The following is a 143,661-nucleotide window of genomic DNA, read 5'->3' as shown; positions in this document are numbered from 1 at the left end:
GCGAGTCTAGCTGAGTAGAAAGGGTAGAGTTGAGAGCAGGGGTTTTGTTGAGGAACAACCACGTCTCGCAAGGCTCTGGGTCAGTGATGAATCTAAAAAGAAAGACGGAGAAATAATCATTAGAGAAGCAGCGTGGCTCAGTGGAAAGAGCACGGGCTTTGGCGTCAGAGGTTATGGGTTCAAATCCCACCTCCACCAATTGCCAGCTGGGTGACTTTGGGCACCTCACTTCTCATCTCTGTGCCTCGGTTCCCTCATCGGTAAAGTGGGCATTAAGGCTGTGAGCCCCCCGTGGGACACCCCATCACCTCGTAACCTCCGCAGCGCTTAGAACAGTGCTTTGCACATAGTAAGTGCTTAATAAATGCTATTTTAATAGATTGCATTATTATTCCGATGGAACTGGTGCAGCCATACCGTAACTGAGGCAGGTGGGTCATCCTGTCCTCTCGGCCCAAACCCGAGACGGACGGCCCCCTCCTTACAAAGACACTACAACTACAAGCATCTGCCCACGACCCGACTCAGGCTCATCAACACGAACTCCGACAGTGCCAAAACCCCTACCCCCAGAGAGCAGTGGAAAAGTCAAAATAAGCCCCCTACCCTCACTCACCATGACTCGGGAACATAGAGAGGAGGGCAGGCACTGGGAAGGTACTGAAGAGACAGCAGCTGAGAAAAGCCCGCCCTCCGAGGGCCTCATATAGAGTAGGGCAGGGGCGGGGCTCAACCGCCTGGCAATCCCATGATTGGGAGCAGCTGAGGAGTGGGCCCCATTGGAGGGGACTGGGCCCGGGAGCCGCTCATCCTTTGCAGAACAAACACCATGCCTGCTTGGCAGAGTGCGTGGGAGGCGGAGGGGGGCTTCCTCGGGAGCCGGTGGCATGGAAAACCCAGTGGCGAAGAACCGAAAAGGAAATTCGGGTGCTCCAATGGACCCAGGGGATGGAAGAGCTAGGGTACAGCCTAGCTGATTATTGAAAAAGAAGAAAACAAACAAACAAAGTTTCCCGATCCAACATTCTGTCCCCAAGAGGAGGGAATCAAATTGAATTTCTTTCGATTTGGACAGTGAAGACCCAACAGGACTGGAACTGGGACCCTGCCGATCTTCAACTGTCCACCCCAAGAGGTGGACCCCGGGAAGAGGGCCCTAAATCCCACAGGGAAATAAAATTGAAAAAAATCCACGATGGCACCCAAAAATATAGAGGGGTTTAAATAATGTATTCGAAGCCTCAGAACCACCACTGGAACCGAATGAAAAAGTAATTGACGTTTTGATTTCCTCTTAAATTACTTAATTTAAGAGGAAATCAAAACGCCAATGCATCATCTGACCATTAATATCCATGGTGTCCCGCGAAGGCAGGTGGTTCCTTTAGAGGATGGACTGAGGGAATTGCCGGCCGGAAAACCTTTTCGTGTTTTGGGGATTTGTTTAATGCCCCATCCACCTTCCTTCCAGCATTGGTGTGGACACATGGCTGGTCGGGCAGCCCAACCGAGTCTGTTCCATTTTCCAGAGTGATCTCCATCGATTTTCAAGGAACTCAAAGGGCCTCTGGACAGCCAGAATATTGATATTCCTTATCGTCCCTTCAGGAAAATCAAATTACCAGCCAAAGATCAATTTGGGCAACCGCTGTGGATGGTAAACCGGTTTAGGCACCCCCACGGTTATGCGAGGTTTACTTGTGACCCTGTGGCCCCCAAAAGGACTTTTGGGCAAGTGTGGGGCATCGGCAATACCCTCGACCGACACCCGATCGTCCCCTTGGTGCCCAAAGCACTCATTAGGATATCCACGGGCACCAGAAATCCTTATGGACGCTGTGGTCACCAGAAAATCGGTTGTGCAATCGTTGGCACAAAAATAAAAACCCAGATTCGGGCTGCCGGGAGCACCAACAAACCGTTTGCTCTTGCAGGGTTAAGTTGGGGAGAGGGATTTTCGTTTTTAAAATAGGGAGGTTGCGGGGTGTTTTTTTTTATTAAAGACTTGTACAGTGGTTTCCATTTTTTTTAATGAGGAGGACTAGATGCGGGAAAAGCGGGGGGGGGGGGGGGGAGCACCAGGAACAAAAAAGTGTGTAAGCTACTCACTTGCAGGGGTTGTGGTGAGGAACAGCCACGTCTCCCAAGGCTCTGGGTCAGTGATTAATCTAAATAGAAAGACAGAAAAATAATCATTAGAGAAGCAGCGTGGCTCATTGGTAAGAGCACGGGCTTGGCGTCAGAGGTCATGGGTTCGAATCCCGCCTCCACCAATTGCCGGCTGGGTAACTTTGGGCACGTCACTTCGCTTCTCTGTGCCTCGGTGTCCTCATCGGTAAAGTGGGGATTAAAGGCTGTGAGTCCCCCGTGGGACAACCTGATCACCTGTAACCTCCGCAGCTCTTTGAACATTGCTTTGCACATAGTAAGTGCTTACTAAATGCTATTATAGTAGTTGGAATTATTTTTCAGTTGGAACTGGTGCAGCCATACCGTAGCTAAGGCAGGTTGGGCATCCCGTCCTCTCGGCCCAAACCCGAGACGGTCCCTTCTTCATAGAGACACTACACCTACGAGCATCTGCCCATGACCCGGCTCAGGCTCAACAACACATGCTCCGACAGAACCGAAGCCCCTACCCCCAGAGAGCACTGAAAAAGTCAAAATAAGCCCCCTACCCTCACTCACCATGACCCGGGAACACAGAGAGGAGGGCAGGCACTGGGAAGGTACTGAAGAGACAGCATCTGAGAGAAGGCCCACGCCCTGGGGGCCTTATATAGAGTAGGGAAGGGGCGCAGCTCAACTGCCTGGCAATCCCTTGATTGGGAGCAGCTGGGCAGTAGGCCACCATTGGAGGGGACTGGGCCCGGGAGCCGCTCGTCTTTTGCAGACCAAATACCATGCCTGCTTGGCAGAGAGCGTGGGAGGCGGAGGGGGCTTCCTCGGCAGCCGGTGGCATACCAAACCCAGTGGGGAAGGACTGAAAAGAAATCTCGGGTGCTCCAAGGGACCCAGGGGATGGGAGAGCTAGTTTTGGCCTAGTTGATTATTTAAAAAGAAGGAAAAAAAATCCAGAAACTAAAAGTTTCCCGATCCAACATTCTGTCCCCAAGAGGAGGGAATCAAATTTCTTTCGATTTGGACAGTGAGGACCCCACGGGACTGTCACTGGGACCCCGCCGATCTTCAACTGTCCACCCCAAGATGTGGACCCCGGGAAGAGTGCCCTAAATCCCACAGGGAAGTAAAACTGAAAAAAGAAATCCACGATGGCCCCCAGAAGTATAGAGGGGTTTAAAACATGCCTTAGAAACCTCAGAACCACAACAGGAACCGAAATGAAAAAGTAATTGGCGTTTTGAAGCCAATGCATCATCTGACTATTAATATCCATGGTGTCCCGGGAAGGCAGGTGGTTCCTTTAGAGGATGGACAAAGGGAATCGCCGGCCCGAAAGTTTTCGCTTGTTTTGGGGATTGTTTTTCAATGCCCCATACACCTTCCTTCCAGCCTTGGGGTGGACACATGGCTAGTCGGGCAGCCCAACCGAGTGATCTCCATCGATTTTCAAGGAAATCCAAGTGCCTCTGGACAGCCAGAATATTGATATCCTTGATCGTCCTGTCAAGAAAACCTAATTACCAGACAAAAATCAAGTTGGGCACCGCTGGGGACCGAAACCTAGTTTAGGCCTCCCTACGGTTATGTGAGGTTTATCTGTGACCCTGTGGCCCCCAAACGACCTTTTGGGCAAGTGTGGGCATCAATAATACCCTCGACCGACGCCCTCTCCTCCGCCTGAGTGCCCAAACCACTCAGGGTATCCACGGGCACCAGGAATCCTATTAGACCCTGTGGCCATCAAAAAAATTGGTTGTGCGATCGTGGGCACAAAAAAAACAGATTTGGTCTGCTGGGAGCACCAACAAACCGTTTGCTCTTCATTCATTCAATCATATTTATTGAGCACTTACTGTGTGCAGAACACTGTACTAAGTGCTTGGGAAGTACAAGTTGGCAACACAGAGAGACTGTCCCTACCCAACAGGGAGCTCACAGTCTAAAACGGGGAGACAGAGAACAAAACAAAACATATTAACAAAATAAAATAAATAGAATAAATATGTACAAATAAAATAGAGTAATAAATATATACAAACATATATACAGGTGCTGTGGGGAGGGGAAGGAGGGAAATCTAACACCCTATCTTTGACTCAGCGGATCACAAGTCTCCATCACAACTGGCAGAGCAGGTCTGATATTTGTCCCGATGGTCCAGATGGCAAGGGGATGCTCCTGGAGTCCAGAAGGTGCATTGGGTATCCTCTGGAGACAGAGTAAATGCTAGTTTAAAAAAAAAAATCTACCGTCCATCATCCAACCCCAGTCAACTTCCAGGCTTTGAGACTGTGTGAATTGTATGTCATGTTTAAAGGAAGGTGGAAGACCAGACTTTTTAATGAAAGGGGAACTGTGGACAACTTTTAAATCACTGGGAATGGAATTGATTTCACACAGGGAGTCGTTGAAGATGATCCATCGGGAAAGGAAGAAGAGAATGTGAATGTTTAGCATGTATGCATTAAGGGGAATCAAAGTGAGGGAACTAATTTGGACATCAGACAATTATGACATAGGTGGGAAGAATAAGAACAGATGTGGATGAGGTGAGGAAGATTTGGGGATAGGGCCTGAAGCCAATCCAGTGGCTTGGACTGTATTAGGTTGTAGTTAAAATATTTATTCAATACTTCCCGAGTGCAGAGCCCTGTACTAAGCACTGGCACGTGCCTCACTGACAATCAGGGAATAGGCAGCATTGGGGATTAAAGGCTGGACTTAAGTCTAAAAAGGAGAGTGAAGGCAACAGGCTTGGACATCCATGAGGAAAATAAGTCATTGTCACTGAGCACAGGAGTGAAAAGAGTTGAAATCACTCTCACCTGTGAGATTGTCCAGGTGAGATTCCTCTTAACAGTACTCCATGGCATGAGGTGAATATTTGATGGTGCTCCTAGAGGCTGACAAGGAAATGGGACTAAACAGTACAGTATGCCTGAAAAACACATTGTTTCCCTCCCCCGCCCCCCACCACCTCACATCTACTTATTCCAGATACTTGTGCTGATATCCAAAGATTCTCTAACTTGTCCCTTCCCCTGGATTTCCACACATACAGGACAAAAAAGGCCTGGAGGCAAACAACAAGGGGTCTCCCGCAGCCTGAACAAGGGTGTGGGAAGCCTTGCAATACTCAGAACCATATATGCTTTCTAGAAGGTTTGGAATAGCAAACATCATGGAGGAAGTTTCAAGAGGGAAAAGGGATTACATTGTAGTAAAAAAAATATGGAGTTTTTAGTGGTGGAACGGAACAGGGTGTCTGGGTTTTAGACAGCTGAATGAGAACAGCAGTGATGGCAAGATAGAGATACAGTGAGAATGTTAGCATTGGAAGAGTAAAGTGTGTGGGCTGCGATGCAGCACAACACAAGGGATGGGGCAGCGGTGGCGAAAAGAAAAAAGCAATGGAGTGTTTTTATGATGGTATTTATTAAGCATGGTACCAGACACTATATTAAACACTGGGTGAACACAAGCAAAATCGGGATAGACGGTCGCTGTCTCACAGGGGGCTCAGTCACAATCTTCATTTTACACAAAAGCTTAGAAGCCCAAAGATGTGAAGTGACTTATCCAAGGTCACACAGCAGAACTGGGATTACAACTAAGGTCCTTCTGAGTCTCTGATCCATACTCTATCCCCTCCATTATGCTACCTCATTGAGAAAATACAGTTTATGACTACACTGATCTGAGAAAGAACGATAGAAGTGGAAATTCAATGGATGTAAACTGCAGAGGGGTCTGAAAGATCCTTAACATGAACAGATAAGATCCAGGGAAAAAGAGGAAGAAAAAGGAAAGAAAGCATGTACGTTACTCATCTTCAGGGGCTCACTGAACACAGAAGAGTCACCCAAAAACTGTGGGGCAGTGATATATCTGAAAAGACAAAAAAATGAGTCAACATAAAATAGCGTAACCATATGGTGACAGAGGCAGATGGGTCATCCTGTTCTCAGAGCCCAAAGTGGGGACAGTTCCCTCCCCACGTAGAAACTTCTTGTACAAACAACCACCCATGTTCCCTCAGGGTCATCATTAGCTAATCCCACAGAACAGCAACCCCTACCCACCCGCAAGAGCATTAAAATGCCAATAATAACCCCCATATCATCACTAACCACATCTTAAGAACCCAGGGACAAAATGACCCCATCAGCAAACACTAAAACAGCAGTAACTGAGAGAAAGCCTGACCCTAGAGACATATATAGGGCAGAGACGGGTCGGGGACCAGCAATCTGGCAATCCCTTGATTGAGGGCAGCTGAGCAGAGAGGCACCGTTGGAAAAGGGGTTGTGATGGTTTGATATAGGGCAGGGAGGGGGCGGGGCCCAGCAAGCTAGCAATCCCTTGATTGGGAGCAGCTGAGCAGAAAGGCACCATTGGAAAGGGGGTTGTCATGGTTTGAGGAGTTCCCACCTGTTGTCTAGTTTAGCAAAGAAAGTAGCAAAATCGGGTAATGGGGGGAAAGAGGAGATAAAAATGCTTCAGAATTAAAGGTTTAGAATAGTGGCTATCAAAGATTGTTTAAAGCAGGCAAGTAGATGGCATTACTCAGAAAACTCAGAGTGACTGGGTTTTAGCCTACTAAACGAATACTGGAGTGAAGGCAAGATAGACATACAGTGAGAAGATTACCATTGGAGGAGCAAAGTGATTGGGCTGGGATGTAGTACAACAGTAGGAACATGGGGGAGGTGGTGGTTGGAGACTGGGAGTGGGAAGAAGTTGATTCGAGTGCTTTAAAGATATTTGTTAAACGTTGTGTGGCAGGCACCATATTCAACACTAGGGTGTATACAATCACATCGGGCTAGATGGTCCCCATCATATATGGGGCTCACAGGCTCAAACCCCATTTTACAAATTAGCTAAGAGGCCCAGAGAAGAATTACAGAAATCCACATGAACAGTTAGTTGAGGGAATACAATACAACACAGTTGGTAAACGCATTCCCTGACTACAGTGATCTTACAGTCCAGAGGGTAGTATTACAGTGACAGTTTTGCAGGGTCTCGGGGGGGTCACCCACAGGTGGGATCTCAGGGGTCACTCAGTTAATGGTATTTATTGAGCACTTACTGCGTGCACAGCACTGTACTTAGTACTTGAGAGAGTACAATCCCACAACAAGCAGTCACATTCCCTGCCCACAACGAGCTAGCAGTTTAGATGGGGAGCCCACTGTTGGGTAGGGACTGTCTCTATATGTTGCCAACTTGTACTTCCCAAGCGCTCAGTACAGTGCTCTGCACATAGTAAGCGCTCAATAAATACGATTGATTGATTGATCAATAGAAATAAATTTCAGATATGGACACGAGTGTTGTGGGGCTGGGAGGGGGTATGAATAAAGGGAACAATCAGGGCAATGCAAAGGGAGTACAAGAAAAGGAAAGGAGGGCTTAGTCCGGGAGATGTGCCTTCAGTAAGACTGCGAAGGAGGGGATGTGGTGTTTTCTGTTGGATGGGAGGAGGGAGGGCGATTCATGCCAGATGCAGCATGTGGGTCCAACATAGGTCTCAAGGAGCAGGATCGGATGGAGCCTCAAGGGAATCATGCATGGGTCGGAGTCGAGTGGTCACTCCAGCAGACTCCTCGGGGGTCCGTTTCCATTAAGGTCTCGGGGGTCAGGCTCTGGAGGTCTTGAGGGTTACTCTGGGGTTCTTGGGCCAGTTTCCCACAGGGCCCCAGAAGGGTAGGTTTGGGGTCTCACATAGTCTTGGGGGTCACTCCATGGGATTTGGGAGTCACAGACCAAACTAAGGGTCTCAGAGGCCAAGCTCTGGCAGGGTCTTGAGAGTAACTCCGGAGATCATGAGGATCACTCCAGTTGTCTCGGGTCACTCTGGGGGCTACTCCAGGAATCTCAAAGGTCACTCAAGGTCTCAGAAGTCATTGGGTCTTTGGGAAGTGGAAATTGAAGGCAAGTAAACTGCAGAGAGGTCTGAAAGGGTAAATTCAGGGGACCTCGGAGACCATTGTTCGACGAGACTTTAGGGGTCGGCGAGATCCCCACTGGAGTGACCCCTGAGACTCTGCCAGATGCCAGAGTGGCCCTCCCCTCCCCGGCCCCAGACCGCACTTGAACAGGTGCGAGCGAGATACGGTGCCCAGGGGCATTTATGAATTTTACTTTGAAAAGTGGCAAATGCCCCCATTGCCCATCCAGCCCAAAACTAACAAGACATAAATGGGATTCTCACCCAGCCGGGGCCCTCCTAAACAAACTGCTGAGGTCCGCCCACCTATGGAGATGCTCTGGATGGGACTTATCTTGACAAGCGGGAGATTTGGGGGAGCTGGCTTGTAACCACATGACATAGAGGTGGAGTAAAAACTCGCAAGTGCCTCTGGAGACAAAATAACAGCCACACCAGATTCTTCCCTTGGCCATCCTGCCCTGAGCTGGGCGCTGCCGGGACTGAGCCAACATGCCACCGGGGGACTAGGAGGTCACTAGTGAGGCCTTCTCTGGGGATGGGGCACAAGAAAGCCTAGCCAATGGAGTTACGTTTCACAGTGGAACACCTCAAATGTCTATCTGGAGTTGTGGAAGCTGGGTTTCAAAGCCACACCTGAATGACTAACTCTGCAGGTGTGGGTGCCCTCATCCTGCCCTCTATCAGCAGAGTGTGATCACAGCTGGAGAAGGAGTGCTGGGTGTTTGCAAGCAGCCTAATTTCCTTGCAATCACTTTACCCTCCGACCCCTGCCCCACCACCAGCCCTCCTAAGACCCTGGCCTTATGGCCCTAACATGGACAAGGGGATAGACAGGCCACGCCCAAGCAGACTCTTTCACGCTACCCTAAATCAATTCCAACCTGCACCTCAGATCCAATTATTTTACTCCAGAAATGACTGATGCTCAAGGGTCTGGAGCTCCAGCACAGCTACTAGAGGGCTAATTCATTTTCCAATATGCCTGCTTCGTTGTCCCCCCACCACCCCTGCCGCTACACAAACACCCCTGATGATAGCAATCACAACAATCACCTAGACTGTGAGCCCGCTGTTGGGTAGGGACCATCTCTACGTGTTGCCAACTTGTACTTCCCAAGCGCTTAGTACAGTGCTCTGCACACAGTAAGCGCTCAATAAATACGATTGAATGAATGAATCACACTCCCCCCCCTTCAAAGCCCTACTGAAGATTCACCTCCTCCCTTTTCCAAACTAATTCCCCCGTTTCCTCTGCTCCCTCTCCCCACTGCCCCAACTCCCTCCCTTTGTTCTTCCCACCTACCCCCTCACAGCACTTGTGTATACACGTACATATTTATAAATCTATTTATCTTAATGATGTGCATCTACCTCTAATTCTATTCATTTATTTTGGTGCAACTGATGCCTGTTTACTTCTTTGGATGTCTCTCTCCCCCCTTCCAGACTGTGAGCCCATTGTGGGCAGGAATTGTCTCTACTTGTTGCTGAAATGTTCATTCCAAGCATTTAGTACAGTGCTCTGCACACAGGAAGTGCTCAAGCAATACGATTGAATGAATAACTGAATGAATGAATAATGATATTGGTTAAGCACTTACTGTGGGCCAGGCACTGTACTAAGCACTGGGGTGGGTACAGGCAAACTGAGGTGGACATTCTGTTGGACCCTTGTGGGTCTCACAGTATCAATCCACCTTTTACAGAAGAGGTAACCGAGGCACAGAGAAGTGAAATGACTTGCCCAAGCTCACAGAGCAGCTAGGTGGGGGAGCAATGGATGGAACCCAAGACTTTCTGACTCCCAAAACTGGATTCTAGCCACTGTACCATGCTGCTTCTCACATGACTCACATGGAGCCCACACAGTCATTCAATTGTATTTATTAAGCACTTGCTATGTGCAGAGCACTGTACTAAGCACTTGGGAAAGTATGCCACAACGATAAATGGTGACCTTCCCTGCCCACAAAGAGCCTGAAATTTTTCTCCTCTAGACACAGCACGCTACTGATTTTGGTTTTATTTTGCACGTGCATGTTGTGTTTTCAGGTTTTGTCATTTCTCATGTGTCCGTCTCCAGTCTTCGCTCCCCACTTATGCTCTTAGATTGTGAGCCCTCCAAGTCTAACTACTATCTGTATTGTTCTCAGCAGGGAATGTATCTGTTTAGTGTTATATTGTACTCTCCCAAGCGTTTAGTACAGTGCTTTGTACACACCAAGTGCTCAATCAATAAATGAATAACTGTTTTGTTGTCTGTCTCCCCTTCTAGACTGTGAGCCTGTTGTTGGGTAGGGACCGTCTCTATATGTTGCCAACTTGTACTTCCCAAGCGCTTAGTACAGTGCTCTGCACACAGTAAGCGCTCAATAAATATGATTAAATGAATGAATGAATGAATGAACACCAAGTACTCAATAAATACAACTGAATGAATGAATGAATCTGTTTCTTCTCTCCTGGCACTCAGTACGCTGCTCTGCAACCAGTCAACGTTTAATACCATTACTACTACTGCTATTGCTTCTATAGCACCATCGAAGCCCACCTCCTCCAGGAAGCCTGTCCCGACTGACTCCATCCATTTTTCTCCCACCACAGCACTATCTGTGGCCTCCTGCCATGAACCCAGCTCTGAGAATCAGGAGTCCCGGTTCTCCGACGACCACGTGTGGTCCTGGATGGGCGTGCGGTCTGGATTCCGTCGGCCTGGGGGAGTGCTACCCCAGTTACCACACGAGACTCTGCGCCCAAGGCCGCAGGAGACAGCGGGCCTAGAGACCTAAACACTCCGCCCCACTCCGTGCCTTGGTGAGGCGCCCTGGGCCTCGCACCTCTCCCAAAGCCAGACAGTCTTGGGCCCGCAGCCCGGGCCTCTCCGGAACGGCACCGGAAGGGCTTACTTTACCCCCGGCACATTTTGAGGTAAGGGAGAGCAAGGGGGCTGTAACAAACCAATAGGTCAGGCCTAATGTTGCCTCCCTTCAACTCTGCCTCATCGGTCCAGCCCTGCCCAACGCAGCCGCTCTCTGACCTCTGACTGCCACCGGGTCGCTGGGGTTTCCAGTCACTCTGGGCCAGAAGTCGGGTTCGGTCAAGGCTCTGTGAGCTGGTCCCTGCCGGGAGGTGGGCCAAGAGGTCACTCTGGCAGGGATCTTAGGAGTCGTGTGCTGGCAGGGTCTCAGAGGTCACACTCCAGCAGAGTCACTCCAGTGCGGATCTCAGGGGTCACGCTCCAGCAAGCTTGCATGGGGAGGGGTATGCTCTTGCAGGGTTTCAGGGTCACAGTCTAGATGGGGAGAGAGAGACATCAATAAAAATAAATTTCAGATATGAACATAAGTGCTGTGGGGCCGGGAGTGGGGGATGAATAAAGGGAACAAGTCAGGGCAATGCAGAAGGGAGTAGGAGAAAAGGAAAAGAGGGCTTAGTCAGGTAAGTCTTCTACGAGGAGATGTGCCTTCAATAAGGCTTGGAAGTGGGGGAAGAGTAATTATCTTTCCGATATGAGGAGGTGGAGTGTTCCAGGCCAGAGGCATGACATGGATTCAAGACGGGTCTCCAGGGGATCCCGAACTGGTGGGATTCTAGGGGACACTCTGGAAGAGGCCTTGGGATCATCAGGTTCTTGCAGGTCTGGAGGGTGACTCTGGGGGTCTTGGGCCCAGGCTCCCACATGGGAAAAGAAGGGTAACTCAGGGGTCATCCCCAAGCACAGGGATCATCTGAGGGTCTCAGAGGCAAAGCCCTTGTGGAACTCCCCATCACCTTGCCCCGTATTTTCTCACCTCCCTTCTCTCCTTCTACATTGCAGCCCACACACCCTGTTCCTCGGGTACCAACCTTCTCACTGTGACTCAACCTCGCCTGTCCCACTGTCAACCCCCGGCCCACGTCTTACCTCTGATCTGGAACGGCCCTCTTCACTTAGGCCAAACAATCACTCCTGCCCCTCCTGAAGATGTGCCACCTCCAAGAGGCCTTCCCAGACTATGCCCGCCTTTTTCTCAGCTCCTCCACCTTCTGCATCACCTTGACTCATTCCCTTTTCTCTTCCCCCCTTTCCCGGCCCCACAGAACTAATGCATATATATCTATATCTATAATAATATATAACATACAATATATTATATAATATATGATATATTATACAATATAATATATAATAATGATAATAATAATAATAACGGTATTTGTTAGGCGCTATGTGCCAACCACTGTTCTAATAATTCTATTTATTTATATTGATGTCTAATTGTTTTTATGTCTGTCTCCCAACCGCTAGACTATAAGGTAGATGTGGGTAGGAATTGTCTCCCTTCATTGCCGAATTGTACTTTCCAAGCCCTTAATATAGTGCTCCTCACAAAGTAGGTGCTCAATAAATACGATTGAATAAATGAATGAATGAGTGAGTCTTGGGAGTAACTCCAGAGAGCTTGAGGGTCACTCAGGGTATCTCAGGGGTCACTCTGGGGGCTACTCCAGAAACCTCAGGGGTCACTTAGGGTCTCAGGGATCATTAGGTCTTTGGGACCATTCATTCATTCATTCATTCAATCGTATTTATTGATTGCTTGTTGTGTGCAGAGCACTGTACTAGGCGCTTGGGAAGTCCAAGTTGGCAACATATAGAGACGGTCCCTACCCAACAGCGGGCTCACAGTCTAGAAGAGGGAGACAGACAACAAAACAAAACATATTAACAAAATAAAATAAATAGAATAAATAGGTACAAGTAAAATCAATCAATAAATAGAGTAATAAATACGTACAAACATATATACATATATACAGGTGCTTGGGGAGGGGAAGGAGGTAAGGCAGGGGACGGGGCGGGGAAGGAGGTAAGGCAGGGGATGGGGAAGGGGCTCAGTCTGGGAGTCTCTGGCAGGGTCTTAAGGGATCACTCATTGGGTCTTAGGGATCATTCAGGGGGCCCCAAGGACCTTTGGAAGCATTAGGGGTTGCTGAGATTCGCCACTAGAGTGACCCCTAAAACCCTGCCAGACCCCAGAGTGACTCCCGCACACCCCTCAAGACCCCCTAGCGCAGGTGCGAGCCAGGTAAGTCTCCCAGGGGCATTTATAAGTTTGATTTTTAAAGGTGGCAAATGCCCAAACGCCTCGGGGCCCATCCACCCCCAAATTTACGAGAAGTAAATGGGATCATCGCCCAGCCGGGCCCTCCTAAACAAGCGGCTGAAGTCAGCCCCCCGAGGGAGATGCGCTGGCCGGGCGGGGGCAGGCGCCGGCAGGCCGGGAGACAGAGGAGTTCCAGAGTCGGAGACGGATGGTCTGCATGAAATGCATTCATTCCCTCACTCAATCGTATTTATTGAGCGCTTACTGTGTGCGGTGCACTGTACTAAGTGCTTGGGAAGTCCAAGTTGGCAACGACGGTCCCTACCCAACAGCGGGCTAACAGTCTAGAAGGGGGAGACAGACAGCAAAACAAAATATATTAACAAAATAAAATAAACAGAATATGTACAAGTAAAATCAATAGAATAATAAATATGTACAAACATATATACATAGTGACTTGAAGATAAATAGCACACCCCCTCTAAATGTTTATCACAACCGAAAATTTGGTAACCCAGTTTTCTGGAAATGCATACGCTAGGTATCTAAGCATGGGGACTTTCTTTTTTTCAGAGCAGTAGTTGCCCCAAATCAATCAATTAATCAGTGGTATTTCTAATAAGACGAATAAATGAAATAATGAATAATGAAATGCCACGAGGGGGTGAGGGAATTTTCTCCGGGGGCCCAACTTTCTAGTTGCCCCAGATCAATCAGTCAATCAGTGGTATTTCTAATAATATGAATAAATGAAATAATGAAAAATGAAATGCCACGAGGGGGTGAGGGCATTTTCTCCGAGGGCCCAACTTTCTACGCCTCCAGACCTGCAGATGCACCAGCTGAAGGTGCAATTTCACAACGATCACCACCAGAGGGCGATCCAAATACGGTACATCCCTCCCAATCCTTTTTTTCTTGGTGATTTTCTTGGCGACACGTGGTGATTTTGGAGGCCTTGGAGTGGACTGTAATAATGGCATTTATTAAGCGCTTACTATGTGCAAAGCACTGCTCTAAGCGCTGGATTGTCAGCTGTGTGACTTTGGGCAAGACACTTCCCTGTGCCTCAGTTACCTCCTCTGTAAAATGGGGATGAAGACTGTGAGCCCTCCGTAGGACAACCTGATCACCTTGTAACCTCCCCAGCGCTTAGAACAGTGCTTTGCACGTAGTAAGCGCTTAATAAATGCCGTTATTATTATTATTTCCCCCCCGTTCTAGAGTGCGGATCTGCACGCTGCATCACCCGTCCACCGTGCATAATTTTCCCGAACTGCCCGTTGCCCTGGAAGCAGCGTGGCTCAGTGGAAAAGAGCCCGGGCTTTGGAGTCCGAGGTCATGGGTTCAAGTCCCCACTCCGCCAATTAATAATAATGGCATTTATTAAGCGCTTACTATGTGTAAAGCACTGTTCTAAGCGCTGGACTGTCAGCTGTGTAACTTTGGGCAAGTCACCTCACTTCTCTGTGCCTCAGTTACCTCCTCTGTAAAATGGGGATGAAGACTGTGAGCCCTCCGTGGGACAACCTGATCACCTTGTAACCTCCCCAGGGCTTAGAACACTGCTCTGCACATAGTAAGCACTTAAAAAATGCTATTATTATTATTATTATTATTATTCCCCTCCCCCCGGTTCCGGAGTGAGGATCTTTACACTGCATCACCTATCCACCGTGCATAAATTTCCCGAACTTACCCATTGCCCTGAAAGCAGCGTGGCTCACTGGAAAAGAGCCCGGGCTTTGGAGTCAGAGATCCTGGGTTCAAATCCCCACTCTGCCAATTGTCAGCTGTGTGACTTTGGGCAAGTCACTTCATTTCTCTGGGCCTCAGTTACCTTCTCTATAAAATGGGGATGCAGACTGTGAGCCCCCCGTGAGACTACCTGATCAACTTGTAACCTCCCCAGTGCTTAGAACAGTGCTTTGCACATAGTAAGCGCTTAATAAATGCCATTATTACTATTATTATTATTATTCCCCCCCGTTCCGGAGTGCAGATCTGCACACTGCATCACCCGTCCACCGTGCATAATTTTCCCAAACTTACCAGTTTCCCTGGAAGCAGAGTGGCTCAGTGGAAAAGACCCCCGGGCTTTGGAGTCCCAGGTCATGGGTTCAAGTCCCCACTCTGCCAATTAATAATAATGGCATTTATTAAGCGCTTACTATGTGCAAAGCACTGTTCTAAGCGCTGGACTGTCAGCTGTGTAACTTTGGGCAAGTCACCTCACTTCTCTGTGCCTCAGTTACCTCCTCTATAAAATGGGGATGAAGACTGTGAGCCCTCCGTGGGACAACCTGATCACCTTGTAACCTCCTCAGCACTTAGAACAGTGATTTGCACATAGTAAGCGCTTAATAAGTGCCATTATTATTATTATTATTATTATTATTATTATTATTTTCCCCCATTCCAGAGTGCCGATCTGCACACTGCGTCACCTGTCCACCATGCATAATTTTCCCCAACTTACCCGTTGCCCTGGAAGCAGCGTGGCTCAGTGGAAAAGAGCCCCGGCTTTGGAGTCAGAGGTCATTCATTCATTCATTCAATCGTATTTATTGAGCGCTTACTGTGTGCAGAGCACTGTACTAAACGCTTGGGAAGTACAAGTTGGCAACATATAGAGATGGTCCCTACCCAACAGTGGGCTCACAGTCTAGAAGGGGGAGACAGACAACAAAACATATTAACAAAATAAAATAAATAGAATAAATATGTACAAATAAAATAAATGGAGTAATAAATATGTACAAACATATATACATATATACAGGTGCTGTGGGCAGGGGAAGGAAGTAAGGTGGGGGGATGGGGAGGGGAAGGAGAGGGAGAGGTCATGGGTTCAAATCCCAACTCCTCCAATTAGTAATAATAATAATAATAATAATAATGGCATTTATTAAGCACTTACTATGTGCAAAGCACTGTTCTAAGCACTGGATTGTCAGCTGTGTGACTTTGGGCAAGTAACTTCACTTCTCTGGGCCTCTGTTACCTCCTCTGTAAAATGGGGATGCAGACTGTGAGCCCTCTGTGGGCCAACCTGATCACCTTGTAACCTCCCCAGGGCTTAGAACAGTGCTTTGCACATAGTAAGCACTTAATAAATGCTATTATTATTATTATTATTATCAATCCAAAGGTGTCAGCGCACTGGAGGCGGCGTTTCATCTGACTGAACTGTCTCTGGGCACACAGGCTGCTTCCTCACGTCGAGTTAGCAGAAAGGCATCAGACCGAAGCCCTGAGATAGTTAGCGCCCCAAACCCGCTCCCTTGGGAAGGGGGCCAGCCGAAAGCAGGGGTGGCCTTCCCAGACTGAGGAGGCCTTCTCAGACTGAGCCCCCTCCTTCCTCTCCCCTTCCCCAGCCCCCCCGCCCTACCTCCTTCCCCTCCCCACAGCACCTGTATATATGTTTGTACAGCTTTATGACTCTATTTATTTTACTTGTACATATTTACTATTCTATTTATTTCATTTTGTTAATGTGTTTTGTTTTGTTGTCTGTCTCCCCCTTCTAAACTGTGAGCCCTTTCTTGGGTAGGGACCGTCTGTATATGTTGCCAACTTGGGCTTCCCGAGCGCTTAGTCCAGTGCTCTGCACACAGTAAGCACTCAATAAATACGATTGATTGAATGAATGAATGAATGGAACTCCAAAGACATAGGGCAGATTCTGTGGGTAGTGATCCAACATGGTCCAGAACGAGATGGAGGCACTGAGGGCTGGGAACCTGGGATGACCAATGACACCTGTCCAGAATCCGGGAGACGGCTCATCGGTCAGACCCGGGAAGGGCACCGTTTAAGTCCAGGGTCCTTGGTCCCCCCGCCCAGCTGGTATCATACCCACGACCACCGCTGACCCTCACCAGCCCATTCCCGGGAGCTTCCATGGCTCCAGTGCTCGTGGAGTGAGGAGGTAGAGAGGGTAGTGTGGGGGGAGGGAGACGTGTCTCCTTAGACCTGAGAAGAGGAGCCTGATTTTTCCTAGGCCTAAAGGATCTCTCCAGTGCTCGCTTGGCCCGGGTGGTCGCATCTGGGGGCATGAGAGGTGGGTCACTCTAATGCTGCTTGCCTTCTGAAGTTACTGCCAGTTTCTCAGCCCTTGATTAGGCTCCTTTTACCAGAGCGCTCCAATGGAGGCAGTGAAGACTGACGGGACTCAAATACCGAGTATATGAGCAAGTGGTTTCTAGGTGGTTAGCTCTTGATGGGTAGGAACGTATCTACGAATTCATTCGTTCAATCGTATCTGTTGAGTGTGAGCCCGCTGTTGGGTATATGTTGCCAACTTGTACTTCCCAGGCGCTTAGCATAGTGTTCTGCACACAGTAAGCGCTCAATAAATACTTTTGAATGAATGAATTGAATGAATGAGTACTTACCGCGTGCAGAGCACTGTACTGAGTGATTGTGAGAGTACACTATAGCAATATACGGACATGTTCCCTGAATATTTTACTTGCCCAAGCACTTAATACAGCGCTCTACACACAAGAAATGCTCAATAAATATGACAGATCGATTGACTTGAGTCTATGCTTCATAAGCAATTCGAGATTTACTTGCTCCTATGGCCCCCACCCTCAGCCAGGATTTCTTGTGCTAATCCCTTTACTCCGTCGCATCCCCTCTGGTAGTTTCTTATAATGTCAAGCACTTAGTACAGTACTCTGTACACAGTAAGCTCTCAATAAATACGATTGAATGAATGAATGCCTCCCCAGCTAGACTTCAAACTCCCTGCCACAGAGGATCGCATCTACTCCACTCCATTGTACTCTTCTGAGGGCTTGGTAGCATGTCTTCTACAGATCAAGTGCTCAGTAAACACTACTGATCTTCAACATTCAAGTCACTTGACTTCTCTAGGTCTCAGTTTCCTTTCTGTAAAATGGGGATTGGATGCCCGTTCTCCCACCTCTTAGACTGGGAGCCCCATGTGGGATAGGGGCTGGATTTGATCCGATGATCTTTTGATCCGTCCACCGGTGGTATCTATCGAGTGCTTTCTGTGAGCAGAACACTTAAACGCTTAGGAGTGGACGTTTAATAATGGAGTTGGCACGAACAATCACCACCCATGGGGAATTTACAGACTAGACAGGGACACGGACATTAAAATAAATTACAGAGGGATATGTATAAAAGTGTTTAAGGGGAAGCAATCCAGGCAACAAAGGAGGGAGGGCTAAGATAAATAATTGAGGGCTGAGTCAAGAAGGCCTCTTGAAGGAGATGGGATTTTAGTGGGGATTTGAAAATGAGGAGAGGGGTGGTCTAGCCTGAAAAAAATTTTGTATCTAACCCACTGCTTCGTACCATGCTTGGCAAACACTACACGCATAATACACGCCAGAGTTATTATTCAAGTGCCCAACTGTACAATTCTCCCCCACCCCTTTGTCTCTCTCTCTCTCTCTCTCTCTCTCTCTCTCTCTCTCTCTCTCTCTCTCTCTCTCTGTGATCCGTAGCCCGTACACAGAGTGTCGTCTTTTGGGTTAGAAAAAGACGTCACTGCAGGAGGCGTTCATCCACAAGAGGTGCCGGTGCGGGATCCCCACCCCCGGCCACAGTGCGCACACCAAAATGCCAAAGCGGGACTCGCAGCCCCAGCCACTAACGCACATGTCGAGAAGGCTGTCTGTGGTCACGGAGCCGGGTTTGACATCTACCCCCACACCTGGCTCTGTTTTCTGTTTTCTGATTTACCTCCTTTCCTCTGGTTCTTTTGGAAACTCTGGGTCAGGGAGGGATCCTCCTTTCTTGCTAGGTGCAAACGAGGAGTCTACCACGGAGCAGAGATCAGAGTTGAAAGTGTTTGGGAGCATCTTCTGAGACTTTGTTTTACTCCGCTCCTCCACCGCTGATCTCCTCACCGTACCTCGCTCTCGCCTGTCCCGCCATCGACCCCCAGCCCATGTCATCCCCCCTGGCCTGGAATGCCCTCCCTCTGCCCATCCGCCAAGCTAGCTCTCTTCCTCCCTTCAAGGCCCTGCTGAGAGCTCACCTCCTCCAGGAGGCCTTCCCAGACTGAGCCCCTTCCTTCCTCTCCCCCTCGTCCCCCTCTCCATCCCCCCCATCTTACCTCTTCCCTTCCGCACAGCACCTGTATATATGTATATATGTTTGTACATATTTATTACTCTATTTATTTATTTTATTTGTACATATCTATTCTATTTATTTTATTAGTATGTTTGGTTTTGTTCTCTGTCTCCCCCTTTTAGACTGTGAGCCCACTGTTGGGCAGGGACTGTCTCTATATGTTGCCAATTTGTACTTCCCAAGCGCTTAGTACAGTGCTCTGCACATAGTAAGTGCTCAATAAATACGATTGATGATGATGATGATGATGATGAGGGTGGGCAGGACTGAGCAGGCATAGTATTAGAAAGTAAATTATTCCATGTGTGTCCAGCCCCTTGAGGAGGTCCCTGTATATATGTATCTATGTTTGTACATTTTTATTACTCCATTTATTTATTTATTTATTTTACTTGTATATATCTATTCTATTTATTTTATTTTGTTAATATGTTTGGTTTTGTTCTCTGTCTCCCCCTTCTAGACTGTGAGCCCACTGTTGGGTAGGGACCGGCTCTATCTGTTGCCAACTTGTACTTCCCAAGCGCTTAGTACAGTGCTCTGCACACAGTAAGCGCTCAATAAATACGACTGATTGATTGATTGATTGATTGTGTCCTTAAGGTGGTATGCGTGGCCTAGACAATACATCGCGGACCTGGGAATCAGAAGGTCATGGGTTCTAATCCCGGATCTGCCACTTGCCTGCTTTGGGACCTTGGGCAAGTTACTTAACTTCCCTGTGCCTCAGTTACCTCTTCTGTAAAATGGGGATCAAGACTGTGAGACCCACGAGGGACAGTGACTGTGTCCGACCCAGTTTGCTGGTACCCACCCCAGCGATTAGTATAGTGCCTGGCACTTAGTAAGCACTTAACAAACACCATAATTATTATCGCAACTCACCACATAATTCTGCTTTCTCCACCCGCCTCCACATCTCTCCTCCTCTGCTCCTTTTCAAGCAGCCTGCATTTCTGAGCTCCTGTTGATTGACCCTAACGATCCTGAACATCTTCAGGTGTGTAAAAGCAATGAGTGACAGCTGGCTAGGGAGGGGTACCTGGCCCACATAGTAATAATAATAATTAACTAATGCTACTACTATTAATAATAGTACTTGTTAAGCCCCCTCTCAGGACTGCTCCCGGAGAGTTTCCTGTACCCTACTGGCCTCAGTTATAGGAGGGAGAGTCAAGCAGAGACATATCCTTTCCATTCCTAGTTTGGGCAGTGGTTAGCGATTGGAAGGCAATCTGCTACAAGCCAAACCTCACCTGTGCTGGGCAGCAGTGGCAGGGGCAAAAGTGGAGGGCACAAACTCAAGTTAACTGAGCAGAAGGCGACAATGGTAAACCACTCCCGTATTTTTACCGAGAAAACTCTAAGGATATAGTACCAGAGCGATTGCGGCTGCAGGTGGAGGCGATCTGGGAGAGAAGCGTCCCTGGAGTCGCTAAGGGTCGAAGATGACTTGACACTATAAGACAAGACAAGACTTAAAAGTGCTTACAATGTGACAGATACTGTACTAAGCACTGGGGTAGATACTAATTCAACAGGTTGGACACAGTCCCTGTCTCACATGGGGCACATTCTTAATCTCCATTAAACAGCTGAGGTAACTGAGACCCAGATTAGTTAATTGACTTGCCCAAAGTCACACAACAGACAGGCAGTGAAGCTGGGATTAAGATCCAAGTCCTTCTGGCACCCAGACCTAGGGTCTATCCACTAATGCCATGCTCCTTCTCTGCAGGTCACAAGTGCCCGCCGGCCTCGGGCCGGCTCAGCTCGTACGCCGCTATGACAGTCACCCACCACCAAATCTGGGAGACTTTTGGCTCAGGATGGGAAGGAGCAGAAGAGGTGTTTGAATGTGAAAGTGCCACATGAAAACATGACGGGCACCAAATCTGCGGAGCAAGGCAGGGCGTCAGAAAAGAAAAAGAACCAGGGACCTCGGCTCAGACTCAGCTCGCTGGGTGACCAAGGTTAGGTCAGTAGGCCCCTAGGGGCTTCAGTTTCCTCATCTGTAAAATGGGAATGATACTACTCTGCTTCTCCCTTCCTCGTGGAGAACATAAAATAGGATCACTGAAGTAAAACCACTGGAAAAATTAAAGTACCACACAAAGAAAAAGTCACTGTTATTAGTAGCAGTAGAAATGCCATCTGGACTGTGGGCAGAGCGTTATACTAAGCGCTGGAAGAAAATGCTTAACATCTCTGTGCCTCAGTTTCCTTACCAGTAAACTGGAGATTAAGACTGTGGGACCCATATGAGATTTAGACTGTATCCAACCTGATTAGATTGCATCTACCCCAGTGCTTAATAGAGTGCCTGGCACATAGTAAGCACTAAATATCATTAAAAAACTCATAGATTGGGATCAAATATGGTCCCTGTCCTTCATTATTCTCACAATCTAAAAGTTGAAGAAGGAATGGGATACAGATACAACCAATGTGATAAAACAGAGAATCAGTGTGGCCTAGTGGACAGATTTTAGGCCTGGGAGTCAAAGGACTGGGTTCAAATCCCAGCTACGACACCTGTATGCTGTGTGACCTTGGACAAGCCAATTAACTTCTCTGTGTCTCAGTTTCTTCAACTGTAAAATGAGGATTCTATCCCTCTTCTCCCTCATACTCAGACCATGAGCCCTATGTGGGAAAGGGACTGTTTCCAATCTGATTAGCTCGTGTCAACCCCAGTTCTTGGAACACAGTGAGCCCTTAACCAAAAAAAAAATCCACAATTATGAAACATTAAGACACAACACCAACAAGTAGACAAAATAGGTTCCAAGTCCCAACGGGGATGGAGAAGCGGCGGATCCCTGGCCCAGAGCCCGGGATAACGTTTCCAGGAGATTGTCGAGAGCATCGGAGGTAGCCGAGAGGTCGAGGAGGATTAAGATGGGGAAGAGGTGGTGGGATTTGGCAAGAAGGAGATCATCAGTGACCTTTGAGACACTGGATTATGTGAAGTGAAGGGGATGGAAGCCAGTTCTCACACCAATTTTTTCAACAAGCATTTCACCATTGTTCTTTCAACATCTACCAGCTTGCTGTTATGGCTAGTCATTAACTTCAATATTAGTTTTCTGAGAAATGTCTTGAAAATAATTCAAACAAGGAAGCCATTCTTTTCTCATCTTGCAGATTACATAATGATTACTGACCATCTGCTAATTCTGTTTTATTGTACTCTCCCAACCGCTTAGTAGAGTGCTCTGCACATAGTAAGCGCTCAATAAATACAATTGATTGTTGACTGCTCTTTGTGTTAAACAATGGAAAGAAAATTTAAAAAGTTAAGCCTACTGAACGACCATTTCACTTTTGAGATACCTACAAGGGATCTCAGTAGCCACTCACACATCAGTAAAAATCCCTGACTAGCTTAAAAGTTTGCTACTCCTTGTTGTCATTTTAGCCAAACTAACCTGTTTGCTCACATTGTCCTGCCTCTAAAGCATTCCACATTATTTCCACTTGCCTGGAATGACCTCTATTTTATATCAAATGAGCACCTTGTTTCTTACCACTCTTAAAAGGCAACAGTGACCTCTTATTCTTCCCTCTTCTCAAGGAGAGAACTGGAGGAGAGGAACTGGAAACAGTGGGTGTGAAAACCCCCCTCAAGGAGCTTGGAGAACTGAAGTGACTTGCCTAAGGCCACACAGGAGACAAGTGAGAACCTACCACCTTCTGACTTCTATCCCCTATATCCAAAGTCACACAGCAGGAAAATAGTAGAACTGGGGTAAGAGCTGAGGTTTTAAGACTCCTAGGCCACTGCTCTACTAGGCCATGCTGCTTAGGAGGCATCTTGGAAAACCTAGGGGCCTTGGAACTTGAGTCCCAGAGTTACGGGACAAAGCGGAGAGTCACACCATTCAGAGGTAGGTTTCTCTAGCTGCCCAGCTTGCCCTGAAAAGACTGTGTTGTGGGGGTGAGATGGGGCATTGCCCTACCAGGCCTGTCCTGAGCTCTCACCAACCCTGGAGCCACAGGGTCCCCCCAGTTGGCTACGGCCATCCACTCTCCCGTGGTCCCTCTTCCCAAGCCAGCAGCACCCAATCTGACTGCCCTTTCACTTCACTGCCTCGTAAACGCCCTCACCTGTGGCGGGTGGAGGGTGGGGCAGGGGGAGTTGCAGAACTGCATGATATGTGCCCGAAAGCTGGAATTAGATTTTTATTAGCGTGCTTTGGACTGTTGAATCTTGTTGCCCCCTGCTCCTCACTGCCCGGGCCTCCTCTGCTCGACTCCCTTCCTTCTGGGATCCATGTACCCCCTCCCACTCTTCTTCTTCGAGGCGTCAGGGGTCTGGCCCCCTGCTAAGGCTTCCTCTGACGGACATGTGAGGAGGATTCATTCATTCATTCATTCAATCGTATTTATTAAGCACTTACTGTGTGCAGAGCACTGTACTAAGCACTTGGGAAGTACAAGTTGGCAACATACAGAGACGGTCCCTACACAACAATGGGCTCACAGTCTAGAAAGGGGAGACAGACAACAAAACAGAACATGTGGACAGGTATCAAGTCATCAGAATAAATAGAAATAAAGCTAGATGCACATCATTAAGAAAATAACGAGAATAGTAAATATGTACAAGTAAAATAAATAGAGTAATAAATCTGTACGAACATATATACAGCTGCTGTGGGGAGGGGAAGGAGGTAGGGTGGGGGGATGGGGAGGAGGAGAGGAAAAAGGGGACTCAGTCTGGAAAGGCCTCCTGGAGGAGGTGAGCTCTCAGTGGGGCTTTGAAGGGAGGAAGAGAGCTAGCTTGGCGGATGTGCGGAGGGAGGGCATTCCAGGCCAGGGGGAGGATGTGGGCCGGGGGGCGACGGCGGGACAGGCGAGAATGAGGTACAGTGAGAAGGTTAGCGGCAGAGGAGCAGAGGGTGTGGACTGAGCTGTAGAAGGAGAGAAGGGGGGTGAGGTAGGAGGGGGCGAGGATGAATGACAGCATGCGACCCCAAGGCTGGCTTCAAAGATACCGGGAAGTATGATGTCAAACAGTGCCACAGAGCAGCTGACCTCCGGGAGACCCCTGCAGGGGTAGACCAGCCTGGTGGTTAGTCGGGGGAGAGGGGCTACTTCCCCAGAGACAATCGTGAATCATCCTTGAAACGTGTGCCCCTGCAGCTGGCCTGGGCCTCTGACAGGAAAGGTGATCCAAGCCCCTGGGTTAGTCTGGAGTCCGGCTTACCTCTTGGAACAAGGTTGGCCCAGGGATGGGCCCTGAGTCTCCCAGGTGGTGTTTGTGGTGACCTGACCTGACCTGGGAGGGTGGTTCTGCAGTGCAGGAGTCAGATAGAGTTACATTTAGCTTTCCCAGTGCTACCAGTACCAAGAGCAGAAACCCAATCAGGACCCATAAGCCATAGATTCGTGCCAGGATGGGAGTGGGGAGGACTACGGGAAAGGATGCATTGCACCATCTGACCGTATCAGCTCAGGCTCTTGGACTATCCGGGCATTCCCTGGACCTGGCTGGCCCAGGTCTTCCAGTCGGGGCACATGATACAATTCCAAATCTCAGAGGTTGCCGGACCTCAAACTTGATCGGGGTTAAAAGGACACTCCTTGGCGGACTATGGAGGCTGAATTGTCGGGAACTGCCCTTCGGCGACCCGTGGTGGCTGGGTCATTGGGAACCCCTGGGCGGGCCACGGCAGCCTGGTCATAGGGATCCCCCTGGGTGGGCAATGGAGGTCAGATGTCACCCAGAGCCGTGGCGGTGGTGGAGGGGTTGCATCCGGGTTGCGTCCCAGGGAGGATCCAAAGGGGTGACGCAGCGTAATGTGGGCCTCATTTCCTCTGAACTCACACCTTCGGGTCACGCTGGAAAAGAAACATTCGGTCAGTGTTGTCCCACCAAGGACTGTTGCTGGGAAGGGTTTCCGGAAAAGTCGGGCAGCCGCTTCGACTTCAGCTGCGAAGAGCTTGACAATTTAGCCGAGCCAAACACTTTTCCAACAGATTCTGTTTCATCGCCTCAGGGCGATGAATCTCTGAGAGCCCTCCCTCCTGGCCCTTTTCCTTGACCATCACAACCCTCACCCTCACCTCTCCACCATCGGTGCTTTTGGATGGGAGCCATGGAACAGAGTTAAGGGGCCGAACGTGTTTGCATGAATACTTGTGATGTTTGAGTGGGTGGCAGTAAATGTGTTTGCGCAAAGGAGGATAGGCATGTCTGTGTTTGCAAGTAATAATAATAATAATAATAACAATAATAATGACATTTGTTAAGCGCTTACTATGTGCAAAGCACTGTTCTAAGCGCTGGGGAGGATACAAGGTGATCAGATTGTCCCACATGGGGCTCACAGTCTTCATCCCCAGTTTATAGATGAGGTACTGAGGAACAGAGAAGTGAAGTGACTTGCCCAAAGTCACACAGCTGACAATTGGTGGAGCCGGGATTTGAACCCATGACCTCTGGCTCCCAAGCCTGGGCTCTTTCCATTGAGCCATGCTGCTTCTCAAGTTGAGTGTGTGTGTGTATATGCATACATATGTGGGGAGGAAATACAGGGCAGGGACTAAGAGGCAGAGCGAGCAGGGAGATCAGCCAAACATCCAACTCCCCAGACTTTGGCCTGACAATGGGACAGAAAATCGACCCAGCTGACACACCACAGACTGCAGTTCTCCAACTGTCCCTGCCCCGCGTTGTCACCTGGTCATGGGGCAAGGAGGAGGATGGGGACGCCACAGGGGTTCCTCTGTTGGTCAGGGGTGGCTCTCTGCCCCCGACTTTGCAAGGCCCTGATTCGGACACGGGGTCATCCATTATGCTGATTATTACGATCCACCGATCCCCTCCCGGTTGGCCACCGGGCTGGGATGAAGGCAGCCCAATCCACATGGTTGGCCTATGGCTTGCCCACAGGCTCTTCCGCCCCACGCCACGAGAATGTTCACAAGCTCACGGGTAAGCGGGCCAGCCCGGAGCACAACCTCAGCTCCCTGTGAAGATGGATGCAGCCAGGATCCCAGGGGCAAAACACGCATTCCAAAAACAAGACACCCAACCACCAAGCGGAAAAATACAGCTGCTCAGAGCTCCGGCTGAATGCAGACAGTGCTGCCGGGCTTGGCCTCCACTGCTAAAGCCATTCTCTGAGGGAGATCAGGTGGCCGACCCCGGCTCTCGCTAATCCCGTCCGAGGATGGAATGTGGACCGAAGCCAGACCCCTGTTGCAGCCCCGGAAAGCCTGCGGGATAGCTGGCCCACAGCAGCGATGGCACCCGGCTCCCAACCCAGGTGTGGCGGCACCGATCCGCCTGAGACAACAGACCAATTTCTGCCCTACACCCCCGCCCCCGGTCACCCCCCATCGCCCATCCCCTTTTTCCGCCTCTTCATCCTCATCATCCTCCTTATTCTTGTGGCATCAGGGCACTGGGTCAGTGAGAAGCAGTCAGAGAAGCAGTGCGGCCTAGTGGATAGAGCATGGGCTTGGGAGTCAGAGGGACCTCAGTTCTAACTTTGGCTCTTCCACTTGTCTGCTTTGTGACCTTGGGCACATCACTTCTCTGTGCCTTAGTTTACCCCATCCCGTAAAACGGGGATTAAGGCTGTGAGCTGGATATGGGTCACAGACCGTGTCCTACCCTATTTGCTTGTATTCTCATTTGGCATTCAGTACAGTGCCTTGTACATAATAAGTGCTTAACAAATACCACAATTATTACTATTGTTATTGTGAGGGGAGAGACTGACATGGCAAAGAGGGCCAAAGTCCCTTCTGGCCAAGGAATACAAGCCAAGCTCCGTATAATAATGAAGATGATAATAATTTTAACAATAGTAATAGTTGTGGTATTTAGTGAGCCCTTACCATATGCTAAGCACAGGGGTAGAGGCAAGAAAATCAGATAGGAAACAATCCCTAGGGCGACCCTGGTTCCAAGGTCTCAAATACCTCATGGTCTTCCATGAGCAGGAAATGTGGAAAATAGTATGGCCTATTAAATAAAGCCAGGCGTGGGAGCCAGAGGACCTGGAATCTAATCCCAGCTCTGCCACTTGTCTGCTGTGTGACCTTGGTCAATTCACATCATATCTCTGGGCCTCAGTTTCCTAAACCATAAAATGAGGATTCAAACCTATTCTCCCTCCTACTTTGACTGTGAGATCCATGTGGGACAGGGACTGTGTCTGATCTAATTAACTTGTATCTACCCCGGTCCTTGGAACATCGCTTGACACACAGTAAAGCTCTTAACAAATACTGTTAAAAAAAAAAAAGAAAAAGGTGTGCGTTTATGGAGTCGTGTGGCTGGTCAGAGCAGCGTTTCTTCCGCGAGGTGAATGCCCTGATAGCAAAATCAAGCTGTTTCCTGGCCCATTTCTCCTAACTGTGGGTGGTGAGAAAGTCGATCAGAATACGGGCTCCCTCCCGTGGGAGTCGCTTTCTCAGGGAGTGGATAGACGGTGGTCACTGGACTGGAGATGTGCCAGAGAGCGTACGGGATCAGAGCACAGATGCACCGTTGCAGCCATTTTCTGGGTGCCAGGTAGCTTCTGATGAGATACAGCAAACCCCAAACTACCACGTCTAGACGTTATGCAGCGGTTTTGCAGTTTCCCTTCTCTGATGCACAAACATATCGTCCTGAGTAAACCATACCCAACAGTGGCAGGGCTCGGCTGAGTGGCATCAGGAAATACAGAGGGGTCTGGCTCGGAGAAAGGCCAGGCATGTGGGTCAGAATCCTGGAGACTGAGGGGTCGACAGGCGATTCGGGGGGTCTGGGGCCTCCCGCGTTCCCCCCTGCTCTCTCCCCCAGTTTCAGAGAACCAGGCCGGGGCCAAGGTTCTAGAGAAAGATACCGTTCCCCGGCGGGCCAGTCAACACAGGCCACCGTGGCCCGCGTCTGGGTGCAGCTTCTGCTCGGAGCTGGACCTCTTCCTACTCCTGACCTGGCACGACCAGAAATGGCCACCCTGAGGTCAGGGGCGAGCAGAGTGGCACCCGCCGACTCCTAGCTCGGAAGCAGAATGGCCACTAGAAGCCCCAGCTGTTGGAATGAGGACAAGAAGGCAGCTGAGCAAGTAAGGGGGTGACCGGTCGGAGGCAGAAACGGATCATCCGACAGAGGGGAAGCGAGGAAATAGGGAAGGGAAAGTGGAGCGAAAGAACGGACTCAGTTCAGAAGGGTCCGGACAGTATGAGGTAGGTCAGGGTTTTGTGGAAGGAATGATGAAGTCCTACAGGCAGGATAAAAGCCCCATCGCCCCTTTCCTCAACCACACTCACGCCCAACAGTTCCCTCTCCCACCCCTCTACATACACCCAGCTCCTTCTCCCACCTCCCACACAAGCCCCTCCAACTCCAGCAAACCAGCTCTCCTTGCCACCCCCCACACAGGGCCAGCACCCTTTCCCCCGACTCCCAACCCTGTACAACGCCTGTACAACTCCCAACCACGTACAACAGCTACTTGCCCAAGCCTGAACCTGAGCCTGAGCCCTGCAGTGCTGAGTCAGGCTGGATTTGGGCCAGCACGTGACCCCCTACAGCAGCCCTGTAACGGGTCCCAACCTGGCTGGTCTGCACTCCTGGCAGATGATGAAAGGAGCAAAATTCCAGAGCCGGGAGCCAATCACCCTCGCTGAGACTCTTGCCAACTGCCCTGAAAAGTTCTTCCCGGTGAGGGGATGGCGGCCGCCTGAGCTTCCTCCTGCCAGGGCCCAGAGGCCTCCGTTACTTGGCCGCAGCAACCACAGAACTGGTGGAACGATGCGACTGGTCGTGGGGAAGCTCTAGAAAGTCGAGGGAGCCCATTCCTAGGGGGAGCCAGGGATGGGGATTAGCAAGCCGGGGCAAGAGGTGACCCGGAGGAGGAGACGGCACCTCGATCTGGGAGCTCACGTCCAGCGGCTTCTACGTCATGAGCCAAACTGTTCGTGAGCACAACGGGGTGAGGCAGGGAAGCTGGAACTGTGGATGGGCCTGGAAGATGGTACTTGAGTGATCATGTTAACTGTCATTCTAGCCCAGTGTCCTGTGTGGAAGAGAGGCAATGATCTGTTATTATTAGGTCTGGGAAGGTCACCACTCCAGGAAGGGGTCTTGCCGGTGGGTGCGTGGCTTGTTTCAAGTTCCTGCCATCTGTTGAGTTGGCGTCCGCCCGCCCACCCTCCAGCCCAAGGTGGAGGTCGGGTGAGGAACTCCAAGCGACAGGGGCGGAGAAGGGCCACGATCGTCTGTCCAAAGGCAACATTTCCTTCAACCCCGGGAGTCTGGTCTCTAGCCCATCAAACCCTCTCACTGTCATCACAGTGACTTAGCACAAAATGAGGCCACAAGCAAGTGGGTTGCTGGGGCCTGGGGGGTTGGGGGGGGGCGGGGACAGCTGGTTCAGAGAGTTACGGTCCAAACCCACTTTCTGTGGGCATTTTGGCAAAGCCAGCTCACCACTGGGTGCACGATTCAGATAACTGCAGCGGTGTAGGAGGGGTTAAATTGACTCTTTTCATTGAACAGAATGGCCCATTTAAGAGTGGCACATTTAACAGGGCCACAGAGGCTGTTGGAGGAGACTTTAAGAACACAGGGCCCCAGGCTGTGGGGGTGGATGGGGACAGGCAACAGGGAGACAGGAAGTTGGGGAGTCCCGGGGAAAGAGGGGCAGGGGACTGGGGGAAACAACCTGGCTTTGGCAAGGACTTTAGATGCTTGGCCTTTCTTGAGAAATATCGGCCTGCTGGAGAAGGTGGTGGCAGACGTGTGTCAAAGGTAAGCTTCTACTCCTGGATCGAAGGGAATGGAGGCTCTGAGTTGACTAAAGGAATAAAAACACACACAAATGCAGATAAACAAACACATATCCACAAATTATTAAGTGTCGGCGGGTCATTTCCGATTCATAGCGACTCCGTGGATAATATACACGAGTGCACATGAACAAACACATACACACACAAATACACAGATCATCTAAAACCCCTTCAAGAAAAAAACAACATGATATCTCTCTCTTCTTCTCTCCTTTCAGCTCTCAGCTGCTCAGGCCAGGTCCCAGAGATCAGTCAGACCTAAGAAAGCAGAGTTCTGGGATCAACTGCCAAGAGCTCTGCTTCCAACCAAATTCACTTTCCAGCAGGGAGGAGTGGAGGGGGCAGAAAAGGGTCAGGAAGAGAAGGAGGTGTAGAGAGGAGAAGAAAATGGGGAGGGGAAGAGTGAAGGGAGAGGGAAAAAGAAAGAGGGAGAAAGAAAATTGGGGGAGGTGGTGGGACGGGAAGTTACAACCTACATCCTGCTCTCCCTAGTCTATCAGGGCAGAGGCCCTGACAAGCGGTACCTCGGGCCCACAGATTCCGGCCAACCCATCTAAGGACCTTCCGTTCTCCCTTTCCCCTGTCCCCATGTGCCACTTCGCCAGGCAGCACCAGGGGGTATATGCCACCTGGCTGGATAAAATCAAGAGTTGGGCAAGATGGGCTCACGAGTATCGAACGGGCATCAGACAGATCAATGGACGAATTCTGTCCAAATGTTCGGAGAGCACGTCGCCCTCTGACAGTAAACATAACAGCATCCACCCTCCCGCCGGCGCAGGCCAGAGCGTCCGACGCCCTGGCGTTTCTTTGGCCTAAACCAGGGGGCCGAGTTAGCGAGGTCTGTATCCCACCAGAAAGCCCACGGTCTTACTAAGAGTTAAACATTTGGAGATGACGAGGGTGCTCCAGCAGGTGAGATGGAGGCAAAATCTTGGAAAGCCAAGCTCGGGCAGACCGCAGAGCCGGCCACTTTGCCGGCAGCACTCGGATCATCCGCACTGCCAGTGGGTTCTGGGGCAGACCCCTGGTACCCCATCTACCCTGACCAGGTTCCTCCATCTACCTGGACTGAATGCGACACTCCCCGATTTGAGCCCTGGACAGGAGGAGAACGGGGCCGAGGGAGTCCGAAAGCTTTCTGGGGCAGACAGGTCATTGACGGGGCCGTGATGAACTGAGCCCCAGGGCACAGTGACCTCTAACGCTGAAGTGGGAACCCCCTTACTTCAGGTGCTTTCCTTACTTCTCTCCTCTCCTGAGCTGAGTCAAACTCCACCTGGGGAGAGGTGAAGGGAGAGGGAAAAAGAAAGAGGGAGAAAGAAAATAGGGGGAGGTGGTGGGAAGATCAGGGATTGTCCCAAGGCCCCGGCCAGCTCGGACTACATGTCGTTTTTTTGGGCTGGCCCGAGGGGCCAGAATGCATCAGGCTCTGTCCACAACAAACACCAGTTGAGCCGAGGTATGGAGCCATGGAGAATAATAATAATGATCACGGTACTTGCAAAGCCCTTCCTATGTGTCCAGCACTGTTCTAAGTGCTGGGGCACATGTAAGTTCATTCATTCATTCATTCATTCAATCGTATTTATTGAGCGCTTACTGTGTGCAGAGCACTGTACTAAGCGCTTGGGAAGTACAAGTTGGCAACATATAGAGACGGTCCCTACCCAACAGCGGGCTCACAGTCTAGAAGGGGGAGACAGACAACAAAACAAAACATATTAACAAAATAAAGTAAATAGAATAAATATGTACAAATAAAATAGAGTAATACATATAAACATATATACACATATACAGGTGCTGTGGGGAGGGGAAGGAGGTAAGGCGGGGGGGATGGGGAGGGGGAGGGGGAGGAGGGGGCTCAGTCTGGGAAGGCCTCCTGGAGGAGGTGAGCTCTCAGTAGGGCTTTGAAGTTAATCAGGTTGGACACAGGTCATCCAGGGCGAGGCCGCAGGCGGCCCACCTGATGTGTTTACTCAGCCAGGGTGTGTCCGCCAAGCGGATGGCGGTCCCATTTCCAGAGCCTTATTTGCTCTCACCGGTGGCTTTGACAAAGTTTCCAGGAAACCTTTGCCCTGGCACCTCTGGGCGATGCACAGCATACCCTTTATCATCATCATCAATCGTATTTATTGAGCGCTTACTATGTGCAGAGCACTGTACTAAGCGCTTGGGAAGTACAAATTGGCAACATATAGAGACAGTCCCTACCCAACAGCGGGCTCACAGTCTAAAAGATAAAGATAAAGTCTTTATCCCCTAGCTCCATGCCCAGCCCCTCAGAGGGGCTCCGGGAAGCTCCAGGGGAGCTATCCAGAGCACACGCATCCAGACAGAGCCCGCAAACCCGTGGCTCTCTAGGATCAGTAGCCTGGAGCTGCCCGCCCTCCCGTCCACTCCCAGACGGCTCTCACCCCATGATTCTCGAAGCGAGCCTGCTCTGATTCCCATCCCAACAACCCCCGGCAGGCCACGAGGTCAGCTCTCTGGAGGGGTGCCGGGCCTGGTCCTCTGGACTTGCACCCCAACCCCGGGCTTGGACATTCTATCCCAGGACATGCATGGACACCTGCCCAGGGAGCTAAACCCTCTAGAAAGGGGTCAGCTAGCAATAATAATAATAATAATTGTGGTATTTGTAACGCTCTATGTGCCAAACATTGTTCTAAGTGCTGGGGTAGATAAAAGGTAATCATGTCAGACAAAGTCCCTGTCCCACATGGGACTCACAGTCTTAATCCCTAATTTACAGATGAGGTAACTCAGGCACAGAGAAGTTAAGTGACCTTTCCCAGGTCACACAGCAGACAGGTGGCAGAGCTGGGATTAGAACCCACCTCTGACTTCCGGGCCCGGGTTCTTTCCATTCTAGACTGTGAGCCTTCTAGACTGGGAGCCCACTGTTGGGCAGGGACCGTCTCTATATGTTGCCAACTTGTACTTCCCAAGCGCTTAGTACAGTGCTCTGCACACAGTAAGTGCTCAATAAATACGATTGATTGATTGATTCTATTCGGCCAGGCTGCTTCCCTACAGGTCACACTAATTCTCTATAGGCCACGTTATTTCTCTATGCTCGCCCAGGCCCCAGGGCCCATTTGTATCCCCCTGACAGTGCAACCTGGCCTTAAATCAGGTTGGCAGTAGCAGTGATAGTCCTCCCTGGGCCATCCACACTCCTCAACCTAGCCATCTAGCCCAACAGTCCGCACTGTGATTCGGCGGCTGCAGAGAACCGGTGAGGCTGGTGGTCCTGGGACAGGATGTCTCTGAAGTCTTGAGTATCCAAAGTGAACTCAGGGAGTACCTAGGGATTTTGAGGGAACGGAGTCCTTGGCTTGGAGTCACCGCTGGGCCTGAAGCTGCCCTCCAACTTCCTCCCCGGGGGGCATGGTAGAACTTGGGGTTTGGCTCCAGCGGGGGAGAGGACAGAGAAGGGAGGGAAGAGGGAAGGGGCAAAACAGGGGAGGGGAGAGTGGGGCGGGGAGAGGTGTCATGCGAAAGGCAGGAGCGGAGTGGGAAGAATAGGGAGGAAAAAGGCTCTCAACAAGCAAGGAGCCATGGAAGTCTTGGAGCTCTCGCTTTCTCCGAGCTGGACTGCCACCGCCAGAGCTCTGGGCCCACCTCCCGCTCTCTCCTGCACTCGCTTCTTGAAGACTGCCAGGAACCCCAAAGTGGAGCCTGGGGGTTCTCTGCCTAAATTAAATACTTCTCCTTCTCCATAAACAATCCTGCTAGGGGAAACACAAACGTCCCTGTGGGACACGGAAGGTAAAGGAATCAGGAATTTTACTTTCCAAGAGCTTAGTACAGCTCTGCACACAGTAAGTGCTCAATAAATACAATTGAATGAATAAATGAAAGACTCATGAGGGTTCGAGAGAGGGAGAGGGAGGGAGGGGGAGCAAACGGTCAGGGCACAGCAACCCCCTCGGACTGCCCAACCGGTGTCCCGAGTCCAGGACAACACTACACCCTTACAAGCTGGGTTTGCTGAATTAAGCAGCACTCTGGGAATTTCTCATTGAATTCTACATGATGACTTCCTTTGGAGAACTACTCTTTCTTCACACTCTTTCTTCTTAGAGAAGCAGCATGGCTCAGTGGAAAGAGCACGGGCTTTGGAGTCAGAGGTCATGGGTTCGAATCCCAGCTCTGCCAATTGTCAGCTGTTTGACTTTGGGCAAGTCACTTAACTTCTCTGTGCCTCAGTTCCCTCATCTGTACAATGGGGTTGAAGACTGTGAGCCCCCATGGGGCAACCTGATCGGCTTGTAACCTCCCCAGCACTTAGAACAGTGCTTTCCATATAGTAAGCACTTAATAAATGCCATTATTGTTATTATACTATTTTTTCATCTAAATTTTATGTACCAATTTTGCGTGTGAGGGACTGGTGTTCCGTGACCCCGACCCCGCTCCCATTGCCCATCTCAGTGACCGCCTCTGTACTGCCCTGCCTCAGACACCTTACCTCTGAGTGGTCCGATCATTTTTCCTGACAGCTGTCCTCGTGTCCTTGTTGTCATCCGGGCGGAGGGCAGTTGTGCTGACGGTGGTGGAAATGAGAGGACGGTCGCACACTGCTGTTTGGCAGTATAGTCTGTCAGCCAGTGGACAGCAAGGGGTAGCCTCTGGCAGCCCGGGCAGTCTTCTGTCTTTCCAATGGACCGTAAGCTCCTCGAAGGCCCCATCGGATCTCCGGTCGTGGCCGGGCTTCCCCGTGGGTGAGCGCTGCTCCTAGGACCCCAAACAGTGTTCTGGTCCCAAAGCATTCTGGAATGGCTAAAAGCCAGCTGCTTCCCTTCCGGGTCACCTCAGGGGCAGATCTATCCGATAATTACTTCACGGTTCACGGCCTCCATGTCAGGATCAGTATCCCTATTTAGTGGATCTAGACCTCGAAGCAGAGAGGCTAAGTGTCTCCTCTGAAGTCCCGGAGGGATCGGTGTCAGAGGTGGGATTAAAAAGCTGAAATCTGGGCAGGGCCCTGGCGACCCCATCCCCTCTAGACCTACCATCAAACACCTTCTTCTCCCTGTACGGCTGCGGCCAGCCGGGAGAAAGAGGGACGGAAGGTTAACCGATGCCCTCCGGTCAAACCTGTCTCGTGGATATAAAATTGACTCAGCCACCAGCAGGGAGATAACTGCATACTTGTTTTAGCCTTTACCGGTGACTGTCAATTCGAAAACAGAAATACTTCTTACGTTTGACGGGTGAGAAGTGCCCCAGCGTGCGTCTTCACTGCCCATTCCACAAGAAGGGTCCCAGGAAACCCTCGTCCGACAGCGCCAGCCTGCCTGGTAGTGCTGGGGAGATGGGAGAAAGCATCCGAAAGGGAGAGAGCCGCAGCCCCAGTATTCCCCGACGCCAGTATCTGCGAGAATGAGGCCTCGGCTCCAGCGGGCAGAGGACCGCCTCTCCGGACTCTGCCAACGCGAATCGGGTTTCACTCCCGCCGAGGTGGGAACTTGGGAGTGCGTGGTGAAGAGGATACTGAGGCACATAGGCAGCCACGTGACCCGGCGGGATGTGCGGTCAGAGAAGTAAATACAGAGGGGTCTGGCAGTCATCTCCAGCCCCAAGATGGGGAGCCTGGTGGGAGCGGGGATTCTCCTCGGGGTGGGGGCCTCCCAACTGTGTCTCCCTCTCCCTTCCTCTCCTCCTCCCTCTCCTTCCCACCCTCCGTCTCACCTCAGGCCTCCATTTGAGGTCCAGCTGGCCCAAGAAGACGGGGCAGGCAGCGGGAACCGGCAGGCCCGGCAATGGGTTCCTGACTGGGAAGGGTGGGATATTCTGGAAGGAAATGTCTGGAATGGTGGGGCTGAATGAAACAGACTCTGACTTTCTACACTTCCTCCTTGCATGAGTGCAGCTGCCATCGGGGGAGGCACTGAGTGGGGGATGAAAACGCACATTTAGCCATCACCAAAGCCGCGCACCCTGACTCCTGGCTGTGACCCACTGAGAAGGGGAACGGGGGCAATGGCCCACGGGCCGTGGTCCGCACTCCGGCCATTCATTATCAAAGGGAGCCCGTGCGACCCCTCCTTCTCTTACGGGCACCTGCTGCCCTCAGTACGACAGCTTCGTGTGAGCTCAGATCTCTGTCCTCCCTTCGCTCTGATGCATGACCCCAGCCCGGCAGCTTCCAGCCTCATGCGCTCTCTGTCACTGGGTGCAGGGCACAGTCACTTCCAACACACTCGGCAGCTGCCAAGAGCAGCCTGACGCAGAGCCAGGGACGGGACAGGGACATAGGGTGGGGGTGACGGCCAGGACGGGGGCTTGCAGTGGGGGCCGAGGGCCGGAGGGTGGGACTTTGACAGGGGTACTGGTGAGGATGGTGATCAGGACAGGAAGTACTTGCGGAGGCAGTGACGTAGGACACGGGGAACAACTGTGATGAAGGCAGAAGTCACATCTGTGGCCACGGCACCACACCGGATGAGAACAAACTTGTGTTGGCTTACACAATGTTCTCTGGCACTCATTTTCCCTTCACCTGGCCTCTCTCTCTCTTTCTCTGGCTCTTCCTCTCTCCCTCCCTCCCTCTCTCTCTCCTTCCCGACAGATGGGCCACTCAGGGATGAAGTGGATACTTCCTCCTTGAGTAGGTGCAGGTGCTGCTAGGGGAGGTGCTGAGTAGGGAAGGAGAAATAATAATAATAATAATAATAATAATAATAATGGCATTTATTAAGCGCTTACTATGTGCAAAGCACTGTTCAATGCACTGGGGTGGTTACAAGGTGATCAGTTTGCCCCATGTGGGTTTCACAGTCTTAATCCCCATTTTACAGATGAGGTAACTGAGGCACAGAGAAGTGAAGTCACAAAGTCACACAGCTGACAATTGACAGAGCCAGGATTCAAACCCATGACCTCTGATTCCAAAGCCGGTGCTCCTTCTATTGAGCCACGCTGCTTCTCTAAAGCACGTTTGCCCATGGCACTGCAGAGCGGTGTCACGTGTCACAATCATCTCGCATGCAGTCCTCCCCCAGGATCCAAGTCATCACGGCGCTCAGCGGCACTGCGGGCCAAGACAGCGGTGCTTGGCCCCGGGGCAGGAGCGAGACGGACGACGCTGAATCGTGGGGATCCGGTCCCATCAATCCTCGGGGATAACTGGTGCGAAACGGCTCCGAGTCGGCAGTGACGAGTGGCAGTGCACTCGCTGCAATTGGGAAATACGCGCCGTTAGGCGTGTCGCCCCCTCTGTGCTCTGATTCCTCCACCTGCCTCCTGCCAAAACTCCCTCTCCTCCCTGGCTCCCTCCCTCCCCCTTCTCGATCCATCATCATCCTCGTCCTCCTCCCGCTCCTCCTTCCATGATGCTTTGCAACTGGGAAGAACCGGGTTTATGGAAGAAGGGTCTCAGTGCCTATAATTACTGCGCTCATCTCCTCCCCTGGTCGCCACCTCCACTTCCCTCTGGATTTGGTGTCTGTCAGTCCCGGATGGCACTTGCCCAGCCTCCCAAAGTTGGTTTGGGGGTTGGCAGGGACGAAAAGGTCGGGGGAGCGTGGTGGCATGCTTGCCCGAGGCCTCCACTCCTACGCGAGGTGGGTCGAACTCCAAAGTTGAACAGCCTCTCAGGGAAAGATGGAGGAAATCCAGGGAGAAATGAGGGGCCGGGAGAGCTGTTTGCAGGGTGTGAGCTTAGGGTGCTATGGGACTGGCAGGAAAGCTGCCGACAGCTTGTGAGGCGCGGAGGGGAGGATGGAGAGGGGTGAGGGTTGGCGGAACTTACCTTGCAGGGAAGCAGTACGGCACAGCAGATAAAGTACGGAGTCAGGCGGACTAGACTTCTAATCACGGCTCTGCCTCTTCTCTGCTGTGTGACCTTGGGCAAGTCACTTAACTTCACTGTGCCTCAGTTCCCTCATCTGTAAAGTGAGAATCAATACTGTGAGCCCCACATGGGACGCAGACTGTCCAATCTGATTAGCTTGTATCTACCCCAGGACTTAATACAAGGAGTGGCACATAGTAAGCACTTAACAAATGCACTATATAAAACACAAATCAAAGATGGGAGAGAGGGACACAACACCCAGGATTCCACCTCGCGGACGTGGAGGGAGGAAGGTGGTAAATGGCAGCTCCTGTGGCTGTTCTACGCCCACCCAGTGAAACTATCTGGGCAAGTCCTTGGCCTGGGACACCTCAGCTCTTTCCCTGAACTCAATCCAGGATTCAGGAAAGGTCTGTGTTTGCTCTGCACTCACAAAGTTCACTTTCCTAAGTGAGGGAATGCATATCTTCTCCCTCAGGGGGCTGCAGCAGGGAGGCCGTCAATGGGTCATTCCCACCGAGAGCTTCTCGGCCTCGGAATACAGGATCGGCCCTTGGACGTTTTCCAAGGAACTCGACAAAGGAATCTTCTTCTTGGACGCTTATCAGTTAGTTTGGGGTGGAATGGCTCAGGCCAAGGCAGCTTTGTTAAACCTCGGGCTGAGAAACATGGCTTTTGCTCCAGCCTAGAACCGTCCAGGCTCCTCGGGAAAGCCCCATGATCAAAGAAAAGGAGTGGGCGTAAGTCTTATAGGACACCACTTTCCCAGACCTCTTTTCCTCACGGGTCTCCAGGTCTCGGACGCATCTCCGTAATGGTGGCCAACTCCTCCAGCCCACCTGCCAGACAGCCGGCCCACCCGCTAAAGGGTCTGGGAGCCTTCCTGAAAAACTAGAAAAAGCAATCTCGGCACTTAGAAGTGACCCTAATCTTAGCAGCTGATGGAAATTTCAATCCTGAAAAGGTTGCCATGGGCTCCTCCCAGTTGGACTGTCCTCCTTCCAGTCCAAGGGCGCTGAAACACACCTCCCTGCAGGGTCGGTCCAGCGAGGTCCTGGGGCCTTAGCTAAATCTGGGGTTAGGAAATCCCATGCTGAGTGGCTCTCAGCCGACCCTCCCAGGGCAGGGACCGGGTTTCCTGGTGTAACCTGGTCCCCTGAATCTGTTCCAGCATTTCTTGCCCCAGGTTTGTGGTGGGGGTGTCTGGGGATGGCCCACGGACCGGGATGGGGGGGGAGCTGGTAGCCTCAGGAGACACTGGCCTCTTATGAAGCAATGGGGATGAAGTGGGTGATCTGACCACAGAGGGTAGTCCAGTCATCCCCAACAGGATGACAGAGTGGTGCCCGGCCAGGAGGTCCCCACAGTGGATGGGCTGGGGACAGGCCCGATGGGGGTGGGGGGCCCACTCTCACCAAGCAGAGACAGGGGTGAGATTGGGGTACCACGGGGAAGGCTACGGCCACGGGGGCCCCGCCTGGGACGAACCCCTGGCCATGGTGAGACTTAGTCCTTGGGAGCCACCGTGCGGCCGTCCAGTGGCCCTGCCAGCCCTCATGGATGGTATCTCGCCACCCTGGGGTTGACATGGAAAACGGGCATCTCGGGGCACAATACTTCCCGTGCACGCACCCGCGTACAAAAGCCTCCCTCTGGGGGAGGGATTTTAGCAGGGGCTGGAGGTGGGGCAGATCGGGTCAGGGCCCGAGGGGACTGTCCCTCATGTCCCATGGGGCCCAGTACCCTTTCGGTTTCTTCTTCATCTTGTGGCGATTCTGCTGGGGGCTACAGCAGGCTACAGTCTAAGGGATCTTGGGCCTCAGCCTCCCCTGCTGCCCAGCAAGGGGCCACGCCATCCTAGGTTTCCTCACTCAGTGCCCACCATGTCTCCTCAAAAACAACTGACGGCTGCCCACCTCCCCACAACAAAGAGAGTCTCCAATGCCTGCTACCAAGATCTTCACTGCTCCCCCTTCCTCCCACCTCTGCTTTCTGCTCTCCTCACCCACAACTCCCCAGCTCCCCCATTCTATGCCCTTCCTAAGACCTCCTACTCACTATCCCTCTCTCTAGGCTCTCCCGCCTCCTACTCCTCGCTCCACCGGAAGCCCCTTCCCCATTAAATCCCCCAGGGCCCAGCTCTCCGCATCTTCAATGCCCTCCAAAAATCCCACCTATACCAGGAAGCTTTCCCTCATGGATGCCCAATACCCCGAGTCGTGGGCCCCGCAAGACACCCACCCGTGCCTGTACATCCACACCCATCCTCAGCTCGCCGGCTCTTGGGATGTCCAGCCTGCGCTTCTGCGATTTCCTCAGCTCTTTCATCTGGCTCATGCTACTACCTGTTAGAACGCTTCCTCCCGGCTCCCTATAATTGTCAATAATTGACATCTGCCGGTCTGTCTCCCCCATTAGGCTTTAAGTCCCCGCAGGGCAGGGATGTGGCTTTGGCATCTGATGTGCTCTGCCCCTCACTTAATTTCATGGGTGCTCTGCACACAACAGGGGCTAGGGACACGCTGCCTAAGGACTGATAGGCTCTACTCTGGAGTAAGGTCAGAGGCCATATATTGGTGGGGGTTGGGAGTGATTTAGTGAAAAGGATTCAGATGTGCACTCTGTGGAGGTTTGAGAAACAACAAGTATGGGTATTGAGAAATCTTAACTCACCTAAAGACCATAAGCCGCTTGTGAGCAGGGAATGTGTCTACAGACTCTGTTGAATTTGTACTCTCCCAAGCTCTGAGTAAGGCCCACATAAGTGCTCGATAAATACCACTGATTGATGGATTTAAGATGTTAAAGAGCATTCTGTTATACCCTGATTTAGAGAAGCAGAGTGGCCCACTGAATTGAGCATGAGGCCTGATAGAAGGATGTGGATTCTAAGCCCAGATCTGCTACTTCTATGCTGTGTGACCTTGGGCAAATCACTTCACTTCTCTGTGCCTCAGTTACTTCATCTGTAAAATGGGGACTAAGACTGGGAACCCCATGTGGGACATGGAACGTGTCCAACTCAACATATCCAAGACAGAGCTCCTTATCTTTCCTCCCAAACCCTGTCCTCTCCCTGACTTTCCCGTCACTGTGGGCGGTACTACCATCCTTCCCGTCTCACATGCCCGCAACCTTGGTTTCATCCTTGACTCGGCTCTGTCATTCACCCCCCACATCCAATCCGTCACCAAAGCTCTGCCGGTTTCACCTTCACAACATTGCCAAGACCCGACCTTTCCTCTCCAACCAAACCGCAATCACTGAGCAGCGTGGCTCGGTAGAAAGAGCTCGGGCTTTGGAGTCAGATCAAATCCCCGCTCCGCCAATTGTCAGCTGTGTGACTTTGGGCAAGTCATTTCACTTCTCTGGGCCTCAGTTACCTCATCTGCAAAATGGGGAATGTGAGCCCCCCGTGGGACAACCTGATCACCTTGTAACCTCCCCAGCGCTTAGAACGGTGCTTTGCACATAGTAAGTGCTTAATAAATGCCGTCATTATTATTATTATTACAATCACTCATCCTATCCCGACTGGATTACTGCATCAGCATCCTTTCTGACCATCCAACCTCCTGCCTCTCCCGACTTCAGTCTATACTTCACTCTGCTGCCCAGGTTATCTTTCTTCGGAAAAGTTCTGGGCGTGTCACCCGCCTCCTCAGAAATCTCCCGACTGTCAAGCAAAAACTTCTCACTATTGGCTTCAAAGCTCTCCATCACCTTGCCCCCTCCTACCTCCCCTCCCCTCTCTCCTTCTAAATCCCAGCCGGCACACTACGCTCCTCCGGTGATAACCTTCTCACTGTGACTCATTCTTGCCTGTTCTGCCGACGACCCCTGGCCCACGACCTACCTCTGGCCTGGAATTCCTTCTCTCTTCAAATCCGCCAAACAATCACACATCCCCCCTTCAAAGCGTTACTGAAGGCACACCTCCTCCAAGAGCCCTTCTTAGACTAAGCCCCCCTCTGCCTCAGCTCCCGCTCCCTTCCGCATCACCCCAACTCGCTTCCTTTACTCTACCTCCTCTCCCCCCAGTCCCCACAGCACTTGTGTGTATACGTACATATCTATAATTCTATTTAGTTATATTAATGCCTGTTTACATGGTTTGATGTGTATATATCTATAATTCTATTTATTTATATTGATGCCTGTTTACTTGTTTGGATGTCTGTCTCCCCCTTCTGAGCTATAAGCCCACTGTGAGCAGGGATTGTCTCTATTGCTGAATTGTACTTTCAAGTGCTTAGGACAGTGCTCAATAAATAAGAAATAAGTAATAAATACAAGCTAAATAAATACGATTGAATGAATGAATGAATGAGCTCGTAACTACCCCAGCGCTTAGTTCAGTGCCCTGCACGTTGTAACTGCTTAACAAATACCATTAAAACAAACCAACAAACAAAAAACCCAGGTGAGGATCATTCATCCAAGAAGATGGTTCAAACCCCGGGTGCCAAATCTCTGCACCCCACTCTAGCTTTACCATGCTCTGGCCTAAAGACCCAGTTTGTCAGAAGACTTGGCCTTTGACCATTTCCCTTCTGGGGTCAGGAGGCAGGAGCCTCCCTCGACTAGACGACGGCCGGAAACAACGGAGCCATGCGTGCTTCTCTGCCAAACCACAGGATAACCGAAATCTAGCAGCTCATATTGAAATTCCCATCTTTTTATAATCGGAATGGTGCGGGGGACGGAGGGTCTGAAGTGGCGTGACTTACCGTGACATAATCGGCAGGCTCTGAAAAGAAACAACTCGGCATTTTCTCAGGCGAGTTGCCGCTAGTTGCAGGTTAAGAAAGCCAATTGCTTGGGGAGATTTTGATCAGTTGGGAAGCGGGGTGGCCTAGTGAGAAGGGTTCTGGGTTCTAATCCCAGCTCGATTTACCTGCTGTATGTCACCGAGAAGCAGCGTGGCTTAGCGGAAAGAGCCCGGGTTTGGGAGGCAGAGGTCGTGGGTTCTAATCCCGGATCCGCCACTTGTCAGCTGTGTAACTTTGGGCAAGTCACTTCACATCTCTGGGCCTCAGTTCCCTCATCTGGAAAATGGAGATGAAGACTGTGAGCCCCACATGGGACAACCTGATCACCTTGTATCCCCTCCAACGCTTAGAACAGTGCTTTGCACATAGTAAGCACTTAACAAATACCATCATTACTGGGTAAGTAACTTTACATCTCTGTACCTCCACTCCCTTATCTGCAAAATGAAGATTTAATACCTGTTTTCTCTTCTACTTTAATGTGAGCCCCATGTGGGACCTGATAATGTTCTATCTACCCCAGTGCTTGAGACAGTGCTTGGCACACAGTAAGTGCTTAACAAATACCACAACTATAAAGTAAATCTGGGAAGCCAGTCTCTCCTACTGTAAACTTGGCTGGGGACTACTGAAAACCCCATCCTCCAAAAATGAGGTATCAACAACTGGAACCCGTGTCACACAGATAAGGCAGGATTTCTTCTCTCAATTCATCACTCATCTCCGGAGTTTCCCTCTACCTTCTTCCCTCTTCTCTTCCCATCATTGCCCTCTCACACGGTCTGGCCCCCGTGGGCCTGGCAGAGGCCTCGCTCTGGGTTTAGTACAGTGCTTGGCACATAGTAAGCACTTAATAAAGACCACAATTGTTATTGTTATTAGAGCTAGGTCAGGTTCTGGTTCACGCCAACTATCCATTACAGGAAGGCTGCAATTCTGCCCTCATCCTTCAGATGAAGGAGGAAAATCCACACCACCCTCTGAAGCCATCATAGGCCAGAGCAGCGATGAGCCAAAGACAGGCTCGCTGCCCTGGAGAAGAAACTCCCATTCCCACCACGGCCGCCCCGAAGTTTGGGTTCAGAAAGCCAGGCAGGAAACTAAAGGGGCACATCTACCATCGTGGTTGGCTCTGCTTCCCACCTCCCTTTATGCCCATCAGCCGGCTAGAAGTGGGGAGAAAGGCTCAGGGGCTGGAGAAGGAGGCGGAGGACGGGGGAGGAGTGATGATGTACCTGCGCGCTTGTCTGTCCAGGGACTGTCTGCTTTGGGAATCGCGGCATGCACGGTCTGCCTCTCAGCCCCCAGAGTCGAACCCGATGATCTGTTGGGAATGGGATAGTCTGGATCCAACCTAGGATTTGAAAAGGTGGAATCAGGTTGCAGAGAGCAGGCCGCCGTGCTCAAGGGGCCAGAAGCAGAACATTCAGGCCGGGCTCTTGGCCGCTCCATGGGGCTGGCTCGGCTCGATGCTCTCTCAGAGCCCACCAGAGTGGGTTTCCGGGGAAGGGGAATGGCCCCCAGACCCTAGGATCATGGGTGTTTGCAATAGGAGTGGGAATGACACCCCTCCTTTTCTCCCCAAAGACCTCCCGTGTCATTTTCCACAGGGCAAGGGACACTGGCTAAAACATCACGCAATGCACACACCCAGCAAAGAACCCCGATCCCATTTCAGTGTCAACACCCTGGCCACATTTCGCAGGCGTAACGTGGCCCGAAAGGGCCTGGCTCAGAGTCTAATAATGGCTTTGGTTTACGGTCTCATAACTCAGAAATACCAACGTGACTAGTTGTTAGCCCATTATACACTCCCTGAATAATTGTACCCTTTCCCCCGATTATTAAATGCATCATACCGCTTATTAATGCTTAGCAGAGTTCCCAGCTTTTGAACTTCAACTTTGTGTAATTGAGCCGAGAAGCTAAGATTTCATCCTCCAGAGCTCTGCTTCAACAGGACCCGAGCACCTGGTGTCCTGAGGAGTTCGAATCCTGTAAAATAGATCCAATCTGGTGGACCGAGCCCAAATCATGGGTGAGAAACAATTCCCAGGGAGCTTGAGGGAAGCCTCGGGGACCCTTCACACTCCACACGGACCATATTCATTCATTCATTCAATCATATTTATTGAGCGCTTACTGTGTGCAGAGCACTGTACTAAGCACTTGGGAAGTACATGGTTCCTCCTCCCTCTGCCAACAGCCAAGGCTAAAACCTCTGCACAACACACGGACCCGACAACTTGAGCCACTCGACGTGACCGCGAGAACATGGGTCTCATGGCCAGTCTCCACCTCTCCACCTGGGCCCCTGATGATCCTCATGGGGTGAGAACACTGGGAATAGCTGCGTGGGGACCAGTCAGTTGGCCCGGGCCTTACTGGGATGGTGTCCCGGCAGCTCAGGAACTAGGGAGTTAGAAGCTGCTCTGCTACTCCGCTGTCCTTTCGGAACTTCCTGCTCCTTGGCCTCCCTTTTTCCAGAAACTTGATCTTTAATAAGTTTGCTTTTCCGGAGCTCTGTTTCTCCTTAGGTCATAAATATGCACAGGTGTTTGTGCCTGAGAGAGAGAGAGAGAGAGAGAGAGAGAGAGAGAGAGTTTGTGTGTGTGTGTGTGTGTGCGTGCGTGCGTGCGTGCGTGTGTGTGTGTGTGTGTGTGTGTGTGTGTGTGTGTTAGAGTGTGGCTCTGTGGCTTTGGAGAAGCAGCACGGCTCAGTGGAAAGAGCCTGGGATTTGGAGTCAGAGTTCATGGGTTCACATCCTGTCTGCCAATTGTCAGCTGTGTGACTTTGGGCAAGTCACTTCACTTCTCTGGGCCTCAGTTACCTCATATGTAAAATGGGGATTAAGATTGTGAGCCCCCTGTGGGACAACCTGATCACCTTGTAACCTCCCTAGCACTTAGAACAGTGCTTTGCACATAGTAAGCGCTTAATAAATGCCATTATCATTATTATTATTATTCTCTGTGCCTCAGTTGCCTCCTCTGTAAAATGGGGATTAAGATTGTGAGCCCCCCGTGGGACAACCTGATCACCTTGTAACCTCCCCAACACTTAGAACAGTGCTTTGCACATAGTAAGCACTTAATAAATGCCATCGTTATTATTATTACTATTCTCTGTGCCTCAGTTACCTCATCTGTAAAATGGAGATGAACACTGTGAGCCCCCTGTGGGACAACCTAGACTGTGAGCCCACTGTTCGGTAGGGACCGTCTCAATATGTTGCAAACTTGTACTTCCCAAGCGCTTAGTACAGTGCTCTGCATTCATTCATTCAATCATATTTATTGAGGGCTTACTGTGTGCACAGCACTGTACTAAGTGCTTGGGAAGTACAAGTTGGCAACATATAGAGATGGTCCCTACCCAAGAGTGGGTTCACAGTCTAGAAGGTGGAGACAGAGAACAAAACATATTAACAAAATAAAATAAATAGAATAAATATGTACACATAAAATAGAGTAATAAATATGTTCAAACATATATACATACATACAGGTGCTGTGGGGAGGGGAAGGAGACAGGGCTTACTCTGCACACAGTCAGCGCTCAATAAGTACGACTGAATGAATGAATGAACCTGATCACCTTGTAACCTCCCCAGTGCTTAGAACAGTGCTTTGCACATAGTGCTTAATAAATGACATTATTATTATTATTATTATTATTATTATTATATGAGAGTTCTGAGATTACGCCATCCATGAGAACCCTATATCCAGATACTCTTGAGGCAGATTGGGCAGGAAGCCAAGTCAAAGGAAACCACAAACCAACCTCAACTCCCACCCTAAACATCTCAAACCAAACCATCCCTCTACTCCTATTTCTGGAGGCAAGATTTTGACCGGATCCCTGTTGTAATCTGGCAGGCCTCAGCCCCCAGCCGCTCTCACCATCACCCTTATCTTGTTACTGATGGGCCATTCATTTTCTTTTCAGATGAAAACAAATCCTGAGAGAGCAGGGAGCTGAGGGTCACTTGGACCTCCTCCCTCCTGCTGTTAAGAAGCAGGCAATAGACAAGTTACCCAGAAGCTCTCTCTGCCTCAAAGCTTATCTCAGAATTTCCAAGGACCACAACCAGTTTGGTGGCAGGACTGGGGGAACACCAGCCACACAGCCACGGGAAAGGGTCTCCCCTCCGGCCACATGTCGGGGTCTGTCTGCTTGCCTGGGACCGTCACTGTCGGTTCCCGATGAGCCCCAGGGAAAACAGTCGGACGCCACGAGAGCCGATATGCCATCCCAGAGCCCATGCTGGAGCAGCTCACCCATTTGAGCTCCAAGGCCCCTGCTGGCCTCCTTCCTCTCAGGCTGGGGGCAGTTTCCTCATCCGCAAAATGGGGATAAAACAGATTATAATACTACTACTAATAAATAGTAGAAGCAGCATGGCTAATTGGAAAGAGCACGGGCTTTGGAGTCAGAGGTCATGGGTTCAAATCCCCGCTCTGGCAACTGTCAGCTGTGTGACTTTGGGCAAGTCACTTCACTTCTCTGGGCCTCAGTTACCTCATCTGTAAAATGGGGAGAGCCCCCTGTGGGGCAACTTCATCACCTTGCAACCTCCCCTGTTCTTAGAACAGTGCTTTGCACATAGTAGGCACTTAATAAATGCTATCATTATTATTACTATTATTATTCTCTGTGCCTCAGTTACCCCATCTGTAAAATGGGGATTAAAACTGTGAGCCCCCCGCGGGACAGCCTCATCACCTTGCAACCTCCCCAGTGCTTAAAACAGTGCTTTGCACATAGTAAGCACTTAGGGCTTTGGAGTCAGCGGTGATGGGTTCAAATCCCGGCTCGGCCAATTGTCAGCTGTGTGACTTTGGGCGAGTCACTTAACTTCTCTGGGGCTCAGTTTCCTCATCTGTAAAATGGGGATAAATGTGAGTCCCCTGTGGGACAACCTGATCACCTTGTAACCTCCCCAGTGCTTAAAACAGTGCTTTGCACATAGTAAGCACTTAGGGCTTTGGAGTCAGCGGTGAAGGGTTCAAATCCCGGCTCGGCCAATTGTCAGCTGTGTGACTTTGGGCGAGTCACTTAACTTCTCTGGGGCTCAGTTTCCTCATCTGTAAAATGGGGATAAATGTGAGTCCCCTGTGGGACAACCTGATCACCTTGTAACCTCCCCAGTGCTTAGAACAGTGCTTGGCGCATAGTAAGTGCTTAATATACACAGCACTTGTATATATATGTACATATCTATAATTCTATTTATGTATATTGATGTCTGTTTACTTGTTTTGACGTCTGTCTCTCCCTTTCTAGACTTTTTAAGCCTGATGTGGACAGGGATTGTCTCTCTTTATTGCTGAATTGTACTTTCCAAGCGTTTAGTACAGTGCTTTAGGACATATTGGGATTGATCTGATTACTTAGACTCTACCCTTGGGCCAGCACAGTGCTTGACAAAAAGTCAGTTCTGAGCAAATACCACAATTATCGTTACAGTTAGGCACTCAAAACATGTCCAAGACTGAGCTCCTTACCTTCCGTCCCAAACCCTGTCCTCTCCCTGACTTTCCCGTCACCGTAGATGGCACTACCATCCTTCCCGTCTCACAAGCCCGCAACCTCGGTGTCATCCTTGACTCCGCTCTCTTGTTCACCCCACACATCCACTCTGTCACCAAAACCTGCCGGTCTCACCTCCACAACATTGTCAAGATCCACACTTTCCTCTCCATCCAAACCGCTACCTCGCTGGTTCAATCTCTCATCCTATCCCGACGGGATTACCACATCAACCTCCTTTCTGATCTCCCAACCTCCTGTCTCTCCCTGCTTCAGTCTATACTTCACTCTGCTGCCTGGATTATCTTGGTACAGAAACGCTCTGGACATGTCATTCCTCTCCTCAAAAATCTTCAGTGGTTGCCTGTCAACCTTCGAATCAAGCAAAAACTCCTCATTCTCGGCCTCAAGGGTCTCCATCACCTCGCCCGCTTCTACCTCACCCCCCTTCTCTCCTTCTACAGCCCAGCCCGCACCCTCCGCTCCTCTGTCGCTAACCTTCTCACCGTGCTTCATTCTCACCTGTTCCACGGTCGACCCCCGGCCCACGTCCTTCCTCTGGACCGGAATGCCCTCCTTCCACACATCCGCCAAGCTAGCTCTCTTCCTCCCTTCAAAGCCCTACTGAGAGCTCACCTCCTCCAAGAGGCCTTCCAAGACTGAGCCCCTCATTTTTCCTCTCCTTCTCCTCTCCCCATCACCCCTCTGCCCAATCCCCTTCCCCTTCCCACAGCACTTGTACATATTTGTACATATTTATTACTTTATTTTATTTGTACATATTTACTATATTTATTTTATTAATTCATTCAATTGTATTTATTGAGCACTTACTGTGTGCAGAGCACTGTACTACTAATAATAATTATAATGGCATTTATTAAGCGCTATGTGCAAAGCAGTGTTCTAAGTGCTGGGGGTATACAAGGTGATCAATTTGTCCCACAGGGGGCTCACAGTCTTCATCCCCATTTTACAGATGAGGTAACTGAGGCCCAGAGAAGTTAAGTGACTTGCCCAAAGTCACACAGCTGACAAGTGGAAGAGTCAGCATTCGAACCCATGACCTCTGTCTCCAAAGTCTGTGCTCTTTCCACTGAGCCATGCTGCTTGGGAAGTACAAGTTGGCAACATATAGAGATGGTCCCTACCCAACAGTGGGCTCACAGTCTAGAAGAGGGAGATGCATATATAGCTATAATTCTATATATTCTGTTGGTATTGACGCCCATCTACATATTTTGTTTTGTTGTCTGTCTCCGCCTTCTAGACTGTGAGCCCGTTGTTGGGTAAGGACTGTCTCTATGTGTTGCCGATTTGTACTTCCCGAGCGCTTAGTACAGTGCTCTGCACACAGTATGCGTTCAATAAATACGATTGAATGAGTGAATGAATGACTGGCTAACCCCACACCCACAGGCTGGGGTGGGAGAAGAGAAAGGAAGTATTTGGCTCTAGTCACTGCAGTACCAGGAATGTGGTCTGGACTGGTGAAAATAAAATACATCCTCTCCCCTCATTTGTTTTCTGGCCCCACTGTGGTTCTGAGACTTGTGGCTCTGACTAAATAATAATAATAATAATAATAATAATAATGATAGAATTTATTAAGTGCTTACTATGTGCAAAGCACTGTTCTAAGCACTGAGGAGGTGACAAGGTGATCAGGTTGTCCCATGGGGGGCTCACAGTCTTAATCCCAATTTTACAGATGAGGTAACGGAGGTGCAGAGAAGTTAAGTGACTTGCCCAAAGTCACACAGCTGACAAGTGGGGGAGCTGGGACTAAACCTTCTAGTCATCTTTCTGGTCACCTGCCCTGTCACCCCTCCAGTCACCCATCCGGTTATCTCTCTAACCCTTAAACCCTGCCATTTTCCCTATCTTTATTTATGTCAGTGTCTGTTTCCCTCTAGCCTTGTGGGCCAGGATGGTGTTAACCAACTCTACTGTACGTAACTCTCCCAAGCACTTTGTACAGTGTTATGCACATAATAAGCACTGAAATAACGCTACCGATTGACTGATTTATTCTTCAGGTACTCCTCCAATAAATTGTTATTTGGGTCCACCGCCTGGCTTCTCCTCTTCCTTTCAGTTGTCTCCATTCCAGACAGATACCCTGACCTCTGGATTTGGGGGAGGGAGTGTTAAAACTACACCACTGGTCAGTAGGACTGATCCCCAAACAGACAAGGGAGGAATGGACTTAATTTGACAAGAGCGACTGTTGGAAAAGTGATTTTTGATGGGGAGCTAACAACCACCCCGAGTCCTGCGGCCATGTCATCATCCCCCTCGCCCCCACAACCTCCATTGTCAGAGCCAGCTGCAGTGGCTGTGGCGGGAGCACCCACATTTACGGAGCTGCTCCCGTGTGCGCAGACCTTCCGGGAGGAAAAGAATGGAATCAACCAAGCGCATGAAGAGAATTACCTTGATGTTTGGGGTGAGAGGGCAGCAATCCCTGTGATGTCAGTTGCTCACATGTCACGACAAGAGATTTTTCCTTCCTGTCCCTTGGCCCGTGATGTGCTCGAAGCAGCTCTGCTGGGGCATCGCTTGCAAACATGGTTGACCACAATGGAGCAGAGCACCACAACTCTGGGTGAACAAGGGCTGGTGGTAGTTAGGCCCGAATACCCCCGGACAATCACCCTGTCCCCTCTGTGCCCCAGGGAGGAGCTTGCGGCGCTCTTCTCCAGATTAGGGCTCATAGACATGGACGTGATACTTCTTGGCCCCAGCAGGGATGCCGCTCACCCCCGTCCCTCCTCCCCCACATCACACCCAGGCCCTGAAACGCAAGGGGGCTTGAACCCGGAAAAGCCAAAGGTACATCAGTGCAGAGGGGTTGGGGGACGACAGATCGCAGAATCTGGGGCCTGGTTCCCGCTCATTTCTTACATGGCCTCTGCCCAAGAGGTTGTCCTCCTCCCTTGGCACTGAGGACGCTCACTAACTCACCCGGCAAACTGCAGGGCATTGACCACAGGCATCCCTGAAGAAGGAGCGCTCAGACCTGGCCAGGAAGAGAAGGAGCACCCCAACCCAGCTGGGAGGAGGAGTTCCCCATCCCTGCTGGGAAGAGAAGCACCTGGGCACAGCTGGGAGGAAGAGTGCCCAGAGCCAGCTGGGAGGAGAAGCACCAGGGCACAGCTGGGAGGAGGTGGGCCCGGGCCCAGACCCAATCATGAGGAAGCACGCTGGGCCCAGTCGGGAGGAGGAGCACCCCGGGAGGATGGCCTGGACCCAACAGGGAGGAAGAGAGACCTGGTCCAATCAGGAGGAAGAGCACCTGGACCCCAAAGGAACTTGTGGGGTCAGCCATCTATCACCATGCAAACCCCTGAAGGGGTCACACTTACCCCACAGGCTCATTTCCTGTCTCCCACCCTGAATTTAGCACCTTAAAAGAGTCCACCACCAACATTCTGAAATCTCAGTGAGCCTCAGACCACTTCCTCTTCTCCTCCCCTTGGGTCCACTATCACTTTACCCACTCCCATCCCCTCTGGCTCCCCCCACCCCCTCTCCCCACACCTCCTTCATCATATACCAGAATCAGCACTCCTTTCTGGTTCCCCAGAAAAATGCCGGCTCCTCTCAGGGGCAGTGAGATCAGGCCACAAGCATTTAAAAGAGTTCAAGGGCCCCTAAATGGGGAGTTAATTAGAGTTGTGTAAGATCATTGCCCCAGACCACAGGCATTTTAAAGAGTCAAGGCCTCCTAAACGGGGAGTTTGCAGGAATTGTGTGAATCCTCATCCAGTCAGTCCAGATCCTGGGCTTCTGAAATCATGGGATGTTTGGATTGTAACTCGGATTGCAAAACAAATGCCCACAGCCCCAGACCCAGCATCCCATATCCCACGGTCCCACACCCAACACCCGACAGCCCATGATTCCCTGCCCACAGGCCACAGTCCTTCATCCCATGATCTATTGCAGTTTTAAATTATTGGGAAGCAGCATGGCTTCGAGGAAAGAGCACAGACTCGGGAGTCAGAGGATACGGAATCTAACCCCACCTCCACCAGTTGTCTGCTGTGTGTCCTTGGGTAAGTCACTTAACTCCTCTGTGCTTCAGTTACCTCATCTGTAAAATAGGGATTAAGACTGTGAGTCCCACGTGGGACAACCTGATTACCTTGTATCTACCCCAGCACTAAGAACAGTGCTGAGCACATAGTAAGTGCTTAAGAAATACTATTATTATTATTATGATCTCCTCCCTCATCTGATGCCAACCACTCACTGTGCCTCGATCTCATCTATCTAACCCCAGACCCTTCGCCCATTTGCTGCTTCTGGCCTGGAACTCCAAGCCCCTTCATATAATAATAATAATGATAATAATGATGGCATTTATAAAGTGCTTACTATGTGCAAAGCACTGTTCTAAGCACTGGGGAGGTTACAAGGTGATCAGGTTGTCCCCCGGGGGGCTCACAGTCTTTATCCCCATTTTACAGATGAGGTAACTGAGGCACAGAGAAGTTAAGTGACTTGCCCAAAGTCACACAGCTGACAGCTGGCGGTGCAATGCTATGTGCAGGGCACCAGATCGGGTGATGCTCCCACCACCTAGACTGTAAGCCCATGGTGGGTGGGGAATGTGTCTATCACTGTAGTATACTCTCCCAAGTGCTTAGTACAGTGCTCTGCCCACAGTAAGTGTTCAACAAATACGACTGATGGAATGAATGAATGCTCTGGATCATCCGGACCTAGGAGTCAGAAGGACCTGGGTTTTAATCCCACTTGTTTGCTATGTGACCTGGGGCGTGTCACTTCAGGTCTCTGGACCTCAGTCACCTCATCTGTAAAATGGAGATGAAGACTGTGAGCCCCAAGTGGGACAGGGACTGGGAATAACCTGATTTGTGTGTACCTACCTCCACAGGTTAGTACAGTGCCTGACGCATAGTAGGCATTTAACAAAAACCATTTGAAAGAAACAGACAAAAAACCCCAAGCCTGGGAACCGCTGAACACTATCTTCCCAGAAACTATTTTCCATGAGCCCGCTATTGGGTAGGGACCGTCTCTATATGTTACCAACTTTTACTTCCCAAGCGCTTAGTACACTGCTCTGCACACAGTAAGCGCTCAAAAAATATGATTGAATGAATGAATGAATTTGCCCACTAGGTGTCCCACTGCTCTCATTAACAATGCAGTACTTGCACGTTGCAAGTTTTATATGTATATTTTTATGCTATTTGTTAAGTGCTTACTATGTGCCAGAGACTGTACTAAGTGCTGAGGTAGATAGGAATTAATCAGGTTGGACACAGTCCAAGTGCCACATGGGGCTCACGGTCTTCATCCCCATTTTACAGATGAAGACCGGTGAGCCCCATGTGGCACATGGACTGTGTCCAACCTGATTAATTCCTATCTACCTCAGCCCCATTTTACAGATGAAGTCACTGAGGCTCAGAGAAATGAAGCAACCTACCCTTCTAGGTGGTAAGCCCCTTGTTGGGCAGGGATTGTCTCTATTTGTTGCCGAATTGTACTTTCCGAATGCTTAGTACAGTGCTCGGCACACAGTAAGTGCTCAATAAATACGACAATGAACGAATGGCTGAGCGAGATTAGAAGCCTGGGGACATTGACCCTTTACACACTCCTCCTTAATAATACTAATAATAATGATAATAATAATAATAATGGCATTTATTAAGTGCTTACTAGGTGCAATTAATAATAATAATCATCATCATGGCTTTTATTAAGCACTTACTATGTGCAAAGCACTGTTCTAAGCACTGGGGAGGTGACAAGGTGATCAGGTTGTCCCACTGGGGGCTCACAGTCTTAATCCCCATTTTACAGATGAGGGAACTGAGGCCCAGAGAAGTTAAGTGACTTGTCCAAAGTCACACAGCTGACAATTGGCGGAGCCCGAATTTGAACCCATGACCTCTGACTCCAAAGCCCGTGCTCTTTCCACTAAGCCACGCTCCTTAAGGCTGGAGGGAGCCTAGGATAAATAGGCATATTATTTCCAGATTCCGCCACACCGCCTCGCCCTGGGACTCTTCCATTCACGCATTCAATCATATTTATTCATTCAATCGTATTTACTGAATGCTTACTGTGTGCAGAGCACTGTACTAAGCACTTGGGAAGTACAAGTTGGCAACATATAGAGACGGTCCCTACCCAACAGTGGGCTCACAGTCTAGAACCTAGACTTTATTGTGTGAAAAGCACTGAACTAAAAGCTTAGGAGGGTATACTCTAACAATAAACAAACACATCCACTTTCCACAACTAACTTACAGTCTAGAGTGGGAGACAGACATCACTATAAATAATTATATAAATTACATATATGTAATTTACAACACCCAGACAAAAAGCCCTCATCCCCAACACGCCCACACAAACAGGAGGCCTCCCCTCCCTGGCAAGATGAGTCGGGTGAGTAGGGGCCCAGGGAGAGGCTGGAAAGAAAACTGCGGGAAAACTCCAGCTGGGGGAGCTGACAGGGCCGGGATGGTGGTGAGGGAAAGAAATTGCTCAATAAAAGTGACACATGGCTGAATCTGGGTTTTGAGGTTGGAAACCTCCTGTGTTCTCATCTGCTCCAATGCAATGATTTTGGCATCTGCACATCTCCAGAAGGGCCATCAGTCCTGGAGGGAGCTGCCCAGGCAGATACACCTCAGAGCATCAATCCAAGGCCGGTACCCCATCTCCCCATCCCTAGGGCCTCCTCCGGACCTGCTCTGGGCCTTCCCCGGTTCTCCCTGGTCCCTCAGGAGGGGAAAGTATAGATCTCCTTACAGGAACAAGGGACTGGGGTGGCTTCTCCCAGCCTAGAGTCCAAGTGGGGTCACTGGAGACGGGGCGGGTCATGGTCTCCAGGACTCAGTCTCCCCCGCTGGCCCGGCAGCCGGATCCCTGGCCACACGACCTCTCTTGGGCCTCCGGGAACTCTTTCCGGCGGTATCTACCAAAAGCGGACTGGCGCGGCACCAGAGTGGGGAGTGCAGAGTCTAGCCCGGTTCCCTGACCCGAGCCCCGCCATCAGCCTCTGAGAGTCACCGGGGGGCCTGCCCTGTGTGAGGCTGCTCAGAACATACGCTCTTCTGCAGCAACATGGGCTGAAAAGCAAAGTGGCCTAGTGGACACAGCAAAGGCCTGGAAATCAGAAAGACCTGGGTTCTAGTTCCAGCTCCACCACCTGCCTGCGTTGTCACCTTGGGCGTGCTACTTAACGTCTCTGTGCCTCAGTGCCCTCATCTGCAAAATTAAGACTGTGAGGTCCATGGGGGACAGGAACTGTGTTCAACCCGATTTGCTTGTATCAACCCCAGCACTCCGTACAGTGCCTGACATAGAGTGTTTAACAAATAACGCAATAATAATAATAATTATTATTATTATTAACATAGCCTTCTCACCACTGGCCTACAATCAGCTCACCGCCTCTTACCTTATCTCGCTTGTCTCCTATTACAACCCAGCCCATACACCTATCACCTATCACCTAGATAGCTCACCTATCTAGCTGCGGACTTCTCATTCACAGGAGAATTACTCTCCCCACCTTCAAAGACTCCACAGCAAGCTTACTAGGGACAGTAAACAGGTCTGCCTACTCTGTTTTAACTATTCTCCCAGGCACTTGGTAGAGTGCTCTGCACACAGTAAGCTCTCAATAAATATGACTGATCAGTCGACCTACCCCCCAACTTCCTGCCTCTGGCCCGGAATGCCCTCCCACTGCAGTTCCAATACACAATCACTCTCCCCACCATCAAATTATCCCCACCTTCAAAGCTTTATTAAAAGCACACCTCCTCTGAGAAGCCTTACCTGACTAATCCCTCATTTCCCCTTCTCCCATTCCCTTCTGCTTTGCCCCTGCACTTGGATTTGCACCCTTTATAATAATAATAATAATAATAATGGCATTTATTAAGCGCTTACTATGTGCAAAGCACTGTTCTAAGCGCTGGGGGGTTACAAAGTGATCAGGTTGCCCCCCGCGGGGCTCACAGTCTTCATCCCCATTTTACAGATGGAACTGAGGCCCAGAGAAGTGAAGTGACTTGCCCAAGATCATACAGCTGACAAGCAGTGGAGTCGGGATCTGAACCCCTGACGTCTGACTCGAAAGCCCGGGCTCTTGCCACTGAACCACACTGCTTCTCTATACTGTACTGTACTATACTGTAATATACTATCTACTATCCTATTCCCAAGCACTTAGTACAGTGCTGTACACACAGTAAGCGCTCAGTAAATACGATTGAGTGCTTTCATCCTTGGGGCCCACAGCACTTTTGTACATATCTATAATTTATTCATTTGTGGTAATGTCTGCCACTCTGGACTATAAGCTTGGTAATCATTTTGGCATTTAAGTGTTTACTTTGCAACAAGAACCGTACTAAGTGCTGGAATAGAGACAAGCAAATCAGGTTGGTTACAGTCCCTATCCCACATAGACCTCACAGCCATTTTACAGATGAGGGCACTGAGGCACAGAGAAGTCAATCGACTTGCCCGAGGTCACACAGCAGACAAGAGGAGTGGAGCGGCCCTTGCTCTATTCACTAGGCCTAGCTGTTTGTGTTGGGTAGGGAATGTTGCAACCAACTCAGCCACACTGTATTCTCCCAAGCACTTAGTATAGTGCTCTGCACACAGTAAGCACTCAGGAAATGTGATGGATTGATCGATTGATTGACTGTGCTGAGGGTCTCCTGACAGAGAGGCTGCTTGTGTGAGAGCAAGGGTCTCCAGACAGGACGGCTGCCGGGCCCGTGGCAAGGGAAACACTGTGGCCTAGTGGAAAGAGTTCAGGCCTGGGAGCCAGTGGATCTGGGTTCTAATCCTGACTCTCCCACTTGTCTGCTGTGTGACCTGGGGCAAGTCACATAATTTCTCTGGGCCTCAAGGCATCAGTATAATGGGGATTTAGACCTTAAGCCCCATGTGGGACAAGGACTGTATCCAATCTGATTAGCTCGTATCTACCCCGGCGCCTAATACAGCACCTGGCACTTAATAAACGATTAACGGATACCTTAAAAGAAAAATCAGTGTCCAAACAGGGCAGCTGCTCCGTCCGGGGCAAGGGTGTCCAAACAGGGTGGCTGATCTGTCAGGGGAAAGGGTGTCCAGATAGTGTGGCTCCTGTGCCCTCAGGCATGAGAAAAGTGTTCCACGCTTTCCACCTTGAGTGGACAATGGAGCTACAGGTCAGGCGGTGCCACTAGTGGAGAGAAACGCATGTCATTATTATTATTATGGTATTTGTTAAGTGCTTAATATGTGCCAAGTATTGTTCTTAAGTGTTGGGAAAGATATGTTTTGTCTGTCTGTCTCCCCCTTACAGACTGTGAGCCCACTGTTGGGTAGGGACTGTCTCTATATGTTGCCAACTTGTACTTCCTAAGCGCTCAGTACAGTGCTCTGCACACAGTAAGCGCTCAATAAATATGATTGATTGATACAGGGCAATCAGGGGCTCACAGTTTTAATGCCCATTTTACAGATGAGGTAACTGGGGCACAGAAATGTTAAGTGGCTGGCCGAAGGTCACATAGCAGACGAGTGGCTGAGCCAGGATTAGAGCCCGGGTCCTCTGACTCCCAAACCAGTGTTCTTTCCCCTAAAGCACGCTAGCCCCGGGCAGATGGCTAGGGAAACCAAATTTTAAAAAGGTGGTTGCGGGGGTGGGGGGACACGAGGGGACACTGGGGGAAGGCGGCCCAGACTTCTTTTTCTCTACGGGCTTCGGGGCTGCCCTCCAGTGTGGACAACCCCAAACGTGGGGTGGAGAAAAGGGGGCAGTCCCCCGGCTAAAATCGAGTGGATTTCCTGTTTCGGTTTGAGATCTGCCGCCGGGCTGCCGATCCTGCGCCCCCTTTGCTCACCGCTGGGACCCCCTGGGACCCGCGGAGCCCAGACCTCCACTGGAGCGGGCCGGGGCTGGGGGAGGGGGGAGCGGGTGGGACGCCGCCCCCCCCCCCATAGCCACCCCTTTGTTCGGCAGAGCCCCCAGCTGCCTCAACATGCTGCTACCCGGGACCAACGAGACCGAGACAGACACAGAGAGCGACCAAGAGACAATGCCCAGAGAGAAGGACAGAGAGGGAGGGGGAGGGGGAGAGGGAGAGGGGGAGAGAGAGGGAGAGAGAGAGAGAGAGGGAGAGGGAGAGAGGAGAGAGGGAGTGAGAGGGAGGGGGAAATAGAAAGAGGGGGAGAGATGGAGAGGGGAAAAAAGAAAGGGGGAGAGGGAGAGAGAGGGAAGGGGAAAAGGAAAGGGGGGAAAGAAAGGGGGAGAGGGAGAGAGAAGGGGGAAGAGGGGGAGAGGGAGAGAGAGGGAAGGGGAAAGGAAAGAGGAAGAGGGAGAGGGGAAAAAAGAAAGGGGGAGAGGGCGGGGGAAAAGAAAGGGGGAGAAGGAGAGAGAAGGGGAAGAGGGGGAGAGAGGGAGGGGGAAAAAGAAAGGGGGAGAGGGAGAGAGAAGGGGGAAGAGGGAGGGGGAAAGAAAGAGGGGGAGAGGGAGAGAAAAGGGGGGAGAGGGGGAGGAGGAAAGAGAGGGAGAGAGAGGGAGGGGGAAAGAAAGAGGAAGAGAAGGAGAGAGAAGAGGGAGGAGGAGGAAGGGGGGAGGAGGAGGAGGGCGGGGGAGAGAAAAGCTGAGTAATGCTGCAAGCCTTTCGAATGGCTGATGCAAACGTGGAGAATTTGCATCATGATTTGTCCGGGGTAAGTGTCTGTGACAGGAGCTTAAATCCGGCGCACGAGGAAGCTGAGCTGGTTAGTAATGATAGGGCAGCGGCGGCGGCGGCAGTGCGGCCGGCCCGCGATGTAGACGGCCGGGGGTGGGAGACACCCGGGCGGGAGGCAGCCCGGCAGGCCGCCCGGAGGAGGAGGGAGCCGGGGGTTAGGGAGCCCCGGGGGTCCGGACACAAACACAAGCTCGCACGCACCTGTCCAAGCCGGCCCGGAGCCATGGTCCGAAAGCCGGCCGTGTCCACTTTGTCTCCCGGAGGCTACCTGCAGGGCGATGCGAGGGGCCGGCTGCCCGCCCTGGGCAGCACCGGGCCGGAGAAGGTTGTGCTGAAGAAGAAGATCACCCTCCTCAGAGGGATCTCCATCATCATTGGCACCATCATCGGTGCGGGCATCTTCATCTCGCCCAAGGGGATCCTGAAAAACACAGGCACCGTGGGCATGTCGCTCGTCGTCTGGACAGTCTGCGGGATCCTCTCGCTCTTTGGTAAGTGGGGTCGACCCGGGCCCCTCTGACAGCCAACCTCCCCAACCGTGGGTTTCCCCCACTCAGATTCATTCATATTTATTGAGCGCTTACTGTGTGCACAGCACTGCACTAAGCGCTTGGGAAGTACAAGTTGGCAACATATAGAGACAGTCCCTACCCAACAGCGGGCTCACAGTCTAGAAGGGGGAGACAGACAACAAAACAACACATATTAACAAAATAAAATAAATAGAATAGTAAATATATACAAGTAAAATAGAGTAATGAATCTGTACAGAAATATATACAGGTGCTGTGGGGAGGGGAAGGAGGTAGGGCGGGGGGGGATGGGGAAGGAGGGGGCTCAGTCTGGGAAGGCCTCCTCATCCCCACTCCATCCTTGGGTCTCCTGACCCGCCGCTTCCCCATCCATTGGTCTTCACCACCCCAAGTCTCTCTGACCACGGGCCTCCCCATTCCGGAGCCTCTCCAACGATGGGTCTCTCCGACCTCAGGCCTTCCCATCCTCCCAGCCTCCCCATCTGTGGGTATCGCTGAGCAGGGACCAACATGGCCATGGGCCTAGCTGATCACAAGCCTCCCGTCGATGAGCATTGCCAATCCTGGGCTTCCCTGGCTATGGGCCTCCCCATTTCCAAGCCTCCCCGAACACAAGTCCAGCACTTAGAACTGTGCTTTGTGCATAGTAAGCACTTAACAAATACCATTATTATTATTAAGTGTCCTGACCGTGAGCCTCTCTACCCTTGGACCGCTCTGATCCTGAGCCTCCCTGATCTCTAGAGTTCCCTCCCCTGACCCTCTCCAACCATGACCCCCGCCCTCCCCATCAACCCAAGCTTCCCCAGCTCCCTATTACAAGAACAATCTCAATAATAATAACAGTAATAACAATCATTCATTCATTCATTCACTCAATCGTATTTATTGAGTGCTTACTGTGTGCAAAGCACTTGGGAAGTACAAGTTGGTAGCATACATAGAGACGGTCCCTACCCGATAGCGGGCTCACAGTCTAGAAGGGGGTGACAGACAACAAAACAACACATGTTAACAAAATAAAATAAATAGAATAGTAAATATGTACAAGTAAAATAGAGTAATAAATCTGTACAGACATATATACAGGTGCTGTGGGGAGGGGAAGGAGTTAGGGTGGGGGAAAAGGGAGGGGGAGGTGGGGGAGAGGAAAGGGGGCACAGTCTGGGAAGGCCTCCTGGAGGAAGTGAGCTCATGGTATTTATTAAACACTCACTATATGACAAGCCCTATTCTAAGCACTGTGACATGTCTGTGTGAGTCATGAGTTCAAACCCCATCTCTGCCAATTGTCAGCTGTGTGACTTTGGGCAAGTCACTTAACTTATCTGGGCCTTAGTTCCCTCATCTGTAAAATGGGGATGAAGACTGTGAGCCTCACATGGGGCAACGTGATCACCTTGTAACCTCCCCAGCACTTAGAACAGTGCTTTGCACATAATAAGCGCTTAATAAATGCCATCATTAATTAATACAAGATGATTGGGTTGGACACAGTCTCTGTCTCACATGGGCTTCGCAGTCTTAACCCCCAGTTTACAGATGAGGTAACAGGCACAGAGACGTTAAATGACTTGTCCAAGGTCACACAGCAGATGCGTGGCAGAGCCAGAATTAGAACCCTGGTCCTTTGACTGCCAGGCCTGTGCTCTTTCCATTAGCCCATGCTGCTTCCCAGACCCTCCTTCCCCAGACATCCACGACCCCTGATATCCCTAACCTCTCTCTGGAGCTGGGGGGACGGGAGGGACGACTTGACCGCCGCTAAGTGCAGGTAGGGGAAACTGAGGCCCGGCGAGCGTGTGGCCCGGAAAGTCCGGCTCCCCGCAGAGCTCTGTCCTGCTCTGAAGAGGACTGCACCATCTGGGAGCCTCGGTGTCCCAGCAGGGAGCCAGGCTGCTCTGCATCTTGGCCCCACCTGCTTTCTCCGGATGGCTTCCTCTGCCACCCAGGGAGCCGCCGCGGGAGGAAGGTGGGAGAGAGAGGGTGTGTGCACCATTGCTCTGTTTGACAGAGTGTTTGGCTAGCATGCACAGTGCACTGTGCATGCCGGCAGTCTGGGTGCCCGGGAGCCCAGAGGGCACCGACAGCTGCCTTCAGGCCCGACTGGCCGGCCTGCCCCTTGGACCGTGCTCGGAGTCATCAGGCAGCAGTCTTCCTGCCTCTGCATGGTGGCAAAACAGAGAGTCTGTGGGCTCCAGCTCACTGTGCGAGGACCAGTGCCTTAGGCTTTTCCAGAGAAGCCATGGACACAGAGAGACCTGGCCCGCTCCCATTCGGTGCCCCTCCTGGGCCTTTTTTTGTTGTTGTTCAATGGCATCTGTTAAGCTCTTACTCTGTGTCAGGCACGGTACTAAGCACTGGGGTAGATACAGGCTAATCTACGTCCCGGGCAAAGAGAAGTAAAGTTGCTTGCCCAAGGTCACAAAGCAGACAAGTGGGGTGGAGCCGGGATTAGAACCCAGGTCCTTTCCCAGGTCCTTCTAACTCCCAGGCCCGTGCTCTTTCCACTGGGCTTCTCTGCTTTTCTGTTCCCTTACCCACTGGGAGCCTGCTCTCCCCCGGATCACTCTCCAAGTTGGGGCAGGCATCAAAGCTCCCACTCGCTCCCCACTCTCCTGTGCTCAGACCATAAAGGCTCGTGCCCTCGGAGCTACATTCTGAGTTAGCCTAACGTGGAATGTTAGATTTGAGCTGGGAGAGAAATGGGAACATTGGCCAGTTTTCAAAATTCCAATGACTTGGTGTGTTGGGCAGAAGAGGGCAGGAGCGGAATCAAGCCCGGCCCCAGAGGTGAAGGGGGCAGTGCTCCCTTTACTGGTTTCCCCAGAGAGAAATGTTAGAGCAGCTCTAAGGAGTCAGGGCCAGAGAGTATCTGATCAGACTAATGTGTGCAGAGCACTGAAGCGAGCACTGGGAAAACAGTGCCTAGATGAGTTCTAAGGGCTCCCTATCCAACAACAAAGCAGGGAGAGGTGGGAAAAAGGTGGGGATGAGAGAAAAGGACCGTGGTTCCTGGGAAGGAGGAGATGGAAAATCCACGTGGCTCATATTTACCGAGACCGCAACACATCCAAGGCCGGGATACCATCGAGGCTGAGGTTATTCCTGGGACTTGACCATACGCGATAGAACTACTACAGTTCTTCTGTAACAGGCATATTCACGCCATGCTTTGGAAAGGGAATCAGGGAACGGATAGGACACTATCTGGTTGGAAGAACGGGGCAGGCCGCTTGAGTATTAAAGCAAACCAACAAGGCTGTTCTGGATGGCTTTGCCTTTGGCATGAGACCGTTGGAAGACTCTGTCTTTGGCCCAAGGCTGACGAGAAGCCTTGTTTTGGGCCTGAGGTGGTGGGAGACTCTGTCTTGGCTGGTGACTGGTGGGAGGTTTTGTCTTTGGTCCAAGGCTGGAGAGGGGCACTGTCTTGTCCAGATGCTTGAGGGAGGCACTGTCTTGTCTGGAGGCTGGAGGGAGGCACTTTCTTGGCCAGAGGCTGGACGGAGGCACTGTCTTGGCCGGAGGCTGGTGGGAGGTTTTGTCTTAGGTCTGAGGTGGTGGGTGTTAGGCTCCCTCTTAAACCTGAACTGGAGGGAGGCTCATTCTTGTAAGACCGAGGTGGAAGCTGCACCTTGGCCAGAGCCAGGAGGGAGTTTTGTCTTAGGCCTGAAGTGGGGGAGGCTCCCTTTTGGCTGGAGGCTGGGGGGACATTTCGTCTTAAGCCTGAGATGGTGACAGGCAAGAGAGAAGGGGCAGAGCTATAGGGCTTGAACCAGTGGGCTCAGGGGTGGAGAAAGTGGGATCCTTGATCTGGGAATCACCCTTTCACTTCTGAGGAGGTTGGGGTTGGGGCAGGTTGGGGCCAGAGGAGGTTGAGGTTGGAGTAGATAATAATAATAATAATAATGGCATTTATTAAGCGCTTACTATGTGCAAAGCACTGTTCTAAGCGCTGGGGAGGTTACAAGGTAATCAGGGTGTCCCACGGGGTGCTCACAGTCTTAATCCCCATTTTACAGATGAGGGAACTGAAGCACAGAGAAGTTAAGTGACTTCCCCAAAGTCACACAGCTGACAATTGGTGGAGCCCGAATTTGAACCCATGACCTCTGACTCCAAAGCCCGTGCTCTTTCCACTGAGCCACGCTGCTTCTCTTGAGACACTGGGAAAGGTCAGGGCCGGGGGACGAGGTCGGGGCTGGGAGCCGAGAAGAGGCGTATAGGCCAGGGGACTGCAAGTGATAATAATAATAATAATAATAATAATAATGGTATTTGTTAAGTGCTATGTGCCAAGCACTGTTCTAAGCGCTGGTATAGATACAAGGCAATCAGGTTGTACCACGTGGGGCTCACAGCCTTAATCCCTATTTTACAGAAGAGGGAACTGAGGCACAGGGAAGTTAAGTGACTTACCCAACGTCTCACAGCTGACAAGTGGCAGAGTCGGGATTTGAACCCACGACCTCTGACTCCCAAGCCCGGGCTCTTTCCACTGAGCCACGCTGTTACTCCGATGGGTCCCGTTGGGCCGCAAACCACCCGAGACCCAGATCCTGAGACTCTCTGTCTCAGAAGGGATCCCATTTTAGGCTGGTGCAGGCCCAGGACCTGGATTTGGCCGTGAGCGGGCTCTGCTCGTTCACCTGTCTTCTCGTTCTCGAAAGGGCTGTACACGGAATTAAAAACCCAAACCAATTCAGCTGGGGCAGTTCCAAGCGAGAGAGATCCAAAGGTTCTGGGCCCGGATGGGTGTGGACTACACTCAGACTCTTTCTAGGTAACGGACAGGGGACCGGGGCGAGCCAGGATTGTAGAGGCTGCAGCGGCCTGCTCGTTCGGGGACGGAAAGGGTCGTTCAGCCCGGACACGACACCTCGGGGCTCGGATTGGGGCCAGGTTTGGCAACTCAGCCTGCGGTGGTGAACTAGGGGCAGCACAGCCGGAACCGCTCTATGTCTTTGCCGTTTTCTCCTTGCCCCAGGTATGGCCCCACTGGCTCGAATCTGGGCCGGGGCACTGGGCCCAGGTTTCCCCAGCCGACCGCAGGACGGGCATTCTCACCCACTCTTTCGGCCGCCCAGATTGGGGCTTGCTTGAGCTGAATGTGCTTCTCCCCAGTGCCAGCCTGGCCCATCCCACGGGGGTGCTCATTTACTTTAGTTTGAACTGAATGAATGTGCATTTCCCCGGGGCTGGCGCACAGAGGCACTCGGCACCTGAATCTGCATTTCCCTGGGGCCGGCCGGCCCGCAGGGGTGCTGGGATGCCAGCCTCTGTCCCGATCAGAAGCGGGAGGAGGGTCGGTGGGTGACGAAGCCATTGAGCTTCTCACCGACCACGAGCTCAAGAGACAGACACCTACAGGGGTGGAGGTGACGGTGGTGGCGGACGCCGCATCGGCCATGACCAGCCAAGAGCCGGCTCTCACTAGTTCTCACATCTTTCCCTTTGAACAGGTGCACTCTCCTACGCCGAACTGGGAACAAGCATCAAGAAATCTGGGGGTCACTACACCTACATTCTCGAGGCCTTTGGCCCGCTCCCGGCCTTCGTCAGGGTCTGGGTGGAGCTGCTCATCATTCGGTGAGTCTCCCCAAGGGCCGCCGGCATGTTGGCGGATCTCTCCGGACCCCTGTCTCGGGACACTGCTCCCCTCAAAGGAAGCGCCGTTGATCGGTGGATTGATCAGCAGAGCCGGTGGGTCAGATGTCAGGTGGGCGTGGGGTCATTCACTGTGTGGATCCTTCCCTCCTGGGCCTCTGTCTGCTGCTGGGGCTCCCAACCGGCACTCCTCTGTGGAGCGCTCCCCCCAGTACCCAACGGGGCCATCCTACCAGAAGCAGCGTGGTTCAGTTCAGTTCAGCGTGGAAAGAGCACAGGCTTTGGAGTCAGAGGTCAGGGTTCAAATCCGGGCTCCACCAATTGTCAGCTGTGTGACTCTGGGCAAGTCACTTCACTTCTCTGGGCCTCAGTTACCTCATCTGTAAAATGGAGATTAAGACTGTGAGCCCCCCGTGGGACAACCTGATCACCTTAGAACCTCCCCAGTGCTTAGAACAGTGATTTGCACAAAGTAAGCGCTTAATAAATGCCATCATTATTATTATTATTATTATTACCTGACGGGGCTGATCACAAGAGCTGGAAGCGTCACAGACCCCCATTCCGAGAGGGACGGATAGTTGCCCTGGAAACACTTCATATGAGAAGTAGCATGGTCCAGGGGATAGAGTACAGACTCGGAGACAGAAAGGACCCGGGTTCTAATCCTGGCTCTGCCACTTGTCTGCCATGTGATCTTGGGCAACTCACTTCTCTAGGCCTCAGTTCCCTCATTTGGAAAATAGGGATTAAGACCGAGAGCCCCGTGGGCGCCAGGGACTGTGCCCACCCAATTATCTTGTATCTATTCCAGCACTTAGAAGAGTGCCTGGCACACAGTAGGTGTTTAACAAATACCGTAATTATTATTTTATTATTACTATTCATTTTTTCCCTCTGGGCCGCCTGAGTGTCTGAGCATGCATCGGAGCTTTCTCTGGCATCGCCAACCTGCCGACTCCTCCTCCCCAACCTTGGAACTGTGACTCACGTAAGCCCCGAGGAGATTGAGCGTGGGCCTCAATCTTCTGTCTTACATAAAAGTAGCTTCCTTAATCTGCCATGACTCACTTCCTCTTGTTGAAAAAACTCGGTTATGGCCCAAGTTGCTCAAACTCTGTTTGGATTCCGCTAAACAATTGGGTCTTTTCCAGGGTGACTGGGTATGGGCACAGTCTCAGGACTGCTAAGTCACGCTGAGTAGTGATTGTTCTCCACAGAGGGATGACTACGGGGTTGGGAAAAGCCCGTGCTGCCTCGGGGGACCCTGTGGGGGGAAGAAGGTGGGTGAAAATGGAGCCGCCTGTCCTGAGCAGCCCGGGTGGCTGGAGCCGAGCACAGGAATGGCTACACTCCCGCCGGAGGCTAGTCCGAGGGGCTGGCACTGGGGGGCTGGCTGGGGAGGAGGAAGAGGAGGATTTTGGGCTTATAAGATTCAAATTTTCATTGAGACATAAACTATTAGCCTCTTTCCCCCAATTACATGGCCAGGCCCAGTCTCCCGCATTACTACCGGAGTTCTCACGGGCCAAGACTCTTGTTCTCACCATTTGCTAGCCAGGACTCTTGCTTCACTGCCCGGGTTCTAGCCGCGCAGGACTCTCATCTCCCAAAAAGACCACAGCTTCCCGTGCTGCTGGGGACAGAGGGACCCAGGAATGGAGAAGCGGGACCGGTCCTCTCGGGTGGGAGGGGGTGCAGGAGTGCGGGCTCATGTGGGTCTCGGGCCAAAACTGGATATACCCAGATGGTTTCGGCTAGACCACGGAAAAGCATCCCGACCATAATGGGGAGGAAACCTCAGGCCAGGTGATCGGGGAGCCGGCAAGATCCTTTCCTTAGGGATCCACTGGCGTGGGGCGGTGGGCATCCACCGGCCAAGCTGCGGATCTACTGTCAGCTGGCCGTCGGCCCCTCCGCGGTGGGCCAGATGGGGTAGATGAGCATCGAGCTCTTGCTTAGCCCTCCTATGACCTGGACCATTCTCGCAGACAGCATGAATGTGTGGATGCCCGGATGTTTCCCTGAGGCCTCGAGGCCTGCGGGCATCTTCGGTCCCTCTCACTTGCCCAAGGGGATCCAGGCTTTGTCTTTCCTCCCATGGGAGAGAGAGGCAAAACAGATGTCTGAGGCAACGCTTGCGCTTTCTTCTCTGGGGGGGTGTCCCCAAAGGATGGGTGTGGGAGATATTTTCACGTGAGCTTCTCACCATTTCATACCTTTCAAATCTCTTTCAATCTCTCTCTCTCCATCCAGCCCCGCTGCCACGGCGGTCATATCTCTGGCCTTCGGACGCTACATCCTGGAACCGTTTTTCATTCAGTGTGAAATTCCAGACCTAGCCATCAAGCTGATCACGGCCATTGGCATCAGTAAGTATCACACTCTTGATTCAGAGCGAGGGACTCTCCAGCTAAACGGTGCCCCAAGTCTCTCTGCTTCCACCATCCTCTTCACTAGCCACGTCCCTCGATAGACCCGAGAGGCTTGGAAGCAGGAGGGTGGTCTCCATTTCTGTGCCCAGGTGACGTGGTAAGAGCAGTTCCCACATCAGCAGCCCTGGTTCTGGGCTTTGGGGGCCAGGGGACACCCCTGTGTCCAGGAGCATGATCTTTTTTCCCTTAATGATGGGGCCCCGTGCGCTTTTTGGGAAGACTTTCCTTGCTTCCCAGTGGTGCGCCACACCTGAGGCCTAGGGAACATGGTCGTTGGAAGAACTCACGGTGAAGTAACTGGCGAATTGGGTTGTAGGGGAATTTTGGGAAAATGCTACGTGGCAAATAACTGGGGGAACAATCAGGAGTAAAAGGCATTTCAGAAGCCAGAGAGCATTGTGGAGGCCTCATGGGAAGATTCCTGGGGTGGGGTTTCCTGCTAGGACTGATAGTTGGGGCAAATAACCCCTATCTCTCCATACCTTTCCACCCACAGGCTTCCTGCCAGTCCCTCTGCAGAAAAGCTCAGGGCTGAGGCTGAGGGCCTGGGATGCTTGTGGTCTAGCACCTTCTAATTGTAAAGGGCTGGTAATGAGAGGGGCAGGGCCAGTGCTGGCGATGAGAGGGGCGTGCCAGGGCCAGGACTGGTGATTATAGGTGCAGGGGCAGGGCTGGTAACGATAGAGGCAGAGATATGGGCAGAGGCAAGAGTACAGGCAGGGCCTTCATGGAGAAATACCTCTGGCCGTCCCATTTTCAGAGCCCTCACCACCTCATTCAGAATTGTCAACCTTCTTTCCATCTACAGCTGATGAGGTTTGTTCCTCTTGAACCCCAGCCCCCTGGTCCGGTGAAGGGAAGTGGGGAGAGAGCCCAGAGAACAGAGGTCTGATGTTCGGCTTGGGAAGGAGCCAGACAGTCCCATTTTCCAGACCAAGACATGTCCTTCACCCCCAGTCAAGGCGACAGCGATGCAGTGGGGATAGGCCCGTCAGCTGACAGTGGTCTTTATATTAATAAAGTGCTCTTCACACAGTAAGCGCTCAACAAATACGATTGAATGAATAGGGGCAGGACTGTAGTCCAAGAGGCTCCCGGTGATGTGGGGATTGATGGCGGATATTCTCTCCGGCGGGATTCCGGCAAGACCGCCGCCCACTGTCCAGATGGAGGCTGCTGGGAAACATGTTGTTTCCAACTGGCGGGAGCATAGTGTTGTCTCATAGATTCTCCCTGGAATCGGCATGTTGAGGGTGCTCGGGTGCCTCCCGTGCCCCGAGACCCCGTCCACAAAGAGTAGCCAAAGGCAAGTCATCATGTGGAGAGTTGGCCCCATGGAGTTCTGTCTGTAGGCATTTACCAGCCAAGGAGGGAAGAGCAACATTTCCTTCGCATTTATGCGAAGCAGGCGGCTCCTCTCTTCCTGGCCCCCCAGATCTCTGCTGGAGCACGCTCGTCCTTAGAGCCACTGAGAAATTCTGCTCCACCTCCACGCTGCCGCCACAGTTGGATGAGGAGAAGCGAGCAGAGGAAAGAGGGCGGTGCCTGAAATCAGGATGCCCTCAGGGGAGAGGAGGCCCCAGTACTGAGCTTGGCATCGAGCTCATGGTTGTCGGTGTTCCGGGAGCCGGGGATGGGTGCGGCAGGGAGGAGGAGCCGGGGTGCAGATCCCAGCTCCGAGCCGGTGTCCCGAGCCGGGGTTCAAGACGGGTTCAAGTGAAGATCTGGGTTGTGGGGGCAAAGAGGGTCACCACTTCCCGAGGCTGCGGCCATAGGTGGAAGGGCTCCGGGTTGGGGAAGATGGCTCCCCGGAAGCTTGGAGCTGGAGGTTCCGGCAGGACTCCCCCCTTCTCAAGGCCCGGAGCTGTGCCGGGCCTTGGGGAAATGGCCTTGTGGAGAAAGAGTGCTTGGGGATTCCAGCCAAGTCTCCACGAATGGTAGTTCAGGTTATTATGGGTGCAAACCCTGCTCCAGACTAAATATGAACAATTCAATTTCATCACCCCTGCTGAGGGCTGGAAAAGATACCCACCATGTTTGGCTCAGCATTTCACTTGAAGAGCCTACTCCCTTGCTACGCTCCTGAACACAGCAAGGATGTGAGCGGACGGGCGGCACAACCGAAACCGCTGTGCCAGAAGAGATTCCTCCCCATGCACTGCATCTTGGGCCCAAGGTCTCTGGAACCTCCCTGGGGCTCTTCTGGTGGGAGAAACAGAAGCTCAGTCAGGAACACTGGACGAGGCTGGGGGCGATGACAGAGAACCCACAAAGATGGAAGAGCTGAGGGTCAGGCTGGGGGCTTGCACCGTGCACTCCCTCTGTTCCCCTCTGGCCACGTCCCTCTTGAGTTGTGGTTTGGTGGGCCCCTGTAGATGCGCATGGAGGCAGACCATCGCCCAGTGTCAAGGAGACTTTTTCTGTGAGGGACCTGCTGAGGCCCACGGTGCACATTCAAGCCCAGCCTGGTGCAGGTCAGTCCAGGGGAAGGTTCCAGGGGGCTTTGGCTGCTAGTAGTCCAATCAGGAAAAGGCACCGGGAGGCCCAGGCTGCGATGGGTCTGTCCAGGAAAAGGTGCCACGAGGCCCTGGCTGAGACAGGTCCAATCAGGAAAGGCACTAGGGCCTTCTAGGGGAGTCCTTGGCTGCGACAGGTCTGTCCAGGGCAAGGCTCCAGGAGGCCCTGGCTACGATGAGTCCATCCGGGAGAGGGTGCCGGCAGGCTCTGGGTGAGATGGGTCCAACCAGGAAAAGGTGCCCGGAGGCCCTGGTTGTAACAGGTCCAACCAGGAAGAGGTGCCGAGAGGCTCTGGCTGCGACAGGTTTAACCAGAAAAGACGATCGGTCCTTCCAGGGGAGGACGCCAGGAGGGCCTGGCTGCGATGGGTGCAATGAAGGGAGGGTGCCGGCTGGCCCACTGCCCAGCTGGAGTTCTGCCGACTGTCCATCCTGGGCGAATCACAGGATGGAAACTAGGCCTTGGGTCCCCACCCCATCTCTTATTGTCTCTCATCTGTCACCCAGATGGTCCTGGCCATCTCACACAAGTAGGGGCTCAGAGTGCAGCCTGGGGCAGCAGCAGAGGGTGTGGCACCAAGGGGGTCTGAGGAGCGGGATTCAAGACCTCTCTGTTCACTATCCCACTTGGGAGCAGGCCTAGAGGAAGTGGACTCATTCTCAATGAGAGAGATACAAAAGGGCTGGGGCTCTGCTCCTGAGCACCTGGCCAGCAGGGGCCCAGAGAGACATTTCCAGAACTGAGATTCTCCGAGCCCCTGGGGAGACCCTGCCATGCTCCCAGAGAGCTGCTCCCCGGGATCCCGGGAAATTCCACCACTTGGGTGGCTCCGGCTGGAGTCGGCCCTGGAGGGGCCGAGCGGAAGGAGAGGGATGCCGCTGTCTGGAGGCTCCCAGGCCTGGGGCCAGGTATACCTTGGACTGGAAAAATCAACATGTACATTACCGGGAAAGGACGGCACGTGGAGGCCCACTGCCAAAGAGCTGGGAGAAGCCCAGGAGGGAGAAGGGAAGACTCGGTCACTCCTTCAGTCAGTGGGGCCCAAACCCCAACCCCAGGGAATGGGGAAGATGCTTCTGACGCAGCGAGGTGCGGCCCCTCAGGGAGAGGAGAAGGGGGCCGAGGTGGACCCAGACGCTCGGTAGGCCCAATTCTCTAACCTGGCCACCATTGGACTGGATGTCCCCAAGGCTAATAGGGTCAGCCTGGACCCAGGCCCCTCGGGGGACCGAAGGGGGCAGGTAGTGTGCCAGGAGGTGAAAAAACCGGAGATGACAGTTTGGCAGGCATATTTAGATATGCCAGCTGGTTTGGGGGCAGGTGGGCAGGAGCCCACTCAGGTCAGTAGCAGGCCCACTACACATATACACACACAAACACACAGAGGGAAAAAGGGAGGCAAGTGGCTTGCTCTCCATCTGCAAACATACACTCTCATATGCTCACATACACTTGAGGGGAAAAGGGAGGTGGGTAACTTACCCTCCATGTGCTGTGGGGGGGCTTGGTGCACCATCAGTGACATTCTGTTTCTTCCTCCCTGTCTGGCAGCCACAATCATGGTGCTCAATAGCATGAGCGTCAGCTGGAGTGCTCGCATCCAGATCTTCCTCACCTTCTGCAAGCTGGTGGCCATTTTGATTATCATCGTCCCCGGCGTCATGCAGCTGGTCAAAGGTAAGGCAGGACACACTTTTAAAGGAGGCAGCCACCTGTGTCGCCTCGCCACCCCCCTCCCTTCAGCCCCCACCCCTCCCAACCCACCAACATAGTGCTTCTCCCAGCCCAATCCCTCATTTTAATAATAATAACGATGGCATTTGTTAAGTGCTTACTATGGGCCAAACACTGTTCTAAGCACTAGGGTAGATACAAGGTTATCAGGTTGTCCCACGTGGGTCTCACAGTCTTAATTCCCATTTTACAGATGAGGTAACGGAGGCACAGAGCAGTTAAATGGCTTGCCCAAAGTCACACAGCTGACAAGCGGCAGAGCCGGGATTCGAGCCCATGACCTCTGGCTCCCAAGCCCATGCTCTTTCCACTAAGCCACACTGCTTCTCATGAGTCTCGACTTCTGGAGAGTGAGCTGGGCACCGGCCTGGCATCTGGCTGACCTGCTGTTGTTTTTTCGATGGTATTTGCCAAGGGCTTACTCTGCCATACACTGTTCTAAGCACAACAGTAGGTACAACTTAATTAGGTCAAACACAGTCCCTGTCCCGAATGGGTCTCACAGTCTAAGTAGGAAGGAGAACAGGTATTTAATCCCCATTTTATTGCTGAGGGAACTGAGGCACAGAGAAGCTAGTTACTTGCCCAAGTTCACACAGCAAACAATCAGCAGAGCTGGCATTGGAACCCAGGCCCATGCTTTTTCCACTAGGCCATGCTGATAATAATAATAATAATAATAATAATAATAATAATCATAATAATAATAAATAAATGGTACTTGTTAAGGGGATTACTATGTGCCAAGCACTGTATTAAGCAGTGAGGTAGATATAAGAAAATCTGACTGAACACAGTCTCTGTCCCACATGGGGATCACAGTCTAGGTATCCAATGATTCTCTAATCCCGGTTCTGCCACTTAATAATAATAATGGCATTTATTAAGTGCTTACTATGTGCAAAGCACTGTTCTAAGTGCTGGGGAGGTTACTAGGTGCTCAGGTTGTCCCACGGGGAGCTCACAGTCTTCATCCCCATTTTACAGATGAGGTAACTGAGGCACAGAGAAGTGACTTGCCCAAAGTCACACAGGTGACAATTGGCGGAGCCGGGATTTGAACCCATGAACTCTGACTCCAAAGCCCGGGCTCTTTCCACTGAGCCACGCTGCTTCCCATAAATAATAATAATAAATGGTACTTGTTAAGGGGACTACTATGTGCCAAGCACTGTATTAAGAAGTGAGGTAGATATAAGAAAATCTGACTGAACACAATCTCTGTCCCACATGGGGATCACAGTCTAAGTATCCAAATGATTCTCTAATCCCCGTTCTGCCACCTGTCTACTATGTCACCTTGGACGAGTCACTTAACTTCTCTGTGTTCCAACTACTTCGTCTGTAAAATGGTGATTAAGAATCTGATCCCCATGCGGGACAGGGACTGTGTCCAACCTGATAAGCTTGTATCTACCTCAATGTTTGGTACAATACCTGGCACATAGTAAGTGCTTAACAAATACCGGAAAAAGAAATTGGAAGCAGGGAGGAGGAGAAGGATGGAAGAAGAGAGCTGGGAAGTGATTTTCCTATACATTTCCCCACAGGCCTTGCAGTCAGACCCTTTGGGGTCCAACATTTTGTCAGTCTCCCCGGTGACTTTTGCACTGGAGAACCCGGAAAAGTTTCTGTCGTGGATCGATGTCTCCGGGCCTGTGGGAATTCATATCCTCTCTCTGCTTGTCTTACAGGACAAACCCAGCACTTTAAAGATCCGTTCACAGGAAGAGATGCCAGTATTATGGGGTTGCCCCTGGCCTTCTATTCCGGCATGTACGCCTATGCCGGCTGGTGAGTTTCCCAGAAATCTGTGTCCATTGGCTGGGGGGCAGACAGTCTGGGCAGACCGGGCCCTGTGGGACTTGTGTCCATAATGAGCTCCCTCGGGTTGGCAAATCCTTCCCTGCGACACTGTCAGGCCTGAGTGACTGGGGTGCTGCTTGAATCTCTCAAACTCTTTCTGCACAGTGGTCTCTTCAGTTTGGGCACTTTGCTGGCAAGAGGGTCTCTCACCTGGCTGCCTCTGGGAGGGGCTCCCTCCCCACCCCCAAGAGACAAATTCTCCTCAGGAACAGAGGCAACTGTAACTGTTCCTCCCACTTAGATAACAAAGCATTACGAATGGGAAAGGACAAAGAGAGGTGAGAGAGACAAAGCACTAAGAACCGTCTCACTTCAAGACTTGCTCCAAGTCACTCCTTCTCCCAGACACATCCTCCTCCATTCAGTCGTATTTATTGAGCACTTACTGTGTGCAGAGCACTGTACTAAGCGCTTGGGAAGTACAGGTTGGCAACATATAGAGACAGTAGTCCCTATCCGACAACAGGCTCACAGTCTAGAAGGGACTCCAGACTCACCCCGCTCAAAGATTGGGGCAACATTGACATAGGAGAAATGGGAATCTAGGAGTCGGTCCTCCATTAGCATAGTAGAAAGAGAACTTGCCTAGACCAAACATTTCCTCATCCCACACCCAGGGCCTGGATCTGGCCCCAGCCCCAGCCCACTTCCCACCTGCTCTCTTGGCCTCCAAGACCCAGGGCTTGTGAGGTTTGGCCCCTCTGACGGTCTTATGACCAGGTGCAGCAATCCCAGACCTTGGGAGAGGATCGAGTGTGACCCAGAAAGCTGGGTAGATCTGAATCCCTGTGGGAATGGAGGTCTGTGAGCAGACGCCACCCTCTCGGGGGCCCGGGCCAGGTCTGACTCGTACTTGCCAGTGCGGTGGAGGGGGCGGGGGAGAGGGGGCAGCCGAGGGTGCGCCCAGAATGTGGGAGGGAGCAACCTGACATAGTAGCTCTCCAAGCTGCTTTCTGTTATTACCTGCACCAGGAAGTAACCACCCAGATTCACCGAGACATGGACAAAGCGTCCAAACCAGCCTCCAAAGTGTGTCTTCGCCCACCCCCACCCCCTCCAATCCAGCAATGCAGTGTGCCCTCACCCTAATAATCTGATGCCTTGACAAACCACGCTAGCTACTGCCCACGGGAGGCACTAGGGCACCGTGGGGGACGGTCTGACACAAGCTGATAACGCAAGATCCTGGCGTGAAGGGGGGCAGAGGAGGGTGAGCATCTCTGGGCATGCATCAGTCTCACAGGATGCCTGGGCTGCCTTCAACCTGTCAACCCCAGGACATCTCAGAGTTTCCCATTCCTGCCACCCAATCAATTAACGAATGATATTTATTGAGCACTTATTATGTGTAAAGCACTGCATATATCCCTCTTACATCCAGATTGAACCCACTGGCACCCAAGAGTGAAGGATGCCCTGACACCCAGGGATGCCAGAGAGCCCCAGATAGGGCAGATTTCCCCATGTTCCAGTGTGCTCTGATCTGTCCAGGAAAGCTCCAACTGGGGGTGGCCGCCTTGTGCTGGCAGCCCCCGCATCAAACCCTAGAAGCCCCTCGGGGTGGGGAGGTGGGGACGTGCCCTAACCCTATGTCAGCCGCTCCCTTCACCGTCACCCCAGCCCCAGCGGCGATGGCACCGTGGGACAACGTGGGAAACTCTGGGGACTCTAAGTCAGACTCTAGGAATCAAACATGCTAATCGAATGCCACCGATTTCCACCCGGACAGGTTCTACCTCAATTTTGTAACCGAAGAGGTGGAGAACCCCGAGAAGTAAGTGCTTTCTCTTCCTTTTCCCTTTGATGACCCAAACGAGTCAAATTTGAAAGGAGCTGTTAAAAGTGAAATGAAAATGAGCAGTTCTGCAAGTTGCTGAGTGTTAGATTTTCTTGAGGCAGTTGAAATCTGTTTGAATTTGGTTTGGAAGATTTGCTATTTTTGGCAAGAGGTGAGGTTATTGTGTATTCAACTCGGATATAAGTGACAATCGTTAGCCTGTTTGGAAAGCCACATTACTCCAGACCTAATTCTGGGATACTCGTGCCCTCAAATGGCGACCTTCACCCAGGCAGTAGGGTCTGAAGAAAAGTATCACCTTCCAACTCCGCCTCCCCATGTAGCCTTATGGCCTGTTCCCCGTGAGAACCCCCAGAGGCTTGACACCCCCGTCCTGCAGTAGCGTCCTCCCCAGCCACCAGGCTCGCCAGCCCACCAGGTATGCGGACGACGTTGTTGAGAAACAGGCAGATCACCAACTTGTACTTCCCAAGCGCTTAGTACAGTGCCCTGCACACAGTAAGTGCTCAATAAATACGATTGAATGAATGAACGAACGAAACAGATAGGATGCTATGATGCGAAAAGCCCCCCGTGTTCTATCCTGGCTCTCCCAGCCCCAGTTGCTGCCCCAGGGAGCCTTCGCAAGAACCTTTTCACATTTACATACCTTTCCTCAGCTGCGCATGTCCCAGAAGACCCAGCCTTTTGGGGGCTTGACTCTACTGGTCGATCCCGGGGTCACTGCTGTGACAGAGGACGCAAATTTTTCCCGGCACATCAGCGTGCCTCCTCGATTCTGGACAGGAATGGAAGAGGTCATGGGAATTCCTCATCTGACTGGAAAAGAGAGAGCATTTAATCGTACTCCACTGAGCTCTTACCTCATTAGCCAGCACCGTGCAAAATACAGTGTGGGCCGGAGCATTGTCTGCTCCCCGGGGTGAGCGGTCCGTACAGTTAGACAGACCGATCCGGGCGGCCGATTTGGCTGCAGGAGGGGACGCAGGCGGCAGTCTGGCCGACCAAGATTCAGCCGAGCTCTGGGGTCAGTAACCTGGTCTGAGAGGCTGGCCCCGGGCAGGGAAGCATGGAGCTGGCTCTGGTACGCCGCCCATGAGCACAGTCGCGGGGCCAAGCAAGGCTCCAATCTAGCGAAGGCCCAGTTTTGGGAGGTCTTTTCTGTTTTTTCTTTAAATGGGATTTGTTAAACACTTACTATATGCCAAGCACTGCACTAAGTGCTGGGGTAATCAGGTTGGACACAGTCCATGTCCCACATGAGGCTCAAATAACTAATCCCCATTTTACAATTGAGGTAACTGAGACCAAGAGAGGTGAAGTGACTTACCCAAGGACATACAGTAAGTGGCTACACAACCCTGGCTCCATCCTGGGGAGAGATTCCTGTTTCCTCCGCTTTGGCCATTGTAGCCTTCTGACCAACCGCCCCAAGAATTGTTCCATCCCATCCCATCCTTCTCTGGATTCCATCCCGTGGACCGCCGGCACTTGGCTGCCACCCGGCAGCCTCGCAGAGTCTCGGCAGTCTGCCTCCTAGAACCCGTGGCCAGGGCCTGAGGAGTCCACTGGGGCATTTTGTGAGGCACCCTCGCTCCAAATTACCTTTAGTTCCAAAGGAGGAATAGATCTCACAAAGGCCAAGGCAGTGTGGCTCAGTGGAAGGAGCACGGGCTTTGGAGTCAGAGATCATGGGTTTAAACCCCAGTTCCACCATTTGTCAGCTGTGTGACTTTGGGCAAGCCACTTCACATCTCTGTGCCTCAGTTACCTCATCTGTAAAATGGGGAAGACTGTGAGCCCCACGTGGGACAACCTGATCACCTTGTAAGCTCCCCAGCGCTTAGAACAGTGCTTTGCACATAGTAAGCGCTTAATAAATGCCATCATTATTATTATTATTTCACAATCAAATCCAGTGGTGTATCTCCAGGTGTGTTGCAGCTTGCATCCTCCTGGCAACCAGTGGGTGAGTCAGCTTCTAGGGGATCCAACATCCTTAGCTGCTTGACAATTTCTTTTCTCCTCCTCCTCCTCATCTTACACTATAAAATTTCCTTAAAGTGGGGGCTGAACAGTGTCGTGGCGATAATTGCCATTGGCCAGTTAAAGTGGTTACCCCATCTAATGTAGAGCGCATGTTTGGCAGGGAGTTCCACCCATGGTTTATCATGCCTTAATGGTGACCTCATGAAGCCTGGATCCTCCCAATAACACGCCTTGCTTCAGGGCAGATCACCTTTTACGACTTCACAGGGACCCGCATCTCCTCCCATGAGCATCTCCTCTCATGGAGCTGCAGATCCCGACCTGACCAGAGGTTAATGGGGTCAGAGTCGCCTGCTGGCCCAAACCCAATTCAGGCTCACCACAGTAGACTTTTCTCTGTTCTTGGCCAGCTGGGATCAGTCCGATGATCACCTCCTGGTCGCGTTGGGAGGTTTGCTCAAATTCTACCGCTGCACCGTTGGGGGCTCTCAGGAGCCGAACCCCTGTTTTCCACTTCCATGGCAGAGTTTGTGTTTCTGTGGCACCGAGAGGTTTCTGGATGGAGATGGTCCTAATAATAATCATAACAACAATTAATAGGAGGAGTGGGCAAGTAATAGTAGGAGTGGGCAAGGTGATTGAGTGATTTGAAGCCAGTGGTTAAAGAGTTTCTGTTTGATGCAGAGGTGGATGGGCAATCACTGGGGATTCATGAGGGGAGGGGAGACACAGACTCAACCGTTTGTGCTCAGGGGTCATATAACTACAAACACTGGGGAACCAGGATTGGCCTTTTGGGGACTCTACGCATTAGCTCTCCAGGGACAGGAACTCTGTGAGGTGGCTTTCTTTACCCAGCCAGCGCCTCTCTCTGGGGAAGCAGATGGGCCTGTGGAGGCAGCTGGGTTGGTGCAGGGAGAGAGACCGAGGAAATGCCTCGGGGCCGCCAGTGGTCAATCTATTTTTCCTGAGTTCAGCCTGCAGATGCACCAGCCTGGAGAAGTAGTGTGGCTCAGTGAAAACAGCACGGGCTTTGGAGTCAGAGGTCATGGGTTCAAATCCAGGCTCTGCCAACTGTCAGCTGTGTGACTTTGGGCAACTCACTTAACTTCTCTGTGCCTCAGTTACCTGTAAAATGGGGATTAAAACTGTGAGCCCCCCATGAGACAACCTGATCCCTCTGCAACCTCCCCAGAGCTTAGAACAGTGCATTGCACATAGTAAGCGCTTAATAAATACTGTTATTATTATTATTATTACCAGTCTGACTGTGGGAATCTGGAGTCATGATCTCCAGCTTCTTAGGGCACCTTGTGACTTCACTTACATCCAGAAAGCACACTTACCCTTCCCGTTTGTCCAGGAAAGGCCACAGCGTCAGACAGACAGTGTAGAAACTATGGGATTAGAATCTAGCATTTTAATGTGTGTTTTAGTTTCCTTTTATGGTATTTTTTTAAAACATTTGTTATGTGACAGGCACTTTTCGAAATGATGACATAGATACAAGGTAATCAGGTTGGACACAGTCCATGTCCCACATGGTGCTCAGTCTTAATCCCCATTTTACAAATAGCTGAGTAACTGAGGTCCAGAGAAGTGAATTAATTTGCCCAAGATCACACAGCAGACAAGTGACAGAACCGATTAGTACCCAAGTCCTTCTGACTCCCAGACGATGGAGCAGCACAAATATTAACTCTTTGGGTGCCTGCTAAAAGCCACTTGCTCAATAATAATAATAACTGTAGTGTTTGTTAAGTACTTACTGTATGCCAGCACTGTGCTGAGTGCTGGGTGGAGACAAGATAAACAGCTTAGACCCGATCTCTATCCCACGCAGGCCTTACACTCAATCTCTAGTTTTCCTTTGTATTCAAAGAATGTTTGTGGCTGAAAAGGCCACATGGGGCAGATCCTTCCATGTGTTGTTTTGGCCTGACGGATGTCCAGCTGGCCAGTCGCATCCATTCACTGATGACTGGATTTGGGTGAGGCAGCCATTGTGAGGGTCCTCTTTCCCAGTCCCGTTGCCCATTCAGGGAGAGCGGTGTTCCCTTCTACGGGGCTCCTTGGCTATCCAGATGACTGTCCCGTGGGCAACCAGGCCAGTGCTATGGTGGTCTGCCCGCTCATGGGGAACAGGCTGGCAGAAGGGAGGTGACTCTTCATCCGAAGTCTTCATGTTTGAGATAGTCAGTGGCGACGGTTTGCACCGGGTCACTCTCAGTCCCTTGCCGCGGGCGCTTGCAGCCAAAGGCACCCGGTACCCCTTGTGAGAGGCTGGTTGAGGTGCGGGTACGCTCAGTGCCCATAGAGCAGCGTATCCCCATTCCCACCCCCTGCTTGCCCCCTAGGCAGCAAGACCTGCTGGGTTGTCCCCCGGGCTGTGTCCCATCGTCGAATGAGATGCTCACTCACGGCCACCAGACCCATCACTGGGGTCTCACCTGGAGCCCTGAAGTAGCCAGCGGCCTGCTGGGGCACAGAACTGCCATATGGGTCTCTGCCTGATTGGCCTGAACCAAATGTTGAAGATCAGTGGGTATGAAATGGAAGGATAAGGCCGGCATTTGCAAAACATTTCCAGGGAAAAAAGGGATATATCACTGACACATTCTTTTGTAGTGAAACTGCTGTGATGGGGTGTGTGTGGTTTTCCATGAGGAAATGCTCTCTGTGTGTGCTCTCTTGTGAGTAAACACTCACTACTGTGACTCTGTGTGTTGTCCCTTGGGACTGTGACTCTGTGCTCTCCCCGAGTGCACGCTGACTGCTGTGACTCTGTTTCTGCTCTCGCCCGAGTGCACGCTGGCTTCTGTGACTCTGTTGTGCTCTCCTCTGAGTGCACATTGGTTGCTGTGACCGTTTGTGCCCTCCCCAAAGTGCATGCTGCCTGCTGCGATTCAGCCTGTGCTCTCCAGCACAGGTGCTTCCAGGGGCCAGACAAGGTTGTCCCTAGCTGATAACAGTCAGGAAGGGGTTGCACTGTTTGCCTGCGCCCGCCTCCACCTGTTCCAGGATATTTTATCTCATCAAGGAACTCTTTTGAGAAACCTGGCAAGCAGGATATGTGGCAGGGCAGCTGACTTTCTTTCCTTGAAAAATGCATCTTTTCTCCTCTGGCCGCTTGAGGAACGCAGGAAAACCCATTCTGTCCTGTATTTGTTTTCTGGCCCCCTTTTCGCCTTTGAAAACAAAATCCAGTATTCACACTGGAAATAGTTTCAGGATCATTATGGAGCATGGAAGAATTAGTGACTTAGGCTCTCTGTCCCAGAGAAGGAATGCTGGAAGAAGAGTTGCCTGTGGCTGTGGGGATGGGTCGATGGGGAGGCCCCGAAGCCAGGCCCCAGAAGTAGTTCCTGGCTGAGATGGTGACAGGGCTTTCATGACAGGTGGCTTGGGCCAGCGAGTTTGGAAGAGTGGGGATGGCTCAGAGCAAAACATCACCACAGCTGCCGGACAACTTCAGGGCAAGGGCGGCTGGTGGCAGGATGCTCCCCGTGGGTTCACAGTCCATACTTCTAGGTTTCCAAGGGCAGTTGTGTCATCTTCTAAACCGAAGGATGGTGTAAGGCAACGAGGTCACAGGCCCGACAGATGACCGGCTCCCTCCATCAAAATTGTTCAACACATCCTGGGAAGGGGGGGCTGAGTCCCTCTGCCAGTAGTGGGGAAGTCACACAGCCCCGGAGACGGAGCCAAACTCTCCTGTGGGCAGAGAAAAGAGAAGTCAGATGGGAGGGGTGGGGGTGGAGGGGAGCTTCCTGTTGGCTGAGAGGCGCTGCACGCTTTCATCTCTGAGCCCCAGCCAGAAGAGGCCTTCATGTGGTCTCGTCTTTCTTCTCTCTTCCAAAACTGCATCTGGGCCAAAAATAAGCTGGAATGGGTTCATGTGCTGAACATCTTTATTTGGGAGGAATCCAACACTAAACCCTATTTCCCTAAACAGAGACCTCAGGCAATGAAAGCAGATTTCCTCCAAGAGGCCTTCCCTATATAAGCCCTCCCACTCCATTCTTCATAACCCTTGCACTTGAATTTGCTCCCTTTATTCACCCCTCAGCCCCAGGGCACTTATGCTCATGTCCGTCATTTATGATTTATATTAATGTCTGTCTCCCCTTCTAGACTGTAGGCCTGTTATAGTGTTGTGTTGTTCTCTCCCAAGCGCTTAGTACAGTGCTCTGCACACAGTAAACGTTCAATAGATACGACTGAATGGCACCAGGCATTCACCTATGTTGATCAGATCCTCAGCTTGAGATTGATGTTTTCACAACCTCGGTGGCCATAAATACTACCTTACTTACCTTGACATAAATGTTTTCTGCTGTGACCTTTTCCCATCCATGTGACTGATTAAATCCATCCTGATATCCATCTCATTTGTCAGAGAAGTAGCATGGCTCAATGGAAAGAGCACGGGCTTGGGAGTCAGAGGTCATGGGTTCAAATTCTGGCTCCACCAATTGTCAGCTGTGTGACCTTGGGCAAGTCACTTAACTTCTCTGTGCCTTAGTTACCTCTTCTATAAAATGGAGATGAAGACTGTGAGCCCCACATGGGACAACCTGATCGCCTTGTATCCTCCCCAGCGCTTAGAACAGCGCTTTGCACATAGTAAGTGCTTAACAAATATCATCGTTATTGTTATTACTATTATTATTTGTCCCAGGGCTCTGCCTCAGCCCTGGTATGCAGGGCTCCTGCAGAAGTGCAGAAAAGTCATATCCTGGGCAGAGTTCTTCTAAACCCCAGGCCTTGCTGGAGTAGTACTTTAAATGGGTTGGCCTGCCGGCATCCTCCTTTATGGCCATTCGACAAAGTAACCCCAGTATCCTTCTCCTGAGGATACAGCCTTTGCTGGCATCTCCTAGAGAGCTCCACTCTCTACTCTCGAAAAGGGGGCCAGAAAAGAAATACAGGACAGAATGGGTTTTCCTGCATTCCTCATTCCTTTAGGACAAGCATACACACATACACACGTGCTATTTGGGAGAGTGAGGACCTGCCACTCTTCACTGGAGAAGCCAACTGATTTCTCTGGGCCTCAGTTTCCTCACTGGCAGACCACAGATCATCGTACCCTCAGGGAACGGTGAGCCCAGGGGAAACCCTTGGGGTGCAAAATGCCTTGTGAGTCTCACGGGGCGGTAGCCCTTGTGGGGACGTCGGATCGGAAGGGCTACTCTCAGTGGCCAGAAATGGATTTTAGACACGTATCGATCGATTAATCCATCAGCAGTACTTATTTAGTGCTTATTGTGTGCACAGCACTGTACTAAATGCTTGGGAGAATACAGTATAACAGATTTGGTAGATATGTTCCCTGTCCACAAGGAGCTTAGTCTAGATGGGGAGACAGACACTGAAATAAAGTAGGAAAATGTACCTGAATGCTGTGGGGCTGAGGGTGGGGTGAATAAAGGGTACAGACCCAAGTGCAGGGGCAAGTAGAAGGGAAAGGAAGGAGGGGAAATGCAGATTTAGTTGGGGAAAGCCTCTTGGAGGGGATGTGATTTTAATAAGGTTTTGAAGGTGAGGAGATTTGATTGATGAATGTGAAGAAATAGGGAGTTCTACGGCAGAGGCAGGATGTGGTCAAAGGGCCGATAGTGAGACAGATGAGACTGAGGTACTGTGAATTGGTTGGCACTACAGGAGTCAAGTGAGCATGCCATGTTGTAGTAAGAAATCAGTGAGCTAAGTTAGGCGGGGGTGAGCAAAGTGTGCGGGTTTGCGTGGTGAGGAATTCAGCGAGGTAAGGTAGGACTGGGCAAGGTGATATAAATCCACAATATAAGACATGTCTGTGTGATGTGGAGGTGGGCAGGCAACCGCTGGAGATTCTTGGAGAGTGTGGACCGAGTGGATTTCTAGAAAAATGATCCCAGCAGCCGAATCATGTGTGGACTGGAATGGGGAATAACAAGTAGTGTGGCTATCGATCACAGGCCTGGAAGTGGAAAGGTCATGGGTTCTAATCCCTGCTCTGCCGCTCGTCTGCTGTGTGACCTTGGACAAGTCACTTCACTTTTCTGGGCCTCAGTTCCCTCACCTGTAAAATGTGGACTGAGACGGTGAGGCCCATCTGGGACAAGGAACTGTGTCCAACCCAACTTGCTTGACTCCACCCTAGTACTCAGTACAATGCCAGGCACATAGTAAGTGCTTAACAAATATCACAATTATTATTCTTATTAGGGGGAGAGGCAGGAGATGGGGTGGTCAGCAAAGAGGCTGAGGCAGTCGTCCAGGCAGTATAGTATAAGTGCTTAGATCAGAATAGTAGCAGTTTGAACGGAGAGGAAAAGACAGATTTTAGCAAGGTTGTGAAGGTTGAACTGACAGGGTTTGGTGATAGATGGAACATAAAATTAATAATAATAATAATAATGGTATTTGTTAAGCGCTTACTATGTGCCAAGCACTGTTCTAAGTAGATGCAAGTTCTACCCTACGTTCTAGGGTAGATGCAAGGTAATCAGGTTGTCCCACCTGAGGCTCACAGTCCCCATTTAACAGATGAGGTAACTGAGGCCCGGAGAAAAGTGAATTGGCCAAAGTCACAAAGCTGACAAGTGGCAGAGCAGGGATTTCAAATCCCTAATCTCTAACTCCCAAGCCCGTGCTCTTTCCATTAAGCCACGTTGCTTCTCATGAGGGATGAACAAGAGAGATGAGTCGAGGATAATGTCAAGCCCCTCAACTTCTTTCTGCCAGGGCCTGGAGCTCGTGAAGTTCCAGGAGAAAGGGTCCGGGATGGTGGGTGTGAGCCGCAGCTCCCCATGCCCCCCCCAGTGAGGGTCCTGGGCCCCCAAACTCCCTTCAGGATTGGCCCATGGAGATGGCTCCCAGGAGTCTGCACTCAAGGGGAAGCAGCGTGGCTCAGTGGAAAGAGCACAGGCTGTAGAGTCAGAGGTCATGGGTTCAATTCCCGGCTCCACCAATTGTCAGCTGTGTGACTTTGGGCAAGTCACTTCACTTCTCTGGGCCTCAGTTACCTCATCTGTAAAATGGGAATTAAGACCGTGAGTCCCCCGTGGGGCAACCTGATCACCTTGTAACCTCCCCAGTGCTTAGAACAGTGCTTTGCACATAGTAAGTGCTTAATAAATGCCACAACTATTATTATTATTACTAAGGGGAAGCAGCATGGCTCAGTGGAAAGAGCACGGGCTGTAGAGTCAGAGGTCATGGGTTCAATTCCCAGCTCCACCAATTGTCAGCTGTGTGACTTTGGGCAAGTCACTTCACTTCTCTGGGCCTCAGTTACCTCATCTGTAAAATGGGAATTAAGACTGTGAGCCCCCCGTGGGACAACCTGATCACCCTGTAACCTCCCCAGTGCTTAGAACAGTGCTTTGCACATAGTAAGCACTTAATAAATGCTATTATTATTATTAAGGCAGCATCGCTCCTGCTGTGGTGCCCAGGTTCCTCCAGGAAGACTGACAGGGCAGCCAGGGAAATGCCCCACAGTCCCGGAGTTTTGAGGGGACGATGAGGAAGGTGTGCCACCGAGGCAGCAGCCGGCTCCTACCTGTGACTCTCGGCCCACCTCTGGGTGAGCGCGCTCTATGCCGGAGTATATGGGGGAGCGCTGCCAGAGTGTCTGGGGGAGTGCAGTGACCTGTCTGAGTTCACTCTGTCTCTTGTCATCTCTGTCTATGTCTGTTTCAGCAGACCAAATTTACTGGATCAGATAAGGAGACTCTGGGTCCACCCTAAATTGAGTTTGCGGACCTGGTCCCCCAGGCTTGTACCCAAGAAGGGCTCTGCAAAGACTCTGGAGGGGCTCTCGAGGGGCTCTGGAACTGATAAGGCCTCTCAGATCCCCTCTGAGCCTGGCCCCCGATAAAAGGTAGCCTCCGCATTAGGCTGACACTGGGGCGAGGGGCTTTGGAAGGGCTACCGACTCTGCACCTTGGAGATGAGCATCCCCTTTCTAGGGCTAGATACTATATTACTCTAAGCACTTTTGTATGCCCGCATCATTGGGACCCCTAGAGGGTCAGTGGCCGTCCCCTTCTAGACTGTAAGCTCGTTATGGGCAGGGAACATGTCTGCTAATTCTATTGTACATAATAAGCGCTCAATAAATATGACCGATTGATCGATTGCCTGTGCTATGGGAGGCAGATGCTCCTTCAGGGTCAATTCAGAGCTTAGTCTGAAGAGAGATCCTTACTGCTCTGGGTCGGAACAGAGCGGGAGGAGAATGGATTGCTGACTCACATCCTTCTTGGGATATAATAATAATGATGATAATTGTGATGTTTGTTCAGAACTTACTATGTAACCAGGCACTCTACTAAGCACTAGGGTGGATACAAGCAAATCGGGTTGGACACAGTCCCTGTCCCACGTGGAGCTCACAGCCTCAATCCCCATTTTACAGATCAGATAACTGAATGAAATGACTTGACCAAGGTCACACAGCAGACAAGTGTCAGGATTAGAACCCGTGACCTTCTGACTCACAGTCCTGTGCTCTATTCATTATACCATGCTGATAAATATATATATATATATATATATACATATATACCAGAATATATATATATATATATATAATTATTCAACACACACACACACACACACACACACACACACACACACACACACGTGTGTGTGTGTATGTTGAATTTTTGTCAACTCTCTGGCCATAATTATGTAGACTAAAATGTTTTCTGGAGGTCAAAGTGGGGTGGAGGGTAGGCAAGACTGCAGGAGAAAGGGTTCTGTCCTGCAGCTGGAGAAACTGGAGAGGGAGAGAAGAGACTGGGAGATGCAAGGAAACACAGCAGGGGGAAGGGGGACAGACCTAGGGAGGAGACCCAAGGTGTGCAAGAGGCAATACAGACTGGAGAAGACAGGGAAACCTAAGGAGACAGGGGAATGATACAGGCTGGGAGAGAAAGGAAAACACAGGTAGAGGAAGGCAGCAATGACAGGCTAGGAGAGACGCAGGGAGAGGAAGAGGCAGTACAGGCTGGAAAAGATGGGAAAGACGGATAAGAATGGGTGATACAGAAAGAGGGGAAATAGAGGGACCCACATACATTCAGACAAAGCCGGTCACACAGGCTGGGGGCAGGGCTGAACAGCAGTGGACACAGAGGCCAAGATACCACCGTGGCTCTGCTTTCCAGAGCCTGAAGGGCTCAAGGCAGCCAATCTGTGCATCCAATGCCACAACCCCTGATGGGCTTCCCTCAACGCTTCCAACCATACGGTCTGGAGGTAGGGCTCAAGTGGAACTCCACATCTCCCATCGGGGGCCAAACCTGGGCCAGCCCAACCAGTGTGGGACAACTGTCATGCTGCATTGGAGATTGCTGCGAGTGACCGGAGCGGAGATTCCACACAGGACAACCCACCTCTGGACAGCATCGGGCACCAGAAGAAATCTCTGTCATCAAACTTGCGGTATGACCACACTCCAAGAAGTCGCCTATCTCCCATCTCAGTATCAGGCACCGGAGATCTCTACAATCGACCCTGACGGTAGGATTGTTCATCGGTCTCGGTGAATTCCAGTCTCAATCAATCAATCAATCATATTTACTGAGTGCTTACTGTGTGCAGAGCACTGTACTAACTAAGCGCTTGGGAAGTACAAGTTGGCAACATAGAAAGACAGTCCCTACCCAACAGTGGGCTCACACAGCGTCAGGCACCAGAAATCTCTGCCATCAACTTTGGTGATTTGACCACACTCAGAAAGTCAATTACCTACGTCCTTAGTTACCTCCAGTCTCAGCATCAGGCACCAGAAGTCTCTGCAGTCGACACCGGAGGTATGACCATGCTCAGGGAACTCAGTTATCTCCAGTCTCGATGTCGGGAACCAGAAATCTCTACCATCAACGCTGGCTGTGTGACCGCACTCGGCGAAGTCGATTATCTCCAGTCTTAGGGTCAGGCACCAGAAATCTCTACAAATGATAATAAGACAGAGATTCATGTTTTATATAAAGAAAAACTCAGCTTGACCCTGCAGTATGATCTCACTCGGTCGAATTGATTACCTCCAGTCTCAGCTTCAGGCACCGGAAATCTCAATCATCAACACCGGAGGTATGACAACACTCTGAGAAGCTAGTGACCTCCAGTCTCAGCATCGGGCACTAGAAATCTCTACCATCGGGCACCAGAAATCTATCATCGACCCTATTGGTGGGATCATACTCTGGTCTTGGCGAACTCTGGTCTCAGTGTCTGGCACCAGGAACTTTAGCCCCCACAGTTTCCAGAAAGCAATCGGATTCCAAATTTGTTTTCTGAAAGGATCTCTGGTACTCAGGAGTCAGAAGCTTTCTGGACTTCTGTCTCTCCATCTACAGGAGAGTTGCCTGAGAGCGGCACTCCACTTTGACCGGAATGTGGCAGGGGGTTCTTGGTGGACTGGCCTCAGTTGGGATGTAGATTCAAAAGTGGTGGGTGATGGGCAGAAAAGCAGGGAAAGCCAACTGTGGGCCAAAGGGAAGTCCTCAGACCTGGAGAAGGCGGCAGGCCCTGACCACGCTGCGTTCTGGAAGGGTCAGTGAGCCACGTGGGGCTACACAGGGAAACACAACTGGGACAGGCCAAACCCCAGAAATCACTTTGTTTGGAAAGTGACAGAAAGGGAACTAGTTCCCGAAGGAAAGCCTTGGAGGTGAGAAGGGTCCTCGTGCGGTTGCATTTGGAACACTAAGGGCTGGCCTGGTGGTTTCTCTCACTCTGTCGCTCTCTGAGACGGGCTTGGCGTTTCTGACAGCAGAGATGAGAGCAATTCTTGTAGGTCCACCAGGTTTGGGAGGTCAATTGCTGGTCACAGGCAACCCAAATCTGGCCCTGAAAACCAACCAGGTCCATTTGGGTTCAGTCTGGCTGGCTCTGAGCTCCCAACCCAGGGTTGGGGGAACTAGGTCAATGCCCACTGGGAGGGAGTGAGTTTCCAGATGAGTTGGGGTCTACAGGATAGGCCACTCCTGTGGTTTCAGACAGATGTGCTGCCACGGTCAGAGCTTCAAGCCAGCCGTTTGTCCTCTGGGCAGGCGGGCGGGTGCTGCCGGTTTGCGGGCCCAGTCTCGCTTCAATCCCGGGGCTGCGCCTCCAGTGCACTATCTCTTCTCCATCCCCAGGCCACAACCGATGCTTCCAGGGTGCCATCTGCGAAGCCGGGGATGTCTGCTCTAATCCTGGGTCGTTCCAGGGGGGCTTGGAGGGACGGCGTCCATTGGGGTCCCCAAACGCTGCCTCTGGGGCGATCCACAGCCCCGCTTGGCCAATGGCCCGTCTGGCTCGGCCCTGCTGCCCTTACAGATTCACAAACGCAAGAGAGGGAGAAGGTTAAAGCCGGGTCCGTGCCCAGGCCCTGCAGTGTGGCTTGATGGAAAGAGAGCGGCCTGGGACTCTGACGAGTAAAGTGAGGCAAGGAGAGTTCAGGTGCTAAACCTCTGCCTCTCCCAAACTGTCGCTTCATCGCCATGATTTCTGGGTGAGGCACAATGGATACGTTTCACCCAATGATGAACATGATTTTTCACTCTCCAGCCCTCACCTTTCCGTCTGCGTATTCCATGTTATTTTCCTTGTCTGTTTCACCATTTCTGTTTTTCCACTCCTGTATATTAGTCCAGTGTCTCTTTCACCTCTGCAGGCTTTTAATCCGTCTCCGTTCATTTCTTACATTTCCTTGCAGGACCCTGCCCTCTCTTTGTTAATGGAGTTCTTCATCTATGGACCCGGGAGCACGGTGAGACTTAGATTAGACTCACTCGAATGGGATTCAAAACCCCAAACCCCAACTTCTGTGGGGGGTGGCGAGAGGCCAAGTGCATGATGACTGTAATGCTTGAGATCTCTGGGAGTGGCTGGGTCCATTCTGGGCATGGGGGAACCAGTGTGGACCCCTGTACCCACACTGCTGAGCCTGTCCTAAGTGGGAACTGCCCAGCCCCTGGATTTTCCTCACTAGGCTCCCCGAGATCGTCCTCCCTGTCTGTCCGTCTGTCTGTACGCCTCCTTGCCTGCCAACATCTCTGTGTCTAGGTCCTCATCTCTCTGCTCCTCTTTCCTGCAGGCTGTCTGCTATTGGCTGGGCGGTTGGGGAGTTGTTCGACATTGTCCCAGGAAGATGTGCGGGGATCCATCCTAAGCTCAGTCTGGTTTGTGGGGCAGCAGTCGGGGTTGATTTACGAGACCCTTTCCTCTGGGGAGGGGCAGCCACTGGAGTCACAACAAGCCAGCGGTGTCCCCTATGGGGTCCTCCCAAACCCGTAGGAGTCTGCCCTGTGGTGGGAGAGAGGGAGAAACAGAGCGAGTGAGCAGCTTTCCACTGTAGGATGTTGGGAATGAGGTGGCCACCGCGGCTCTCTGTCAAAGCCCTGGGCCTGGCCGTAAGGAAGAGATCAGGAAGATCTCATCTGGGCCTGGGGTGACTTCTGACTGGCTCTGGACTCGGTCTGCAAAGAGGGAAATGGAGACGTGAGGGTAAAGGCGCTGGAATGGAAAAGGCACAAAGAGGTCCGGCCTCTGTCATACGTGAGGGTGAACGGACATCAGATGCCTCGGCCCAGAAGCCTCCTGCCTTGTTTCAAAAAGGAAGTGGTGGCCTGGCATCGCTTGCGCATGTCCCGGCTCCTTCCTGGATCCGACCTGGGCTCATTCCCGGCTCTTATCCTCCTCAGTGAGCAGAACACCTGCGATGAGCTGGATTTACCTGAGGTTTGCTGGGTGCCTGGACCCAATGAAGTCCACCTCCAGGTGGGCTCAGTGGCACCGGCATCTGGGCCGCGTTCTCTCTGTGCCAACCTGTCTTGGCCTTGGCCGGGCAGCCCTTCCCAGGGAAGGGAGCCTGAGGGCGGGAGGTGGGGTAGAGCAGCTCCAACAGAATTTTCTTCAGCAGCGTGTGGGGATGAGGGAATGATCGAGCCGCCCTTCCGGTCTCCTTCCAACTGGCCCGACCATGACAAGAGTTATGGTTCTGGTCCCTCAAGGGCAAAGGACTCATTTTCAGAGGCCCGGGCGAGTTCTTCAGGGAACTTTTCATTGCCAGGGGTGGCAGCCTGGAGAACAGAAAGAAAGGAACAAATCTGGCTGGGGAAGAGGGGTGGCAAAGTGGCTCCATGGTTTCAATCCCAAAGGACATGTGTGCATCTAATTCTCACCTGGGCTTCTTTCCCCAGAACTTGAGTCACAGCTCGGCACACTGCAATCACTCAGCATATGCCATTACCACCTCTGCCCCTGGAACGTAGCCACGGGAAACTGAGGGACTGTTCTTCCGAACACACACCTCTGTCGGAGACACCATTAGGTCTGAAGAGAGGGTCACGGGCTCGGTGTTGGGCCCGGTGACCTTTCTCTCACGTGCGGTCTTGTGCTGAGAAAACAGTCCCACCAGCTGGAGAGCTAAGGGTGGCGGGAACACCCAATGCTGAAACTGCAGGCATTTTCCCCATCCCTCTCCCGTAGACCTGCAGAATACCGATAGGGCAGCCTGCAGGTTTCAGGGCAGACGAACGCTCCCGGGACTCACTTCCCGGTAGAGAATCTTGCCCTTCTCACGGGCAGCGAGACCTCTGGCATTTTGCTTCTGCCTCCTCTGTCATCAAGGATGATCCCTTGGCCAACCAGCCAGCCCTGCTGGGAAGGAGTGGCTGGAGGAAGCCCCCCTAATCCCTCCCCTCCAAATCCACAGGAACATCCACCGTGGTGCTTCCTGAGATGGTTGGGACCCCTAGGGGAAATCAAGTAGGGTCCCACACCCAAGCTACATGGCTGACCCAGGCCCACCCTTCAAGGCCAGCCTCCGAGAGCTGTACACCCCATGAACTTCTGTCCTCGGGCACCAGGCCCCATGAGGTTACTCTTCCCCGGTGTCCCATGTAACACCCTCTCCTTCTCTGCTTCCCTCTCGGTAAAAAGTGTGTCTGGACATATATGCACATGGGAGCCTGGTAATGGGCTTACCCCAGGGTTGGGAATTAGTTAGACCCCCTTCAACCCTGCTGAGCACTTCCCTCTGTGTTGCAGTCGCCCCGTGTCATGCTAATAGGGGAGGGCCATACAGGAAGGGCCATTCACCTGGCCAACATCTGATCCGATCCAGTGCCGGCTGCGGGGTCAGGCTGTGGATGCCCAGCAGGGGGCGCTCACGGGGCGGGGGGGCTGCTCTGTGTGTTTCAGAAACATCCCCCTGGCCATATGCATCTCGATGGCCATTGTCACCGTGGGATACGTATTAACCAACGTGGCCTATTTCACCACCATCAGCGCCGAGGAGTTGCTGCTTTCAAATGCAGTGGCGGTGGTAAGTGCCATGGGGGACCAGGGGCACCGAGCAATCCAGAGAATGGAATGGCATATGGCACCTGGGCTCCTTTGGGCCAGGCGTTTTACCACCACGTCCTCCGGAGGTGACGGGCAGGGACGGGCCATGGCCCAGGGAAGGGAGCCCAGTCCACCTACTGACTGGGATCTAATCTCTCCACCTGCAGCCAACTCGGCTGCCCGGCCAGCTCAGGTTGGGCGGTTGCTCTGGGAGTAGTTGCATAGTTATACATGGGGACCCCGGGAAATACAAGCTCAACCCAACTGAAACCCTGCGAAAATGGGGTGTGAGGCCCACAGGGGCCCGCCACCCCAGACATTTTGGCACCCGTGTGCGCTGTCACAGAGGAGACCCTGATTACTCTGTGGAGAGTCGTGTCCAGTCTCGGGCACCTCAGTCCACCGTGACATCTGATTCAGCCTCCCCTGGTCACGCAGACAAACGGGTCCCGGGATCGGACTGTTCACGCCAGACACCCCAAAACGCTCACCCCTGAACCTCCTCAAGCACCACGATCACAGCCCAGAGGGTCTGGCTACCTCTCAGACTCTGGTCCCAGGCCCGGGGGCTTTCCTAAGCTGCCATTCTCCTTCGGTGGGTGTCCGGATGCTACGACCTCTTCTGTGGGCTGGAAACAACTCACCCAACCGACTGACCCAAGCCGGGCTCAGGCAGGCTCCGCAAGGGTGACCAATATCCACTACTGGTGACCACACTGGCAGGCGGTTGTTCGGCAGATGTGGTTAGAACATTGAGCTCCCTAACAGGACGTTCCCTGCCTTGAAAAGGATATGGAAGGGCTCATCGCCAGCCGAAAGGTCGAATGCCTGTCAAGGGTAATATTCCCTGTGGGTTCTGAGGCCTCCTCTGTTTCAGCAGAGGACTTTCACACAGCTGGACGTTCCCCTGCCCTCTCACCACTCCCCCTGGGAAATGCCCTCTCACCACAGTACCTTTCCGAAGGGGTGCTAACGGTTGTCCCCGGTCTCCTTTCCCAGACCTTCGCCGAGAGGCTGCTGGGAAACTTCTCACTCGCGGTCCCCATCTTCGTCGCCCTGTCCTGCTTTGGCTCCATGAACGGCGGTGTCTTCGCTGTGTCTAGGTGAGCAAGTGAGGGATGGGATATCGGGATGGGGTACATGGAAATGAGGAGAGGATAGCCCTCCCAATTTGGTGACACCTTCTAGTGGCTTTCGGAGAACAGTCCGAATTGTGTCCTAGCTGGGACGTAGATGGCGGACTTCTGGGACATTCCAGGTACCGGAGGTTGTGGGGGAGGGGGATGGCAAACAAACTCAAGGGAGTCTCCAGTCCTGTGCACCCCACATCTGCCCGAGTTGCCCCGGAAAGCCACGCGTGAGAATAGCGAGCCCCTCTTCTCTCCTACCAGGTTGTTTTACGTGGCCTCCCGGGAGGGGCACCTGCCAGAAATCCTGTCCATGATCCACGTACGCAAGCACACCCCTCTGCCGGCCGTCATCGTCCTGGTGAGTTCCTGACCCTCTCAGCCCCCTGACCCACTCACCCCCACCACCGCCTAGTGATACAGTCAGGGAAACTCAGAACTGTGGGTACCTCAAAATAGGGTACTCCAATGGGAGCAAAGCGCCTTACCGGGCAATTTGGAGAGCACGATAAAATTACAAATCATAGTCCATGCCCTTGAGGTCCTTATATTCTCCCAGGGGTGAAGGGCAGAGGCGAATGGTGTATAGAATCTTGAAGCCAGCTTCATTGGGGGTAACAGAGTTAAGCACTCTGGGAGGAGGACTTGCATGTAGAGCCCCGAGTTGAACCACACTCAGTCTCTCCACTCACATACTCCAGTCTTTTCCTTTCCCCGTCCTCTGCTGTGGTCTTGAGAGATCGAAGAAGGCTAGTAAACGGCGAAGGAGCAAGCGCAGTAGTGAGAGAGCGCCATGCTGAGAGCGCCCTTGGATGCCAGGGGTGTGTGGCTCGTGGAGTGACTGGTGGCCAAGGCTGAGAGTCCAGCCTGGCCCGTGCTCCTTCATTCAGGAGCTCCCCTCCCAGGGGCTCGGCGGCTCAGAAGGGGCAGGAACCCACAGCCGGGGTGGAGGAGGTTGATGGCGATGGGCGTGACTCCACCCATTGATCTTCTCTCGACGGATTTCTTTGCAGCACCCTCTGACGATGATCATGCTCTTCACCGGCAACCTCTACGGGCTCTTGAATTTCCTCAGTTTCGCCAGATGGCTTTTTATTGGACTGGCGGTCGCCGGGCTCATCTACCTCCGATACAAGCGGCCAGAGATGCCGCGTCCTTTCAAGGTAACCTTCCGTCACCCACTGCTGTTTACTGAGCTCTTGCTCTGTGCCGAGCACCCTGTTAAAGGCTTGAGAAAATACAATTCAGTTAGTAGACATGATCCCTGCTCTTAAGGATCTGCAAGTCTAGTGGGGGAGATGGATAATAAAAGAGCTAAAAGGTAAGAGGAGGAACTGAATATAAGGCTGTGGACATAAGCGCTCTCCCCTGTGTCCCTGGAGAATAAAGAGGAATCTCCTCTAACAGAGAGTTTGTCCCGAGCAGAGAGACCTGGGTTCTAATCCTGACTCTGCCACTTGTCTGCCGGGTGATCTTGGGCAAATCACTTAGCCTCTCTCAACCTCGGTTATGTCATCTGTAAAATGGGGATCAAAACTGTGAGTCTCATGTGGGACATGGACTGTGTCGAAAACGATTAGTTTGAATCTACCCCAATGCAGATAGTAAGTGCTTAACAGATACCATTAAAAAAGAAAAAGAAGTGAACAAAAAATGAATTTATCTCTTTTTGAGAGGTTCGGGTGAAAAACGTTTTCCCCAGAGCAGAAACGTGGCGGAGGGAGGTCGTGGGGAGACTTTTGGTGACGGCGTTACTCTTCCCCTGATGCTCACAGGCTGCAATGGGTACGGGAAGAGAGAACACCATGGGGTACCAAAGACTCCTTCCAGGACTAGTTTAGATAAATCAAGTGATCCATCATTTAATGGTTGTCACTGGGGGAAGTGGCATGACGTAGTGGATTGAGCACGGGCTTTGGAGTCAGAGGTCATGGGTTCTAATCCCAGCTCTGCAACCTGTTTGCTATGTGACAGTGGGCAAGTCACTTCACTTCTCTGTGCCTCATTCACCTCATCTGAAAAAAATGGGGTTTAAAAGTTTGAGCCCAATGTGGGGCAAGGAACTGTGTCCAACCTGATTAACTTGTACTACCCCAGCACTTACAACAGTGTTTGGCACATAGTAAGTACTTAACAAGTCTTATTATAATAATAATAATTGTTATTATTATTACTGAGCACACGGGAAAATATAAGAGTTAGTAGGCACCATCCCTGCCCTCGGGGAGCTTACAGTCCAGCTGAAAAAATCTCCCCCAAACCACAAGTCAGCCCTTAATAACAATGATAGCATTTATTAATAATAATAATAACAGTGATGGCATTTATTAAGTGCTTACTATGTGCAAAGCACTGTTCTAAGCGCTGGGGAGGTTACAAGGTGATCAGGTTGTCCCACGTGGGGTTCACAGTCTTAATCCCCATTTTACAGATGAGGTCACTGAGGCCAAGAGAAGTTAAGTGACTTGCCCAAAGTCACACAGCTGACAAGTGGCAGAGCTGGGATTTGAACCCATGACCTCTGACTCCAAAGCCCGGGCTCTTATTAAGCACTTAATAAATACTTACCCCATCTTTCTTGGAAACTGTTAGTAAACGAGGGACCAAAGACATTCACTTATGCAGTCCTCTGCCTCCTATTTTGGTGGCTCAAAGACAACAGACCTCATCAACTTGGCCTCTGCTGGGCTGGAATTAGTCATAATTCACACTTGTTCACCATCCCGCTTTCGTCCTCGCTGCTTTCTGCTGTGGCCAAAAAGGCAGCAAGATCTTTTCCAAGGAAAGAAATGTTAGATCTCAAATTTGGGTCCAGAAAGCCCCCGCCAGACTGCAGGGCAACAGCGAGCCAGCGGGTGGGAGACCCCTCAAATCCTCATTTACCCTTCGAAGAGACAAGGGGAGGTTGAACGGGAGCTGAACCCACAGTGGGTTCCAAGATCCCATGGATCCCCAGTTGAGTAGGAAAACCAGAGACAAAAACAATTAGAAAATTCAGACTTTTCACAGATTAAGACTGGGCTTCACTCCCGTGGTTACTCTATCTTTAAATGAACTAGATCACAGATAATTCAAAGTAAAACTTCAACAACTCACTAGATTGTTTCTTACACTAGACACAGAATTTGAGATAGGCAGAGAGATCCTATTCTAGATCTTCTGCCGGCTCACTCTGAACACTGTACTCGATGCCTGATGCTTTTTTAAAAAATAGCATTTGTTATGCACTTACTAGGGACCAGGCACTTTCCAAGTGCTGGAGTAGATACATACTAAATAGATTGGGCACACATGGACTCACAGTCTTAAACCCCATCTTACAGATAAAGTTACTAAGGCACAGGGAAGATAAGTTCTTTGCCCAAAGTCACACAGCAGACAAGCGGTGGAGCCCAGATAAGGACCCACATCCTCGGCTCTTTCCACTAGAGCATGCTGCCCTTCTATGCTTGATCACTATGAAATTGATTTGACTTTGCCATCTGTGCTCTTTAAAAATACCACAGGTCATCTTTTGGGCACATGGGCACAAATCCTCTTTAATTATATCCATGGCATAATGTCTTCCAACGTCTCTACTGGAGCCAAATGGAAGCCTGCCCCTTCGGTTCTTGCCAATTCCCATTTTCCATCTCGAAAGGAAAATCAATATGCACTTAATAGTTTTCGAGCACAGCAAGTGACCTGAGCTCTCCACTTCATATTAAAATGGATTTGAGGGGTAATTATCAAGTAGACTATCTTCGAGATTCAAAAGGGAATCAAAAAAGGTCCTGACCGGTTGGAAAAAAAGAAGTAGAGGAGAAGCGACTTGTGCGATATTGGAATTTTAAACCCCCAAATTTCACAGCATGCAGAAAACCGTGCGCCTCGGCAAGCCCTGTTTGATCCCATTTAAGCAACTGAGGTGGTCCGAACTCCCCCCGGCAGAGTCCGCACCGTGACCCGCGGCCGAACCGTCCCCCACCTCCCAGTTCCGGAAAGCCGCCGGGGCGATCGGGTGGCCGGGCCCGCTGGGAGTGACACTTTCCTTGCTTTCGCCTCACAGGTGCCACTGTTCATTCCGGCTTTGTTTTCTTTCACCTGCCTCTTCATGGTGGCGTTATCACTCTACTCTGACCCCTTCAGCACAGGCATCGGCTTTCTGATCACCTTGACCGGGGTGCCCGCCTATTATCTTTTCATCATCTGGGACCAGAAGCCCAAGTGGTTTAGAAGACTGTCAGGTAAGCACCGCCCCACCCCGCTCGAGTGTGAGGGCAAGGCGCAGTCATCCGGGGGTAAACCCATTCCTCTGCTCGGGGTCTCGGGGTCAGCGGATCTGAGATTCCCAGAAGCACTTAAGACTCCCAGAGGCTGAGCCTCCTCCTCCCTATTGCAACCAGAGTAGTCCTGTAGGGAGGGAGCCCCTTGTGAGGATCCTAGCCCCCCAAGGCCCGCCCTGGCCTTCAAGGCATCCCATTAAGGGCCTTTACCAAGTGCCTGCTGTAGGCTGATCCTGTGATCAAAGGAGGAGGTATGACCCCCACCCCAAAGGAGCCTGATGCTAAAAGATGCTAAAAGAATGGCAAGGTGGAGAGGCAAATCACTAGGTGCTTATGGAGTAGAGGAGGTGATTTGCAGTTTGCTTAAGGGCTCCCAGGAGGACAAATGAAGTGCTTGAAGATCCAAGGGGGAGAAAGTGACTTAAGGAGAAGAAAAACCAAGGAGGGCTCCCTGGAGGAGGCAGGGGAGATTTCCGGAGGGCTTTTACAATAGGGAGAGCCAGGGGTCTTCTCAGTCTTAACTATGAGATGGCGGGTTCTTAATTCTGATCAAAGGTGGTGAAATTCAGGGTAAGAATTGGGAATCCAAGGAACAACACTCAAACTCAAACAGAGCCTCGTGGATCTTGAAAACACAACCAGTCAGGCGTCCCCTACCTCCAATCTCAGAAAACAGAAACCTCAGGGTGGCCAGCCGATCACAGCATGGCCGGTTCACAGAATGAATTCCTGCATTTTATGCCTGTTTTCTTCACTAACTGACTCATTAGCACTCGGAGCCTGCCATCTACACTTGGCTGTTTGAGCTCTGGATAATTTGCTGCAAACACTGTGTGATAATCATGGTGTGGATTGAGGGTTCGTTAGTCGCGGATATATAGGGCATTACTTCTGCCAATTTTTATTCTATTTCCTGTCTGCATCTTCTGCAGCCTCTCTGTGGTCTGAAAACCCTTGCTTTGGAGAGCAGGACGCAATGGCCCCTTTACCACTCCGACAGTCCCCTGGGTCCTCTCTGCCCGCCATCAACCTCCTGGGCCCAGTGTGTAAATGTCACCGAGAGCCTACCTGGGGTTCAGAGTCCTCAGATCTGGGCTCTGGCTCAGTAGCCAGGATGCCCTGTACGAGGCCTGTCCTCCACCCAGAATCGGCTCTCGGATGCACTCTGACCACGATGCTCAGCTTGGTCCCCAAATCAGACCCCAGATATACTCTAACCACAAGGCCCTGCTATCACCCTAAATCAGAGCCCAGTCACACCCAGACCTCAATCCCCGAACTGTGGCCTCACTTGGTGCCCAGACACACTCTGACCACAATGCCCAGCTGCATCCCAGCTGCGTATATGTTGCCGATTTGTACTTCCCAAGCGCTGAGAACAGTGCTCTGCACACAGTAAGCGCTCAATAAATATGACTGACAATGAATGAATCCCCACGTTGGACCCCAGATGCGCACTAACCATGACATCCAGCTGCCACCCCATGTCGGCGCCAAGTCGCTCAATGACTTCGATGCCCGGCTTCGGCCCAAAATCACCGCCTGGAGCCAATCTGACCATAAGGCCAGCTCTGACCCCAAGTCAGACCCCTAATGTGCTCTAACCATGATGCCCAGCTGCCGCCCTGCATTAGAGCCCAGTTGCACTCTTACCTCAATGTCCAGTTTCCATGCTGAGTCAACAGCCTGGATGCCCTCTGATCCCGATGCCCTGCATCAGAGCTCAGTCATGCTCTGACCACAATGTTCTGACCTCACGTGTTCCTTCGCTTCTTGGGCTGGCTGAAAATTTGAACCGAAGGGCCGAGGTTGAAGAGGATCTGAAAATGACCGGTTCCAGGAACATGGGTGGGGGCCGTAGATCCTGCTTGGAACAAGAGGATGGGGAGGACCGGAATCCGGGAAGGGCCCCGGGGATGGTGACTGGACTGGGTGATGTGGCTCCAGATGGGCTGACTGGCTCTGGGAGAAGCAGAAGCTGTGGGGATCGCCGATCAGATAAGATGCATTCCTCTGGCCACACGATGTCACTGGTGAACCACATTTGGGTGGAGAGATGAGACGTTTGGCTCAAAAAAACTGTTCTCTTTAAGGAAGGAAGCTGCTGGATCTCCAGAAAGCTTTTTCTGCCATCTGTGACAGTCCGAGCGGCCAATTCTTCCATTCCATTTTGTTCGTTCGTTCTTTACTCAGAAGTGCAGTGCATCTAGCTCAAGCGAATGGGGCAGGTGCTGCAAGAGCAATAAAAAACAAAAAGTCAGGGCCCCCAGAAGCCTTTGTGCTTGGCAGCCTTTCTTGCTTAGTCAGTGGTCTCACTGGTCTCGCCTGGAGACCAGTGAGAAGCTTGGTGGGGTTAGGCAGGAAGGGCTGATAAGCTGTTGGGGGGAGCACGTGGGGGGGATGCGGGTTGGGGAGGGGTTTGTGGCCAATCCTTTCTTCAGGGGAGGTCCCGCTAAAGGGCCTAGAGCAGAGAACCCAGACAACTGGAAAGTGGCACGTGGAATGGAGCAGGCAGACTCTGGGCATGGTACGACTTCCAAGGAGCATTCCCACCCCTCTAGGAAATGGTTTGTCAATCCATTACCCTCCCTGCACTGCCCCACCACCTGTAGCTCCCCCTGGATGTCCTCCCAGGTCCCCAGAGGCCAATGGGCTGGGTGCTGGCAGTTCACACTGCATTAGTTTCTTGGCTGGTGCCACCATTTCCACACTATGTCAAGTGGGGTGGGATCAAGCACACGGAGCACCACAGAGGCCCATCCTGCTTTCTCCAAGGGAAGAATGGAAAACAAAATCAGCCCTAAAGCTTGCCCACTCCAGTCTTGGGCCCACATTTCGGGGAACTGACTGGGCAGGATCCTACAGTCAGGCAAGGGTGGCAGCGAGGGTGACGGAGGAGGAGGAGGAGGATGTAGAGGTGGAGCTGGTATAGTGAGAGGCCAACAAGGGAAAGGAGGCTGAAGAGGAGGTGGTGGTCCCATGCAGCACCCTTGGGCTCTTCCAGAACAATGCTGCTGCTGTGCCTCTGCCACTCAGCCCCTCCCACTGGGGAGGTTTTGGGGGGTGGGATGGAACCCTAAAGAGGGTGGTCTGTCAAACCCTTGAAATCTCTGGTGGGCCCAGGGCCCAGGGAAGGGGCAGAAGGGCCACCCAACTAACAAAGGGTGACTTAGTACCACTCAAGACGGCCAGCAAGGGAAGGGCATGGTCCCATGAGAGCCGAGCACTCGCTGGCCCAGACTTCACGGTGCCCACAGAAACTCTGCCTGGGGCCCTCCCCGTTGTGAGGGACGCAGCTCAGTGCACCGTCACGGTCCATGCTCCCGCTTCCGATGCTCCCACTTCCAGCGTCTGCTGTCCCTCTCAACTCCCTCCCTTGTCTTTCCAGAGTCCATCACCAGAACGCTGCAGATCATCCTGGAGGTGGCACCGTCCGAGGCCGGACAGAAGCTCTGATGTCCCGTTGCCTGGGCTCGGCGCTCTCGCCCCGGGGACCTCTTGGGAAAGAAGAGGGTGAGGAGCCTGGCCCCTGCCTGTTGGGACATCGGAGGTTAGCCAGCACGGATCTCACTTGCAGCTAAGAGAATCAGTGACTCTAGTCGTAGTTTGCTTTCATGGCCCAGCCCAGCAGAAAATGGGCGGGCATAGATCTTAGTCCATGCCCAGGAGCGAGCTGGCCCTCCTGTCCCAGCTGACGTCATCCCCGGGCATAACAGATGCCCATCCTTCTGGAAGCTAAAAATGAGAAACAATTCCCCCATGGTCTCCCCTGGGCAGGTTCCCCAGGCGGCCCAGCAGAGCAGATCATCGTGTCTTCAGTTGAAGACCGTCGGGCATTTTCTGCCAGTGGCCATTCGGGGAGGCGCTTTTCAGGGCGGTTGCCCCACCTGCCACAGTGGGGAGCGGCTCTTAGGGAGAGACATGCACACCCTCTTGGCCCTTGCCAATAGCCTGGAGCCCTTCATTACCCAGCTGGCAGAGCTGCGCTCTGAACCTGCCACCAAATCATTCAACCGACACCTCGTCTGAGGTCGGAAGGGCACGCCAGCCTCCAGAAGTCGTGGGTGGGGAGGGCGGCTTTGTGGGCACCGTCCATTCGGCCTAGGCGTTCAACTGTCCCCGAGACTTTGTCAGGGTAAGAATTTGATGCAAAATTGGGGAAATCACTGGATCTTGAGCAAGTAAAAGGCAAGGACTGAACGTCCTTAGAAAATTCAGAATTACTAGTGGCTGCATGAATCTGGGAATCTTTGGAGCTTTGTCCTTCCGAAAACCAGACCATGTACCATGGAAAGGGCCACAAGAAATAGCTTTTCCCCGGGATCCCAGGGCTGCCATCGCCCACTCTCAACTGAGATCACTGCCTGGGGTGATTCAGAGCTGAGCCGCTGAACCTGTGACAACTGTCACTCCACCAGCTGAGTGTCAGGGCCAAACCATTTTTGGCTCTGTCACTCTCTTACCTGTGACATTTTGTCTCATCGCAGCCACTGTTCAGGTCAGTACCCTGAAACCTTGTGGAAAGGTTTTGCATCCTCCTAGTTATTTCTATGTTGGAATGATTCTGCAAGCTCACTTTAGGTGCATGCCTTTTTAGGGGCTCTTCCACAAAATCTAGTCAGATGAGTTATCTAACACTGCAAAAGGTTTTCACGAAATTCTGATTGGCTCTGGGGAAAGATTAATCCGAATTTTGATTGTATTTCTACTAATTTGAGGAACTACTGAGGATTTCGTTTTAGCCATCGTCACTGTGTAGAGAAAAACGATATGATTGATTTGTTTCAGAAGGGTTCTGCATGGTGTGTGTGTGTGTGTGTGTGTGTGTGTGTGTGTGTGTGTATGAGAGAAAGAGAGATTTTTAAGTGATAAATCCAGCAATGAATTTGTCGTATGCCTTTGTGATCAAATTTCGAAAGATGGAACCGAGTCCAATTCTGGCCTGTTGCTCTCTTTGTGGGAATGCCATCGGCTCTCGGAGTGGGATCCTGTTGAAGAAGTCCACTGTAAAAGTGACAAGGAGCCACTGATATCAGAGGGATGCCTACGTCTCCCTGAAAGGGCAGGGGTTTGACAGGGCTCCCGTTATGACTGCAAATCAGTTTTGAAGACAGGCATCCTCCGGCTCTGAGCGGAGACCCAAAGCTGCCCTTCCTCACTTCCCCTTCTTCAGGTGCCCAGGGTCCTCGGCCGATGAAAAAGGGCTCTCCTTCCACCTCCCATTTTGCTCATCTTGGGGCTTTGGCCCTTTCCCTCCCTCACCCCCGATACTGCTTCCTCCACACATTCAGGTTTGAGCCCCTGACGGGGGCCAGGTTACTGGACCTGCAATCGGAGAGGCACGTCCAGCTCTGAAGCCGGCGGCAAGGGGTCCCTATACTGGACATTCCTCTAACAAGCCCTGCTTCCTCACCACGGGAATCTACTACTAGAATCTACTCAGGCACCCCCATTAGATCTCTCTGACCGAGTTCATTAGAAGTGCAACGACTAGCCCAGAAAAGCTCAAAGAGGCCAGCAAGGAGAAAACAGTCAATCAATGTTACTGATTGGGCACTTAAGGTGTGCAGAGCACTATACTAAGTGCTTGGGAAAGTACAAAATAGAGTCTGCAGACAAGATCCCTGCCCAGAGGGAGCTTAAGTCTAGAGGGGGAGCTTACAGTGTACAGATATGCATTTTGAGAGAGCAGTCCAAAAGGGAGGAGAGAGTAAGTATCGTTCTGGTGGATTTTTACCTGTTGTGGAAAGTTGCTACATCTGCACCATTTCCTGCGGCAGCAAGACTTTTCGACACCAATTCCTTGTGGAGAATTCTGCTCTGCTGCCTTTCATGGGTGAGACATCGGCCGTGATACCTTTTCCAAGACATCATACAGAGGTATTAGTATTACATGAATTGAACTAGACAAATACGTCTTCAATTCTTTATGGCCCTGGGGTCAATGACTTGTGCACTGATGGTGTTCCAACAGTTAGAATGCAGTTTTCTTCTTTGAAATTGCTACTGTATAAGATTAATAATAATAATAATTAAGGTATTTGTTAAGTGCTTACTATGGGCCATCACTGCTCTAAGCGCTGAGGTAGATATAAGGTAATCAGGTTGTCCCACGTGGGGATCAGTCTTAATCCCCATTTTACAGATGAGGTAACTGAGGCCCAGAGAAGTTAAGTGGCTTGTCCTAGGTAAAACAGCAGACTAGTGGTGGAGCCTGGATTAGAACCAACATCCTCCGACTCACAAGCCGGTGCTCTTGCCTCTCAGCCTTGCTGCTTCTCCAGATTGAGAATTCACGCTCTGCCCAGTACCTGAGCAACCCGAGGCCCGGGCCTAAGGCTACCAGATGCAGATTCCTCTAGTCCTCTGACTGGAACCCAAAAGTATTTTGGGGCTAGCAGTTTCCCAGAAGCGGTTCAGTGGCAAACGCTTCTCTCCCAGTGACACTTCCTGTAAATCCTGTGACACTTACAACCCTGCTCTGTCGCAACACCATCTCTGACAAGCTCCCTGTTGAGAAAGGAGGCAATAGCAAGAGTCTCTTCTCAGAGTTTCACAGAGCTGTCCAGAATGGGGAGTGTCATCAAAAAGCATCATTCAGGCCTCTGCCCATTCTGTACGCCGGTCAATGGCCCATCCAGTTCCGCTTTCTGTGTGGTTAAGACATAGCACAGTTTTCCAAAAGGTGCTTAGCTAACCATGACTATTTCTGTTGGATGATGGTGTGTCACACAGGAAAAGGCAATTCGTAAGGCCCAGTGAGTGATGATGTTTTCTACACATGCCACAGTCAACCAACAGGCAGAGAGACAGAGAGTGTTTCTGGCAGAACCCAGAGCTGGCTCCTCTGAGCTTTAGGGGATAATTGGGGGGAAAAGAGGAGGGTGTATCCTGGCTAGATTCAGAAGGTCTGATGGACACAGTCATCTTTTCTGTCCGCTGAGGAGTTTTTCATAAGGCTCTTGGGGGCAGAGCTGCTTCTCCTCCCTTTCCTGGAAGCCTTCTGGAGGATGAAGGGCTCGTTTCCAAGGACTGGCTGAGAGCAAGTATCGGTGCCCTGATGTGCAGATGCTGGCGTCTGGCTATTGGGTGGATTGACTTATGAGTTGGGCATGCCTTTTTGGAGGATGGCTTCCCAGTTCAGTTTTTCCAAACCAAAAACTTGTACAAGTATCAGGCAGAATTGCGTCGGGGCCAAACGGAACATCTGGAAGCCCGGCCTCATCGCAGGGTGACTGGGGTGGGCGGCTGTGGCCCGAACGGGACCCGACAGGCTGGGGGAACCACCGGCCCGACACCTGTTCGCGGGGCCGGGCGGCCATGAGTCCGGGCCGGGCGCAGGCAGGCCTCTTCACTGCCCTTGCCACGTTGGGCCATGCTGCGTCCACGAATCCTGCAAGTCCAGGTGGCTGAACGAGAACAGTGGTGGTGGGGCTAGCCTTCTGTGCTGGAAACGCTGGCACGGTGGCTCACCTTTGACCTGAGCCCCTTGGAGCCTGCTGGGGGCTGAGGATAATAGAGCCTTCACTGAGTAAGGTGGGAAATGCTGCTCCTTTCTATCTCCTGATGTCACAGAGGCTCCCTGGTCCTTCTTCTTCGCACCACATCGATGGAGTCGACCGAGCTGCCTAGCTGCCCGCCCTCCAACCCCAGGGTTAAATACTTGAAAAGGAGAGAAGGCTCCCGGCCGCCCCTGAGGGGAGGGAGCCCGCTCCTGCTATCTCACTACTCCTGGGGCATCGGCGTGGTCGGTGTGGTGTCGAGGAAGGGGTGTGTGTGTGTGTGTTTGTGTGTATGACTGTGTGTGGCTGTATGTGTGTTGGGGGGCAGGGTCACTTACTGTGTGCCTCTGGGCGGAAGGCAGCGTGGTGTCCAACACCGTTCAGCGTTGTGATGTCGTTTACTGGGAACCTATTTATAGACAGACCTGTAGGCTTTTAGCTGGCTTCCTCTGTACTGTATATCTTTGTTTGTACATATTTTTACTTGAGAACACTTGCAAAAAATTGTGTTTCTGTTACAGAAGTTGAAAACCAAATAAATATTTGGATAGAGTTTACATTAAGCAACGTCAGAAGTGTCATTCCTAACCTCCGCTGGCGTGGGGAGTCTCCCTTCAGGACTTGCCCCTCTCGCCAGTCTCCCTTCAGGACTTGCCCCTCTCTGCCGCTCTGATCCCCAGCCAAGGGTCGATAACCCCTCACCTTCTTCTCTGATAGCTGGGGCTGCCACCACCTGCCCACCTCCCCATGAGGCAGCCGAGGGAATTCTCAAGCCAGATGAGGTCCTGTTTGTGCCAACCGGTAGAACTCATCGCTTCACACAAGGGCTGATAGAAAAATTGAGCTTTTCTTTATGGTGGCAGGTTTCTCCCACCATCTGTGAACAGCGAGCCCAGGAAACCCGCGTGCCCTTCCCACACAAGCCTTTCTGCAGAGCAGGAGCACAGGGGAAATGAGCCAGAGGTTGACATACCTGAGTGGGCCCTGTCCCACGGGCCGAGGAGTAAAACAGGAGCACGGGAGTGGTGAGGGGCGATGACACTTCTGAGTGGCTGCTGTCCCCACAGGCAGTGGAACTCCATTTCTAGAACACAAGGACCGGAGTGGGGGCACTGACAACATGGAGCGGCCCGTGAACCGGGGTGGGGGTTTCCGTCTATAGAACACAAGAAGGATATAGGTATAATAAGATGGCAGGGTAAAGGGCGGGCAGGCTGGAGGTTCCCAACAGCCCCCACCCAAATGCCCAACTCTTAACACTACCACTCAACTCTGTACTATTGTCTTCTTCCAAGAACTTAGTACAGTGCTCTGCACATAGTAAGTGCTCATTAAATATTAATGATAGATTGATTGAAACAGTGTCCAGACTTAGAGAGTCCACCTTTCTCCAGAAGTGGGTACACGGGCCTGGTTACATCTCTCCCCAGGAGTTGGGAAGGATCCACCTCTCCATCCATCAGTGTTAGTTAATGATCACTGATGGTGTCCAGGGCACTGTACTAAGCCCTGAGAAGAATTCAATACAATGTAGACAAAGATTCCTGTCCCCAAGGATCTTATGGCTTAGTGAGGGAGACAGACATTAAAATACACATCAGTAAATAATAATAAATAATAATACTAATAATAACAAAAATGATTGCATTTGTTAAGCGGTAACAATGTGTCAAGCACTGTTCTAGGCTCTGGGGTAGATACAAGCTAATCAGGTTGAACACAGTCCACATGGGGCTCACCGTCTTAATCCCCATTTTACAGATGAGGTAACTGAGTCACAGAGAAATTAAGTAACTTGCCCACAGTCACATAGCAGACAAGTGGCAGAACCAGGATTAGAACCCAGGTCCTTCTGACTCTCAGGCCCAGGGTCTATCCGCTAGGCATTGCTGTTTTCCCGGGAAGTGACAGATTATAAAGATATGAACAAAGAGATGTGGAGGTAAGCAAGCAAGCAATCATATTATTGAGTGCTTACTTTACGCAGAGCAAAGCACTAAGCACTTGGGAGAGTACAACATAGCAATATAACACACACATTTTCTGCCCACAACAAGCTTACAGTCTAGAGAGGGAGACCGACATTAATATAAATAAATAAATTATGGAAATGTACATGAGTCCTATGGGGCCGGGCGGTGGGGTGAATAAAGGGAGCAAGTCAGGGTGACACAGAAGGGAGGGGAGAAGCAGCGTGGCTCAGTGGAAACAGCACGGGCTTTGGAGTCAGAGGTCATGGGTTCAAATCCTAGCTCAGCCAAATGTCAGCTGTGTGACTTTGGGCAAGTCACTTAACTTCTCTGTGCGTGTTACTTTATCTGTAAAATGGGGATTAAGGCTGTGAGCCCCCATGAGACAACCTGATCACCTTATAACCTCCCCAGCGCTTAGAACAGTGCTTTGCACATAGTAAGCGCTTAATCAATGTCATCATTATTATTATTATTAGGAGGAAAAGAGGAAATCAGGGTGGTATCAGGGAAGGCTTCTTGGAGGCGTTGTGCCTTCAATAAGGCTTCGAAAGTGGGGCGAGCGATCGTCTGTCGAATATGTAAAGAGAAGGCATTCCAGGCCAGAGGCAGGATGTGGGCAAGAAGCCAGTGGTGAGGCAGATGAAATTGAGGTACGGTGAGTAGAATGGCATTAGAGGAGTGAAGTCTGTGGGCTGGGCTGTAGTGAGGGGCGAAGTAGGGTGAACAGCAAAGTTCTTTAAGGGTTTTGGGACTATATGATTAGGCTGCAAAGAAGTGAGGGACAATAAGAGTTGGGGGATGCGAGATTTTTCAGGGAAGGCTTCTTGGAGGAAATGTGGTGTGAAGTTGGGGGGAGAATCAGGCAGGAAGAACATTAACTAGGGGTCAGTGGCGAGAGCGATGACAGCAAGGCACAGTGAGTAGGTCACCGTTAGTGAAGCAAATACGTAGGTCATGCGCTGTGGGAAGTCAAAGAGGTAAGATAGGTGTGGGAAAGCTGATCGAGTGCATTAAACCTGATGGTGGTGACGAGTTTCTGCTTGATGCAGACATGGATGAACGACCTTTGAAGGTTTTTTGAGGAATGGGGTGATGGGCCATGAAATATTGATTAGAAAAATGATCTGGTCAGCAGAGTGAAGAATTAACTAGAGAGGAGAGAACCTGGAGCCGAGGGTCAGATATGATGAGCAGCATGGCCCAAGTGGATAGAATACTAGTGGACAGGGAGTCATACTCTATTTATTTTACTTGTACATATTTACTATTCTATTTATTTTGTTGATGATGTGCATCTAGCTTTATTTCTACTTATTGTGATGACTTGACACCTGTCCACATGTTTTGTTTTGTTTTGTTGTCTGTCTCCCCCTTCTAGACTGTGAGCCCGTTGTTGGGTAGGGACCATCTATATACGTTGCCAACTTGTACTTCCCAAGCGCTTAGTATAGTGTTCTGCACACAGTAAGCGCTCAATATGAATGAATGAATGAATAAGGACCTGGGTTCCAATCCCATCTCCACCACTTGTGTGCTCTATAACCTTGGGCAAATGACTTCACTTCTCTGAGCCTCAGTTACCTCATCTGTAAACAATGAGCCCCTTGAGGGACAGGGACTGTGTCCAATCTGATTAGCTTGTATTTACCCCAGCACTTAGTACAGTGCCCAACACAAAGCACTAACAAATTCCATAAAAAAAAGTGGGGGGCTTGGACCAGTGTGGTGGCAGTTTGCCTGGAAAGGAAGGGATGGATTTTGGAGAGTTTGTGAAGTTAGATTTGGTAATTGAGTAAGCGGGGTGAAGGAAAGAGTTCAGGCAAAGATAATATCTAGGTTGTGGGCTTGTGAGGGTAGTTGAGGGGAGGAGAGGGCATGTTTGGAAAAATTAGGAGTTCTGTTTTGTAAATACTAAGTATTGAAATATTGAGGATAAGGAGAACGGTGGCCTGTCAGATATGAATGGAAAGGGAGATCCAGGCAGGACAAAGGCCATGAGCAAGGGCTCGACGGTGAGAGAGATGAGAGTGAAGCACAGGAGAAGGTCGGTTGGTGACAGAGTAGCCAGTGTGCGGTCTAGGTCATAGCGGGAAAACGGAAAGGATATGTAGACAGAGAGAGGATTGACTGCCTGAAACCCAACGGACAGGGGTTTCTGCTTGGCTGCGGCCTCCTGGAGGTCATGGAGGTCGGTGGAAGAGAAGGAGCAATGAGAAGAGGAGGAAGAGATGGGCAGGAGGGGAGAAAAGGGAGGAAGAGGAGAAACATATATAGCACACCTCATCCCCCCCCGGGTGGCTCAGACTAACCCCACCTCATCACTTCCATAGGCCTGGGTGACCAGACCCCCCCAGACTGCATTTCAAGCCTTGATTTTCACTTACCCGTTGTTCTGAGGAAATCCAGACCAGGTCCCACATTTAGCCGGAAGAGATCTTGATCTGTGTAGGCCACAGCAGCTCTTCCAAAAGGCATTGGCAGAGGTAAATCCCCATGAGGCTGCACTTCTGGAGAAGAGACCATTTTTTTGTTGTTTATGGTATTTATTGAGCGCTTGGTGTGCACAAAGCACTGTTCAAGGTGCCTGGGATAGTGCGATATAGCAGAGTTGGTAGACACATTCCCTGCCCACAGAAAGCTCACAGTCTAGAGAGGGGAGACAGATGTTAATATAAATAAATCACTCAAATAATTTGAAGATACGAACATAGGTGATGTGCAGCTAAGGGTGGGGCAAATATCTGAAGGCCAATTGTCACAGATCAAAGTGCATAGAGGACACAGGAGGAAAAGGGAGCTAGGGAAAAGAGGGCTTAATTGAGAAAGGCCTCTTGGAGATGTGACCTTAATACGGCTTTGAAGGTGGGTGAGATGGTGGTCTGGCATACGTAGACGAGGAGGAAATTCGAGGCTAGGGGGAGGATGTAAGAAAGAGGATGATGGTGAGAAACGTGAGATGCGGGTGCAGTGAGTAAGCTGAGGAATGTAGTGTGCAGACTGGGCCGTAGCAGGAGACGGATTCGGTGAGGTGGGAAAGGGTGAGCGGATGGAATACTTTAAAGCCAAAGCTAAGGACTTTCCGCTTGATTTGGAGGTGGATGGGCAGCCACTGGAGGTGGGGAGATCTGGAATGCGTGTTTTTTTGAGACAAGTGATCTGCGCAGCAGAGTGAAATGTAGACTGAAGTGTGGAGAGATGGGAGGCAGGTAAAAGACAGATGCAGTGGTCAAGAGCTTGGATCAGCCTAGTAGCAATTTGGCCAGAGAGGAAAGGGCAGATTTTAGCAATGTTGTGAAGGAAAAACTGACAGGATTTGGTGAATATGTGGCTTGACCCTGTCAGGGAGACCCAGAAACTGGGGAGCCTTTTTTTCTGCTGCCCCTTAGGGACCCGCCACAGGGCCTCTGGAGCCTCCTGTGTGACTCTCCCACCCCAATCCTCTGCCCAGGTTTCCCCGCCCGGTTTTTGTCACAATACGCCTGTGAGTCGGGGGCATCTCCCACAGCAGCCCCCTGCACCTCCCATCAACCATTCCTACAGAGGGGAGAAAATGGCCCTTTGGCGATGGGCAGGGGCACCTGGGGCTGCCTGTTTTCCCCAAAGGGTCAGACAGTACCGACTGGGGTGTTACGAGTAGCGCTTCTGGGGTCAGAGAGCATTTGGTGAAGCTTCTTTCCTTTGACTACATCTCCCTCTTCAGCCCAATTCCCCTGCCCCCCTCTTTCCCTCGCAACCCCACTCACCCCCGGCCATCTCTCCTTCCATTTTCTCATCATTTTATAAAACTTTTTATGGCCAGGAAGCCTTCACAATCATCTGGTCCACTGCTCTGCCTATTTTCCAGCCAGACATGTCAGACAAACTAGCATCAGTGCTTTTATTGCTGTTCCAACAAATGGAAAAAAAACCCCAAAGGTTTGAAACACAATAAGAGCTGCAGTTTGAAGGCCCTCCTGGATCTGCTAGAAATCTTCTAAGAATGGCTTTTCAGAATTACCCACTTCCTGCCAGAACCTGAATTATCAGACGCAAAGGCCTCTGGCGTTTGCTTCAGAAAAGAAACTACGGGAAAAACAATGCCTTTGGAAAGCTGAAGATTCTCCCCGGCTATTTCCTTGGCCCGACGGCCGGGACGGGATTCGGACGTGGGCAGAGTAGAAGCGCCGACGTATTCACGGTTCCTCTCATCCCAAATTATTTCGTTTCGTCACACCAGACCAGCAGCAACACATTAAGATATCCTGTGGACTCGTGTCTGCTTCTCTGGGGTACCCGCACCCACTCCCACTCCGGCTCCGGGACTGTCGTGTCCGTCTCCCATTTCCTGTTCCCCCAGGGGCTGGGTCAGCAGTGATCACCACCCAAATGGAACCGGTCCGACAAGCACGGTCACATCACTTCCCAAAGGCCCAGGGAGGTGAGGGAAGAAGTGGAGATCATCTTCCCTACTGAGCAGAGAAGGAACCTGAGGCTCAGAGAGGTTAAAAGTCTTGCTCCAAGGTGGGCCCTAGGTTCAAAAAGTAGCATGGGAAAAGGATCAATTCATTTTAATGTCCATCTTCCACTCTTAAGTCTTCAGCTCTGCATGAATTTCCCACTCCCCTCCTTGAGCCTCCAAACTCTCTCTACTCGGGCCTAATCAAGCTCTTAGCAGAGTGCTTTGCACATAGTAAGCGCTCAATAAATACCACTGATGGACTGAACAATCCTGAGAATTTTGCCACCCAGCCCCTTGATCCTCATGCTAGGCCATGATGTTGGGAAGCAGCGTGGCTCAGTGGAAAGAGCACGGGCTTTGGAGTTAGAGGTCTTGGGTTCGAATCCTGTCTCCAGCACAAGTCTGCTGTGTGACCTTGGGCAAGTCACTTAACTTCTCTGAGCCTCAGTTACCTCATCTGTAAAAATGGGGATTAAGACTGTGAGCCCCACGTGGGACAACTTGATCACATTGTATCCCCCCAGCGCATAGAACAGTGCTTTGCACATAGTAAGCGCTTAACAAATGCCATTATTATTATTATTATTATGTTGGAGCCACTTGGGTGGGCTCTGTTTGGGCGGTGAGAGTGAACAAGCAGGTCAGAGGTCATGGGTTCAAATCCCAGCTCCGCCAACTGTCAGCTGTATGACTTTGGGCAAGTCACTTAACTGCTCTGTGCCTCAGTTACCTCATCTGTAAAATGGGGATTAAGACTGTGAGCCCCCCGTGGGACAACCTGATTGCCTAGTAACTTCCCCAGTGCTTAGAATAGTGCTTTGCACATAGTAAGCGCTTAATAAATGCCATTTTAAAAAACAAAACAAAACAAGGCCACACCACACATTTGACCTTTCCAGAATGGCCTTCTCCTTTCCAGCCCAACTCTAAGACCTGCTAGAAGGTTCCAGCTGCCTGGCCAGCTCCTTCTGGGGCCCAGTTAATGCCACGGAAAGCTGCTTTCGCTCTCCCGGTGAGTATGAGGCACATCCCCCCATGGCTGTCTGAGACGGAGAACCAATCTCCAATGATGTCCAGGCCTGAGAGCCCACGAACCTCACAATGCCTCATTCCCTGCTGAGAGTCGACTAAGGGGGGGAATGACAGAATATCACCACCAGACATTCCACGCTCGTCCCCCAGCCCAAATGACTGGGAGGTGACAGAGGTAAAGGGAGACTGTTCAGCCAGAGGTCATGGGAGATCCCTGCCGTCCCCCTGACTTTCCCATCACCAAAGATACCACTACCATCTTTCCTGTCTCACAAGTCTGTAATCTTGGCATTATCCTCCGATCCTCTCTCTCACTCAAGCCACGGATTCAATCTGTCACTAAATCCTGTCAGCTCAACGTTCACATCACTGAAATCCAAACTGCTACCACATTAATCCAAGCATTTTTCCTATCCCGCCTCGATTACTCTATCAGCCTCCTTGCTGACCTCCGTGACTCCTATTTCTCCCCACTCCAGTCCATAATTCACTCTGCTGCACAGATCATTTTCCTACACAAACGCTCAGTGCAAGTTTTCCCACTCGTGTGGTTACCCACACACCTCTGAGTCAACCAGAAACTCCTTACCATCAGCTTTAGAGCACTCAATCTCCTTGCCCCCTCCTACCTTACCTTGCTGCTCTTCTACTACGATAAAACTGACAATCACTTCTCTCCTCTCATGCTAACCTACTCATTGTACCTCTATCTCAATCTGTCTTGCTGCTGACCTCTTGCCCACATTCTGCCTCTAGCCTGGAATGCCCTCCCTCTTCATTGCGGACAGACCACCACTCTCCCCACCTTCAAAGCCTTTTTGAAAGCACGTTTCCCCCAAGAGGTCTTCCCAGACTAGGCTCCCATTTCCACTTCTCCCACTCCCTTCTGTGCTGCACTTGCACTTGAATTTGCTCCTTTTATTCACCCTTACCTCAGCCTCATAATACTTATGTTCATTAACTATGATTTATTTATATTAATGTCTCACTCCCCCTCTAGACGGTAAGCTCACTTTGGCCAAGGAATGTGTCTACCAACTCTGGTGAATTGGACTCTCCCAAGCACTTAGTACTGTGCTCTGCACACAGTAAATGCTCAATGAACAATGATTAATTCATTGATTCACTAGGGTTCTCAGAAGCTCACCAATGCTTTCTGGGGTTCACAGCAGCTCACAGGGTTTTGCTATGTTCCCGTGCTTCACTGGGGTTCACAGCAACTCAGTTGGGTTTACCTTGTTCCTGTGCTTCATTGCAGCTCACTGGGGTTGTCCATGTCCTTGTAGTTCCTGGGGGTTCACTGCCGCTCACTGGAGTCATCCATGTTTTTGTGGTTAGCCGTGGCTGATTGCAGCTCACCACGGTATACCGCGGATCCCTACAGCTCACCGAGGTTTCCCATGTTCTCATGGTCATTAAGGAGCCTCTGGCTCTGATCTGGCCACCACTGGGACGCAATGGGACTTGGGGGTGGCAGTGGGATTCCGCAATGCTTCCTCACCTTCCTCCTCTAAGACGGTCCGGTGGGATCTTGGAAATCGCTTGGGATTTCATCAGTGCTCCAAATGCTAAAGGTGAGTCTACGCAGGCAGCTGAACACTCAACCCACCCGTCGATGGGAAGTTTTCGGAATGGCCCGAACCTCCTGGCATGGTTTTACCTGCGGCAGCCCCTGCAGAGGAAGAGCAAGGAGTTTCCCGGAGACCCTGTGATGCTGCCCTGACTCCATTCAGGGTTTCCTGCTGTCCTGTGAAGCGTCTGGTGTCTCCTATACTGCCGGCACCCTGCCAACTGCCTCTATGGAGGCCAGGGAGAGGAGGGGTGTCACTGGTCAGTGCCCACAGTGCCCAACTCCAAGGGAGCCAGCAGGAACACTTTCAACCTGGACCGGATGGTGGGTAAGGCGTGAACAAAGCCCATTAGCCCACAATTCTATGGTCACCGGGAGATGGACGTCTCTGCCAGCCAAGTAGGATGACCTGTCAGGCCCTCCCCTTCTGCCCGCTACAGTCCACAGGCAAGTCACTGACCTCTGTGTGATTCTCATGAGAAACTGTGGAGAATGGCACAGTGCTCCAAAGTCCAACTTTACCCAGAATAGCTCCTAGATGACAATAAACCTCTAGATCGGCAAACCAGATCTGTCTCGGAGAATAGACACAATTCCTAAACCACAAGGTTACCCGGCATTCAGGTTCCCACCTTCTCCTACCAGGACCAGGCTGCTGTAAGTTGCTAGATTGTGGGATCTACCTCCTCCTTCACTGGTCTTCAAAGGTCCTTGTCTTCTGGGGCTGGAGATGTGAGTTCTCCCTGGAGGCATCAAAAGGTTAAAAAACAACACTGGGGTCAAATGGCAAACACTGAGTCTCTCTCCCCTCCAACCCTCCAAAGGTCCTCTAGGTAGAGCGACCCAGGGGAATGTTTTAAAGAAAAATCTACCATTTTGATTTGAAAAAGAATATGCTCTGACCTTATTAAAGGTGACCATTCATCCTTGCTAAGCAAATCAATTTGTGCTGAAACTGTAGTTGTATTTGTGAAAATAGGAAGCGATCACATTAGCTTTCTACTACATCAATTTGGATAAAACCCCCAATCCATTTCAGTTAAGTTTCTATCGACCCACTTAAGATATCAGTCCAGACTCCTTCGATCCTGCTCTCGGGGGATTTCCGGGCTTGATAGGAAGGGATGGAAGCCGTGTGATTTTGTGACCTAAGAAGGCGTAAGCAACGCCAGAGGAGACTTCACTCTTCCTGGATTCCGCGCTCTTGTATACGATAGGTGTCGTTGCAATTTCTGGCCCCTCAGTGACCTTCACGGACGGACGTTGCATGGACCCACCAGTGAGTGGGCAAAGTGGGGAATCACACATAGTTGGCTTCTTCAAGTGACCTGACAGAGACCCTCAACTGGGCAGGTCAGCCCACGAGGCATTAACAACCACTCCGTCTCCGCGAGTGGCATGAGGCAATCCAAGTTTTTCCTCAGAGCTCCAGGCTCTGCCATTCCCTCACAGATGAGCACAGATGAAAGCGAAGAACACTAGAGCTGCAAATCTCAGGAACATCAACAAGCCATGTCCCTTTAAGATCAGCAGAAGCTGGTGGAAACAGAGGCACTGACTTCCCCGGGTGTGTAACTCGTGTATAGGCTGGAAGCTTCTTATAGGCAGGGGAGGTGTCTGTTAATTCTGTGGTATTGTATTCTCCCGAGTGCTTGATACAGTGCTTTGCACATAGTAAGAGCTCAATAAATACCTTTGCTTGACTGATTGGAGGGAAGGAGTTAGGGATGGCAGGAGCATCAACAAGCTCAACCTCTTCCTGCCGTTTTCGAGACGTGGAAACCGGACAGACAGGCAGACTGATCACAAGCCCACAGGAGCCAGCGGGGACATTGTCATCTCTTCAGTGGGGTTCCCTGAACACTTACTGTGTGCAGAGCACTGTTCTATGAGTTTGGAAGAGGACAGTACAGCAGAATTGGCAGACATGTTCCTTGCGCACAATGAGCAGAGACAGAAAAGGCATGTGATGGTAGAGGGGATGAGGGGACGAGGGGGGACAGGCTCAGGCTGGACTGGAAACTCTAAGGTCCTGTCAGAGGCCTGAGATGAGCAAGTCTGGGAGTAAAGGCAAAACAGCTACCCCTCCAAACATTCAACAGGCAGTGGGCACCCACAGGGCCAGTCCGGCTTACATACCTTCCTCCGAGCTCCTCTGGTGCTGAAAACCATAGCCCACTTCAGACCTGGGGGAAACAACCAGGTAGCCCCTGGGCTATCCCCACTGGCTCTTTCCATAATATCAGAACTGAATGTCCCCAGAACACTCCAAGGCCTTGGACTCAAGGATAGACACAGGAGAGGAGCAGTAGCAGAGAATAAGGAAGAGTTTCACACAGAATGGTTGAAGGGTGCCACTCTCCAGCCAATTTCAGCAGGGTAACCTGTAGAATGAGGGGAGAGAAAGGGATGAAGGAGCAAGGTAGTGGTTTGGGGAGGAGGAACAGGGAAGGAAGGAGGATGGGAAAGTGAAAAGCAGAATAATTTTATCTCACCTGCATGAGCCAATCATCTTGGGACCAGAAATTTAGGGCCGGTTCTGAAGCAGAAGTTAACGGCACATCACCTTTCCGATAGGCTTATGAGAAAACATCGCCCCGGATAGACACAATGTTGAGGAATGAATCCCGGTCCCTGGAATTGGACTCACGGGGATGGGCTCCCTTGGCTCCCAGGTGGTTTCATGACTAATGGCCTTAACCCAGGCCCTCAGTCTGGGTAGAAGCGAGTGTAGAAGCAATTCCAGCCACAATCTCTCCGGTGGTGGTGGGAAGGAACCAGCGCATAATCTTTACTGGGCTGGAGGTGGGCTGACAGGCGGGCCGGTTGCCCAGGCCAGGGTCTAGTGGAATCCATGTTCTTGGGCAGCTCCCCGCCCCGCTGGATAATGCCCAGAGCGCCGCAAGCTGATGTCAATGCGCCATTTCCCGAGGCCTCAGACGGGGCTCTCCCCATTGGAGGATTATTGCCGGAAGCCACCTCCAGAGAGTCAGAAAAAAGAAGCCATGGAAATGAGCTGAATCTGGGTCAGGGGCTCTCTGGGCCGAGGGGTAGCTGGGAGCGACAGCATATTCGCTCAGAAAAAACTCCTTAAAATAGATAACAGGCTGACTCACACTCATCTTGGAAAGAGAAAGTGGTATTTACAAGAACTGTGTGTGTGCTACAGGAAATAACAAGAGAATCCTCCTTCTAATCGCCCGTGTGCACTAAGCAGACAGGCTTATATTCTGCCTCCAGATCATTCACTGACCAGTGCCCGCCAAGGAAGGAAAAAATGATAGCAGGTGGTCTGTTTTCACAGTGAAAACTGTTGAAAGAACTGTGTTGGAACCTTAAATGAAAAGATGTCTTTCATTAGGAGCAGCAGGGCCTAGTGGAGAAGGCGCAAATCTTGGAATCAGGTGGATCTGGGTTCTAATCCCAGCTCCGCCACTTGTCTGCTTTGTGAACTTGGGTAAGTCAATTAACTTCTCTGTGCCTCATCTGCCAGGTGAGGCATCAAAAAAAGTATACAGGCAACAAAAGCATCAATATAAGTAGAATTACAGATATATACACATCATTAATATAAATGACTAGACAAATATGTACATATATACACAAGTGCTGTGGGGCAGGGAGGGGGGAAGAGCAAAGGGAGTGAGTTGGGGTGATGGGGAGGGGAGGAGGAGCAGAGGAAAAGGGGGGGGCTTAGTCTGGGAAGGTCTCCTGGAGGAGGTGAGCTTTCAGTAGGGCTTTGAAGCGGGGAAGTGCAATTACTTGGCGGATTTGAGGAGGGAGGGTGCTCCAGGCCAGAGGTAGGACCTGGGCCATGGGTTGACGGCGGGACGGGCGAAAACGAGGCACAGTGAGAAGGTGAGCACCAGGGGAGTGGAATGTGTGGACTGGGCTGTAAAAGGAGAGAAGGGAGGTGAGGTAGGTGGGGGCAAGATGATGGAGAGCTTTGAAGTCAACAGTGAGGAGTTTTTGCTTGATACGGAGCTTGACAGGCAACACTGGAGATTTTTGAGAAGAGGGGGTGACGTGCCCAGAGCACTTCCTCGGAAGTGCGAAAAAAGTGACTTCTGTACCTTGGGATGCTCGCTTGGTCATTCCTGAACCAGGGAGAGATCATAACTTCTTCATCCAGGCCTCATCCCTCGGGAACTCAAGTCTCTGTTCATTTCGTATCTCCTCTCATGAGGGGTCGCGTTCCAAACAAACACGTCGGGGAAAATCTGGGACGGGGGAAATAATAATAATAATAATGGCATTTATTAAGCACTTACTATGTGCAAAGCACTGTTCTAAGCACTGGGGAGGCTACAAGATGATCAGATTGTCCCACAGGGGGCTCACAGTCCATCTCCATTTTACAATTGAGGTAACTGAGGCCCTGAGAAGTGAAGGGACTTGCCCAAAGTCACACAGCTGACAACTGGCGGAGCCGGATTTGAACCTATGACCACTGACTCCAAAGCCTGTGCTCTTTCTACTGAGCCACGCTGCTTCTCTAGTTATATGTTATATGCATATGTTTTATATATATATAAATAACATTATATGTTATAAATTACTTAATAAATACCATTAATGGTTTGATTGACTGACAAGATACCAGGCCCCGATGGATGCCACAGCCACACACAGGCTGGCCGCCTATTCCAACTGCATTCATTTTCTCTCTCTCTCTCTCTCTCTCTCTGTCCCCAGACAGATGCTAGTCATCAGGAGACTGACTTGATGCGCCAGCAGATCTCTGTCCGGAACGCATGGCACAGACCCACGAGAGGGGCGGGAAGGGTGGTGGTCGGCACACAAGGCACAAGTTAGAGCCATCCCGGGTCCGCGTGTTCGTGGGGCAGACCGAATGGGCCACCACTACGACCCCAGGTCGGACTCATGGACAGACTGAGTATCCCTTTGCTGCTTAGCTTCAGCACTCCTGACTTCTCTGGAGTCTATCGTGCAATTCTTAAAAGTGAGCCCCTCACCCAGGGCCAGAATAGCGACGTGAAAAGGCACTTCATAAATGCTTTTAACAACAATGGCAGGAGGATGGTTGGGACAAGGCCAGAATTCAGCGCAAACTCATCACTTCAGAAATTTTATCTTTGCCTCGAGTCACCAGATGCACAGGAACCCATGGGGCTGAGAAATCCCTAACTGACGTATTTATGAAGGGTTTCAAAGCACAAGTCAGTCCTCTGCAGACCCCTTTCAAACATGGAATTTGCAGTTTTGACTGATTTCAAAACAAAGAGCCAGGGATCTGAGATACAGGAAATTTCTCCACAGAGAGGATAGCATTAGCCTTCTGGATGTTTCTCTTGGAGGGCTTGTGACTGCAAACCTGTGCGTGGCTCTGATGAGACGGTGGGATGGAGATCTGGATGCCGGTGTTGTCCGCGTGGGTCCCAATCTTTGGCTATGATGGGACAGTGGGATGGCGGTCTAAATGCTGGTGGAGTCAATGTGGATCCCGATGAGGTCAAACAGGATGGTGCTCTGAACACCACCAGTGTCAGTGTGGGAATCAGTCTGTGGCTGTGATGAGACAGAGATGGAAGTCTAAATGCCAGAGGTGTGGGTAACCAGTCACAGGCCTTTCCCCGGTGGGAAAGGTCATCCCGTTTTCAGAGACGAAACATCAAGCACATTTACTCCTATAACTTGTCAGGGAAGGGATCATGGTAGAACAGCCTATACAACTCCAAAGATGGCTCTCTCTCTCTCTCTCAACTCACATCTTGAACTCAAATTTTCCTTGTCTTTCCTTCAGCAGCCTTGGTGCCCAACAGAACCTGTGGTTTCTGTGCAAAATTCTGCTTTCTCCTCATAGCAGATCCTTCCACTAGCACTGAGCAAAACCCAGAAGGTCAAAAGACAGTCTGGAGAGGCACCAAAGCCATCTCATTTTGATTCCTGGCCACATAGGACAAGCATCGTGGCCGTTGGGAAAGAGCCCGGGACTGAGAGTCAGAGGACCCGTGTTCTAATCTGACTCTTCCACTTCTCTGCTGTGGCCAAGGTAAGTTTCCTAACTTCTCTGTCCCTCAGTTCCTCATCCGGCAAAAACGGGAATTCAAAAATTGTTCTCCCTCCTACTTAGACTGAGAGCCCTATGTGGGAGCTGATCATCTTGGGTCTACTCCAGTACAGTGCTTGACACATAGTAAGCGCTTAAGAAGTACCACAATTATTATCATCACTATTATGATTAATAACATTTTTTTCTTAAGAGGAGTACATGGGAAGCAGCGTGGCTCAGCGGAAAGAGCACAGGCTTTGGAGTCAGAGGTCATGGGTTCAAATCCCAGCTCTGCCAATTGTCAGCTGTGTGACTCTGGGCAAGTCACTTAACTTCTCTGTGCCTCAGTTACCTCATCTGTAAAATGGGGATTAAGACTGTGAGCCCCCCGTGGGACAACCTGATCACCTTGTAACCTCCCCAGCGCTTACAACAGTGCTTGGCACATAGTAAGTGCTTAATAAATGCCATTGTTATTATTATTATTATTATCACATGGGATTTCTCGCTGGGGTTAGCTCAGAGAACTGTTCAACTTCTTGATAAGAGCCATCTGAATTGCTTACAGCCTGACCCAGAGATGGCGACAGCAGTAGCCATGCCAGAAATTTGACAGAGAAGGAGCTTTGGGGCCACCAACCTGAATATAGCTGCTTCCCGAGGAAGTCCGAATGGATAGCAGGTACTCTCTGAGGTTTACAGCAAAGGACCGAAACAGTCTATGGGATGAGTTCTGGGTCTCGGGATTTACATGGCACTGAGAATGGGCATCATGTAGCTGATGACGGACGTGTATGTTCCACTTCCATCAGGGAAGAAGCAGCTCTCTTGGAGCAAACCTTCATAGGGAAAGAGAAACAAGGAGGGGAAAGAGAAACAAGGAGGCGAAAGAGAAACAAGGAGGCAGAAAAGGAAACGACATCAGGCACTGCAAACATTAAGCACAACAACAGGCAACAATCTTTCCATGTGGCCAGTGTGGCTGGGACTGTGGGTCACTCTTTGGCCTTTTCAGCCCCACCAGCACTTGTGGTGAACTTTGCCATGTGTCACCTATGAATAGGAAGGAAAAGTACATATTAATACACACAAACACACACACAAGTACTCATGGTGAACTTCACCTTCAGTGTCACCTTTGAATACGAAGGAAAACTACATATTACTACACATTCACACACACACACACACACACACACATTTGTGGTGAATTTCAACTTCTGCGTCACCTTTGAATTCGAAGGAAAAGGACATATTAACATACACACACACACTTTATGCCTGTCTCCCTCACTAGCCTGTAAGCTTCCTGAGGGCTTCTCAAATTCTACCGTTCTTCCTTCGTGCTTAATTTGTTCTTTGGCACACATTAAGTGCTCAGTAAATGCTACTGATTGATCGTGAGCTTCAAGGGCTGGGATTGTGTTTGCTAACTCTATTGCACTTTCTCAAGCACTTACTACAGCAGTGGTAGCACAGTCTACACAACTCCAAAGATGACTCTCTCTCTCACTCTCTAAAAGTGACAACTCACAACGTGAACTCAGATTTTCCGTGTGTTTCCTTCAGCAGCCTTGGTGCCCAACAGAACCTGTGGTTTCTGGGCCAAATTCTGCTTTCTCCTCACAGCAGATCCTTCTACTAGTCAGTCTGTGATCATTCAGTCAGTGCTCTTGCTGGGTGGGTAGGTTTTTCTCTACTGAGAGGATAGTGTTAGGCTCCTTTCTTTTTAATGGTATTTGTTAAGCACTTAGAATGCACCAAGAACTACACTAAGTACTGGGATAGATGCAAGCTAATTAGGTTGGACGCAGTCCATGTCCCATGTGAGGCTCACGGTCTTTAATCTCCATTTACAGATAAAGTAACTGAGCCCTAGAAAAGTGATCTGCCCCGAGTTACACAGGAGACAATGAGCAGAGCCGGGATCAGAACCCAGATCCTGTGACTCCTAGGCTCCGCTGCTTCTCTGTGTACAAGTGCCTAAATATCCGGGCGTATTCCCTTGGAAACCCACAGGCCACCATATTCCTCACCTGCAGAACTGCACGGTGACCCAATCAGCCCGTGCCAGCCAAGATCTCCCTATGCCGACATCACCTGGATGGATCTGGCAGGAGCTACTGTCCCAGGCTCCACTGCGCAGAGGGTGGGCCAGGAGCATCTTCCAAAATTTTGACGCTCTGGGTGGCTCCGTTCCCAGGTGGGAAAACTGAGCAACAGGACTTCACTGGCTGGGTCTGTGCCTGGTTCCTGCAGGGAGCACCACACAGCTCCCATCCCAGGCCAAAGGAGAACACGCTCCCCAGACCACCCCACCAGGTTGGAAGAGACCCCATGGTCCCCCTGCAGTCAGCCCCCATGCTGGCTCCCGGGCCAAGCCTGCACTCATCAGCCTCTGGCCTTGCCTGCCATTCGAGGGTCATCGCAGTAGGGTGAGCTTCTTCTCCAGAGATGACTCCAGGCAATGAGGAAGTGAAACACCACCGGCTCTAGGAGCCTCGGATGAGATCTGGCCAGAATGGGCTGCTCCTCTTGGGCCGGCGACTCAAACTCTCTTTTGACTGATCTGTTCCCGGTGAGGGCCCCCGACTGGAATTCCCCGATGTGCACGGGAAAGGTCTTCCCTCCTCTGCCCCATGCCCCAGTGTGGCCATCAGGAGGCCTTCCAAGTTGCAGTCCGGTCACCAGTTCTTCCCTCCTTGCCTCACTGGCGCAAAGCAGTCAGCACCGGCCCGGCCCATTCAATCATAGCTGGCCAAAATCCAGTATTTTTCCCAGACCCAGTGCCAGTAGGCCACGGTCACAGTAGGGAAGAATGCCACACCTCATTTCTGTGCACATCAAGCCTAGACTCTCCTAGAAAATAATCTGCAGCCAAAATAGAATACCAATTGTCTTGGTGTGGAATTCAGGTATCTCGTGTCACCGGAGGGAAATAGATTCATTCGTGCCTGGGACATCATGAGGAGAGCTCATATGCCCAGGAAATGGCTGGGACGTGGTGGTGGCGGGGGGGGACGGGGGCAGGTCTGAAAAGGGATTGTCCTTGACTGCTTTCTCTCTTTAGAGAAAAAGTGTGGCTCAGTGGCAAGAGAACAGGAGCCAGAGTTCGTGGGTTCTAATCCCAGCTCTGCCACTTGTCAGCTGTGTGACTTGGGGCAAGTCACTTCACTTCTCTGTGCCTCAGTTCCCTCATCTGTAAAATGGGGATTAAGAATGCGAGACCCACGTGGGACAACCAGATTACCTTATATCTCCCCCAGTGCTTAGAACAGTGCTTGGCACATAGTAAGTGCTTAACAAATACCATAATTATCATTATTATTATTATTCTACCCCCATATTCCTTCATCAGCAAATTCTGTCAGTTCTTCCTCCATAGCACCCCCAGTATCCACCCCTCCCTCTCGGTCCAAACAGCCAGGACGTTGGTCTGTGCACTTGACACATCCTATCTTGATTTCTCTTTGCGGACCTCTGTGCCTCCACCCTCTCCAGTCCATAGTTCACCCGGTGGCCAGGATCATTTTTCTAAAACTCTTTCTGTGACCCTCCCCCAACTCCTCAAAACCCATCACTGGGTGTCCACCTCTCTCCACATCAAGCAGAAACTTTCCCTAGTGACTTGAAGGCACTCAAACAACTATTTCCCTGGATTTATCCTCAGTTCTTTCCACCATATGCCAGCTTGCACACCGGCCTCCTCTCAAACGAACCGACTCGTGCTTCATCCTCCTGTTTCTTGTCGCTAATGTCTTCCTCACACTCTCCTTTCTTCCTGGATATCCCTCCCCCTTTATATCTGGCAGAATGCACCTCTCGGCACATTCAAAGGCTTACTAAAATGACATCTGCTCCAAGAGGCCTTCCCTGATAAACCATTCATCTTTCCCCTCTACTGCCACCTAAGCACTTGATTATCTGCCCCAGGCACTCCCCCACCCCAAAGACCTTAGGTCCAGATATTTCAACTCCACTGCTTTCCCCTACCTATTTTACTGTCTGTCTTCCCCATCAGATAGGAAATTCCTTCCCAAACACTCAGTACAGTGTGATGCATAGAGTAAACCCTGAGAGCTACGGATTAACTGAATCCACACACCTTTTTCTCCAAGCACCATCTCCATCTTCCTGGATTCCCGGCTTCCTAACTTGGCCAGCTGGCCTTGACCACCCATGACTGGCCTGAGGAATTCAGGGCTTCAGCAGTATTTTTAGATAGTATGATTCCCAAGAAGGAGAAATCAAAAATAGCCTGGCCATGTTTAGTTCTTCCCTAACCCGGCCCAACGGTCCTGACCCAGTCCCAAGGGAAGAGAAAGGGGAATGGGAAAGCAAGCATCATTCCCTGTCAGCCCCCAGGCTGGTCTCAGCTGCTGCTTGTGTTCCCGGAGACTCAAGTCGGGCTGATTCTCTGCCCAATCCAATGGTTGGGAAAATGAGGTTCAGAGGCCCAAATGGTCCAAGTGTCCCCTAAGATCAGATTTTCTCACCTGGGTTTAAGCCCCCGAGGAATGGGTTTTCGAGCAGAAACACAGTCAGGTCTCTGCGGGTGGGACCGGCAGCTGGGAGCCGGTAGAGTAAATGAGGTGAGGGAACCAGCCGCAGCTGCCCCAGGTAACTAAAGGTAACTAGAGAAGCAGCATGGCTCAGTGAAAAGAGCCCAGGCTTTGGAGTCAGAGGTCATAGGTTCAAATCTCAGCTCCGCCAACTGTCAGCTATGTGACTTTAGGCAAGTCATTTAACTTCTCTGGGCCTCAGTTACCTCATCTATAAAATGGGGATTAAGACTGTGAGCCCGCTGTGGGACAACCTGATCACCTTATAACCTCCCCAGTGCTTAGAACGGTGCTTTGCACATAGTAAGTGCTTAATAAATGCCATTATTATTATTATTAAAAGCGGTGGCAAAGTCTGGCCTACACCTGATGTCCCACTGGGCAACTGAGCTCACGGAAGGAACTCATAATAAAGCCCGGAGAATGTCTACTCCGTGACGCGCTGGCAACCGGGCTCATAAAACCCAGCGGTGGCGGGAACTGGGGCTGGCGGTGGGCCATACCGGACTGTCTCCCAATGATCCAAATTCCTTTCACATAACACAGAACACATAATACAGAAGAAAGAGCACTTCCTTGGGCAGGGAAAGATATTTCCCATGGAATTGTAAAATCTGGCCTGCCACATTTCAGCTAAAGGTGAATATGAAAAGTCCAGTGTTTCACAGCCCAATAATGGGGAGCACCTCTCATAACGACAATAATAATGATAATATCCTCATCAATAATAACAGTAATAGTTAAGAATTTACTATGTGCCAAGTACTGTACTATATGCTGGGGCAGACAAAGGACCTTCAGAGGGGGTTTCAGAAACAGGGATCCAGAGGGCATTTCTGTTGGTGTGAACACCAAAGTGGAGGCACAGTGAGGATAACTGTGCTTAGCGGAAGCAAGATTTGCCCCTTCCCTGCCCTTTTGGGTTATGCCCGCCGACGCGTACACCCAAAGAAAATTTTTTTTACAAATATTTGCAATGATTGTCAGGAATGCTCTGGTCAGGAACGCATCCTGAGTCCAGACAAACATCTACAATGGAGAAAGGCCTGGATGCGAGAAAACTGTAGCCATCTCATTTCAAGTTTTATCTGAAACTATTCATCACCAAGGGCAATCTCCCAAATAGTGGCTTTGAAGGTGTCAGGAAAACTCAGCTAGTCCGACCCAAAGCAGCATAGTCTAATGGTTAGAGCACAGGCTTTTCATTCATTCATTCAGTCGTATTTATTGAGTGCTTACTGTGTGCAGAGCACTGTACTAAGCGCTTGGGAAGTACAAGTTGGCAACATATAGGTCCCTACCCAGCAGCAGGCTCACAGTCTAGGCTTGGGAGTCATTCCTAGCTGCCCCACTTGTCTGCTGTGTGACCTTGGACAAATTGCTTAACTTCTCTGTGCCTCAGCTACCTCATCTGTAAAATGGGGATCAAAACTGCGAGCCCTATGTGGGAAAGGGACTCTGTTCAACATGATTAACTCATATGTACTTCAGAGCTCAGTACAGTGTCTAGCATAAAGTAAACAATAAGTGCTTAACAAATACCATAACCCAAAAGACCACAAATACCATTTTAAAGCCCCAAATAAAAACAAATGAAAAAACCAAACCAAAAACTTCCACTGCTCTCTGCCAGCACCACTCCAGCCCCTGAGTGAAACAACATGCATGAAGAGAGGAGATTCACCATTCTACACACACGAGACGGCAATTCAGCCATCTTTAAAGGGAAGCTCAAAATAAATATCCTGGGCTTATCTCTGCCATTTCTTTTCATGACCTTGGACACCACAGCGTCACAGCTCAAAGCTGGGATACAAGAAGATCCGCGGTAGGGAAAGAGGAGGGGAGGGGGGTCACTTCCAAGCAAACCTTTGACAGGATTTGAAAAGGGAGGAGAAAACAGAAACCGCTCCAGTCCAGGCAGGCAACAAGCAACTGGCCTGCAAAAATCCTCTGCAGGCAAGGACAGAAAGGCCGGGTCAGCCTTGTAAGCCCACTCACAGCTACAACTCAAATTGGCCAGTGTAATGATGATAACTGGGGTATTCTTTAAGCCTGGATAGTTGCCACGCACCACGCTAAGCACGGGGGAGAGACAAGTTAATCAGACATACAAGCTAATTGGACACAGTCCCTGTCCCCCAAGCCTATAGGGATGGACAGTAAAGCATTGATCAATCATTCAGTGATATTTATTAAGCACTTACTATGTGCACGGCAAAGGATTAATACCTTGAGGGAGCTGAGGAGAGTTAGTAAACCGGATCTCTGCCCTGGAGGAGCTGCTAATCTAATGGAGGAGACAGACATGAGGAGCACCCTGGATCAGCCACTCACCCCTTCCTTGCCCATGGACATGACCGACACAAAGCCACTGAGAGCCCATCCTGGACGTTTTCCTTTTTCTTATAGTATTTGTTAAGCTCTTCCTATACTATGGACGGGACAAAGTAGTAAGTTCTGGAATAGATGAAAGCTACGTATCTAGCAGTTTTATCGAGAGCCAACTGCTGCTATTGCCCACCACCCCCCAAGAAGTGGGGGCAGTGAGGGAGCAAGAGTCTGTACTTCGGAGAAGGTGCCACTGCCTGGCCTGAAGCCGCCACCACTAGGAGCTTGGAGAGCCGCGGATGGGAGGAGAACGCTGAAACAAACACAGGCTGAGGCCTTTCCAACTGACCCCACAGTGAAGGTCCTTGGCTTTCAAATCCACCCGGTTTTCTGCGGCCCGGGGTGGTTTTCCCGAGAAATGCCACACTTTCAATGCCTAATTTTCAATCCACACATCTGATGTTCTTAGGTTATGTTCCCTGGGCTCCATCTCTCCTTCCCTCCTCTACCTCCCCCATTCCACTCTGTCTCCATCACTTTGATTTTTATTCTGTGTCCTCTCCCAATCATATCCCCCACGCAAGAGGGCAAGTCACTTAACTTCTCTGTGCCTCAGTTACCTCATCTGTAAAATGGGGATTGACTGTGAGCCCCCTGTGGGACAACCTGATTACCTTGTAACTTCCCCAGCGCTTAGAACAGTGCTTTGCACATAGTAAGCGCTTAATAAATGCCATCATTATTATTATTATTGTTAAGAGTTGACATCAGGGCAGAGTTGAGGTCAACACGTTCTGCATTTTCCCTGCTGTCAGTAGAGGGCGGCTCGTGCCCACCGCCTGCCCGGACGAGTTTGGTGGAGACAGTTTCGGAGAGGACAGTTTTTACGACCTGTCCTCTGCCCAATTATTTTTGCAACGGCAATTCTGCAGGGCTAATAAGAGAAAGCCTCTTTGCTAGGACAGTGGACCTTTCAGCTGGGAAACCTCCAGAATTTCCCAAAGCAATTACAAATGTTTCAAAAATGGCTTCGCGCTGGCCTTCGCAGAGGGGAGGACTGGGCTGGAGGAGGAGGAGGAGAGAGGGAAGTGAGGGGAGAAAGGAAGAAAGGGGTAAAGAGGAGGGAAGGGGGAGGAGGACAAAAGGCTGTAGGGCGAAGGAGGACTTGTTTACAAGGAAGACGACTGGAGAGCAGTTTTGAAGAGAAAGAGCAAGAGCTTTCTGAATGTGGAGGTGGAGAGTTAGGAGAGCGAAGAATAGGAAAATAAATACCAGTTGACTGATCAAATGGAGAGGATTATCCCAGTGAAAAATTGCATGGAGTCTCCAAGTATGAATAATAATAATAATGGCATTTATTAAGTGCTTACTATGTGCAAAACACTGTTCTAAGTGCTAATCCCCTGAGCAGCCCCACTCACTTACTCACTGCAGCCCCACAGCACTTATATGTACTTATCCTTCTGTAGTACTATTTCCCCTATCTGTAACTGTTCTTCATATCTGCCTCCTCTTGAAGAATGTCAGCTCCTTCATCATCAGTGGTATTTATTAAGTGCTGAGCACTGCAGGGAGTACTGGGGAGAGAGTACAATTCAATAGAATTGGTAAACAGATTCCCTGCCCACAATGAACATACACAGTCTCCTTGTGGAGAGGGAATCTCGTTTACGAACTTTATTCCATTATGCTTCTCCAAGCACTTAGTTCTCTGCACACTGTAAGTACTCAATAGGTGAAGCAGCATGGCCTAGTGACAAGAACATAGGCTTGGCAATCAGATGTCGTGGGTTCTAATCCCTCCTCTGCCACTTTGCTGCTGTGTGACTTTGGGCAGGTCCCTCAACTTCCCTGTGCCTCAGATATCTCATCTGCAAAATAGGAATTGAAACTGGGAACCCCGATGGGGACTGTGTCTAACCTGGTTACCTTGTATCTACCCAATGCTTAGAACAGTGCTTGGCACTTAGTAAGCACTTAACAAATACCATAAAGATGTTAACAATAATAATAATAATAAATATTGATTGAGTGACTGATTGATTGAATGGGTCTTATGCCAAATTAAATTCAGATAACTGGAAGGAAAAGAGTTTGGCTGAATGGAACGAGACCTTTTCAGTTTACTAACTCACTACTCCTTAGCTATTTACACTGGTAATGTACTTTACAAAGCAAATCTATGTTTGTTGACAGTAAATAGCAAAGCTGCTCCTCTAAGATCTAAGGGACCCCTGGGGATCCAGCGGTTAAACGTGTCTATGGCGGGCTTCCACTAATGTGCCAGTCCCTTAGCTGCAGAAGCTGAAATGAACATCTGGAAGTAGCTCAAGATGCCATTCAACATAAGGGAGGGAGGAAATACTGATGAAACTCCTTCAGACTGTAAGCTCATTGTGGGCAGGGAACATGTCTACCAATTCTGTTATATTGTTAGATGGTGCTCTTCCAAGCTCTTAGCACAGTGCTCTGCACAGAATAAGCGCTCAATAAATACGATTGATTGGTTGATTTATCCCAGTCCTGACATTGTCCCAATAGCACCTCAACAGCATCTTGCCATCAACATCATCATCATCAATCATATTTATTGAGCGCTTACTATGTGCAGAGCACTGTACTAAGCGCTTGGGAAGTACAAATTGGCAACATATAGAGACAGTCCCTACCCAACAGTGGGCTCACAGTCTAAAAGGGGGAGACAGAGAACAAAACCAAACACACATCAACATGCCCGAGGCCTGAAGAGGTTGAGGTGCGGGGGATGCTGAGGGTGAGCCAGGGAGGAGGGGGTACAGGGAGTGGCCAGCTGCAGCGAGTGGTAAGGAGTCATCTAGGCAAGGTAGGGGAGAAGTGGCCCAACTGGTGTTTGAGGAAGCCCATATGTGAAGTTTGGGCCTTTAAAATGAAGAAAACTGACTGGAGTTTGCAATTGCAGTCATTAAAACCTAAAAAAAGCCCAGAAAATTATATGTTCCCAGAGAAAGAGGTGGATGATGGCAACGCTCAGAACTTGGGCAGTGTCATTTGGTCAGGTTTGGTGTCCGGCCAGTTTTTTCTTTGGGCACCCGACTGGCCTTTCTCTTTATGCTCAGTCTCGTGGAGGGAGGTGGGAGGGTCCGGCAGCTGATCTGATAGCCCGACAGGCTCTTCCCAGCCACCCCCGGCCAGGCATTTGGACATCCTGCTTTGAATGCCAAGGGCGGGAGCCTGAAAGGACATGGGTGTGGTTTTCCTAACGCCCAGCGGCCTGAGCCCACTGCCCTGCACTGACTGTGCTGGGGGGCCGGAAACACTGAATGACTTGGAACTGCTAGAGGTCAGCGAACTGGTCACTGCTGATGGCAGCGGAATGGCTGCAGGGGGTGGGGGGAGGCGTGGGGTCGTTGGTGGCACCCAAGGGAGCCGGGTCCAACCCAAAGGAGGCACTCCTTACCCAGCCGAATTGCAATATCCAATCCAGTTTCCCTCTGTGACGGGCACCACGATGGAGAATGAGTCCATCAGTGGTCTTTACTGAGCAACTACTGCAGGGAAAGAGCATTGTACTGAGCAAGCTGGGGAGGACCAGGGATCTCTAGTTGCTTGGAGAAGCAGCGTGGCTCAGTGGAAAGAGCACGTGCTTTGGAGTCAGAGGTCATGGGTTCAAATCTCGGCTCCGCCACTTGTCACTTCACCTCTCTGAGCCTCAGTACCCTCATCTGTAAAATGGGGATGAAGACTGTGAGCCCCCCGTGGGACAACCTCATCACCTTGTAACCTCCCCAGTGCTTAGAACAGTGCTTTGCACATAGTAAGCACTTACTAAATGTTATCATTATTATTATTATTATTATTATTACCACCACAAGGAGCTGCAAGTCTAGAGGAGAGGGATTGGAGAATTTCAAAGACAGAGGCTGCAATGGCATCGGCTGAGGGCACGACGGCGTAAAGTTCCGTCTCAAGCAACTCTAGGGAAGCCCCTGGAGATGGCATGCTGAAGGTGGAAATACTGACTTCTCCAGAACCTGCCCCCCTCACATCCTGGGTTTGAGGATGTTTCTGTCCTGAGCGATCCCAGGAGTCCGGTTTCCACCCACTGCTCCATCACCAAGAGTGAGAAGATGAGAGGGAAACTGAGCCGTTCTATAAATATAGCTGATGTGATTGAGAAGCAACTCGGCCTAGTGGAAAGAGCACAGCCCTGAGAGTCAGAAGGATCTAATCCAGGCTCTACCACATCTGCTGTCTAAACATGGGCCAGTCACTTCACTTCAACCTCAATTTCCTCATCTATAAAATGGGGATTTAGACTGTGAACCCTTTCATCTCCTTGCATGCTGCTACCACACTAATCCAAGCATTTATCTTGTACTGCCCTGATTACGTTCTCCCTGACCGCTGTCTCTCCCCACTTGAGTCCATACTTTGCTCTACTGCTTGAATCATTTTTCTATAAAAATGTTCAGGCCATGTTTCCCCACTCCTCAAGAGTCTCAAGTAGTGGCCATCCACTTCTGCATCAAACGGAAACTCCTTCCTATCAGCTTTAAATCTCTCAGTCACTGTGCCCTATCTTACCTCACCACACTACTCTCCTACATTGGCACTTAGAACAGTGCTTTGCACATAGTAAGCGCTTAATAAATGCCATCATTACTATTATCATTACATCCTGTCTCTGGCCCGAAATGCCCTTCATCTTCATATCTGACAGACAATTATTCTCCCCACCTTCAAAACCTTAAAAGAAGCAGCGTGGCTCAGTGGAAAGAGCCCGGGCTTTGGAATCAGAGGTCATGGGTTCAAATCCCAGCTCCGCCAATTGTCAGCTGGGTGACTTTGGGTAAGTCACTTAACTTCTCTGTGCCTCAGTGACCTCATCTGTAAAATGGCGATTAAGGCTGTGAGCCCCCCGTGGGACAACCCGATCACCTTGTAACCTCCCCAGCGCTTAGAGCAGTGCTTTGCACATAGTAAGCACGTAATAAATGCCATCATTATTATTATCATTATTATTGAGGGCACATCTCCTCCAAGAGGCCTTCCCTAACCCGTCATTTCCTTTTCTCCCGCTCCCTTCCATATCTCTCTGACTTGCTGCCTTTACTCACCACCCCCACTCCAACCCCACAGCACTTAGGCACATATCTGTAATTTATTTATTTATATTAATGTTCTATCTTCCCCTTTAGACCGTAAGCTCATTATGGACAGGGAATGTGTCTATTATATTGTTGGGTTGTACTCTTCCAAGCACTTGCCCCGCAACCAGTTAGTGCTCATTAAACATGATTGATTGATAAAGCTCTGTGTGAGACAGGGACTGTGTCCAATGTGACTGTTTTATACCTACCTGAGGGCTTAGTACAGTGCCTGGGGCATACCAAACGCTTAAGAGCACAGGCTGGGAGGCAGAAGGACCTTGGTTCTAATTCCCAACTCTGCAAATTGCTGTTTGACCCTGGGCAAGTAATTTCACTTCTCTCTGCTGCAGTTACCTCATCTGTAAAACAGATGGAACGGTAAATGTTTACAATCTGATTTACTTGTATCCACTCCAGCGCTTAGGACAGCATTGGGCCTATAGTAAGGACTTAAACACTATAATTATGATCATTAACTACCACCGAAAAAAAAGAAAAGATTCACCAGATTGCATGTTTTTGGCTCCCATCATCCACTCCAGTGTGAGAGCACTCCACAATAAAGAAGGGGGCTTGGGAGTGGGAATGTGGGTGAGAGGCTGTTGGGGGATGTGGGGAAGGATAGGACGATGCTGGGAGAGACGTGGGGTGTGGGTACTGGGGGATGTGGGAGCATGACTAAGGAGTGAATTCTCTTCTGCCAATCATTTAGCACAGAGCTCCGCCACCAATAGGTGCTCAATGAAGATGAGTGATGAAGAGTAGTTTCCGAGCAAGACAGTGTCTGAACATGTCATACAATGAAAGTCGCCTGCCTGAAAATGCCACAGCTGCTCAGAAAAGTCCAGACCCACCCTCCTGCCTCAAAGGGCAGTGTGAAGTGGGGGGGATGCCCCCTCCAGCTGGCCCTGTGGTCCCACCCACCCATTTTCTGTCCTCAGAAAAAACTGTGTTTTCACTCTCATCTTTCTGTGCCACTCCAGCGAAAGGGACACACAAGCCAAGTACTATGAAAAGGCATGCGGCTGTTTCATTAAGGTGGGTAAGATTAGCCATTTGGGGAGTTGGGGTCTAGCGCCAGAAAGCGGAATCAGAGCGGGATTCAGATCCCTTTCTGATTCACCCAGATCCCGCCTACTTCTGGCATCTGCCAAACCCTTTAATTGTCAACATAAAGATTCAAGGTCCCTTGTTCAGTAGCCCAGAGAAATCCATGAACAGAACACTGCTTTATTTTTAATAAAACTCATTCATTTTTTAAATTAGCTCTCTGTTTGATAGATTTAATCTTGAAATTGGCATCTTATTTTTGGATACATCCCAGAAAACAGCATTTCTACTGAGTGTGTTGATGGAACCAAAGCGAGAACAACCATTCTTTGCACATCTCCGCACTCCTCAGTAACCTCCAATGTTTACCCATCCTTCTCCACGTCAAGCAGGAATGCCTTCCCACAGGTTTTAAGACCCTCAATCTACAACGCAGCCCGCATGCTTCACTCTAACACCAACCTTCTTCCCGTGCTTGGCTCTCATCCCTCTGCATTTTTGAAAATGTAGGGCTGGAGTGAGGAAACCACGGGCTTGGCATATAATAAGCACTTTACAGATACCACCATTATCATTACAGAAGCAGCGTGGCTCAGTGGAAAGAGCACAGGCTTTGGAGTCGGAGGTCATGGGTTCAAATCCTGGCTCCGCCAATTATCAGCTGTGTGACTTTGGGCAAGTCACTTCACTTCTCTGTGCCTCAGTTACCTCATCTGTAAAAAGGGGATTAAGACTGTGAGCCCCCTGTGGGACAACCTGATCACCTTGTAACCTCCCCAGCACTTAGAACAGTGCTTTGCACATAGTAAATGCTTAATAAATGCCATTATTATTATTATTATTATGGGCAAGTCACAACTGCTCGGGGCCTCAGTTTCTTCATCTGTCAAAGGGGAATTAAGCCCCCCCACCTCCAATTTAGAGTGAGAGCCCCCAGTGGGACAGGGACTGTCTCCGACCTGATAAACTTCTATTTATCAACACTTAGAAGCAGCCTGGCTGAGAAGCAGCCTGGCTTAGTGGAAAGAGCACGGACTTTGGAGTCAGAGGTCATGGGTTCAAATCCCGGATCTGCCCATTGTCAGCTGTGTGACTTTGGGCAAGTCACTTAATTTCTCTGTGCCTGTTACCTCATCTGTAAAATGGGGATTAAGACTGCGAGCCCCCTGTGGGACAACCTGATTGCCTTGTAATCTCCCCAGCGCTTAGAACAGTGCTCTGCACATAGTAAGCGCTTAATAAATGCCATTATTATTATTATTATTACTTAGAACAGTGCTTGACACCTAATAAGCACTTAACAAAAATCATAAAAAACCCACAAAAATGAAACAGGCTCAGATTATTGGAAAAGTGTACCCACACCCTACCTAAGGACTGTCGGTTTTGATCTGTTTAAATAATGAATCTGGACAATATGAAAATCAGTCAGAAAGTTTTGGATTCTGTGTCCGGGTCACATACAGATCATCACCATCATCAAGAACTGCTGGGAACGAGGTTAGCAAAAGACTAGGCAAAACATACGTGTTTGTTTTCTGAATAGAAAACTAAGAGATCTAAGCTGGGAGACTCGATAACCTCATCATCATCAATCGTATTTATTGAGCGCTTACTATGTGCAGAGTAACCTGCACAGGTTATGTGCAGATAACCTGGCTTAACTCCAGCGAGAACTCCTGGCTCAACCGTGAGATCTCTCCAACAATTTTCTTAGTGCTTATTGTGTAAAGAGCACTGTATGGAATGCTTGGGTGAGTATGATACAGAGATGGTAGATACGTTTACTGCCCACAAGAAGCTTACAATCTTCACAGGGAGAGAGATATTAAAGTAAATTACAGTTATGGACGTAAATTCTGGGGGCTGAGGGCAGGGGGGAATATCAAGTGCTTAAAGGGGACAGATCCAGGGGCGTGGGCCATGCAGAAGACGAGGGATTGGGGAGAAGAAGTGTGACTCAGTGGAAAGAGCCCGGGCTTTGGAGTCAGAGGTCATGGGTTCAAATCCCAGCTCCGCCAATTGTCAGCTGTGTGACTTTGGGCAAGTCACTTAACTTCTCTGGGCCTCAGTTACCTCATCTGTAAAATGGGGGTGAAGACTGTGAGCCCCCTGTGGGACAGCCTGATTACCTTGTACCTCCCCAGCGCTTAGAACAGTGCTTTGCACATAGTAAGCGCTTAATAAATGCTATTTTTAAAAAAATGAGGGCTTGGTGCCTTGAGTGATTTTCATCCAATTCCAAGCCCTTCTCAGGACTTGGGTTGTGAGCAGACTGCCAAGACCCACTCAAACTCACTTGGAAAATATTACCACAGGCAAGCACTGCACTGTGCCACCAGCACCGAGGCCCAATCGCTGGGTGACAAATTTACAAAATAATTCAGAAGGGGATGATTTTCCTTAACCAGAAAGTTTATGCGGGTGAACTCAGATGAGTTATTCATCACAAAAAGCTGCCGGAGGGTTGTTTCAAAAATAGAAATTCTAACCCCCTTGAAAGTAGAGACCTTTTTCAAATGTCAGTGACCATTTGGACCCTCCCAATCGACACAGGGTGTAAATATCCTGGCTCTAATCACGGGGCACAGATGTACCAAATCGTCTTTTCCCCCCTCTGAGGGAACGTGCTCCTGATCAGAAAAGCAAGGCTTCGGTAGGAAAGCCGGCCTCCTAGACTTCTGTTCCCCACAAGCCAAAAATCATAAAGCGGAATGGCCGACTGGAAACAGTTGTGCTTAAATGTGGTGCCAGGAGCGGCAACTGGGAGCAGGGATTTATGTCCAGGGGAAACGCTTCATGCAGAATTCAGGAAAACAGAGAGGAGGCGGAGACAGGGAGTTTGGCAGTGTGCAGGGCTGAGCTGGAAAGCTGAGGGAGGAGGGTGGAAGAGTCTGGAAACTGGACACTCTGAGAGGCCACCTCCAGGGGAACATGTCGGCTTACCCCGATACAATAACAATAATAGTAATTGTGGTATTTGTTAAGCACTTACTATGTGCCAGGCACTGTACTAAGCACTGGAGTTGGACCCAGTTCCTCTCCCATATGGGGCTCACAGTCTTAATCCCCATTTTACAAATGAGGTAACCGAGGCCAAGAGAAGTGAAGAGACTTACCCAAAGTCTCAAAGCAGACAACTGACAGAGGTGGGATTAGAACTCAGGTCCTTCTGACTCCCAAGCCAGTGTGTTTTCCACTAGGTCACGCATAACTGTGGTATGTGATACAGGCATATTGGGTGCTAAGTGCTCCGCTAAGCCCTGGGCAGATACAAGATAATCAGGCTGGCCACAGTCCCCACCACAAAACGCTCACAGTCTAAAGGGGAGGGAGAAAAAATATTCAGTCCATATCCATTTAAGGAAACGAAGGCACAGAGAAGTTAGGTGACTTGCCCGAGATTGCACAGCAGGCAAGTGGCAGGACTTGTATTAGAACCCAGGACTCTTGACTTCCCCATTCTCAGTCCTATGTCCCATCCACTGGAACACACTACTTGATATGCTGTAATCTGGATGGTCGAGGTTTACTGCTCCAAAGACCAGACGCTGAGATTGACCAAACATTTATATCGACCCACTGCGCGGTATGATAATGCCACACACGTCCATCTTGCTGGGAGCCGCTCAAACTGACCCAGACCTAAAGGATTTCTCTGGCTGTGCTCTAGTGGAAAGAGCCGGGGCCTGGGAATCGGAGGAACTGGGTGCTAATCCCAGTTCTGCCACGGGCATGCTGTGTTACCGTGGGCAGATCACTTCATTTCTCTGGGACTCAGTTACCTCACTGTTTTATCACATTTGTTAAGTGCTGACGAGGTGCCAGACACTGTACTAAGAGCTGGGGTAGATACAAGATCGTCAGGTTGGACACAGTGCAAGGCTCACAGTCTTAATCCCCATTTTACAGATAAGGAAACTGAGGTACAAACATGGGGATTCAATACTCAGTCTCTCTCCAACTTACTCAGTGAGGCCCTTGGAGGACAGGGACCGCGTCCGACCCGATTATCTCATCTCTACCCCAGCTGTTTGGACCCTCAGCCGGTGACTCGGGAAGGGAATACTTGGCTTTGGAGTCATCTCTGGATCAGTCAGGGCCCAACATGGCTCTCCCAGTCTACTGGGGCTGTTGGAATCTGCTTTCCCCAGCCTGCCCCCGGACTGCTGAGGCGCATGCCGGTGGTGTGCGTTGGATCGGGGTAAGACGAGGGGAGAACTGCTTCCTAAAGGCTTGGCTCCCAGGCTCCTGCCACCCCTCCTTTCTGCCTAGGAAGTTAGTATGCTCCCCGCCAACTCTGACCGAGCCAGCAAGGCCCCCCCGCATTGTTTGGGACAGAACAAAGCTGCCATATGTGTACTTGTCCCCACAGCAGAAGCAGCTGGGGAAGGCCCGTCACGCTTTGCCAAATCCAGGCAATGAGTCAGCCACACGGAAGCCTCACCTCGGAGGGGTGGCAGCGACGGATATGTGGGGGCGGCCCATCAACGCATCTACCTGCACCACGCGGCCCCGCTCCCCAACCCCACTCCTGGTCCCCAGATCACAAATCAGCACCCCCGATCTGGGTCTGCCATCAGCTGCCAGGTCTGGAGGTGCCAATTCAACTAAGGAAAGCAATCTCCTGGGCCAAACGCCTTCTTCAAGTTGCCAGCCTTCGCTTACGGCTCGGGCCCAAACTGTGGCCCGTGATGAGGGAAGCAGTGACGCTTCTGGGTTTGGGATTCTGGGGTGAGTGCTGAGGAGGGAGGGATGGAGATCACCAAGATGATATTCTCTCATGGCTCTCCACAGACCGGCTACTGGGGGCTTGGGAAGACTCATCCGAACTAGCATAGGCCCTCCTGGGGACGTGCCAGAGTGTAGTGAGAGGCCACAACCCCCTTCCCCCTGCCATATGAACCCCTAGCCTAGATGTGCCCTGACACAGAGAGCACAGCCCTGCACTTATGTGGAACAGCGAAACATTCCATGTGGAGAAAAATTAAATACTGCCTATGCTGTGGCTCATGGAACCCTAAAGGACATCATGTACAACCTCAGAGATGGGCTGATTTCTCAACAGACTCATGAATATTATTTGTCTTGTTGCTTCACGAGAGGGTCATTCTCCTTATGAGATTCAAGACATCCAGAAAGATAAATCGCCTTTCAGTTTGACCCCAGATCTCTCACAGGGACTTCCTCTTAGGTACTATTTATTCAGCACCTAAGAATGGTGCTATAGAGCACTCTATTGGGTGTCTATTGCATGAAGAGCACTGTGCTGGGAACCTACTATCTACAGAGTGCTGTGATGAGTGTCTAAAGTATGCAGTGTGCTGTAGTGAGCACCTGCTGCGTGCAGAGCACTGTACTGAGTACAAGACTGAATACGCCATGGGGGAATGAAATGTAATCGTTGGTCTTGCAAGTGGGCTGGAAGTAAGGCATCATGGAGGGGGAGAGGAAGACAGGCAGGTATGAAATTCATGACAATTGAAATGACTCACGACAGGGAAAAATTCTTGCCCTGAAGAGTTCAAAGAGCCAAAAAACCCCTCTCTCCCCATTTCAGGCCATATGTCACTTTGTTTTCTACATTATTTTTCTGGGAAAAAAAAAACTAAAAAAATAAAAATCAAAACAACCTCCCCCCAAAAATAAAACAAAACAAAACCTAACCATGTTTTCCCACTTCTCAAAAACCTTTAACAATTGCTCGTCCTTCTCAACATAGAACTGGCTATAAGGCACTCGATCAGTTCTCTCCTTCTTACAACACCTCACTCATCTTCCACTCCACAGACCTCACACTCGGCTCCCCCAACACCAACTTTCTCACTGTACCTCCACCTTGTCCGTCTCGCCAATGACCCCTCACTCATGGCCCCCCTCTGGACCGGACTGGACTTCGAGTGCTTAGTACAGTGCTCTGCATATAGTAGCATTCAATAAATACAATTGAATGAATGACTGAAACTCCCACCTTTTCCATATTACTTTCCCCATGTTCAAACCCTTAATGAAACCACTCCTCCAAAAGCCCTTTCTCAACTCTCCTTTCATTCATTCATTCAATAATATTTATTGAGCTGTTACTGTGTGCAGAGCACTGTACTAAGGGCTTGGGAAGTACATCGTCCTCCCAGCATGTCTGTCCTCTGTCCTGCATCACTGAGGCCCCTTGAGCACTTTGATACTCACCCCAAATCCAGCTCCACAGCACCTGTGTCCATATCCAGAATCACAATTTATTTTAATCATAATTTATTTTAATGTCAGTCTTCCCCATTAGACTCTAAGTCAGTTGAGGGTAGGGATCTTGTCTACCTATTTGCTTGCACTGGATTCTCCCGAATGCTTAGTACAGTGCTCTGTACATGGAAAGTGCTCAATAAATACCATTGACTGACTTATGAATGAGGACTCAGAGGCAGCTTTCCACCCTAGCCAGAGCTGCTCCCTCAGACTCTGGATGGATCAACCAACTGAGGGCTCTCTGCCAGGCTCTTCTTGGGGCTCAGTGAACCCCGGGAGCAGAGCCTTGCAATAGGGGCCCTGCCAAGCCACCTACAATGCACCAGGAGGAAGAGCAGAGGACCTGGGTTCTAATCCCATCTCTGCCAATTGCTTGGTATTTGACCTAGGGGAAACCAATTCTCTGCTCCTCAGTTACTCCATCTGTAAAATGGAGAATAAATACTCCTCCGCCCGATTTAGACTGTGTCCAACCTGATACACCTGTATCTATGTCGGCATTTCAAACAATATTTGACACCTAACCAGCTCTTAAATACCATAAAACATGGGGAAGGGGCAAGCTAGAGGCAGTCTGGTGGGAGCAAACCCCAGAAGACAAGGAATCCAGGCACCCCTGTCCCCTCCTCCCAGTTTGGGAGCCTCTGGGGAGTCACTGCCAACAGAAGCTCATCAGGCCATTGTTGCCCTATTCTCCCCTCCTTCCCTCCCTCTTTTCACTATCTACCCCCTCCCTGCTCTCTCTCCCCCTCCTCCCATTTCACCATCCTCCCTGCTGGCAGCAACAGCTGCTGCTCTGAAGCAGCGGGGGGCCAGCACGACATTGTCATGGCGTCACAGCCAGTGACTTCACGTGTCACGTGGGGGACCTTTTCCACAGAGCTCCCCACTCACCAACTGCTCAAAGGTTTCCCTCCGCTGACTCTTGTTCCCGAAGGGCTGAAGGATGCATGTGTGACCTCTCCTGCGGAAGGCAGAGCTTCTCCCCGTTGTCCCATTGTCAGTCTGGACCTGGAGTGCTCACATGGAGTAGGCGGGTGAATAAATTCCACCCATCAGGCCCATGGCTTCTCCCCGCTCTCTGCTTTCATGTGAGGCGGACAGGGGAGAGGACCAGGAAGAGAAGGTAGTCCGGGCCTGGCCCTGCCCCGGAACAGGAGGGTGGCCACTCACGGGTCACAGGAGGCCATCAGAGCCAGTCCATATGGCCTATCACCCATGGCTTCCATTCCCAAAGGGACTACTTGAGTGCCCCTGCTTCTAAATCCCAAGATGCCCCGCAAGATGCCCTCGGCGATCCGCACAGTATCGAGAACCGCTCGGAGGGCGGGGCCGGAAAACCCAACTGGCCTCCTGGCTAACATCTCCTCTCAACCCATTTCTCCTGGGCCCGGGGAGGGCGTGAGTACCTGCTCGGGTCAGATAATAGAAATGTCATCATCTGAGGGAGAGAGAGCTGACTTAAGCACCTCTCTTTCTTGAAGTAATAATAATAGCACTTGAATAATACAGGCACTTACAAAGCTCTTGTTTTCTTCCAAGAGATTTGCGAATACTAATTAATCCATGAAAGAATGGAATGAAAATAACATAATTAAATACAGGGACGCGCTCCGCTCTGCCACATACCGAATCATAAATCAGGGGCTAGAATAGGATCAATTTCCTGCTGTGCATAACCTAAAATGTTGTGGGAAGTAATACATATGGACGGTGAAGTGGCCTCATTCATTCAGTTGTATGTGTTGAGCGCTTACTGTGCACGGAGAACTGTTCTAAGCACTTGGGAGAGTACGATACAACAATAAACAGTCATATTCCCTGCCTAAACACTCAGACCAGACTGACCTTTTTATTTTTATGTTAATTTAAGTGCTTACTATGAACCAGTCACTGTATTAAATGCTGGGGAAGATAAAAGACAATCCAGTTGGTCACAGTCCCTTCCCTACATGGGCTCAAAATCTAAGGTGAAGAGAGGAGGAATTAATCCCCATTTTACTGAGGCACAGAGAAGTGAAGTGACTTGCCCGAGTCACAGAGCAGAAAAGTGACTGAGCCAGAATTAGAACCGAAGGCCGGTGGCTACCAAGTCAACCGGCAGCAGTGGTGTAGTGTCAAGATTAGAACCCAAATCCTCCGATTCCCAGGTCACCCAGCAGCAGTGGTAGAGTTAGGATTAAAACCTCCCCCTCTAGACTGTAAACTCGTTGTGGGCAGAGAATGTGTCCGTTATATTGCTATAAAGTACTCTCCCAAGCGCTTAGTACAGTACTCTGCACACAGTAAGTGCTCAATAAATATGAATGACTGACTGATTAAAACCCAAATCCTCTGGCTCCCAAGTCACCCAGTAGCAGGGGTCGAGTCAAGATTAGAATGAGATTCTCTGGATCCTAGGCCCGAGTTCTTTCTACTAAGAAAGAAACTGCTTCCCTCTCCTCCAAATGATTCTTTTCCGTTAGACCGGAAAAGCAGCATGGCCTGGAGAAGCAGCATGACAATGGAAAGAGCACTGCCCTGAGAGTCAAAGGACCTGGATTCTCATCCCGGCTCGGCCAAAGGTTTGCTGTCAGACGCTGGGCTAGTCGATGGCTCGGTTCTCCTGTACTCCTTCCTATTTAGACTCTAAGCCTATGTGGGACAGGGACCATACACAAACTAATTCATTTTTCCTTATGGTATTTATTAAACGCTTACTGTACTAATCACTGGGGTAGATACAAGCTAATCAGGTTGGACACAATCCATGTCTTACCTGGAGCTCACAGTCTTAATCCCCACTTTACAGATGAGGTACTTGAGGTGAAGGAGAAGTGAAGTGACTTGCCTATGGTCACACGGCAGATAAGCGGTGGAACTGGGATTAGAACCCAGATCCCTCTACCACTAGGCCACGCTGCATCTCTATCGCAGCACTTAAAACAGTGTTTGACACACATGAAGCGCTTAATAAAAGCTATTACAAAAATCCCAAAGGGTAGTGATTGTAGGTCTGTCTTAATAATCATAATTACGGTATCTGTTAAGCGCTTACTATGTGCCAAGCACTGTTCTAAGTGCTGGGGTAGATACAAGGTAATCAGGCTGCTCCACGTGGGGCTCACAGTCTTAATCCCCATTTTACAGTTGAGGTAACTGAGGCACAGAAGTTAAGTGACTTGCCCAAAGCCACACAGCTGATAAGTAGCACAGTCAGGATTAGAACCCATGACATCTGACTCCCAAGCCCATGCTCTTTCCACTAAGCCATGCGGCTTCCTGGATCCTTTCAATCCATCAATCAGTGGTATTTTTTTTGAGTGCTTACTGTGTGCATAGCACTGTACTAAGCACCTGGAAAAGCAAAATAGAGTTAGACGTACAGTTCAAAGTGGGAGGTAGATGTAATAATAATAATAATGATGGTGTTTGTTAAGCGCTTACTATGTGCAAAGCACTGTTCTAAGGGAGGTTACAAGGTGAACAGGTTGTCCCACAAGGGCTCACAGTTTTTAATCCCCATTTTTCAGATGAGGTAACTGAGGCCCAGAGAAGTTAAGTGACTTGCCCAAAGTCACACAGCTGACAGTTGGAGGAGCTGGGATTTGAACCCATGACCTCTGACTCCAAAGCCCGGGCTCTTTCCACTGAGCCACGCTGCTTCTCCAAGAAAATACATTACAGATAGAAGTAATAGACTACACGATATGTACATAAGGGCTTTGGGGCTGAGGTGAGGAGCTAAGTGTTCAAGGGATTCATGTGGAAGCAGCGTGGCTCAGTGGAAAGAGCCCGGGCTTTGGAGTCAGAGGTCATGGGTTCAAGTCCTGGCTCCACCACTTGTCAGCTGTGTGACTTTGGGCAAGTCACTTCACTTCTCTGGGCCTCAGTGACCTCATCTGTAAAATGGGGATGAAGACTGTGAGCCCCCCGTGCGACAACCTGTTCACCTTGTAACCTCCCCAGTGCTTAGAACAGTGCTTTGCACATAGTAAGCGCTTTATAAATGCCATTATTATTATTATTATAGTCAAGTGCCTACTAGAAGCACTGGGGAGGGTGGATAGAGGATTGGGTCTCCCCCAGCGCTTCCTGCTCAGTGTCTTCACCCTGAGATAAAAACCATCAATTAATCAACTGATTGGAAATTACCGTGAGAGAAGTGCAACGTTCAGAAAGCACTGTAGGAATTAGATGTTTTCGCAGAAATGCTAAATCTGTCCTTCAAGTGTTAAAATGTTTCCAGCCAGTGCCTTTCTGAATGTCCATAGGCTTTCCTCAGTGGTCAAGGCAAGGATAAAGCAGAGTGGTCATTAGAAAAAATATACTCATCTGAGCAACACAGGAGAAGGAGGGGGTGAGGGAGGAGAGGTTTAATTGCAGGGGCAGGGACTGGGTGGGTGGTTGCCAGAGGGACACCCTGTGTTGGCCTGTTTGCTTTAGTTCTTTACCTCTTCTGCTTGTCCGCACTTGTCCTCCTATCCTATTTTGGGGGCCACTGTCCTTTAAACCAATTCATGATTTGAAAAATATTTATCGTTTCTCAATGTACTGTGAAATCCTAGGTGAGGCCCCTAGGCTCTTGAGAAGAAAGGAGCTTCATAAATCCAGAATCTTAAAATAAAAAAAAGCTAAAAGCAAAACCCATGGGACCAAAGACATAT

At 50.8% G+C, this 143,661-nt stretch overlaps 1 protein-coding gene, 1 long non-coding RNA gene and 1 other non-coding gene across 3 annotated transcripts; 2 read left to right on the top strand and 1 right to left on the bottom strand.

Moving 5' to 3' along the window:
- Positions 1–20,401: 20,401 nt before the first annotated feature.
- LOC119930197 lies at positions 20,402–20,539 on the top strand. The gene has a single exon (XR_005451685.1). It is a non-coding gene; the product is annotated as a small nucleolar RNA SNORA7 (small nucleolar RNA).
- A 22,372-nt stretch (positions 20,540–42,911) lies between these two features.
- Positions 42,912–81,874, bottom strand: LOC119929813. The gene is made up of 11 exons (XR_005451593.1): positions 81,766–81,874; positions 79,219–81,163; positions 77,830–78,020; positions 76,110–76,279; positions 71,545–71,729; positions 59,172–59,391; positions 57,263–57,451; positions 50,647–50,814; positions 44,535–44,670; positions 43,911–44,029; positions 42,912–42,951 (listed from the first exon to the last, which is right to left on the bottom strand). It is a non-coding gene; the product is annotated as an uncharacterized LOC119929813 (long non-coding RNA).
- SLC7A11 (solute carrier family 7 member 11) lies at positions 59,044–102,774 on the top strand. Its single transcript, XM_038748117.1, has 12 exons — positions 59,044–59,461; positions 64,966–65,092; positions 67,367–67,482; positions 71,614–71,739; positions 73,491–73,590; positions 75,392–75,436; positions 91,637–91,760; positions 92,780–92,883; positions 93,172–93,268; positions 93,921–94,070; positions 96,956–97,133; positions 100,561–102,774. Exons 1-12 carry the CDS (start codon positions 59,194–59,196, stop codon positions 100,626–100,628), a joined length of 1,503 nt encoding a protein of 500 aa, XP_038604045.1. The 5' UTR covers positions 59,044–59,193; the 3' UTR covers positions 100,629–102,774.
- The last annotated feature ends 40,887 nt before the right edge of the window (positions 102,775–143,661 follow it).

This window comes from Tachyglossus aculeatus, chromosome 6, assembly GCF_015852505.1.
Source record: "Tachyglossus aculeatus isolate mTacAcu1 chromosome 6, mTacAcu1.pri, whole genome shotgun sequence".
Lineage (NCBI taxonomy): Eukaryota > Metazoa > Chordata > Mammalia > Monotremata > Tachyglossidae > Tachyglossus > Tachyglossus aculeatus.
Note: the sequence above shows the minus strand (reverse complement) of the source record. Positions and strands in the feature narration are given on the sequence as shown.

Bases quoted from the DNA above. Each gene is read 5' to 3' on its own strand.
- SLC7A11 (XM_038748117.1), top strand. From the start codon at position 59,194: ATGGTCCGAAAGCCGGCCGTGTCCACTTTGTCTCCCGGAGGCTACCTG. The intron at 65,093-67,366 runs GTGAGTCTCCCC...CTCTCCATCCAG, and splicing joins GTGGAGCTGCTCATCATTCG to CCCCGCTGCCACGGCGGTCA. The intron at 92,884-93,171 runs GTGAGCAAGTGA...CTCTCCTACCAG, and splicing joins GGTGTCTTCGCTGTGTCTAG to GTTGTTTTACGTGGCCTCCC.